Raw genomic sequence first — 144179 nt, forward strand, 5'->3', positions numbered from 1 at the left:
GCCTGTAAGAGCAAGAAAAGCAGCGAGGGCAAGGTTGTGCTCATAGTGATAGGTGGGCAGTGGAGGAGGATGTCAAGGAAATCTGAATTTAAGACATTGGAGTGCTGGGGCCAGTGCAGTGGCACAGGACACTCATCTTCCACCTGCTAGCAGTGGCATCTCAAGTGGGCACTGGTCATGTCCCAGACGCTCCATTTCCCATCCAGCTCTCTGCTTATGACCAGGGAAAGCAGCAGAAGATGGCTGAGGTCTTTGGGCCCCTGCAAACGTGTGAGAGAATGGGAGGAGGCTTCTGGCTCCCTGTTTCTGGTCAGCTCAACTCTGGCTGTTGCCGCCATTGAACCAATGGATGGAAGACAAGACCCATCTGTTCAGGTTTGCCTCTGTCTCTCCTTCTCTCCCTAAACTCTGCCTTTCAAATGGAAATAAATAAATCTTAAGAAGTTGGAGCAATCAAGCAGCAGCATTTTGGACTTGTGAAAATTCACGAAAGATACCCATTGTGAGACTGGAGGGGAGAACAGAAAGAGAACAGAAACGAAGGAAGTTGGGGGGGCGGTGTGGAGAGAGACCCCAGTGCCAACTAAACTGGATCAAAAAACAATAATAATAATAAAAAGAAGTTGGAGCAATGGCTTTCGGGGTGAGGGACATGGTCGGAGAAAAGTCCACAGTTACCCAGCTTCCTCCTTAGCTCCACTGCTGAGTGCTCTGAGTTGGAAACAGGGAATCATGTTTCCTGGGCACCAGCTACGTTAGACATATTACCCACTTGACCTATGATCCCGAAGCTTATTTTTTTTTAAAGACTTATTTATTTTTATTGGAAAGTCAAATTTACAGAGAGGAGGAGAGACAGAAATACCTTCTATCTACTGGATCACTCCCCAAGTGGCCCCAATGGCCGGAGCTGAGCCAATCCCAAGCTAGGAGCTTCCTCTTGGTCTCCCATGTGGGTGCAGGGTCCCAAGGCTTTGGGCCTTCCTCGACTGCTTTCCCAGACCATAAGCAGGGAGCTGGATGGTATAAGTGGAGTAGTTGGGATGTGAACAAAAGCCCATACGGGATCCCGGCACATGCAAGGCAAAGACTTTAGCCACCAGGCTACTGCGCCAGGGCCTCAAATCTTGTTTTGTAAGTGAGGAAACTGTCATAATTGTGTCAAATTTCCTGCCAAGGTCCTACCACAAATAAAGAGTAGGGGGGGAAATTGAATATAGTTCATTTTATTTGGAGCCCAAACTATTTCTACCTCTTAGGATGACTCACTGGAAGAAAATATGTAGTATAGGAACCAAAACTAAAACCAAAACAACAGGAAAAACAACAATGACAAAACACACACACACACACACACCCCACCTTCAGAATGTTCCTAAAGAGTGCTCTCATATACTGATTTTGATTCTTACAACAGTTTTGCCAGGAAGCCATTTATTAACTCAATTCATAGCTGAGGAATTGAGGCTGTGACTTGTCCAAGGTGACACAGTTACTGCGAGAGGCAGGATTCAATCCCTGTCTTTTCCCACTACAACAGTTGAATATCCATTCCCTTTCTTATGTCGTTTGCTCGGCGGGTCTCTTCTTGCTGGTTTTAGGGCTGTCTCCCCTCTCCTGCTCCTTTCTGGCTTCTTTCTTCTTAGGTTCTGACTTCCACAGCATATCAGACTGAAAGGAGTATTTGTTTTTCCTTTCTTTTTTAAAAAAATATTTTTTTATCTTTTTATTGGAAAGTCAGATATAAAGAGAAGAGACAGAGAGGAAGATCTTCTGTCCGATGATTCACTCCCCAAGCGACTGCAATGGCCACAGCTGCCCCGACCCAAAGTCAGGAGCCTGAGCCTCTTCTGGGTCTCCCATGCAGGTGCAGGGTCCCAAGGCTTTGGGCCGTCCTCAAGTGCTTTGCCAGGACACAAACAAGGAGCTGGATGGGAAGTGGGGCCGCTGGGGTTAGAACCAGTGCCCATATGGGATCCTGGTGCGTTCAAGACGAGGACTTTAGAAGCTAGGCTACCGCGCCGGGCCCACCCAGCTATTTGTTTTCCACAACTATCCTTGGAGGAATCATTTCTTTCTTTCCTCCAGCTTGGGACTGGAGAAACCTTCCTTGATTATTCGCTGGTCTTCATCTGTGCTGCATGTCACGGAGAGCACGAGCTCCCCAGCTTTATCATTTTATGTGTCTGTCACAAAGGGGAAGATCTGATCAGTGCTTATCTTACACATGCAGTTGTGCACGCACTGCTGTGCGCTGTGCGGTGACCTGTCTGCTCAGATCTGCCTCAGGCGGCTGCCTGCTGAGATGCTTTCTGCCTTTTTTTTCTAATGTCTGTGCTGCCCCCTCCCCCCTCCCAACAAGATCCCCTGGGGGCTTCCATCTGAGCTGCAGAGCTCTCCACCTCTCTCCCAGTTCCCACACCATCCTTACAAAGTCACTTCAAGCCTGCTGATGTAGACAGCACAGTGTGACAGGTGCATGTACTGAAGCGGGCAGGGCATTGGGATACATTGGTGTACTTCTTTACTTGGACTGAAATGTGTTGTGGCCTTGTTTGCCTTCTTCAGTGGAATTGAATCTGGGAGTCATTAGGAATTTTAGACATAAGCTGACTTGCTATGTGAACTTTTATATACCACTCTTCTTTGTGAAACCTCAATAAAAACATTCATTTGAAACATCAAATTAGAAAGTAAGAAAGAGATTGTCCACTGGTTCACTTCCCTAATGGCCTCAGCATTTGGAGCTGGGCTGGTCTGAAGCCAGGAGCGAGGAGCTTCTTCTGCTGTGCGGTGCCAAGGGCCAAGCACCTGGGCCATCTTCTGTTGCTTTCCCAGGCACATCAGTAGGGAGCCAGATCAGAGTGAAGTCTCCTGGACTGAAACCAGCATCTCTATGGGATGCCAATACCATAGACAGCTGCCTTATGCCATCATGCCAGCCTCTGAAATTAGTTTTTAATCTTGCCCTATTCCTCCTATACCTGTGGTAGCATGGCCAATAAAGGCAGGCAAATTTCCTGTTGAGTCCACAAGAAGTCATGTGCATTTTTCTTTTCTCAACACAGCATCTGAAGCACACTTAAATACAGTCTCTTAAAATTCACAACAGCAATGAGCATTTGGCACAGGTGTGAAGATCCCTGCATCCCATATCAGAGTACCTTGGTTCAAATTCCAGGTCTGCTTCTGATTCCAGGTTCCTGTTAATGTATACTTTGAAAGGAAGCCAGTGATGGTTCAAGTATGTGTGTCCCTGCTACATAAGTGAAAGACCCAGATTGAGTTCCTGGTTTCTGACTTTTTTTTCTATATACTTTTATTTTGTTGGTAATGTTTACATAGTTGATTAGGCCACAAAGGGTTAAGGGCTAGAGGAAAGCGGGTAAGACCATTGTTATCACATTCTTTTTTCCTCTACTTGTATCTGGGGAAAGGAGAGAGATAAGCGGAAAAGCCACATCCAGCCTCCCAATTATCCCAGGGTCTCTGATCTAGGGCTCCACTCAAGTGGTTTGTAATACAACAATTCTGAATTGCTGCCAATCTCGTCACTCCAGGCATGATGAAATCTCTCCAGAATCTGCTGGCTGACATAGACCATCTTAGCGTCTCCATTTGCCTAGATTTTCACTGCCAACCCTTGGCTGGGGTATAGTTAATCAATTTGTTCTGTCCTCCATCCTCTGTTATGGTACCAGGTGTCCTGTGCAGGTTCTAATGTACCATCGTATCCTCCATGTGTAATTGGCCATGCTGTGCACTGCTCTGTCTGAGCCACTGTAGAGGCCCAGCTCTGATATAAGCATTCCACAGTCAGAGCATGGACCCTGCAATTTTCTCCATGGTTGAAGTTCTGAGTCCACTGGTTCAGTTGGGGGATTCCCAAAGAAACCTCATCTGAGGTGATCCCAGGTCTACGGCCATACTACTCTGAACGTGCCCGATCGCGTCTGAGGTGATCCCAGACCTGATTCTTGTGTGTGCTTGCCAACATAGGAACCAGCACAGTCTGTTGTCCCAATCAGCTTACATGCACACTGATGATTGTGGTTGCTGGGTCAGTTCTGTCTCCCGCCCTGTCCTCGATGCAAACTAATGGGTGTTGCAGCCCAGCCCAGTCCTACCCACCACACACTTGGTCACAAAAGCCCATGGGAGCTGCAGCCTAGTTTGGGCGACTCAATAACTCCCACCAGACCTGCCCCTTGCCCTGGTTCCCATGCTTGCTAGTATGTGCAGCAGACTTGTCCAGTCTGTCCCACATCCCATTCAGGTCTCGTACATGTCAATGGACATTGAATCCTAGTTCAACCCAACCAGCCCCACTGTCCAGCCCACACACAACTGTTGGCCACTCTGTCTAGTTATGCCTGCCCCAGTCCTGGTTCTCATGCTCACCAGTTGGAGTGGTAACCCAAGAGGGAGGTGCCCACCATTTCCCTACTGGGCCACTCCCACTCCCAGATTTTGCACTCTCCAGGTGGTTCTGACTTTTTTTTTTTTTTTAAGATTTATGTATCTTTATTACAAAGGCATTGGTTCATTCCCCGTATGGCTTTAATGGCTAGCACTGTTCCAGGCAGAAGCCAAGAGCTTTGTCTGGGTCATCAAGATAGGTAGTAAGGGTCCAAACACTTGGGGTCATCTTTCTTTGCTTTTTCCAGGCCATCATCAGGGAGCTAGATGCCCATTTAGGAAGTTGACATTCTGGGAGGCAACATTACTCACCATGCCACAACACCAGCCACTCTCTGTCTTTCTCTGCCTTTCAAATAAAATAAAAATAATAAAATGAAAAGGTTTAAATTGAAAATCCATAGCAGCAGAGTGGGCATTTGACACAGTGGTTAACATACTTGAGAGTACCTGGGTTTAACTTCTGGGTCCACTTCCAATCCCAGTTTCTTTTTTTTAAAAAAAGATTTATTTTATTTTTATTACAAAGTCAGATATACAGAGAGGAGGAGAGATAGAGAGGAAGATCTTCTGTCCAACGATTCACTCCCCAAGTGACTGCAACGGCCAGTTCTGTGCTGATCCAAAGCCAGGAGCCAGGAACTTCTTCCAGGTCTCCCACATGGGTGCAGGATTCCAATGCTTTGGGCTGTCCTCGACTGCTTTCCCAGGCCACAAGCAGGGAGCTGGATGGGAAGTGGAGCTGCCTGGATTAGAACCAGTACCCATATGGGATTCTGGCGCGTTCAAGGCAAGGACTTTAGTTGCTAGGCCACGCCGCTGGGCCCTCCAATTCCAGTTTCTTGATGATGCATACCCAGAGAGGCAGCAGATAATGGCTTAAATCCTTGAGTCTTTGCCACCCATAGATTGAGTTCCAGATGCCTGACTTCATCCTGACCCAGCCCTGGCTGTGTGCAGGTTTGGGGAGTGAATCAGCCGATGGAAGGCAGATCAACTATTTCTGCCTTTCAAGGAAAAATAAATAAATAGATAAATTAAAATCTAAAATTCATAGTAGCCTTCTGAAATAGGTATTATCAGATAAGGCACACATGGAAGTAGAGGATATTTTCTCTAAGATAAAAATGCTCTGTCTTATAGAGATGATGTGATTTGCCCAAGACTTCAGCTGAGCAGATTTTAGATTTCAGACTTTCCTGTAACAGTGTAATCTAGTTTTAGTTGGTCACTGTGAGAATTTGGTCAGTTCTGTTAATTTTTGGGCTTCAATTTCCTTTTTGATCAAATAGTAATCACAATCCCCATTCGTCTAACTTTACTTCTCAGAATTATTTAGAGGATAAAATAAAATAATGCAAATGATGTGTAGAAAAGGATCCAAATCTATATCATAGTAAAGCTACCCTTTGAACATAAATTTCTCTTCTAGATTTCTTCTAGACATCTCTCCCAGGAAAAATAGGAAAGTCAGTAAAATTTATGTAAAGAAATGTTCAGGAGCTGGCATAGTGGCATAGCAAACCAGTCCTCTGCAGTGCTGGCATCCCAATGTGGGCACCAGTTCATGTCCCAGCTGCACTTCTAATGCAGCTCTCTGTTCTCATGGCCTGGGAAAGGAGAGGCGGATGACCCAAATCCTTAAGCTGGTGCATCTGCATGGAGATCCAGAAGTTCCTGGCTCTCAGTTTCACATCAGCTCAGCTCTGAGTGTTACAACCTTTTGGGGAGTGAATTGGTGGGTGGAAGACTTTCTCTCAGTCTCTTCATCTCTCTCTATATATATATATCTTTGACTTTCAAGTAAAATAAATAAATACATTTTTAAGAGACATGTTTACTGTGGCTTAATTTATGGTAAATAATACTAGAAAAACATTTTTTAGGAAGACACAACATTAAGGAATTAGTCATGTGATCCATCTATAGGTTGTAATATAATATAGATAACTAAAATTTTATTAAGAGTTTAAAAAGCACTTTTGTAGTATTTTTGGATTATTTTAAGTACTTTTTCCAAGTGACAACACACATTCTATGTGAATGATCTTAGCTAGTAAACTATGTGTTAAAGGTATAGACTAGACATTTTAGCAGCCAATGGCATTCTTCCCTTGAATCTCATTTTGTTCATGTGTGTAGATGCTATGCTGCTTTAGTTTCCCCATATCCTGGATATGTTTCACACCTGCTTAGGATTCCTTATCCAAGGCAGAAGTTTACAAAACATAAGAATGGGGCTGGAGATCTATGGTAAAGGCTTAGAGCTGGGAGCAGAGAAGGCAGAGCAGAGGCCACGGGAGGCTTGAAGTAATAGATTGATTCAAGGAGGTTTTTCTAAAGGACGGTTAGTAGTTATGTGTGTTTGGCTTTTCTTCAAGAGGGCTTTAAAGCTTCTGCAAGCATCAGTCTCTTGTCCTTGCAGCTCACTGAGAGGCCCATACAGCCAAATCCACCAATTTTACTCTTCCCTGCCCCTTTGGGAAAAAGGGTGCTTTTTTTCCCCCCAGAAAGATTTATTTTTATGTGAAAGGCAGATTTACAGAGAGAAGAAGAGAGAGTGAAAGAGAGATCTGCTTATTTCACTCCCCAAATGGTTTATAACCAGAGATGAGCCTATCTGAAGCCAGGAGCTTCCTCCGGGTCCTTCCACATGGGTAGAGGAGACTAAGGACCTAGGCCATCCTCTGCTGTTTCCCCAGGTCATAAACAAGGAGCTGGATCAGAAGTGGAACAGCCAGGACATGAACTGGTGCCAATATGGGATGCTGGTGCCCACAAAAAGAGAATTTGTCTGCTGAACCACCATGCTGGCCCCCTTTCTAATTTTTAATTTTGTTTTTCCCATAGGGTGACAGAAATCTCATTTCTTCTTTTTTTAAAGTTTCTTTCTTTTTTCCCCAAAGATTGTTTTAATTTGAAAAGTGTAGTTACATAGAAAGAGAGAGGGAGAAATGGAAAGATCTTATATCTGTTGGTTCATGTTGGTTCTCTAAGTGGTAGCACCTGCCAGGACTGTGCCAGGTTGAAGCTGGGAGCTTCTTGCAGGTCTCTCATGTGTATGCCAAAGCCCATCCTCTATTGCTTTCCCAGGCACATCCACAGGGAGCTGGGTTGGAAGTGGAGCAGCCCACATGGGTTGCAGGCATTGTAGGCAGTGGCTCAACCTGTTAAACCACAATGCTGTACCCCAATGGCGAGAATTTGTAAGGAGAGTGACAACGTGGACATAATCTCCCATTAGGGCTGTCTTCCCATTTCCTGTGACTCTTCACCGAGTGCATCTGAGCACTCCGTGCTGAGCGCAAGAAGAGGTTTCAGGTGGAGAAGCAGGGTGGCTGAGGCTTCCAAGATGGATAAGCAAGCAGTTGAAGATGCCCAGCAACCATGTGGCTGAGTGCTGGGTTCAGAGTGTTCTAGGAGAGGGAGGATGCTGACAGGTGCAAGAGAACTCTACTCTTGGAAGGAAGTGCTGACACATAATCAATAGAGAATGAATGAATGCTTGCACAAATAAAGGATCTGGGCTTGGAAGGATTTGGAATACTAAAAGCTTATGTTTATACCTCTGTGAACTTACCAGTTTGTAAGTCTCAATCATTGTTATCTTGTTTGAGTCCAATAGGAGCCCTGTGGGAAAAGAAGAGCAAAAATTGTTCTCCCCTTTTCCCAGATGGGAGATTGGGGCCCCAGAGTGATGAGGTAACTTTTATTAATTCCACGCACATTTACTGAGAGCTGTTATGTGCTTGGGTTTATACAAGAAGCCAAGCATGCAGAAATGAAGCACATTAAGTCCCAGATGCTCAGTCTAAATGAGGAGCGAGAATAGTAAACAGTTCAGAAATGACATGAGTGCTGTGAGAGTGTGCTGGGAGCATAGCAGCAGGAATGTGTGCCTCTGCAAGGCACAGGGAGGGAGGCACCTGCTGTGGGCCTATAAGGATGGCTAGGGGTAAGTTAGGTGGAAAAGAGCATTCAGGTCAGAAGGAATACATGTACGAATTGTCAAAGGCAAGAAATAATAGGACATTTGTGGAATGAAGTGTGTGCTTTGATATAATGATATCACAGGTCAATGAAGGGAAGGATTAGGCCAAACTTAATTGATGCTTTGATTAACGGATAGTTTGGGTAGATGGCTAGTTTGACTAATTGGTTCTTTGTCAAGCTGAACAGTTTGGGCTTGATCTTTAGATCTATGGAGAAGCCATATAAATTTTTTTGAAGATGTATTTATTTGGGGGGCTGGTGTGGTAGCTCAACAGGTTAATTCTCCTCCATGTAGCTCTGGTACCCTGTATGGGCACAGGTTCATGTTCTGGCTGCTCCGGTTCTGATCCAACTCCCTGTTTATCACCTGAGAAAGCAGCAAAACATGGCCCAGGTCCTTGGGCCTTGACCTGCATGAGACCTGGAAGAAGTTCCTGGCTCCTGATTTCATATCAGCTCAGCTCCATTGCAAACGTTTGGGAAGTGAATCAGCAGATGGAAGATCTCTTTTTCTCTCTTTTTCTTCCCGAAACTCTGCCTTTCAAATAAAAAGCAGCAACTTAAAATATTTATTTATCTGAAAGGCAGAGAGTATCCTTCCACTGTTGGTTCACTCTCCAAATGGTCACAGTGGCTGGGGCTTCAGCTTCTATATATTGAAGCCAGGATTCAGGAAGTTAATCTAGGTCCCCTATGTGGGTGGCAGGGGTCCAAGTACTTGGGCTGTTTGCTGCTGCTTCCCTAGGCATGCTAGCAGGGAGTTGGATCAGAAGCAGAATAGTTAGTACTTGAACTGACTCCAGTATATGATGCCAACATTGCAGGTGGTGGCTCACCCCTTGAATCAACCACAATGCTGGCATTTGCATAAAAGTTCTTGAAAGCAGGGGGAATAAAGCCCTAACTGAGCCCTTCCTGAACTGTTTGTGCATTTTTTGTTTGGGGATTTTTTCCTAAATGACAACAACAATGAATTTGGCTCAGCAACTACCTGCTGCCTGAGATTTTCCTTGTCTTTCATGCCTCCAGTTGAGGGAGATGCTTCCCAGAATCTTCCTCAACTAGGACTTCCCTGGTCTTATTGCTTACCTGTTACTCTGTTAATCTGTATCTACCTGCTCTTTTATTCCTGTCTGTGAACACCCAGAGGTCAGACACCATGTCTGATTCATGTTTGTCCTCTCCATGCCCAGCACAGGGCTTGACCCACAGCCACATGCTCTGTCAATATTTGCTGAAGGAATGAATGGGAGGAACTGGGTTCCACCCATTGTCCTGAGCCAACATTTGGGGCAGGTGCAGTCCTGGAGTGATGTTGATCAATGTGCATTTCTTCTGGATAGTGGGGTGGGGATTGAGTGTGTGGCTGGAAGGTTGGTGACTCAGGATGATACTATAAGTGCGGTTCCTGAGTGACCACAGATCTCTCTTGCAGATGGCGTCAGTGACTGATGGTAAAACTGGAGGCAAAGATGCCTCTGACCAGAATTTTGACTACATGTTCAAACTGCTCATCATCGGAAACAGCAGTGTAGGCAAGACCTCCTTCCTCTTCCGCTATGCTGACGACACCTTTACTCCAGCCTTTGTCAGCACTGTGGGCATTGACTTCAAGGTGAAGACGGTCTATCGTCAGGAGAAGCGAGTGAAGTTGCAGATTTGGGTGAGTCCTGGGCATCTTGGGTGAGTCCTGAAGGTGACTGGTCTGCTGGTGCAGCAGCTGAGAGGAGAGGCCAGGTTGGAACTTCTGGAAGTTACATCATCAGCACTACCATTATTTCACCTCTGGATCCTGAGCTGCCCTACACTGGTTTTCTACACATTTTCTCTCCTCTGCTGAGCTGTTCAGGAGGCTTTACTCTGGATTATATGAATGAGTGACCAAGAAACTGGATTTTGGGATTAGACACCTGGGTTCATATTTCTATATCTGTCACTTTCTAGCTAGGGTCATTTGGGTAAATTACTTCACCTTCCTCTTCCAGACTGTGCTCTTCCCTTTAAAAGGTTTATTTATTTATTCGAAATGTAGAGACACTGGTGTTGTGGTGCAGTGAGTTCAGCTGCCACCTGCCATACTGGCATTCCATGTGAGTGTTACTCCACTTCCACTCCAGTTCCCTGCTTATGGGCCTGGGAAGGCAGTGAGAGATGGTCTATATGCTTGGGCCCCTGTATCCATTTGGGAGACCCAGATGGAATTCCTAGTTCCTGGCTTTAGCCTCACCCAGCTCTGGCTTTGAGGCCATTTGGTGAGCTAGCAGAAGATCTCTCTCCTTCTCTCTGTCCCCTTCCTCTCTCTCCCACCTCCATATCTCTCTCCCTTTCAGACAAATAAATCTTTTTTCTTTTTAAAAAATTTTAAGGTGGAGTGATGAGGTTGGGGTGGAGAAAGAAAAAAAGAAAGAGAACTCAATCTTTTATCCATTGTTTTACTCCTCAAGTGCCCACAAAAGTTGGGGTTAGGCCAGGCTGAAACTGGGAGCCAGGAACTAAACCATAATCTCTGCCTCCCAAACACACGAACAGAAAGTTGGATTGGAAATACAGAGTAACTGGGACTTGAACTAGGGATTTCCATGTGGGATTTGGCCATGTTTAGTGGCAACCGAGCTTACTGTGCCACAATGCCCCCCACCCCCGGTCCCTTCTTTGAGAATTATAGCATCTATTTTATAGGGCTTTTGGATGTTTAACACCTTTCCTGAGACACAGTTAATATTAGCTACTGTGTAAATAATCTATCCCTACATTGTCAATGACTTCAAAACTTGATGGTATAAAACAAAAATAATAGTTTATTATTTTGCAGTTTCTGAGTTAACATTTAGGAGTGACTTGGCTTGGGTCACCCAAAGGTTGGCATGGGTTTCAGTCATCTTAAAGATGTGCTGGCTGTTAGCAGAAAGTTTTATTTCCTTCTCATTTGGACTTCTTAGTGTTCACCACAAGGTAGATAGCTTTCCACAGTATGAGAAACCTCGGAAACCAGAGAGGAAACAGCAGCTTTTCTTATGACTTAGCTTTGGGGTGTCCTGTTGGTCACTGACTCCATGTGGTAAGCAACTCTACCAAGATGGAAATACTGAGAGGAAAGGACCAAAAGGGACTGTCTTAGAAGTCAACCAGCACAACTACTACTATTGGTATTTTTCATTAACGCCAACAAAATGTGTCCACATGTAGATTATACACATCTCAATAATGAATTTGTACTGACTGGCTTTGTACCTTTTGAAAATTTATGATGTAAAGTATTCAAAAATATTGTTGATTTTGTACCCATTCTACTTATTAACTGCACACTAACAGATTAGGACGGTTTTGAGATGGAGGGAGACAGACAGAGGGTAACAGAGAGTGAGCTCCTATGTATGATTTACTCCCTGAATACCTACGACAGCTCTGGCTGGGCTGAGGCTGAAGCTGAAGCTGGGATCTGGGAACACAGTCAATCCAGGTCTCCCATATGGGTGGCAGGAATCTTGTTACTTGAGCATTCCCTGCAGCCTCCTGAGCTTTGCATCAGCAAGAAGCTGGAATCAGGATCTGGAGCCAGGTCTCAAATTCAGGTATACCAGTATGGAATGTGTGTGTCTTACCTACTAAGCTAAATGCCCACTCATATTTTTCATATATTTATGTCTCACTATTAACTCTATGAGGTGGATACTACTTTATTTATTTGAGATTCCAGAAAGTCAGAGATGGAGAGACAGAGATCTTCTGCCTGATGGTTTACTTCCCAAATGCCTGTGATGGCCTTGGAAGAAGCCAAGAACTCAATATAGGTTCCTATGCAGGTGACAGGGACCCAATTAATTGAGTCATCATCTGAAAGCACACCTCCCTGGGTGTGTATTAGCAGGAATCTGCAATTGAGAATAGAGCTGGAAACTCAATCCCAGGCATACCAAATGATATGGAATGTGAGTGTTCCAAGTGGTGTCTAGACACTAGGCCAAATAGCTTAATGGATACTATTTTCACATCCCCTTGTTTTGCAGAACAGACTCAAATTCACTTTTAAGTCAACCAGATGGTTATATAGTAGGATTCAACTTCAAATCTTCTGACTCCTCTTTTCTGTACAGTGTGCAGTTGTGGTCTTACGATCATGTTAATTATTAATTTCTATAGATATAATTGCTCGTTTTGTTCCTTTGCTCTCTGTTAAGAGAGCAAGATCCTTTAGTTTGTTGGTTCCTGTAGTGTGGTCTTCAGAACAGCAGCATCACTTGGGAATTTGTTCAGAACATGATTTTTTTTAAAGAAGTACTTAATTTTTCTTGGAATGGCAGATTTATGGAGAGACAGAAAGGAAGATCTTCCATCCAATGGCTCACTCCAAAAATGGCCACAATAGTTGGAGCTGAGCCAATCTGAAGCCAGAAGCCAGGAGCCAGAAGCCAGGAGCCTCCTCTAGATCTCTTATGTGGGTACAGGGTCGCAAGGACCTGAGCCATTCTCTACTGCTTTCTGAGGCCATAAGCAGAGAGCTGGATGGGAAGTGGAGCTGCTGGCACATGAACGGGTACCCATATGTTCCCAGCACTTGAAGGCGGGGGATAAGCCAGTTGAGCCACTGCGCTGGCTGCAAAGCATGGATTCTCATGTCCCACCTCGGATCTAATGAATTAGAAACTCTGGGAGTAGGGCCCAACTTGTGTGGTATCAAGTTTTCCAGGTGGTTCTGAAATAGGCTAAAGCTGAAGAACCACTGATGTAATTTTGCTATTAGGATGAGCCGAAACAGCATTTGTTCACCTAGCAGGTGCCAGGTGCTTTCGCTTGTGTTGTGTGACATCACCTTTGCAGCAATGCACAGAAGGATGTGAGAACCCAGTATCTGGGGCACAGTGAGCAATGCAGTGAAGCTGCACCAGGGCTGTGAAAAACGGGGAGGGAGATTGCTGAGAGGGAAGTTTGCCAGAGAGGACACAGGCATCAGATAGGAGTGTCAGAGAGACCTTGTATCAACACACAAGAATCCTGCCATTACCCACACAGCATATACACCTGATGACTCCTCAGGAGACTGAGGAAATGATCAGAATGTTGTTATTAATGAATACACAATAATTTTTGCTATTCACTGTGTAGAGCGACACAAGTCTCTTCAGCCTGTTGTGAGCTTTTGCAGTCTTCCTGTGCCTGGATAAGTGTATTCATGGATTATATTGTTTAGTTTTAGGTAAATGAAAACTCACAGTGGCTATGTGGCTTTTTAATAAGTCCTGTAAAGGACCTTCTGGTTGCAGACTATATTAATCATAGTGAAACCAAGTGAGCATTGTAAAATAGCGGGGGAGTTTTTTCCGACTCTCAGCAGAAATTCATTGTCAGCCACACTTCAAGGTGAAATCAATAGTGATCCAACTAGATCTGACTTAGTTAATCACATTGCTTTTATTTAAAAAAAATTGACAAAGTGTTTTTAATGTGGATATATGTAGGCTTTTATGTACTGGAAATAAACTTTTCTGTATTGTTCACAAAGCATTAACATTTAAACATTTAAATACTGCTTATTTCTCTTTTACCTATCTTAACATTCTTGCTGTATGGAAGTATACATATAAAATCTAAGTAAATATATATAGATTTTGTTTGCTGTATCTAAATTTTTCCTTGCATAAGTGGATATAAGTCTGGAGACCACTACCATAGACCTTGAGAAGCAATGAAAAAATGTTCACAAAACCAGGTCTGCATTAAAAAAAAATATTTTTAAATTTTCGTTGGAAAGGCAGATTTACATACAAAAGGGGATACAGAGAGAAAAATCTATCATCCACTGGTTCACTCTCCCAAGTGGCTGCAATTGCTGGAGCTGAGCCAATCCGAAGCCAGGAGCCAGCAGCTTCCTCTGGGTCTCTCACACAGGTGCAGGGTCCCAAGGCCTTGTACCATCCTCTACTGCATTCCCAGGCCACGAGCAGGGAACTGGATGGGAAGTGGATTAGCCGGGACATGAACCGGTGCTCATATGGGATCCTGACCTATGCAAGGCAAGGATTTAGCCACTGAGCCATTGGGCTGGACCTCAGATCTGCATTAAAAATCCCTGATAGATTGAAATGAGGCAAAGTACTCAAGTTCATCACATGTGTACATTATATTTGTATCTTTTAATATATCAACTGTATTCATTAAATTATTGCTCGTGATGGCAGCATCCCTATCAGAGTGCCAGTTAAGAGTCTCAGCTGTTCTGCTTCTGAGCCAGTTCCCTGCTTGTTAATGTGCCTGAGAAAGCAGGTGAAGATGGCCCTGGTGCTTGGGTTCCTACACCCACATGAGAGACCTCATTGTGGCCATTTGGGAATTGAACCAACAGATGGACGATCTCTTTCTCTGTCTCTCCCTGTATCATTTTGCCTAATAAACAGTTTTTTTTTAAAAGGAAGAGACAAGACTAGTAGTTTGGATAAGTTATATAAGCCTAGACTTATGTATGAGGAATTTTCAACAAGTTTTTGGAAAAATTTATATTATGAAAACTATTGTATATGAATTTTTAAAAATTTAGCATCAAAATAAACTTATATTTTAGTTCTATTTTCCGTGAACTTTTTGAAGCATCCTCATATGTGTCTGTGTTGTCTGCTATAGCAAATACCACAGATGAGGTGACTCAGACAAGCACAGCCTGCGTCTCATGGTTCTGGGGGCTGGTAATGCAAAGTCAAGGGGCAAGCAGGGCTGATGTCAGGTGAAGGCTCACCCCTTGGATTGCAGACAGCCACCTCTCACTGCGTGTTCACATGGCCTTCGCGTCATGCAGGGACGCAGGAGAAAGAGTGTGTGAATTCTTTGGTGTTTCTCTTTATACTGGCACCAGCCTTGTCGGATCAGTGCCTTGCCACAGGACTTCGTTTAATCTCGGTAACTTTTTTAGCCACACTGAGAGTTAGAGTTTCTATATATGAATTAGAGTGCAGAGGGCACAGACATTCAGTTCATAACACCAAGACTGACAAAAATGAGGTCATGATTGGTAATGGGAGATTTAGGATTTGATTTTGTAGAGTTTCATCAACGATCGATCATAAAAGAATGAGTAACATATAAGAATTTACTTATGTATCTGTATCTGCATGTGAAAGCTCTGCAGTATGTGAGCTTGGTAAGTCACATTGCTTCATATATATATATATATATATATATATATATATATATATATATATAACTGTAAAGGCAGATTTATGGAGAGAAGGAGACACACAGTGAGAAAGTCCACTGGTTTAGTCTCCAAATGGCCACAATGACCAGAGCTGAGCTAATCTAAAGCCAGGAGTCCTCACCAGTATGCCACATAGGTACAGGGTCCCAAAGCTTTGGGCCATCCTTCTGTACTTTCCCATGTACATGCAGGGAGCTGTATCAACAGTGGGCATGAACTGGTACACATTTGGGATGTTGGCACTTAAAGGTGGAGGATTAGGCACTTGAGTTCTCACACTGGCCACAAGTCACATTGCTTCTATGAATAGATCATATCTTTAACTCTGAAAGATGTTCTGTTTTATTGAGAGGTGATATTATTGTGCCTGGCTGCATTAACATTACATTAACAATGGCATGCATTAGCATTACATTAACATTGTAATAAAGACTAGGTTCCTTCCTGGCTGCCTCTGGTCCACAAGCAATGGGTCAGTGGGCCTCTTTCCAAGGCTCCAGGGATGTTGGAACAGTATCCAGTGACTCACCAGCAAAGTATGGGGGGGTCGGGGAGAGTTCAGCTAGATTCCTCCACCTGGTTAGATCTCTTGGGGAATTTCTATTTATTTATTTATTTATTTTATTATTGGAAAGGCGGATATACAGAGAGGAGAGACAGAGAGGAAGATCTTCCGTCCGATGATTCACTCCCTAAGTGAGCGCAATGGCCGATGCTATGCCGATCCAAGCTAGGAGCCTCTTCCGGGTCTCCCACGCAGGTGCAGATTCCCAAAGCTTTGGGCCGTCCTCGACTGCTTTCCCAGGCCACAGGCAGGGAGCTGGAAGGGAAGCGAGGCTGCTGGGATAGAACCAGCGCCCATATGGGATCCCTGGGCGTGCAAGGCGAGGACCTTAACCACCTGCGCCACCGCGCCGGGCCTATTTATTTATTTTTAAATTACGATGTCAGTTATACAGAGAGGAGGAGAGACAGAAAGATCTTTGGGCTGTCCTTGACTGCTTTCCCAGGCCACAAGCAAGGAGCTGGATGGGAAGTGGAGCTGCCAGGATTAGAACTGGCACTCATATGGGATCCCGGTGCATTTAAGGCGAGGACTTTAGTTGCTAGGCCACGCCGCTGGGCCGGTGAATTTCTGAAAATCAACATCATGGTGGAAGGTAGTGAGTGAAAAAGAGGAGGTTAGGAGCAGTGCTGAGCAGGACCACCCTCCAGGGGTGTGTCTGTCTCAAGGGACTGCTAGGAGCCCTGTTCCCTGTTCCCTGGGGCCCCTCACTTCTGATGTCTCTGAGAGCACCCTTTGTTTCTCAAGGGGTTAATTACTGTGGATCAGAGAAAGAACTCATGCTGAGGAGGTGGGGTTTGGGAGAAGTCTCATTAAAAGGCAGTGAGAGCTTGTGCACACATGAGCAAAGGGAGGTTTGGAAGCTCCACAGCAACAGAACCAACCAGTGGCCACTGGCTGCAGAGTGCTGGTTGCCAGGCAACTCCTAGAGACCCATGGGAAGAGAAGAGCGGGGGTGGGGGGCTTCCACCATCTTCCTCATTGCTTGGGCTGTCAGTTCTAGTGTTGATCTGGAGGGTACTGAGTGAACCTAGGATTCCTGGAGTCCTGAGTTCTAACCCTGTCTCTATCCTACAGTTGTTGTGTGATCTGGAGGTGATCCTCTTTCCCATGAGGCTGTTGACCCAGCTATCAAATAAATCATCTCCTTGCCGCATGGGTTGTTGTGAAGGCTGAGTGAAGAAATGGAAGGGAAAGTCCACGGATAACTGCAAAGCCTCAGGTAGCAACTGTGAGGATGTCATCAGCCATGCAGATTCTTCTTGTGTGGAGTTTACATCTTCCACACCTTCCCTCTACCTTAAGGAGGTAGTTACCTCCCCATAGGAATAGGTGGTTGAGGTCGGAAATGTCAAGTTACCTATGGAGAGCCAAAGGGTAAACTTCACCATTCATTCAGGAGCCATTTCTCTGGTGCTCATTCTGCATCAGACATTGTGGAAGGGTTGACGTACGGTTATCCATTTCCTGCTCTAGAGTTGAAGAGAGACACTGGCTGCACCAAGAGGATCTCATTTCATTTGTGAGATCATTCCTTAGTGCCCAGGAATCCCTCAACTGTGCCTTAGGTCTCATCCCCAGACCTGCAGCTTGGCTTCAAACTCAACTTTATATTCACAACTTATCTAGCCTACCTTAGCTGATGACCTTCACCACTCCCATTGAGCTCCCTTTCTGCTGTGTTTCTGCTCTCACCAGTGAAGATTGTGTGTGTGTGTGTGTGTGTGTGTGTGTGTGTGTGTGTGTGTGTGACTTAAAAGGCAGGTGTGTCTCATATATCTAGGGTTACTTGAAACAAACGAGGGAGCGGGCTGGTTGCCCTCTCCAGTATTCTTTTATTGTAGTTTGAAAACTGTCTTTGTGCAGGACTTTAAGTCACTGTCCTTGTTTCTGGACTAGTCCTGGCCTCACTGCTCTTTCACTTCAACCTTTTCCTATGAAGCCCTTGGCACTAAAACACTTGTGCCTCTCCAATACTCCGTGTGTTTTTCTGTCTTGGTGATAAAGTAGAAGAAATACTTTATCTGAAGCACTGACATAGTGACTGGCACAAAGCAAATCTTCAGCAGATAAGTCCTATTGAGGTTCTAGGAGATTCACAAATAGCCCTCTTGTTCTACACACAATTTTTGAATTGATTGAGAGATAGATTCAGGGTCACAGATGGGGAGTAATGGGACAGCTTTATTCCTCATAAAACTAGGGTGAAGCATCTGTCTTCCAGCACGTAGGGCTTGCCTAGACTTGACTGGAGTCAGATGGACACACAAACCCAGGGATAACTGATGAGGCCTCCTCCTGCTTCCTCTTCCTTCAGAAGGGTGAAATCCAGCTGCCTCAACATAAGCTGGAGACCTATGGGGAGACTGATGGACAGCAGAGAGAGTCTGAAGGCTGAGCAGAGAGGCAGGGGTTCTGACAAGCGCCTAGGGCTCCAGAGCTGTGGAGACAGCTCCTGTGTGCACCATCCTGTGTTCAGCTCTTATGATAATCAGAATGGATTTTTCTAGGCAACAAGTTTCCTGGTGTGGTCGCAGAGACATGCTGACACTTCCATCTCTCCGAAGCCCATAGGAACCAGCTTCTAGAGTAGGTTTAATCTGATTTTTAAAGCCATAGTAAAGACTATGGGAAGTCAAATCAGAGTTGCAGGCATGGGCTGACTCTGTAATTTGTAAATAAACTAAGCAGCAATCTTTTTTTTTTTTTTTCCTTTTTATACCACCTGAGATTGTTAGTACACAGTCATCTTGATTGGCTGTTTATCTAGCCTTCAAGACACATTCATTGGGGTCAGAACCCTGTTTCCTCAATCCAGATTGGTGGAGGAGAAAAAGAAGTAATGTAAAAGTTATTTGTGTATTCACTCATTCAAAAACATCTAACATTTGCCTCATATGTATCACATACTGCCATAAGAGAACAAATACAGAGCTGCAGTATGATATACGTGACGTAATAAAGGAACAAAGGAAGCAAGCATTTATCCTAGCAGTTAGGATTCTCACACCCTACATCAGAGTATCTGGGTTTGATTCCTAGCCCAGCTCACGACTTCAGCTTTCTACCGCTGCTTACCCTGGGTAACAGTGGTAGTAATTCAAGTCACTGGTTGCTACCACCCATGTGGGGAACCTGGATTGCATTGCCAACTCTTGCTTCTGACCCTGGTTGTTGCAACTATTTGCGAAGTGATCCAGTGAATGGTAGCTCTGCTTGTCTCTCAAATAAAAGTAATACAATTTTTTTTAACAATTTAAAGGGATGAACAAAATATTTGTAGGAATGTAGAAGGAAGCAGCTGCCTTTTTCTGGGAAAAGCTGGATCTTAACCACAGTTTTAACTGCTTAGCTCAACACCTGCCCCAGAGTTATATATTTTATTTTATTTTTTATTTGTACTGTTTTCACGATACTGTATTATTACAATAGTACAGTCTTTAGCAACAGTCACAAGTCCAACATTCTATTTAAGTGTGTCATGACTTTGTAGATATAGGCAACGGTAAAAAGTCTAATATCTTATTGTCAAGGTATATTTAACAGTTTCATTGGCAGTCCTAATTTTATTCAGGAGTAAAGATGCATACTGCAAAGTAACTTCACTTCCCACAGTGCTAATCTCCATTATATAGTTTATCTATGAGAATATATATATATATATATATACATATATATATACATATTTACCTATATAGCTATCTTATATTTTGAATGAATGTTCCTTTATACCAGAGAAAACATGTATTTGTCCTTTGGGAATTAGCTTGTTTCATTGAGCATAATGGGCTTCAGTTGGGACCATTTTGTTACAAATGGTAGAATTTCATTCTTTTTAATGGCTATGTAATATTCCATGGAGTAGATTTACCAGAGTTTCTTTATCCATTCCTCTTGTAACAGATATCTGGGTTTTTTCCATGTCTTTGCTGTTGCAGAATGTGCTGCTGTAAATGTAGGATTGCAGATCACTTTCTCATATACAGATCTACTTCCTTTGGATATATTCCCAGGAGTGGGATTGTTGGGTCATATGGTAGATCAATTTTCAGTTGTCCTAGCAGTCTCCATACTGACTTTCATAATGGCTGCCTTGGCCTACACTCCCACCAGCAGTGGAGTAGGGTATTTTTCCATACATCCACATCAGCAGGTGTTGTTAGTAGATTTCTAAGTGTAGGCCAATCTCACTGGAGTTAGGAGGCACCTGTTTGTGGCTTTTGTGTTTGACTTTTTCTAAAAGCTATGGAGGCTGTGCAGTTTTTGGTCTGTCTATTAGCCATTTGAATTTGTTCTTTTGAAAAATCCCTGCTCATTTCCTTGATTCATTTCTTGACAGGGTTGTTTTGCTGACATTGGTTTTTTGAAGCTCTTTGTAGTTCTTGGATATTAGTCCCCATCTGTTGTATACTGCACAAAGATTTCATCTACACAGTTAACTCTTCACTTTGTTATCATTTCTTTAGCTGTACAGAAATTTCTTAGTTTGATGTAGTCCCATGTGTTTATTTTGTCTGACTGTCTATGTTTTTGGTCACTTTTCTAAGAAGTCTTTACCAATGCCTATTATCTTGTGGGGTACTTCTTATGTTTTCCTCTAGTAATTAGATGGTTTTTGGGTGCAGACTTAGGTCCTTGATCCATTTAGAGCTGATTTTTTTTAAAGATTTATTTTTATTAATTTTTTATTGGAAAAGCAGATATACAGAGAGGAGAGACAAAGAGGAAGATCTTCCGTCGGATGATTCACTCCCCAAGTGAGCGCAACGGCCGATACTATACCGATCCGAAGCCAGGAGCCTCTTCCGGGTCTCCCACGCAGGTGCAGGGTCCCAAAGCGCGGGTGCAGATTCCCAAAGCTTTGGGCCGTCCTCGACTGCTTTCCCGGGCAGGGAGCTGGAAGGGAAGCGGGGCTGCCGGGATTAGAACCGGCGCCCATATGGGATCCCGGGGCGTGCAAGGCGAGGACCTTAACCACTTGCGCCACCGCGCCAGGCCCAGAGCTGATTTTTATATAAGGTGATAGATGGGGGTCTTGCTTCTTACTTCTGCAGGCTAATATCCAGTTGTTGAAGACAGCAGAGTTTGTCCCTGGGTTATTTCCAGTTCTCTTGTCGAAGCTTAGTTGGCTACACATGTGTGGGCTCCCTACTGGGGTTTCTATTCTGTTTCATTGATTTTCTTCTCTGTGTTGCTATCTATGGAAGCTTTCAGTCACAAGACAGAGAATACACACTTTTTTTTCCATCAAGTGCATGGTACCTTCTCTAGAATTGATCACATTATAGGCCACAAAACAAACCTCAGAAGATTTTTAAAAAACTGAAAGCATGCCATGCATCTTCTCAGACCAGCATGGGGTGAAACTGGAGATCAACAAGTCTAAATACCCCTAGAAAGATATACAAATACGTGGAGATTGAACAATATGCTGCTAAATGAACAATGGGTTATGGAAGAAATCAAAGAGAAAATAAAAATTTGCTTGATACAAATGAAAGCATCAACACAACATATTAAAACTTGTGGGGCATATCTAAGGCAGAAAAATGTTCACTTTTTTAAAAAAGATTTATTTATTTTTATTACAAAGTCAGATATACAGAGAGGAGGAGAGAGAGGAAAATCTTCTGTCTGATGATTCACTCCCCAAGTAAGCGCAACAGCCAGTCCTACACCAGTCCAAAGCCAGGATCCAGGAACTTCTTCCGGATATCCCACGTGGGTGCAGGGTCCCAAGGCTTTGGGCCGTCCTCGACTGCTTTCCCAGGCCACAAGCAGGGAGCTGGAAGGGAATTTGAGCTGCCGGGATTAGAACCAGCACCCATATGGGATCCTGGCGCATTTAAGGCAAGGACTTTAGCCACTAGGCCACGCCGTCAGGCCCTCACTTTATAATATCTATGTTAAGAAACTAGAAAGATACCAGGTAAATGAGCTAACCGTATAACTGAAGGAGCCAGAAAAACAACAGCAAAACCATCCCAATAGGAACAGGAAAGAAGAAATAATATAAGGGACGAAATAAACCAAATACATACCAAAAGAACAAAGCATAAAATCAAAGAATCAAAGAGCTGGTTCCTTGAGAAAATCAACAAAATAGATTCCCCACTAGCCCAACTAATATATATATATAAAGGATGGAGAAAGTATGAGTGAATAGAGTCAGACATGAAAAAGGAAATACAACAACGGATACCTTAGACATACATAGAATAATCAGGAACTATTACAAGCATCCATACACCAACAAATCAGAAGACCGAGATGAAATTGATAGAGTTTTGGACACATAAAATTTATCCAAATTGAATCATAAGGTAATTAAAATCCAAATGGACCTATAACAAAGATGGAGGTTGAATCAGCAATTAAATTCCTCCCCAAAAAGAAAAGCCTGGGACTGGATGGCTTCATTGCTGAATTCTACTAAATGTTTCAAGAACTTACTCCAATCCTCCACCAGCTATTCAAAACAGTTAAAAGGAGGCATTCCTTCCAAACTCTTTCTAAGAAGCCAACATCACCTTAATACCAAAGCCTGATAGAGACACAACAGAGAAAAAACTACAGACTGATATCCCTGATGAACATAGATGCAAAAATCCCCAATAAAATACTGGCCAACAGAATCTAACAATACATCAAATAGATCATTCACCCGGATCAGGTGCAGCTTATCTCTGGCATATGGGGATAGTTTAACATACACAAATCAAATGTGATTCACAGCATCAACAAAATGAAAAATAAAAACCATATGATCGGGCCCGGCGCGGTGGCGCAAGTGGTTAAAGGTCCTCGCCTTGCACGCCCGGGATCCCATATGGGCGCCGGTTCTAATCCCGGCAGCCCCGCTTCCCTTCCAGCTCCCTGCCTGTGGCCTGGGAAAGCAGTCGAGGACGGCCCAAAGCCACCCGCGTGGGAGACCCGGAAGAGGCTCCTGGCTTCGGATCGGCATAGTATCGGCCCGTTGCGCTCACTTGGGGAGTGAATCATCGGACGGAAGATCTCCCTCTCTGTCTCTCCTCTCTCTGTATATCCGCCTTTCCAATGAAAAAATAATAAAAATAAATCTTAAACAAAACAAAAAAAAAACCATATGATCACTTCAATAGATGAAGAGACAGCATTTGATAAAATCTAATACCATTTCATGCTAAAAACCCTAAGCAAGATAGGCACAGAAGAAACATCCTATAACACAATCAAAGCAATATACGGAAAAACCAAAGCCAGCATTATACTAAATGGGAAAAGACTGGAAGCTTTTCCACTAAGATTTGGAACTACATGAGGATGTCCACTTTCACCACTGCTCTTCAACATACTTACTATTGGAAGTCCTCAATAGAGCTATTAGGCAAGAAAAACAGGAAATCAAATTGGAAATGAAGAATTGAAATTATCCCTGTTCACAGATGACATGATTCTATACACAGGAGAACCAAAAGATTCAATCAAGAGACTATTGGAACTCATAACAGAGTTTGGCAGGATAGGGTACAAAATCAAGGAAACAAATTGATAGCCCTAGTATACACAAATAACTCCATGACTCAGGCTTAAATTTTTAAAATAAGAATTTTATTTTGGATAATTTTAAGTGTTAAGGAGAGTTGCTATGATAGATCAGAGAACACTTGCGCATTCTTTATCTAGTTCCTATAATATTAACATATTACCTGCCTATAAAAATTGCTAAAACTAAAAAATCAATGTTGTATAATATGATTAACTAAAAGCAAGCTTTATTCGAACGTTACAATTTTTTTTCCTATTAATGTGTGTTTACAATGCTAGAATCTAATCCAAGATATCACACTACATATAAGAACTTTTTAAAATTAACGTATAATTAATGTAACATAAAATGATTCTCCACCCCCTTTTGTTTTTAAAGGTTTGTTTGTCTAAAAGGCAGAATTACAGAGAGAAATAAGCGAGACAGAGAGGTCTTTCAACCTCTGGTTTATTTCCGAAATGGCTGCAACAACCAGGGCCTAGGCCAGGCCAAAGCCAGGGGCTACTTTCTGGTCTTTCACATGGGTAACAGGGCCCAGGTTCCTGGACCATCTTTTGCTGCTTTCCAGGTACATTAGCAGGGAGCTGGATGGGAAGTGGAACAGCTGAGATTCAAACCAGTGACCATATGAGATGCCATCACTGCAGGCCATAGCTTAACATGCTGCACCACAGCACCAACCCTCCAAACTTTTTTTTAAAGTGTACAGTTCAGTGATTTTTAGGACATTCACAAAATTGTGGAACTCTCACCTCTATCTACTTCTGGAACATTTTGGATTTTCAGAACATCTTAATGTTTATCAGAATTTCTCTGAGGCAAGGTTATGCCTATTGCATTAATAAGAACAAAAGGCAAAAGCAGGGAGATCCAGTTAAAATTTACAATAATTGAGGCCAGACCTGGTGGTGACTTGAACTGAATGTTGGTTGGGAATGTATGTGTTGAAAATATTGCTGACAAAATTTTAATTGGATGTGGTAGGAAAAAGAAGGAAAGTGCTTGGGATATAAAGTTTAGAAGTTTGGAGAAGATCTCCATGAGCTGGGGAAGACTGGAGAGATAGCAGGCTTTGGGGAGATGGTGTGGACTCACTTTTGTTATGTTAAATTGGAGATGTCTATTAGATAACCAGGTAGAGACAGGAGGAAACAGAGAACTAGCCCTACCTGCAGATAAATAATTAGTGAGTGATTTGCACATGGATGCTATTTTAAAAAAAAGATTTGTTTATTTTTATTTGAAAGGCATATTTTTGCAGAGAGGTGGAGAGCCAGAGAGAAGATTGTACATCTACTGGCTGTCTCCCTAAATGGGCACAATGACCGGAGGTGAGCTGATCTGAATCCAGGAGCTTCTTTCCAAGCCATCTTCCACAGCTTTCCTGGGCCAAACAGAGGGATTTGGGTCAGAAGTTGAGCAACCAGGACTTGAATTGGCACTTAAATGGAATGCTGGTGCTGCAAGTAGGGGATTAGTCTGATATGCCACCACACCAGCCCCAGATATGGATGGTTTTTAAAACCACAAGAACAAACAAGATCAACAAAGAGGAAGGTGAGAAAAGGAAGAAGAGGCAAGGACTGAGCCCAGAGTTATTCCAACATTAAGGTGTGAGAAAGATGAAATACAATCAGCACAAGAGATTGAAAAGAACAGTTGAGAGAGGAGTGTGCTGTGCTGTCAGCCAAATGAAGATAACTTTCCAGAGAAAGGAGAGATCAGCTATACCCAATGTGGTTGCTAGGTTATGAATATGAAGGTTGAGAATTGACCTCTGGACTTAGCAACATGGAGTCCATTTGAAACCTTCAAACAGAACTTGTATGAAGGTAAGAGTGGGAGAAGAGAAATTAGAGGTATCAAATATTACATGGTAGGTTCTAGGATGTTTGCTCTAAAGACTGTGGGAGTAGAGGCTGAAGGTGAAGGAAACCGTGAGTTGGAAAGGTTTTGATTTTAGGCACCTGCACTGTAGTGTGTTAGGTCAAGCCTCCATCGGCTGTGCCAGCATCCCATATGGACACTGCTTCATGTTCCAGCTACTATATCTAGCTGCCTATTTATGCCCTGGGAAAGCAGCAGAAGATGGTTCAAGTCTTTGGGCCCTGCACTCATGTGGGAGACTCATGAAGCCCAGATTCTTGGCTTCAGATCAACCCAGCTCTGGTTGTTGTGGCCACTCAGAGAGTGAACCAGCAGATGAAAGATCTTTCTCTCCTTGTCTTTCTCTCGATAACTCTGCATTTTAAATAAAATATAAAATGAATGTTTAAAAATAGATTTTTATTTTTAAGATAGGAAAAGAAATAGCATGTTTGTGTGCTTCTGGACTAATCCAATGGAGATCAAGAAACCAAGGAATCAGCAAAGAAACAAAAGCACAAAATTGGTGTGATATGGGAGGAAGGAGGGTTGCTGGACCAACATCCATGAACTGGTGAGAGTGAATGGGATCACCTGCACCAGAAGGCCTGGAGGATTGGGGCTTCTTGCCATGACTGACATGAGCAGGGGGTAAAGGATACAACAAAACAAGATGAGTCCTTGTTAGGAGGGTTAACTGTATCTCTACATCAACAGGAAAAAGCAGAGTGTTGGGGGCACAGGTGCAACTTGGAGTCACCTGCGCTGGCAGAAGTGTTTAAGGATTCAATTTTCTGATGAAGTCAGAAGTGAGTTCGTCAGCTGAGAAATTGTAGGAGAGAGGAGAACCTCATCTAGGAAGGTGGAAGAGTGAATATACTAGGGAAATGCAATATGATTGCTGATTCGCATTATACACTCCCCTTGACCTTAGTGATCATAACTTTTAAATTCCTATATTTGAATGTACAGTATGGCTGTGTATTTCTCTCCAGCCTTGCTTTGTTCTGTGGATATAGGCACAGAACAGCTAGAGAGTAGGGCTTTGTGTGGTTTTGCTGAGTGAGTTAGGACAAAGGAAGAGTGGACCCAGCGAGCAAGTGATGTGTGCATGGGAAGCTATGATCATGATTGGCCCTGGAAGTTAAATTGGGCAGGCAGGGCGATCAGGACAACAGTGGGATGCTGAGCGATGGAGGAAATGAAGACTGGTCAAGCTGGAAGCCCAATAGAAGTGGGCTGGAAAGAGTGTATTGCTCTGCATGTTGGAGGGAGGCTGGGAATGACTGTTGGTGAGGATGAGGTCCTGGGTATGACTATGAGAGTGAGTAACAGGTAGGGCTAACGATCAGCATCCCTTAAGGAGAGGAATTCAGGGAAATGAGTGTCTTATTGGTTGGAAGACTCATCTCTCTAGATATTGAAATCACCAAGAATCATAGAGTAGCAGTGAGCCAGAAGCAGCTGAGGACTAGTCATGAAGGAAATTAGTGTATGGCAAAATGTCATGGTATTAGATTCAGACCTGGAGGTGTTTTGTTTTAGTGTTATTTTCGTTAAGATTTATGTATTTATTTTGAGAGAGAAATAGAGAGAGAGAGAGAGAGAGAGAAAGAAACAGATTGAGACAAGGATGTTTAATTAGCTGGTTCAATCTCCAGATGACCACAATAGCCAGGACTGGCCCAGGCCCAAGACTGGAGCCAGAAGCTTCATCCAGATCTTTCTCGTGGGTGACAGGAGCCCAAATACTTTTGTCATCTTCTGCTGCTTTTCCCAGGCCATTGAGTAGGAAGGTGGATTGGAAGTGCAACAGCCGGTACATGAACTGGTGCCCCCATGGGATGCCAGTGCTACAGGTAGGTGTGGCTTGACCATCTATGCCATAGTGCTGGTCCTTTGTTTCAGTTTTTGAAGGAAGAAGAGTGATCTTCAGACAGGGGGAGAAGCAGCATCTGTCCATCCCAGTTTCTGTTTAGTGATCTAAGGAGATGCTGAGGGAAAGCCATGTGCTCAAGAAAAGCCTGGTTCAGTTATGGTGAGGAGATGAAAGAAGTATTCAGAGGAGAGATTAAGCAGAGAAATGTTTCTGGTGATCAGTTGAGTTTTTGGTGCAGAAAAGGTCTCAGTGGTGGAGGGGATCAGTTGGTTAGAAAAGATAATGTCATGTGCTGTGTGGAAATTAGCATCCCGTAGTCAGGACCTGGGGGACTTGGGCTTCTTGCCATGATTGAAATGAGCAGAGGGGTAAAGGATCAATAAAACAAATTAGCATGCACACAGATGACCCCACAACAGACAGTGATTGTGTGGAGGCTGTGAGAGTCCCTGCTTTTGGAGACCAGCAGATAGAATCCCTCTAGCCTTCACATCCCAGTGTTTGTTGTAACAGTCTACAGCAGCGACCGTCTAGGTCAAAGACTCTCCCCAAAATGAGGCCCGTGATGCCTTCCTCAGGCCTGATGTGAGCTGGCAGTGGTGCTGCCTATCATGTTGGCCCCACACTCATTGCTTTCAGGAACTCATTTCATCCTCACAAGTGCACTGTGAGCTGTGCACTGTTATTACCCCTATTTTACAGGCGAGTAAACTGACACACCTAAGAATTAGTTTGCTCACTTAACACAAGTGGTGGGTAGCAAAACTCATAATTCAATCGAGGTCTTACCTGACTTCAAAATCTGTGTATGCTCTGTGCCCTGTCCCCCTTCCTTTCCGTGTTATCCCTCTACGTAGGTAAGGACTTTGAGGAAGTACCCACTTAGGAAATGGTGAAATGTTAAGAATTATAACTAAATTGGACAGCAATTCTATGTTTTGTAGGTGCATTACCTGCACTTTCCCTCATAATTGTCACAATGTTGGGGCACAAAATAGATGAGGCATCTGAGACATGGAGAAGTTAAACAACAAACTGGGAAAGGGTACAGCTGTGATTCAAAGTCAGGCCTGTTATCACGGTCTAGGTTCACACCTGCTTGCCTTCCTCACTCTTTCCATTGTCCTATGATGCGCCATGGGCCGCAAAGATGGTTGAGACTCAATGTCACAGCTAAAACACTGTAGAAAGGCACAGGCCACCTGTTACCAATTGTTACCTGTTAACTTTCCATCTTCCCTCTTTCTGGAAGCCCACCTCTCCAACCCTTACAGCTTCAAGGTGATTCTCATAAGCCGTCAAGCTTGAGCAATACCAGGATTTAGTATGTAATCAAAAGAGTCTCTGCCTGGTCTCTAGGGAGCTGCTGTAGGGGCTGGCAACAAAGTGGGAAAAAGGGTCATGGGCTTGGTTGCTTCAGGTTGGTGTAAGTGCGATGAGTAACAAGGTCTCTAAGCCTCAGTTTCCTCAGATGGGAAATAAGAATACTATGAATGCCTGCTTAGTGTCATACTAAAGAAGCAGTGATGCAATCTAAGGAAAGGGCCTGTCTCAGTGCCCGTTACATATTAGGTGCTCTGTGAACTCAGCTAAAGTCACACTGGGGAGGAGAGAGCCAGAGTTAGTTCATGGGTGTCCTGTTATGCCAGACTAATCTTTGCAGTTAACCACCACCTCTAAGACTATGAACCATGGAGTTTGTGAGGTGGCTTAATTAGCAGAGAAATCAGGCAAGTGTGGCTGCTTTGCCCCCATTTTGATGGGCAGTGAGAGCAGCAGTGCTCTGCCCTGAAGGACATCCAGTTGCCTCTCGAAGCTGGAGATTCTTTAGTCTGCCTGTTTCCTGCCTGGAATGCTGTGAAGGGCAGGGTGAGGGGCGACAGGGGACATTAAACTGAGAAGTTATAAGGTCCTTCTCTGCAGATTCTCCCTTCCCCCATAGCCTTTCCCCATCCCACTGCCCCACACCTTGGGTTGCCAGGCGACAGCTGGAAGTGCTTCTTTTCCCTGCATCCCTGTGCAGCTCACCTCCCTCTGTGAAGTCTGTTGACTCCTTGCCAGTGACGCACAGGCTCTGAGCCTGGTGTTGAGTGCCCCCACCTCTACCCTCAGCCCCCAAACAAGGGCTGTGCTTTGGTCCCTTTGCTTTTGTCTGACTCGTATCAATCGTTTGTGACAGCTATCAAATTCATTTTCCAAATTTCTCCTGAATGTTCCCCTTCCTCAGTCTGTTCCATCAACACATATTGAGAGCTGGCTGTGACCCTGCTCGTCTCTCTACCCCTTCCTAACTCAGATTCCTTTCTCCTTCCACTTTTAAAAAAATGATTTATTTTATTTATTTATTTTTGTTGGAATGGCAGATATACAGAGAGAAGGAGAGACAGAGAGGAAGATCTTTCATCTGCTGATTTATTCCCCAAGTGGCTACAATGGCTGCAGCTGAGCAAATCTGAAGCCAGGAGTCAGGAGCCAGGAACTTTTTCCATGTCTCCCACATGGGTGCAGGGTCCCAAGGCTTTGGGCATCCTCTACTGATTTCCCAGGCCACAATCCAGGAGCTGAGTGGGAAGTGGAGCGGCAGGGACATGAGCCAACACCCATATGGGATCCCAGCAGAGGCAAGGTGATGATTTAGTTACTAAGCTAACACACTGGACCCTCTACTTGTTGTTTTAAAGATTAATTTGTTTTTACTGGAAAGGCAGACTTACAGAGATAAGGAGAAACAGAGAACAAAAGGTCTTCCTTCCCCCATAGCCACAGTGGTCGCAGCTGAGCCAATCTTAAGCCAGGAGCCAGGAGCTTCTTCCAAGTTTCCCATGTGGGTGCAGAATTCAGGGCTTTGGGTCATGCTCCACTGCTGTCACAGGTCCATAAGTAAGGAGCTGGAAGTGGAGCAACCAGGACTCTGACCCACATGGGATGCTGGCGTTTGCAGGGAGGATTAACCAGATTCCTTCACCTTGCCCTTGCACTGTAGGTACAGTCTGAGTGGAGCTCCCCTGACACCTTTTCCTCCCCTTGTGGGATCCCATCCCAAGTACCCCTCATATCTGATTGGCCACATTCCTTAGGCTCTTGGCTGCGAGAGTCAAGATACACTTGTGTGCCCCTTGCTTCTGCTCAAGTTATTCCTCCTCTCTGGAGAGGACCCGTCTTCTCTTGTTGCCTAGCAGGAAATCCCCACTGGACCATAAAGACTCTCCATTCAAGTATTACCTCTTCTGGTAAACCTTTGTTGACCTACAGCCTCCCAGCCTGTGTGAACAGCCTCTGCTTAACTCTGGAGCTGTACTGCAAGTGTTTATAACGTATCTGTCTTCCTCCCAGACTGCAAGCCACCTGAGGGCACAGGGCTTGGTCTGACTCAGGTCTCCAGCTGCAGCACCAGACACAGGGCTTTGCAGAGAGAAAGCATCCAACAAAGATTGGCAGAATGGGAGTGTGGTTTTGGTGCAGCAGTTGAGATGTCACTTGGGATACTCTGATCCCATATCAGGGTGCCTAGTTCATGTCCTGCCTCTGCTTATGACTTAGCTTCCTGCTGATGCACACCTGTGGAGGCAGCAGATGATGGCTCAAGTCCTTGGGAATGTGCTACACATGTGGGAGACAAAAATGAGGTTCCAGATTCCTGACTTCAGCCTGCTCTGGTCCTGCTTGTTATGGGCATGTGGGAAGTGAACCAGCAGTAAGAAAATTCTGTCTCTCTGCTTTTTAAATACGATGAAAGTAATTTTTTTAAAAAAAAGTTGGTAAAATGAAAGCGAGTGCTAGGCTGTGGCTTTATGCCTCTCGAAGCCGAGGCTAACTGTGCACCTGCAATGTTGGACTCATGTGAGCTCTACATCAGGTCCTACATTGGTGGGGAGTTCTGAAGTTCTTCCCGAGTTAATATCTCTATAGAATGGGCGTGCCACTTTCTTACCCTGATGTTCTCTCAGAGCTGTCATGGACAGCTGTCCCATCAGGGCTTTTGAGGCATCCAAGGTCTCATTTGATCACAAGAGAGGATTTTTTCATTCTTATACACAGGAGGAAATTGAGGTGCAGAGAGGTAGGGTGTGTGTATCTTACTGAGGTCACACAGCTGGTAAATGGAATAAGCAGCTCTAGACCCCACAGCTCTGCAACTCAGGGGTAGGTCCGAGCTTCTCCTGCTGGCCCCCTGTGTTTCCATGGCAACAATGAAGTCCTCTATTATCACCATCTCAGCCTCCTCTGCAGGGAGTGTTTAAATGGGGCCCAAGGCTTACCCCTTCACTTCCCTCAGTGAGGACTTAGGGAGGAAGAGATAGGAAGGCAAAATAGGAAATAATGGGGCTAGCATTGTGGCATAGCAAGTAAAGCCACAACCTGCAATGCCCAGCCTGCCATATGGGTGCTTGTTCCAGCTGTTGCACTTCTGATGCAGCTTCGTGCTCATGTGCCTGAGAAAGCAATGGTGCATGGCCCAAGTGAGAGATCCAGAAGAAGCTCCTAGCTCCTGGCTTTGGCCTTGCCCAACCACAGCATCTGGATGTTGAACCTGTAGATAGAAGATTCCTATCTCCCTCTCCATTCTTTCAAATTAAAAAAAAAAAAATCTTTAAAAAAAAAACCCACAGAATGTGTAAATAGAGAAATCCGAAGTAATTCTGGACCTGGACATTGTGTTCAGGCTGTATTTTGTGAGGAGAGTTATCTTCTTCCACTGGGTTGTTGCTGTGTGTCAACCCATGGAGCCTGAAGGCTGGCCTGTGGCTGCATCAGTAGTGGAGGCAGCCTCAGCCCTGTCATCTTCCAGGGGAAGTTTGCTCAGGTGGTTAGTTTCCTGCCCTGCCTTCTTGGGCTCTTCCTGCCCACATCCTTTTTCGCCACCAGCTGTCTGGAAATCCAAGGCCTTTCCTAGGTTCAGCTCAGAGAGTCCACAGTGAATTACTGATGACAAAATGAATTAACAGGGCTGACGATTCTCTAGTTTTATAGCTGCCAAGGCCCTTTCACAATGCTTACTGTATCCATCTAACAGCATTGTGGACAGGATATTATTACCAACTCCATTTTGCAGCGAACAAATCTACTGGCCAAAGAGTCAAGTAACTGGTCCAAGATCATATGACAGAAGCAACAGAACTGGAATTTGAACTCAGATGTGCTTGTCCCCTTAATCTGTACTCTTTCTTTTGCTCCTTGCAGTACCTTTCATCCAGTAATTCGTTAAATGACATGTGCAGACAGGATCCTAGAATTAAGGGGATAATAATAAGAAGGGTATTTTTTTAAAGATTTATTTTTATTATATTTTCATTGGAAAGACGGATATACAGAGAGGAGAGACAGAGAGGAAGATCTTCCATCCGATGTTTCACTCCCCAAGTGAGCGCAATGGGCCAATACTATGCCGGTCCGAAGCCAGGAGCCTCTTCTGGGTCTCCCACGCGGGTGCATGGTCCCAAAGCTTTGGGCTGTCCTCGACTGCTTTCCCAGGCCACAGGCAGGGAGCTGGAAGGGAAGCGGGGCTGCCGGGATTAGAACCGGCACCCATATGGGATCCCGGGCTGCAAGGCGAGGACCTTAACCACCTGCGCCACCATGCTGGGCCCAAAGAAGGGTATTTTAAACAGATTAAAGATAATCATATACCTGACATGGGAATAGAAGAGTCCCATGGCAAGATCTGAGAATTTTGGGGTTAAAATTTGAAAGTCAGAGAGCGCAACAGCAGGAGAGAGGAGAGAGAGAAGACACATACCCATCTGCTGGTTCACTTGCTAGATGCTCCAACAGCTAGAGCTGGACTGGCCCGAATACAGGCCACTTATGTGAGTAGCAGGACCCAATTACACGAGCTGTCATCTGTTGTCTCTCAGGGCCTGCCACAGCAGAAAGCTTAGATCAGGAGTTGCTTTCTCTAAATAGATAGATAGATAGATAGATAGATAGATAGATAGATAGATAGACAGACAGACATAGATATCTCATGTTTCCAAAGGGATTTAAAATGGCAGGGGAAAATATTAGATAATCCAGAGTGACAAATTTTACCTTTTTTTGTTTTTTTGGCTTGGTCATGACTCTAGGCTAATTTTTTTTCCCTTCTAGATATTATGTTTCAGGTTTCTTCCCAGTATTTTATACAATGGTTTAAAAAAACAAACAAGTAAATAAAACCACTAAAAGAAAGCATCTAAATGGAGTTTACATGAAAACTACTGGAAGAGTCTATTTTCTAGCAGAGACAGTTACCCTGCAAATTCATACAGTGTCTCAGTAGACAGAGGGCAGAATGGTTTGGAGGTCAGGCTGTCTGGTTCCCATGTCTACCAGCTCTACGACCTGAGGTAAGGTACTTAATTCTAAATGTCTGTTACTTCATCTGTCAAATGAGCATAAAAATGGGACTTCTCTCAGTTGTTGTAGGGATTAACATAGTGCCTGGCACACCTTGTCTCCGTAAGTGTCAGCCAATAATCACTTCTGCCTGGGTGCTGGCAAAAATGTGACTCATCAGGGAAAAGCATTTGAGCTGAGTGCCACATGGTAAATAGCAATCCATTCAGTGGTGCAGAGAATAAGGCTGTTCCTAGCAAGGGAACAGTATGAACCAAGTGCAGAAACTTTGAGGGACACAGGACTTGGGACCTAGCAAGTATTCCAGGGTGGATAGCTTCAGAGGGGGGAAAAGAATGAAGAGAGGTGGTATAACTAAAAGCTGTGACATCAATAGGTTAGAAAACCAAAGAAAAGTTTAGCGTCCTGGAAGACAGGACAGCAAAGGAGTTAAACACCCAGCTCTGACATTTTCTATTTTGGGCATGCTCTCTCTCCATTCCTGTTGGTGCTACAACTCAGTTGAGACTGATGAAACTACACATGAAAACACTTGTCACAGTGCCTAGCACAAAGTACTCAATTCATGCTAATAATTATTATTTTATTCCAGTTATCATTATTATGCATCTTGAGTGCTTAGGGCTAGAATGAGCCCTAAAAATTGTTTAGCCTGATATCCCAATTTTAAAGGTAGGAATGTCAAAGCCCAGGATAGAAAGTGTTGGTAAATTCACCAAGCACGTTAGTGCTGGAATTAAATCATCCCCAGGGCCCCTGAGTCTCACCTTTGTCATGGGACCCCTTTCCCATTGTCAAGCTTCCTCTGGAGGTTCTTCCTCCCTCCTCCTATGGTTGTTCACCCACCTCTCTAAATAAATTTCAAGGCATTTGCCTTGTGGAGCTGAATGTGAGACTGTTTTTAGAATACTCTGGCACCTGTATGCAAATGACCCTCAGGAGATTCATCTGCTTTGCTGACTCAGGCTAACTCTCAAAAGAATGCATCTGTCGGGCCAGAGGGCAGGATAGAGCTCTGGGCTTCGACGTCTTTCCAAGTAAGTTCAAAAATTCCACATGAGAAGTTCACTTGACTCTCTTACCTGCTGGCTTTATGTTAACTCCTTGTGTTGCTCCATTTGGAAATGAATTCACAAGTAGGCTTCTGAGCCAATGAGATGTCCTATCAGAAGATGCTAAGGTTGTGGACTGTCATATCTACTATGATACTAGCTGGGGAAATATTTATTATTTTTAGAAAAATGGGAGTAATGAGGGAGGTTTGAGGGGGAAAAACATTTTAAGAGACAATCCAATGGTTTTTCCCTGCAAAGCTGGAAAGAAGGCTGGAAGCTAATGAAATGAGCAAGTCCTCAAATACTTTGTCCAGAAAGGTCAAATCCCTTGGACCTTGGCATGAGCAGTGGTGTCCTGATCCCCAGTAACTTTGCGCTTTCATTTAGTGCACACATCTACTGAATGTCTTTCAGGTGACAGGCCCTACGTTGGGCATTGCTGAACTGCTCAGTGGCTCCCTAGTCTCTCAAGACAATGTCCAGCAATGGCCTTGGTCTGCCATTTGAGATCTGCATGGTCTTTTTCCCACCTCACCAAGCACGTTAGTTCACCCACCTCAGTTCTTACTTTCTCCCTATTTTATATTTTAGAAACTGTGTTGTAGAGTCTCAGAGATGCTATCAATCAATCAGATATATCCTATTTAAGAGACACTAAAGGGTAAAACCATGGATATCTTAGAACATATGCAATAATTTTACATCCCAATGAAAATGGAACTGCCTGTGCTCTTCCTAGTTGCCATGCTATTTCAGATCTTCCTGGTTTTTAAATGGGTTGCTATGGAAAATTTCAAATGTATACCCAACTCAAGGGAGACTAAGGGAGACTAAGTTGCACATGACACCACATCATTCAGCTATAGTGATTATTAATTCATGATCAGTTCTTCATGTTTTTATGTGTTTCCTTCTCCCTGCACTAGTACTAAGAAGAGCAAATACTCGTGTTTAACAGTTTTGAGCCACTGAACCACTGCATCAGGCCAAATAGAATCTTTTTTTTAAAATCTAAGGTGTTCAGTATTTTTCTTTAATGTTGAGATTACAGCAAAACCAAAATATCATTGACATTTTGGGTGATTTTTTTCTCTCTGGTTTGAATTTTTAACCTAGTTGAGGTCATACTGTATATTCAATTTTACATCCTGCTTTTATTATTTTTATTTAACTTTACAACAGAAGTATAACATCAGTAAGCAATGTTTGTGAATATGCTTTTAATTACTTAGTTGTACTGTATAGGAATGATATGCAATACTCATTCAATCACTCAACAGCATTTGTTGTATTTAGAGTATTTCAGACACCTTTAGACAGTGCTAAAAGGGAAAGCTCCATCACTGTCCTCTCAAAGCTTAGTTTTCCTCATTGACATTTAACTACTTTCCAATTTGAGGCAGTTCAGAATAATGTTACAGTGACTATCTTTTTTTTTTTTTTAACTTTCTCTAGGTTTCAGATTATTTCTTCTAGGCAAATTCTAGGTAGTGAAATTCCCACTTCACCTTTATAAAGTAAAGCATTTACTATTGTCTTAATCATGTACTCATGATTAAATGAATATATACATATACATAACTCAGCAGATAAGAGATGGTATCTTACCATTTAAATCACATGTATCTGAGTATTTACTGAACAATCATCTTTGGATCTATTACCTACTTTTTTAAAAAATGTGAATTGTCAGGGCCCGGCGCGGTGGCGCAAGTGGTTAAAGGTCCTCGCCTTGCACGCCCGGGATCCCATATGGGCGCCGGTTCTAATCCCGGCAGCCCCGCTTCCCTTCCAGCTCCCTGCCTGTGGCCTGGGAAAGCAGTCGAGGACGGCCCAAAGCTTTGGGAACCTGCACCCGCGTGGGAGACCCTGAAGAGGCTCCTGGCTTCGGATCGGCATAGTATCGGCCCGCTGCGCTCACTTGGGGAGTGAATCATCGGACGGAAGATCTTCCTCTCTGTCTCTCCTCTCTGTATATCCGCCTTTCCAATGAAAAAATAATAAAAATAAATCTTTAAAAAAAAAAAAAAAAATGTGAATTGTCGGGGCCCGGCGCGGTGGCGCAAGTGGTTAAGTCCTCGCCTTGCACGCCCGGGATCCCATATGGGCGCCGGTTCTAATCCCGGCAGCCCCGCTTCCCTTCCAGCTCCCTGCCTGTGACCTGGGAAAGCAGTTGAGGACGGCCCAAAGCTTTGGGACCCTGCACCCGCGTGGGAGACCCAGAAGAGGCTCCTGGCTTCGGATCGGCATAGTATCGGCCCGTTGCGGCTCACTTGGGGAGTGAATCATCGGATGGAAGATCTTCCTCTCTGTCTCTCCTCTCTGTATATCCGCCTTTCCAATAAAAAATAATAAAAATAAATCTTTAAAAAAAATGTGAATTGTCTGTTAGTCAAGAATCTGTTTTTATCACCTGCAGATTCTCAGGACCAGATTAGCTTTTTTTCATTTCCTTTTGCTTGCTATGACCTGGGGATAGATTAAGTATAATTTTGTTCCAAGCCTTTCTTTTACCTCTTGGCCCTTTCACATCATTTTTCTTCCCATATCTTCCTGTCTCAAAGGAGACTTGGATGAGTCATATAAAGGGTATAGCAGGTGGCAAATTAAGTGAGTTCCCCAGAGAGCCTTTTCAGAATGCTGTGAATGGTACTGATGTCAATTTAGAGGCAAGAAGAGTGAAGAGGAAATAGGTTGGCAATCATGAGGCTAAATTTGTCGGTGCAAGGCACTGAGATGTTATGGATGGTGGTTCATTCAGAGGCGTCTCTTGGACATCTCCTGCATGCCCAGATCCATGTGGGGGCACTTATGAAGGAGCTGGATCCTCCCAGATGAAGTAAGTAATATTATAATGAATAGTCAACCATGTGCATGTCAGGAGGGGTTCTAAGGAGATGCCAGCAGACTATTACACATTTCCATCTGCAGCTTGGAAGTGAGGGTCGGTCCAGAGGAGGCCAGGAAGCCAAAGGTGGAGGTAGAATAGGAACAGGCAGAGATGGAGGGAAAGAACCAGCAAAGAGTTTGCAGAAACCAAGGGAGGGGTTTCAAGAAGAGGGGTGTGGGACAAGTATTTGGTCCAGCAGTTAAGATGCCACTTGGGACATTTGCACCCAATATTGGAGTGCCTCGTTTTGATTTCTGGCTCCATTTTCAAGCCAGACAGCCACTAATGCACATCCTGGGAGGCAACAAGTGATGGCTCAAGTGCTTACGTCTTACTTACCCATGTGAGACATGGGTCTTACTACCCGTGTGAGACATGTGAGGCTCTAGTCTCCTGACTTTGACCTGGTTCAGCCCCAGCTGTTGTGGGCATTTGGGGCTTGAAAGAGCAGATGGAGGATTTTTCTGTCTCTTTGACTGTCTTTCAAATAGAATGAAAATAAATAAATACATTTTTTAAATGAAGTAGTGTATGTGTTTGAGGGATGTTCATCTTTGTTATTTAAAACAGTAGAGATCGTACTGTCCACCCTTCTCTCATGATTGGTTTGGTAATTCAATCTTTTGGACACTTGGAAAATGCCAAGCATAAGTCTAGATCATTGAGAGTACAGAAATTATAAGGCACAATCTCTCTCTTGCAGTCCAAAAGAGTAAGATATAGGTGGGCATGGACACAGACCCCTGAGGTAGGTACTGTGTTCCATTCATGCAGAAAGTGTTTATTGAACACTTGTGAACATGCCACATATATTGAGGAACAATGAAAGGAGGCCTTATGGCTTTCTGTTTATCTGCTTGAAGTAAAATGTAGTGTCGGTGTCTTAGCAGAACTGATGGAAGCCGATAGTCCTGTCTGTGGAAGGTTTTGAGGGTTTTGTCTGAGAGACTCATGTCCACAGTAAGAACACAGGGAACTCGTCCATCTGGGCTTCGGTTTCCCATCTGTGAAATGAGGGCGATGACCCAATGAGGACTGATCACATGGGTGGTCCCTTTCCCATTAGATTGCAGAAAGCCCGAGGGGAGGGATCAGGTCAGTCTTCCTCACAGCACAGTGACTCAGTCGATAGATGTGGAAGGGACTACTCTCAGAAGGGCCTTGAGCTCTACTCACCTGAGCTCTGCTATTGCTAAAGCAGAGGCCAAATACATTTCCATGGAAGCCTGAGAGGGATGATGTTGAGCTCAAACATTGGATCCTGAACAATTTCCTGGAAGAGGTGTCCTCTGACCTGGACTTCACGGGCTGGAAGTGCTCCTGTTGCCCTCCACTCTGGATTTCAGGATCTCCTTTCCTGCTCTCTGCCCTCAAGGATCTAACCAGTGGCTACCTATGTGTCCTGGGACTCCACTTTCTTACTCATAAGTCAACAGTGACAGAGATACAGGGAGTGCTAGAAAGGGCACTAAATGTGGTGTCAGGGTATTTGGATTTGAGTTTCAGCCCCGCTGAAAAGTAGCTGTATGAGCTTGGGAAAGTCACTGAAGGTCTGAGTCTCAGTTTCCCAGTTGGTACAATAAAGCAGCCAGACTGGATGAGCTCTAAGTTTTATTCCTTCTTGCTCTAAAATGTCTGCATCACATGTCACGGTCAAGATCCAGTGAAATGATGGCAGACAAGTGTAAATTGCAGAGTACTCTGTAGTGTGGTCTATACTGCTGTGGACAGACCAAGGTGATCTCCAGCTAGCTCCAGAGGTCCACCTCACCACTCCCCTGCTTCCCCCAGGCTCTACCCACCAACTCTGCTTCCTGAAGAGCTCTCTCCTTCTAGGTTCCTCCCGTTCCCAAGGGACAAAGGCCTTGGCTCCCAACTGCTGCCCAACACAAAGGATTTGGAGCTGAGCAGCTGTTTGTCAGAGGGTGGAACATGGCAGAGCCAGCTGGAAAGTTCCCGTTACCTGCCTACCTGCTGCTCATCATTCATCTCAATCCCCACCTTGGCTTGCAAGTACTAAGTTGAAGCGTGAATGAAGGCAGAAAAAGGAGTCTTGCTGGAGGAGCCAGCATGCACAAGCGGGCTTGAGGATTGGAGACCTCAGAGATCATGAGGTGACCTCTCAAGGGCTGTCACTTCCCTGGGTCTCCGACTCTCTGTCTGTAACATTAAAAGGGAACAGAACAAGGAGGTGAGATCCACCCAGATGTGTGATCTCAGAGGCTGTCTTCTTACTGACTCTGAAATTCTTAGTGAGTTTTCTCTCTTAGTAGTTTTGTTCACTAGCAGTCTTATGTAGTTGCCTACTGTGTATAGGTGATATAATTGATGGCCTAGGATTTAGCTACATATGATTCTGTCTCAAGGTGCTCATTGCCTGAAACAGAAGACAGATACCTGTGTGCAGTGATAAAAAGGTGGGTAAGGTAAGGAAGGATGTTACTTTGTGGGAGGTAGGGAAGGAATTCAGGGAAAACCTCAGAGAAGACCTCTGACATACAGTGTGAATTGTAAAAGAGAAGGGACAGTTCTGGCAAAAGGCCACATATGCAAAGACCCAAGAGTGTAAAGAAGTGACATGTTTGATTGCTTCTTGGTCTTTTGGCTAAGATCAAATGTAGTAAGAAGTGACATGTTGGGAAACCACTGGAGGTTAGGTGAAGCTGGAGTTCATTGATTGGCCAAAAAACGAGAGAGAAGGAACAAGAGAGGAAAATGGTGCTAGATCCCAAAGGATCTAACCTAAAGTCTGGATCTGATCCTGTGGGTTGGGTCAGCAGTGGCGGGGCAGGGGCAGCGGGGGGGAAGGTGGAAGGAGGGAGTGGGTAGCAGGGAAGGGATTTAGACACAGGGTGAGACAAGATTTGTTTTTTAAAAGACCCATTTGACATCTGGTGTGTTCTATGCAAATTATTGCAGACATCCACTAGACCTGTCCTTTCAACAGGTATTGATTGGAACATTGTAGCTCCATGTGCCAGGTGTTGGGCCAGGTGCTAGAGACACACTATTCGGCAAAAACCAGATGCCTTGCTCTTGTAGCACTTATGGTATGGCAGAGGAGGCAGGCCTTCATTGAATAATGAACAAAAATGAACAAAAAATAGCAGTGAATCAGTGCTACAAAAGAGAAGCATGTGTTATCAGGAAAGCAGGTAACTGAAACATTTGGTTTTGTAAACATATTCAGGGGAAGATGCTCTGCTGAACTGAACTGCAAGGAAGCTGCTCCAGGCACAAAGTGGTCTCCACGGGAAAGGGCCTCACTTGCTGCCGAACTCCCACCCAATGTGTGTTTACCTTCTATTATAAGCAGACAATGTGCATTTGAACAAAATACTGGGTTGTATTCATCAGTTTTTTCATGTCTTGGCACACAGTCAGTACCCAGTGAAGATCTGAAAGAAAAGTAAGGAGAATAGAGATTCTTCAGGTATAATAGGTATTTGGAGAGCTGTGTTACTCCTTCCTTTCCAGGGCTAAGCAAACATCCTCCTTTCCTCCACTGGTTTCAGGTTCTCTTCACTGTTCTGGTCATTATTACAGGTGATTTAAATATCAATAACAAAACAGGTGTTTGGCACAGCAAGACACCACTTAGGATGCCCACATTTCATATGGGAGTGCATGGGCTTGAATCCTGACTCCATCTCTGATTCTAACTTGCTGATACTGCCTGCACACACTATAAGGCAGCAGGCTCATGGCTCAGGTTAATGAGAACCTGTCACCACATGGGAAACCTGGATTGAGTTCTAGTCTCCTTGCTTTGGCCACGGCCCAATCCTAATGGTTGTAGACATTTGGAGAATGAACTAGGTAATGAAAAGTGTCTCTTTCTTTTTCTCGTATCTCTCTACCTTTCCAATAAATAAAAAAAAATTAAAAATCAGTGATGAATCTTTGTGAGAAGAGCTTTGATTTCTTGAAAACGAAAGACTTAGATTTGTATAAGCCACTTTTTATCATTGACTGTCATCCTAACCTGTTTAAGCCTTGGTGACTCTTTTAGTAGAATGGAGATATTGATCTTCTCTCAGGGTTTCTTTAATAATTAAATAGGATAATAATAATTTAAAAGAACCACTTTATAAATTCCAGGAGTTAAACACACATTTTAAATGAGGATTTAAATGTTTGGAAGGCTGCCACATGAATGAAGAATTATGTCTTCAGAGAACTCGTTAAACCAATGAATAGAAATGATCATATAGATTTCAGCTCAACCATGAGAAGAAGAAATGTCTTAATATTCAGAACTGTCCATTAGTGGAATGGCTGCCTGGAGAGGTGGTGAGCTTCCAATGTTGGAAAAGCACAATTCATGTTTGCTTGGAAGGAATTCCTAAGTGCCTGCATCTTTTCTTTTTAATTTTAGAATTCAACAAGACAAACAGAAGATCTGGGAGGAGATCCTAAGTGATAGGGGGAATAGCATGAACAGAAAACGATGTAATAGGTGTGGTGAGCACCATTAGAGTTGGAACACCAGTGCAAGCTTTCATGTCAGCCTTGCTGGTGATTCAACCTTACACTAGCGGAGGAGAGGTTTTTGGCCCACAGAAGCCATAACTGTGGCTTCAGAGCATCTGCAAGGCTGGAGAATGAGTTAGTTCTTGTTCTAGTAGGCTAAGGAGGATCAAGGACACATAGTCCGGTTGGGATATAGGTTGTGTTGAAAATGCACAGGCTGTGGCCCAGTAGGTTAAGCCACCGATGGCAACATGAGCGGCCTATATGAGCACTAATTTGAGTACTAGTTGCTCTTCGGCTGGCCCAGCTCTCTGCTAATGTGTCTGGGAAAGCAGCAGAGGGTGGCCTGAGTGCTTGGGCCTCTGCCGCTCACGTGGGAGAACAAGATGGGGTTCCAGGCTCTTGGCTTTGGGCTGGCCCAGTCCTGCTGTTGTAGTTGTTTGTGTAATGGATCAGCAAGTAGAAGATCTCTCTGTGTTTTCCCCTCCTCTCCTCCCTATAACTCTGCCTTTCAAATAAATAAATAAATAATACACAAGTAAAATGCCTTGGTTAAAAGGAACAAGTTAAATTCTCACTGTCTCCATCTGAGTTATGACTGTAACAGTTTACTTCTGTGATCCTCAGTTAATGCATACATAAAATGGGCCCTACTTTGTCCTGCTGCAAGCAGGTGTAGACATGAAGCGAAGTAAGTTGAGAGTACAGGATGTCCTGGAAAGAGCACAGACTTTGGAACCAGACAGATCAAGGTGCACTCTCAGTCTGCTGTGAATCCATTGTGAGACGTTAGGCAAGATATTTAATTGTTCCTTATCTGTGAGCAAAGATAACTGCATTTCAGAAAGCTGTTTGGAAAATTAGATAAAATGGGAAACGTGCTAATCATGTGCCTGGCACATAGCCATGCTCGACTTCATTACTCCACCAAACAAATGAGGTCCCACAGACACAGCACTTCTAGAAGTAGATGTTTAGTTGATGCTAGTTCCCTCCCCCCCTTGCACATGTGTCTACCACATGGCAGAGCTGCAAAGGTTACAATGGTTGGCTCACTCTGGGATCCACCGTCTGGCCTGATGCTCTCATCGGTAGAAACAGCGTGGTGAACATCTGTTGCGTAGAAGTCAATTGCTTTTGATGACTTGGTCTCTTTCCTCAAGTAGCCAGTGAGTCATCCCTTTTTCTCTCTTCTTCTTCCTGTCTCCTCCTTGGTTCTATTTCTGACTCTCATCAGTGGGAGGGGAATCAATGTTAGTCAATGTGATTCTTAAAAGATAGAGAGAGGTTCAGGAATGATTGGGCTGTTTATGTTTGAGCCCAAGATGATGAGAGCCAGATTGCTGCTCTTTGCAGCCTGCACTTCTCCAGGTGAAGCAGCAGTGACCACAGCATTAACAGCAACAGCAGCAGCTCCTGTGAGCCCTGCAGAACACCTTGCACACTGCCCAGAACCCTTCCTGCTCTCCCCCTGCCTCATTTCATCCTTATGCAACCATTTCAAGACTGAGATTATGACTGCCATGTTACAGATGAGGAAACTAAATTTTAATCATTTCCAAGTAACGATTTTAAAAGTTAAGTCATCATTATGATAATTCAGTACCTATTATGAATCATTTTTAAAAATTGAATAATAGAAGCCCTATGAAGTAGTTTTTATGCTTAGAAAGATCAAATCAGCCTGCCCCAAATAACACAGCTGATCAATGGCAGGGCTAGGAGTCAGACCAAACCTCCCTGGTTCTTAACTCATCTGTTGCCTTTCACTTGGACTATGTTACTAATCTTCAAGGGAAGCCTCCTATTGAGACCCTGGTTGGTGACAGCTCAGGGCAGGTTTAAATGTAAAGGGAAGTGACACATCGCCTAAGACTCATTCACTCCATCTGGGCAGACCTTGGGAAGCTGACCTGGTCCTAGGGCTTGGAGATACAAAAACAATAACTGAGACTCTACTATGCACCAGGAACTCTCATGAACTTTTTACAGACAGCTTGCCAACTGAGAAAACCTGCTATGAGGTAGGTGTTACTGCTGTTCTATTTTCATAGATGAAGAAATTAAGTTCAGTAAATTGCTGAAGGAAGGGAATACACGGAGGCATGAATACCAGGGACAGTAACATCAGGAAGCTCCTACCTTGGTTACTTAGCAAGTGGTTGAGGGGGATTCAGTCCAAGGAGCATAATTAACAAAGACCATGTTCTTCACCCCCAGAGTGTATGTCCTGTTTACTTCACGGTGATTGAGTCCCTACTTTGTGCCTAGCCCTGCCCATCTTTGGCACAGAAATGGAGCTGACTCCTGGTCCCAGCCCCTTTATTACTGCATCCCAGGATTTCCAGTTCATTGACCATCAACTGGGAAACAGGGCCCTTCTGTCAAAGAGCTGGTGCACAGGGCCAGGTTCCAGGTAGCAACAGGAGACTACATACTCTGGCAGAGTCACAGGGCAGATCGTAAGGAGAGTAAGAAAAGCAGAGACCTGCCGGCAGCAGTGCAGCAGGTCAGAATTCTGCCTCAGCCTCCCCATCAGGAAGAGGGATTTAATACTACCTCTTACCAGACAGGATGTAGGAGCTGAGTCTGGGAGGTCTCATCTGTGAAGTTGGTTCTAAAGAACTCAGAAAGTAGAGATGTGTTGTAGAAAGAGCAGATGAAATACTTCTGCAATGCTTCTTAGGTGCTCACACTCAAAGCTTTCGTGCATACAGGGCAAATATTTTTCTCAATAGTGCTTAGCGCGAATTGTTTACCCATCCGTCAATTCATTCATTTGTCAACTTGATTCATTCATCGACTCACTCATGGGCTGGAGAATATGTACTTGCTAAAACTCTTAGAAGTGCTAGATATGATCAGAATGACTGTTCTGATAAGCTGGTACGTATTCAGAATGAATCCCTGATATGCTGTGTAAGGTGCTCAGGGACCTTGCTCAATGGTTAGGAGATGGTGATGAATGTATTCTTCAAGAAGGGATAGGACATTAAATGCAGGTTTGGCTTTACTGAGTAAGGGTATGCAGATCCAGGCCAGAGCTGAATTGCAGCAGATATGGAGATGCCGAATCTCAAGAGAAATATGACTATTATGTTTGATTTCTCACATTGCACTCATGTGTCATCTTGTTTTATAATTTCACATCTTGAATATTTCTTGAATCTGCTGCTACTCTCCGCATGCTGCCACCACTCCGGTTCAGAGCTTTATTGAGTCTCGCCAGAGCAAAGATTCTTCTAGCCTCCCTTGCTTTCTTCCATCTCCTTCCAAGTTCTCTCTCCCTGCTGTTTCTGGTGTGGTCTTTCTAAACTCACATCTAATTATGTGACTCTCCTGATCCAAAGTCTCTGATCCTGAAAGAAAAAGCCCATGTCCCGCCTCGCACTACTTGAAGCTCTTTCTAGCTTCATTGCCCACCCATTTCCTATTGTCTCTTATTTTCTCTGGAAAAGTCACTGTAAAAGGTCTTTTTTCTGCCAAAATACATTTCCTTCACTTCTCTGCTTACTCTTTGTTGTTGTTAGAGATGTTTTTATTTACTTGAAAGACAGCATTACAGAGGGAAAGAGTGACACACAGAGAGAAAGTGATCTTCCATCTGCTTGTTTACTCTCCAAATAGTGACAATGCCAGAGAGGGGCCAGGCTGAACCCTGGAGCCAGGAACAACTCTGGGTCTCTAATGTGGGTGTAGGGGCCCAAAGACTTCGGTCATCTACTGCTGCTTTTCCCAAGCCGTTGGCAGGGAGCTAGATGGGAAATGGAACAGTTGGGACTTGAGCTGATGCCCATATGGGAAGCTGGAGCCACAATCCATGGCTTTTCATGCTATGCCACAGTACCCAGAAACCTCTTTTTTTGGAAAGATCTTTATTATCTTCTTTGTATTATCAAATAAGCACCCCTTTAGGTGATATTCCTGGGTTAAGAGCAGGTTCCATGTATGGGAATCAATGTACTTTCTACTAGATTCTGGTTCTCCTTCTGGGCATGTTATACAATTGTACTTTCGTACCACTTGGAAATTGGGTGTAGGTATTGGGCTGCCTTTGGCCGGTGAAATGGAAAGTTAAAAATAAGTTTTAAGAGCCAGCATATGACACATACCTTTTCTACTGGTAACTGCTCTGTCAGTCTTTATTTTGGAATCATGAAGACAGAAAGTATAGCTCTGAGGCAACCTTTAATGGCTATGGAGCAATACTGAAAAATAAAACCTGGTTTAACCTTTTGAGATTTGGGGATTGCTTTTTACTGAAGAACCAAGATTATCCTAATTGACACACTGACTCTGCTTTGGCATCTTCCAGTAACAATCCCAAGATACCAAGTTCCTCTTTCCTGAACTTGTGTGACACATCCTCTGTGCACTGTATCTCTGAGGCTGATGGCACACTGCCTCCCAGTGCTGGCTCTCAGTTTGCCACTTCTGCTCTTCGACTGTGGCTTCCTGAGATCCTCAGTGATGCTTGTTCCACTTTACACCAGACAAAGCATGGTCCTTGACCAAGGCAGAATATTATAGTGGTAATAGGAATCAGATTTGATTCAAATCCTAGTTCTGACACTTGCTTACGCTCAGTTTGCTCATCTGTAAAATAAGAGTAACAACATACCCTTCACAGGGTTTTGCTATAATTTCTGGATAATTGGTGCAATGTTTTTACAAGTACTGGCATTCTGTAGCTGCTATCGTTCTCGTTGTTTTGTTTTGCCTCACTGATTAATGCAGAGTGATTATGTGCTTTGAACAGTTTTGTGATCTTGAAAAAGTGAACTTTTTCTGCAGTTTATACACTTTCAGGTGTAAAATGTAAATGTTAGTGACACTAAATCACAGGGATTTGAGAAAATTTAGATGAGATATTTTAAACATATTCTTAAGCATTTGGCATTCCAAATGGATGCAGCAAAGACATCTGGTTGGTCCCCCACATGAGGACACTTGTGAACTGTTGAGTGTGCTCCAGTAACATGTTGCTGACATTCCTCTCTGCTTGCTTGCATAGTCATCTTTCTAGCCAGATTGCAAGATACTTGAGATAAAAAATTGTCTGAGTCATTTTTGGGGAAAAGAATCTTTATTTCTCTGGGACTAGTATTGAGATGTAACAAGTAAGGTGTAGCAGGTAGGATGCTGTCATCCCATACGGGCAGTGGTTCAAGTCCTGGCTGTTCTATTTCTGATCTAGTTCTCTGTTAATGTCCCTGAGAAGGCAGTGGAAGATAGTCCAAGCGCTTGGGTCCCTGTATCTATGTGGGATACCCAAAGCAAGCTCTTGGCTCCTGGCTTTGGGCTTACCCTACCCAAGCTGTTGCAATCAGGAAATAAAACAGTAGATGCAAGATCTCTCTGAAACTCTGCCTTTCAAAAAGAAATCTTTAAAAACATGTTTATTTCTCCTTAAATATGAGTAATATCTGGTCATTGTAGAGAAAATAAAAACATATGGAGAAAATAAAAATTACATTAATCCTAGCATCTCATTCAGATATAATCTTTACTAACAATTTAATGTATTTCTTTCCGTTTACTTCTCTGCACATATAGTTACATTATATCACACAAAAGCTCCTATGTCTTTGCATAGTCTTACATTCATAAACTAACAAACTTTTTAGATTTTAACCTTTCTCCTTTTGTTGAATACGTAAGTTGTTGAAACTTACTCACTCTAAATAAAGCTGTAAGAAACGTTTTTGTTTATAAGTACTTATCTGATTTTCTATTTTTAAGGAAAAAATGTTTAATAAATATTTTGGGGTCAAATATTATGACATTTTAATGCTCTTGCAACTTCCAAACTAATTTCCAGAAGGTTGAGCCAAGTTCCACATTCATAAACAAGTTGCCTATTCATCTATAATGGGAACTGTTATTTAAAAACAAGATTGAAACTTTTTAAATTACAGTAACTATCCATTTATATTTCTTCTGTGACTTGTTCAAGTCTCTTATTGATCTTTTATATTGGTATTTTCATTATGTTCTTATTCCAATGAAGGTTTCAAATTGTTTCATTATAGTCCACAAACACAATGTGAGACACAAAATGGGCATTCTGTAAATATGCCTTGCATTGTTCGTTAATTGTCGTGGGGTTCTTTAGGAACGAGAGCAGACTTTCTAAGAGGATGACTCTTCTTTCCTTTTCCCACCCAAGGATACAGCTGGACAGGAGCGGTACCGGACCATCACCACAGCCTATTACCGTGGAGCCATGGGCTTCATTCTGATGTATGATATCACCAATGAGGAGTCTTTCAATGCTGTCCAAGACTGGTATGAGATTCTTACATTCATTCAGCAAAGTAACTTGTGTTAGTCTCTGCCATGCACTATGAAACCTTGTTGAATCAGATATAGTTCCTGTCCTCAGGAAGACATATGCTGGAGAGACTAGGCAAGGCAGACACACAACACCAGCACTGGTCAGCACCAGACTGATCTTTTGCTTCCTTTTGCCCACAGCTACTGTATCAGGTGTTTTCTGTTACTGTAATGAAATACCCAAGGTCTGATACTTAAAAGAGTCCCATTTATCTCACAGTGTCGGAGGCTGAAAGTCTAAACAGTATGGTGCTGGCTCTATGAGGTTCCCCTGACTGTGTCACATCATGGCGGGAGTACATGCAGGAGGGAGAAATTGTGTGAAAAGACAGGAAGCCAGAGATAATCTGGTCAGGGGCCTGTGTTTGCTCTTGTGTAACAACCTTCTCACAAGAACTAACCTCTATATCAGAACACCTATCCATGACCTCCCACGAGCTCCACCTGTCCAAGGCCCTGCCTCTTCACACCAGCACATTGGACGTCCAAGTCCAACACCTGAACCCTTGTTCATCTGTTGCTTTCAGCTTAGGGACTGGAGGTTCACATTCCACAACACTTGCTCTTGGAGGCCCTCCCTTCTCCCAAGGAACAGTTTCTGTGTCTGTGTGATACTTTGACTTGGAGCCTTGAGCTCACAGTGTCCTCACAGGCTGCCTGCTGCAGTCCCTTGTCCTGACCAGCTGTCCAGGGTGCCATTGGTGTAGCTCTCATTCATGGGGCATGTATTGCCTTTTTCTGCCTTTCGGTTATCCTCTTCTTCGTGCTGTCTCCCTATCCCTTAATGCCTCCTTCTTCCTGGGACCTCTGTTTCACCTCCTTTGCCTTACCTTTTTTCTCCTCTTCTGCTTACTCTCTCCAGTTGTGTGTTTTTTTTTTTCTTCCCTCTCCTCTTTCTCTCTCTCCCATACCTACCAGAGAACAGTTAGCTCTTTGTCTCCATGCTGCTCATTCCCTGATGGCCTTCAGTTGCTTCCCCTTCTCCATCAGCCTCTGTTCATTTTGCCTCAGAAATGCAATGACTTTAACACCTGATGATGATTCCTCTAAGAACAACCTAATCTGGTTGCTAATCTGGGAGCTGAGAGAGGATGCAGAGGGAGGTGGGGAAGATGAGCACGGGGAAATAAGGCGAGTTGTCTCCAATTCCTTGCCTTAAATTGAATGACTGAGTGTCTGTCACTCCCAAACCCTAGCCTAGACCTAGGGGCCCAGATTAGGGGTCCCATCCTAGAACCCTAGTCCCTAGTTGCCATTCAAAGCATGGTCCCCAGAATGGGCTCAAAACAAATGATGATTGAGTGAATTCTGTCCTTTGAGGAAAAAAGCTTCTTACTGTAGACAAGAAGGTTGATCGTGGAATTAACAGCAGGGTCAGTGATAGGCCCAGGTAACAGTTGGATTGCATATCAATGTCAGGATAGGATCAGATTTAAGATCTGTTTCAGAATTAACCACTCACTAGCTCACTTATTTGCTAAACTCCCTGAGCTGTGTCTTGGGTGTTGACATCATCCAAAGATGAATAAATCTATCCCTTATCCTCAGGGAGAGGAAGTTCATTCTGGTGTAATAGGGGCCATGGAGAAGGCAATTAAAAAGGGAAGTAATCATTGTACCTAATTGGGTGGTCGGGCTCATCCCCACAAAAACATATTTCTACCAAGTAAGGATCCTCTTCCCCCACCTCAATTTTTTATATATAATTATAGAATTCTTACTTTTAGAGTGTGGTAAGTTATTATTTTTTTAAATTTTAGAATCATCCTATGCAAAGGAACCTGATACCAGCATCATGACTCAAGACCTTAGTGAAGGATGCTGAACCACAGAGGAGATTGGGTCTGGCCAAGCCTAGGGAAGTTTGAGAAACCTCCCTCTCAGGTCCCTGAGGGGTCCACACTGAGCCTTGAGGATGAGGTAGGAGTAGGGAGGAGCCCAGTTTAGCCTGTGGAAGAGCATTTGAGGAAGGAGTGAGAGGGAAGAAGAAGGGTGATGAAACTGGAGAGACAGGATGCAAGTGGTTTTGAGATAAGGAATCTGAACTTGGTCCCAGAATTTGGAGCCAGAGAAGCTGCTTAAGGAAGGTTACATTATGATCAGATGCACATTTTAGGGAGGATTCTGCTCAGTAAGGACAGGAATGTTCAGACACATGAGAGGAGGACTGTAAGGAGTGAGGCTTGCAGCTGGGTTTTTGGAGTCTTCATCTGTGACAGCCAGCAGGGCTAGGTCTGTCTCCTGTTCTCAGTTGAATTCATTGTCAGTAACTTGCAGTTGCCAGTCTACATCCTCCACCTTTGTTTGTTTTACTCAATATGGGCTGACTGAGTGTCCTAGATGACAAACATTTGTTTCTCATAGTTCTAGAGGCTAACAAATCCAAGATTAAGCAGTTCTGCTGTCTGAAGACAGCTACTTTCTTGTTGAATCCTCCGTATGGGTAAGAGAGAGAGCTCTTTCTCTTTCTCTTCTTAGAAGGACACTAATCCCACTTAGTAGGCGATGCTCTGCTGAATTCTGCTTCCTACAGGAAACACCATCCTAGTGGGGCTAAGGCTTCAACATATGAATTTGGGAGCTTGAGCACATTCAGTCCATGGCAGTGTGATGTATAAGCCAGCTGCTTGTCACTATGACTCAAAAGCTTGAGAGTTGAAGGGAGCTTCTTAGGAAGGAATCTTGATTTCAGCTTATGGCTTGGAGGTTTACATTCTATGACAGGGCAGCCCCATTGGTTGAGGCATCTGGTGAGGCTGGAGGGTAGTGGAGGGAAGAACCAAGAAATAGAGACACAGCGAAACTACTCTCTGTCTACCCTCTATGTGGTCTGCTCTTACAATGCTGTCATGATGCAGTCTGGGGGCTCTGCCTCAGCAACCTAATCCAATCATTTCCCAAAGGTTCAACCCACAGATACTGTGATTGGATTAATCCTCCCCTTAACCCATCAGCAATTAACATCTCGTTTCATGTGTATGTAATGTACCTATGAATTTTGTTCGGATTTTTGACAGTTCTCTTTGTCTCCTTTTAGGGCTACCCAGATAAAGACCTACTCCTGGGACAATGCACAAGTTATTCTTGTTGGGAACAAGTGTGACATGGAGGAAGAGAGGGTTGTTCCTACTGAAAAGGGCCAGCTCCTTGCAGAACAGCTTGGTATGTGCATGACCTGTGTGTGCTTGTGTGTTTGTGTATGTGTACTTGACAGTAGGACAGAGGGGACAAGTGTGTTTGTGACATTAGGGTGTGTTGTGATGGTCAATTATGTATCTACGAGCTCCATGTATATTGTTTTATATTTGTGTGATGTACAAATGGGTTTTATGTTCATGAACTTTGGTAATACATTATTTATAATATGTAAGTATTTCATAATATGAAACATACAGGTATATTTGAAATTTATAAACTTTTTAAAATCAAATTCTTCCACAAAAGATTTGACATTTCTTATAAAAATCATCCTAATACAGCAATAAAGAAAAAATAAGAAAGCTGGAGGTAACAGAAAGCAAGGATGGAAGGAAGATAAGAGGAAGCCAGGGTAAAATGAATGTGTGTGTCATATATTCTTGGGCATTTGCAATAACTGGGCCAGAATATTGCTTTGAGCTTCTTACCTAGCATTGCAAAGAGTGAAACATCATCAGTTACATGGGTTCAGAGTGTCCTTAATGTAAAAAATAAACCCGTTTTTCTAGCAAAGCTTTGCTCTTCCTTGCCAACAGTAGAACAGACTCTTATCTTTCTAGCAACAGCAGTACTGGGTGTGCTGAGATGTTTCTTACAGTTTCAGTGCTGACTGACACTAAACACAATTCACAACAAAAGTAATTGCATGAAGGAATAAACTGTGTGGTTCAAGTGTGCAACTCAGTGGTACTCTGACTTCTCCCAAAGTGAAAGCATTTTGACCTCCATTTTGACCACCTGAGGTCTAGGTGGCTACGCATGTCTCAGTGGCCCTGTAACAGAACCCATATGCACCTTTGCTTAAAATAGTAGTTTCAAAATATTGGAATATAGTACAAAATTGCTTTTAAAAAGAATGTCATGTCTACAGAAAGTTTGAAATGTTTCTCTAGAGGAGTAGATGGATTGCCAACTTTTAGCCCATCTCCCCAAGTATTTCTTGCACTCTAGCTGATGTGAAGATTGAGAAGTAGAGTGTAAAGTCATACTCTCCAAAAGTTCCTGAAGCATAGATATTTGGACATGTAGATGGGCACACAAATGTGACTTGTGTGTTGTATATATTTGTATTGTATGTATTCTGACTGTGTGTGTCCTACACTTCTTTCTCTCCTATTGCCTAAAGTGACCTGGACTAGACATTAAGCTGTTTAATATAGAGGGAGGTTGGGCCATCTTGGGTCTCGTTGTTTATCCTTATCACAGTGGTTCTTGGGCTTCTGAAAGTGTCTCTTCAGTTCAGAGGACAATAAGCAGGTGGTGACACCTGCATGTGGATAACTTCAACCCATACCTTTCCTGTCCTCAATCCTTAGGCAGACTCCCAGCATTCTACCTGCACTGGGATGCAATGTGTTTGGGATGCTCTTCTCTCCTCTTCCTTACCTGCTTCCAGCTGGTGATCCCCCAACTCAGCTTTCAAAGCAGCTCAAGCTCCACTCCTTCCTGGCCCCCTGCAGCTCTTTGCATTATACTCACATTTAATGTACCTATATGTGCAACAGTCACAGTAACCATCACACTTGGGCATACTCAATCAATTGCTGGTTTTCTGAAAGCTCTTGGAAGACAGGAAATGAGTCTTGTACCCACAGTGCTGAGCATATGGTCTGACACTACCAAAAGAAAAAAAAAGTTTTGAGATTAATTTTTAGTATGTCAAGTTTTAGACTATTGTGTTTTATTATGCAGCAAAGAATTGCTAGATACCTTCTATATGCAGTAGATACTGTGCAGTGAAATAGGATATGTTCCCTGGTCTGAAGAGGGTTGAGTCAATGAAAAAGCAGATGCTAACAGCAATATCCCAATAATTGTGGTTATGACAGAGGTGTGTACTGGGTTGCAGGAGCACAGAGGAAGCACCTAATACAGTGGGGGTTTGAAACATGATGCCCTTTTGGAGTGTTGAAGACAAGTAAAGTCAGCCCTGCAAGGAAGAGAAGCAAGAATGTTCCAGGCAGGAGAACAGTACTAACCACTGGGTGGTGTGAGCCTGGAACAGTGTTGCCCAGACAGAAGTATTGTAGGTAGGTAGAGGATTAGCTAGCTAAGCCTTCCTAGATAAGATTTTTAAAGGATGAATTGGTTAAACATTTATTAGGTACTTCAGGTATCAGGCGCTATTCTGAGTGTTTTAAAATATAACTCATTTAGTTTAATCCTCTTAAAACTCACCAAAATGTGTATTTTTTTCTCCATATTTTTGAGATATAAATTTTTACAGATGAAAAATGATAGGTTGCCTAACTTGGTCGACGACACATCCCAAGCACAAGGGTAAAGTCGGGAATGGAATCCAAGCAGTGGTCTGTGCTCCTCAACAGTTAGCCTTGTTAGACAACAAATATGATCATTGAGATCTGATATTTACTGAACAAGGCATTATATGAAATGTTTAGTATTAATTCTGTGTTTTCTCTGTGTAGGTTCTAAAAGCATTTTCAACACTCTGAAAAAAAAAAATTAGATTCAGAGAGGTAAAGTCACTTGCCCATGGCTATGCAGTTAGGATGTGGTATAGTCAGTATGGATCTGTTAAATGTATGTAGGAACAGATATAGAAGTAAGATGAATTCTTAGCATAGGGTGTAGGGAAGCACTTGAAGAAGGCTTTAATGAGTTGGTCGGATGTAGGCAGGAAGGTAACCCATCTCTGCCTACACAACTTCCTGAGCTTTCCTCTGTTGCTTACCAGAACTTAACCTGTACATAGATTTATCTCTTTCCTAGCCCTTGAGAGCAGGGATTATGTCTGATTTGTTTATCATCCCAAGACCCCAGCATGGGGTGATATTTATTCAGACACTTCACTTATTCACTTTAAAATGCTTATTGAGCACATACTCTGTACCAGGTTCTGTGCTGGCCCTTAGGCTATAATTAACAATGAGCAAACAAATTATAATCTTTCTTTATTGTCATGGAACTAATGTAATCTTTATTATCATGGAAAAGGGTATTCTTATACCAATAATTATACAAATAAATATATAATTAATAATCGAGTGAGTGGGTGAGTTGTATGATATCTTAATCAAGAAGTTAAAATCATGGTAAGTTCAGCTTAAGTTAGAACCGGTGTTACTCCACCTTTAGTTTAAAAAGTAGATTTATTGCTTCTGGTCAATGGGAAGTCCACTGAATCCAAGACTCAATTGTGCTTTCTGTTTCTCAGCTTTCCTTACCCCTCAGCCTCTTCCATAAGCAGATGCTACACTAGAAGTAAGCCTTCAGATGGCAGCTTCCAATTCATATTTACTCAGCTCCTGCAAAAAAAGGGCCTCTCTCTTGATTGCCATGTAACAATCTTGGGGGAGATAGTGATGAATCACCCATGAGTCACATGCCCATTCCAGCGGCTGGAGGAGGCAATTATTGGCACTTACAGCTCACAATAACCATAACCACTTAAAATGGTAGTTCCCTAAAGGAAGGAGTGGTAGGCAGACCAATGATAGACTCATCCACCATTATGCTCTAAAGAAAAGAAAGCCCAATGGTAGGCTGGAGAGTCAATGTCTTTTTTTTTTCTTTAAAAATGCATTTATTTTTATTGGAAAGTCAAATTTACAGAGAGAAGGAGACAGAGAGAAAGATCTTCCATCCACTGGTTCACTCCCCAAGTGGCTGCAGTGGAGCTGAGCTGATCTGAAGCCAGGAGCCAGAAATTTCTTCCAGGTCTTCCATGCAGGTACAGAGTCCCAAGGTTTTGGTCCGTCCTCTATTGTCTTTCCAGGCTACAGGCAGGGAGCTGGAAGGGAAGTGGAGCAGCCGAGATATGAACTGGCACACATATAGGATCCTGGTGCATGCAAGGTGAGAACTTTAGACACTAGGCTACTGTGACAGGCCTGAGTCAATGTCTTTTGAGAAAGTAGTATTTAAGCTGAGAACTGAGGGCAGATGTTTGGTGCAGTGGAGTCCTCTCAGTACGCCTGTGTTCTGTGTCTGAGACCCAGTGTCTGAGACCAGCTCTGCTTCTGATCCAAGGACACACAATGGGAGGCAGCAGGTGATAGCTCAAGTGTTTGGATCCCTCACACTCACGTGGAAGATCTAGATTGAGTTTTGGATTCCTGGCTTTGGCATGGAGAGAAAAACCAAGGAATGAAAGAACTCTGTCTCTGCTTCTCTACCAAACAAGTAAAAAATATTTTTAAAAGATTTATTTATTATTGGAAAGGCAAATATACAGAGAGGAAGATCTTCCATCCGATGATTCACTCCCCAAGTGACCGCAATGGCTAGAGCTGAGCCAATCTGAAGCCAGGAGCCTCTTCTGGATTTCCCATGTGGGTGCAGGGTCCCAAAGCTTTGGGCCATCTTGAACTGCTTTCCCAGGCCACAAGCAGGGAGCTGGATGGGAAGTGGGGCTGCCGGGATTAGAACCAGAACCCATATGGGATCCTGGTGAGTTCAAGGCGAGGACCTTAACCACTATGCTATTGCGCTGGGCCCCTAAACATTTTTTTTTTTTTAGTGAAAACTATGAGGCTAGAGTGGTGGCTCAACTGCCTAAACTTCCATCTCCAACCACCAGTACCCCACGTGGGCACCAGCCTGTGTCCCAGCTACTCTGCTTCTAATCTGGCTCCCTGTTTATGACCCGCGAAAGCAGTGGAGGATGGCCCAAAGCCTTGGCCCCCTGCACCCATGTCAGAGAGCTGGAAGAAACCTGTGGCTCCTGGTTGCTGGCTTCTGGCTTAGAATTAACTCTGCTCCATCCATTGCAACCATTTTGGGAGTGAACTAGCAGATGGAAGAAATTTCTCTCTCTGTTTCTCCTTCTCTCTGTAAATGTGCCTTTCTAATAAAAATAAATAAATATTTTAAAAAGAAAAAGCTAAAAGCTAAAGGATGAGAAAAAGTTAGCCAGACAGAAAGTGGATATCGGGCAGGGTAGTGTCTCACATCAAGAGTGGTCCAGGTATGAGTCAGAGTTTGAAGCCTTCACGGAGTGGAAAGAAGGCCTCATGGCAGGGATAAAGTCCCCAAGGGGTGAGGAGTGCGAGATGATGGGAGGCAGCTGTTAGATCACACAGGCTCTTACAGACCGTGTTCAGAATTTTGCGAGGATATCATCAGATCAAGCATCATGAGAAAGGACGTTCCGCCTTCCTCCCCCTCCCCCAGCTGCCTTTGTCATTGTCAGTGGTGTGCTTGCCAGGCAGCACAGCCATTCTCTGCTTTATGGGATCCTCCTGAGGGTTCACTTCTCTTTAGCTTTTTCCAGCACATTTAGCCAAGACTATTGTTATGGCCAGTGAGTGGTATTTGTTGAAGCCATGAGTAGCAGCAGGCCTTCTGGGTGAGGGCGATGAGATGCTGAGGCAGATACATCTTTGGGAGGGTGGTGTAGTTTCAGGGATTCTAGGAACCACGGCATTCTAGGGTCCCTACATTCCCTCAGAAAGGGCTTCCCGGTGAACCACTGGACTCAGAACTGCAACCATGGGGAAGATCGCAGAATCTGTGGTCTGACCATGGAGTACTGTGTCAAAACTGGGCCTCCTCAGTGGCTTAGATGGAGCTTTGCATGGCATCCCCAGATGCACATGGAGGATATGGCAGTCCACTGGGGCTTGCAAAGGACATCTGGTACCAGTGCAAAGGAGAGAAAATGGAACAAATTGGTCAACTATGTCAGCCAAGCACTGGCAGCAAATATCTGGGTGATTGGAGACTCTAAGATGGTCTATGTCAGCTAGTGGACCTTGGAAGGATTTTCTCATCCTTGGATTGGTGAAATCGACAGCATTTCAGAATTATTGAAACCATCCAAAAACTCTCAGAGCATGTTCTACATCAGGGAACCTAGGATGACATCAGGTAGCTGTTCCCCATCCCTGGGTACTGAGGCGGCTGGGAGGCTAGGTGTAGCTTTTCCACTTGTCTTCTCCCAGACACAGGACAAAAAAAAAAAATTTTGGAAACAATGGTCTCATCTGCTTTCCACAATCCTTGACTTCTCATCCTAATGAACTATGTAAACATCATCAAAAATTTATATATATATGTATATAATTTGTAATATATATTATACTTACTAAATAAGTAGCTCTGCATACCAAAAAGTAAATAAAAAACATATAGAAGATTCTAAATTCAACAACAACAAAAAATAGGGGAGGAGCTCCTGGTTGCTTTCCTGGATCTAACAGGAGATAACTCTGGTCAGAGCCCAGAAAGAACAAAAAGGAAAATATGGCCAGCACAGTAGCATAGCAAGTTAATCTTCCACCCAGTAGTGCTGGTATCATGTACAGGCACCAGTTTGTGCTCTAGCTTCTCTACTTGCTATCCAGCTCTCTGTTTGTGGCCTGGGAAAGCAACAAAAAATAGCCTACGTCCTTGGGACCCTGCACCCATGTGGAAGACCCAGAAGAAACTCCTGGCTCCTGGCTTTGAATCAGCTAAGCCATGGTAGCCATTTGTTTAACTCTACATAACTTTGATTACATGGCATTAGTTCACACGTTTTCTCCCTCATAACTCAGAACCTTATATACTGCTTTGTTTGATACGGTCAAGAAAGTTTTTTGTATTGAGATGGATGCATCTTGATGCATCATCAAGCCTGGTTGTAGAGAAACAAAACCCTCCGTTTGCACTAAGAGTGACTAACAGTGTCTTACAATCCCCATTGTGCTGTCATAATTCTCTTGTGATGTTGTATGTAAAGTAGCTTTATCATCCATATAGTAGTATATTAATTTTGTTACTGCACAGTAATATATTATCATCACTATGGCAAATCAGTAATTTTACTGATTATGAAGCTGAAGCCAAAATATCCAAGATTTCTTATGTTCAATGAGTTGGGTAACACTTCTGTATCTTTTTAATTGAGATTATGAATATCTCTAAGCAATATGAGTAATAGATGGCAATCCCAACACTCAAACTAAGACTTTGGAACCAAGACTCTAATGCTCTCTTTCTGTCAGCCAAAGATGTTTTCCCAAAAGCCTGCCTTGCTTTTGTTATTTGCAAATTTCCAGCTTCAACACTACGATTTCTTTAGATGATGACTTGGTGACACACAATTTGAGACAGAAGCTTAGACAATAAAGGTGAGTTTTCTGTAATTTTCCTCATGAGCTGCAAGTTAGATGTGACTCTATTCCTTGAGTTTTCAAACTCTGGGGTAGCTAAGCCACACTCATCCTGTTAGAGTGTCTGTGGGGCTTGAGCCATATGACAGCTGCCTGGAATATGCAGATGTATTTCCCCTCAACGAGGCATTGCAAACCAGTTGGCTATAGGAGGATATGTAAAATCTCTTGCAAATGACAGTGACAATTTGCCATGATCACTGATACACAGTGGGTCCTGGGGACACGGAGGGGAATGGGCATCTCGCCCTCAAGTTGCATACTCTTTCTCTCTCTTGCAACCTGCTCTGGGGAAGTGACTTTTGCACACTGTGTCTCCCAAGCTCCGTAGACAGAGGCTTCTGATTTGGCTTAGCCATGGAGCAATACTTATAGGTGGGTGAATGTGGGGAAAAGGGAGAAGTGTGGATGTCCACCCCACACTCTATCCAGGTCTGCTCCTCTTCTCTGACTCTGCTCCTGTGATCCCAGCTTCTTTTGGCTAACGTAATTGTTGTTGTTGCTATTTGGTTCTTGCTTTTATTAATCTCCGAGTTTCTTCACTATTCTATTTTGCTTCAGTTTTTCCATCATTTATATATAAATTCCCTCTGAATTAAATGCTTAAAAATAGCTGCCATTTTCATAGATGTAATCTGACCAAAATAACCATGCAGTATGCCATAAGAATACAGGGGAGAGGTATGTGGTGTGCTCTGAGCAGTGGAAACAGTCTTGGGGCAGAGGAAGGGGCAGCTCTGACTCCAGAGGCCCTTCTGGTGCATCAGGTTAATCATCTGCCTGCAACACTGGCATCCCATATGAACACCAGTTCATGTCCCACCTGCTCCACTTCCAATCCAGCTTCCTGATAATGTTTCTGAGAAGGCATTGCAAGATGCCCCAAGTGTTAGGTGTCCTACACCCACATGGGAGACCTGCATGGCACTCTAAGCTCCTGGCTTTAGTCTGACCCAACCATGGCCATTGCACCCATTTGGGGAGTGAACCAGCAGATGAAAGATTTCTTTCCATCTCTCTGTAACACTACCTTTCGGACAAACAAGTAAATCTTTTTTTAAAAAAATCAGTGACTCTACATGTGTGTAATGAAGATGATTAAGAATAGGAGCTAGAGAGTAATGGCATGAATGAATGTACAAAAACGAGAAAACATTGATACTTCTGGAGCATGATGTGAGTCAGAGGATAGCACTGGAGAAGCAGATAAAGGTCAGGACACTCACTGTCTTGAGTGGTAAGCCCTGGTGGCTGGATTTAATCAGACCAATTTCAGTTCCCCTTGCACAGATCCAAGTCTAAACAGTTCAAGTTAGAAGTCAGGGGCACAGCTGATGCAAAATGAAAGAGAAGGTCACTGGAAATTAGATGGTCAAGAAATTAAGAGGCCAGGGTGCAGGATGGCTTGTCCATATGACACTCAAAGTTCTGAGAATGTTGCAAAGCATGGGTGGAAAGGAAGACATGAATCCAACGCTAAACTCATCAGTGACCTAGAGGCTGTGAACTGGGTATTGATAAATGATGAAGTGAGGAGGTGTCAGAGCAGAATGGAGAAGGGATCTGAATGTAACGCTGAATAATAAATGTTCTAAGAGCACTGTGGGGATAAGGAGAGGTAAGTTGAGCTGATCAGAAGTTTACAAACTGAAGTCCATCCAAATCTGAAGCTGGTAGTGTGGGCGTAGTCTGTGAGTCTGTGACAGAAGCTTTTGGGCAGGATAAACAGGATCATTTGGGGGTCAAGGATCATCTTGGAGATTCAGGAAAGAATTGGACCCCATGACAGACAGCAGAAATCCCACTGTTATGAAACCAATTAGAGGCAAGAAAGGACTAGGAGCTAGTCTGCTTAATTGGTTGTCATAGTCCTGCCATCACTGTGTTCTCAGATCCTAAGAATCCTGATTAATGAACCTGAAGAAAAGGTTACCACCTGGGCCTGCTAATGAAGAGCCATCTGAGAGCCTGACAGTAATTGGTGGCAGTGCCTTGGGTTGTTCTGTTAAGCAGAAGAGATCTGTGAACTAGACCCACAGCCTGGTAACTTGAATCAGAGTTCTCATCCTTTGAGGACCTTTGGGATAATGATGAAGGCATCTCCTTGGCATGGCATATATACTCTCTGTCTGGCCTCTTGGTGACTCATAACATTGGGTTTTCTGTTGTAATGATAACTAATGGTTCCAATCTTTCTAGTATTTAGCAAGGCTGTTTGTTGGCCTCTTGGCTATGCTCATGCTGTATTAGTTGCATTGGATGTTGGGATGCTTGTGCTCACACACACACTCACAATCCTGTCTGTCTGATACCTTCTGGGGTATCAACTTCTCTGAGAAATCCTTCTTGGCCCCCAGAGTCAGGTGTCTCTCTTGGCTTCCTCCCACTTGAGCACTTATCACTCTGTAGTATTGTCCTTATTTCCATCACACGTGACTAGGAGCCACTCAAAAGTAGGAATTGTGTCTGATTCATCTCCAGGTCTCTAGTGCCCAGTCCAGAGTCCATCATGCTTGCTGAGCTTTCATCACCTTTGCTGTTTACATCCCCTTAGCTATACTCTCCACATTCATTTCCTACCTCCTTCATTCACCAAATAACCAACTATTCCCTGGCTAGAGCTAGAGCTCAGATGAATGACACAATCTTTATCAATGGAATTCTCTTTTTAAGGATTTATTTATTTGTTGAAAGATGAGAGAGAGAGAGAGCGCGAGAGCGCTTCCATCTTCTACTTCATTCCCCAGAAGGCCTCAACAGCTGGGGCCTGGGGATGGGACAGGCTAAAGCCAGGAACTCCATCTGGGTCTCCTGTGTGGGGGGAGGGGCCCAGGTACACTAAGGCCTTTCACCTCCTTCCCTGGTGTAGGGAGCTGAATCAGATGCAGAGTAGTCAGGACTTGAACTGGCACTCTGATATAGGATGCCAGCATCAGCTTATTGTGCTGTACCACAACTCCAGCTCTTGTCAAATGGACTTCTGCCACATAGAGTAATGAATGATATGGCAGAATAGAAGAACATGAAGAACTCGCATCTAAGCTGAGTCCTAGAAATGAGAATTTGACTAGGAGAGTTTTTGCTCAGTTCTAAATTTAAAGGCTCACAATCCCCACTAGCTTTAGGAAGCTTCTTCCCCCTTCCCCCTCCTGCCATGCTCCCCTTTTCTTGCATTCCGACATGGCCTCTAGTTGGCTCTATTTGGATTAGAATGTTGTAGGACTTCCTGTCACTGGTCCAACTGAAAGTGAGACTAGAGGCATAAGGAATCCTTGAGCTTTGGTTTCCCTATCTGCAAATCACAAAATGTGACCCATTGTCTTGGTTTCACCTGTTTGATAAGGCTGTGGCTCTTATTGTTTCTAAAACCACTTTTAAAAAAAATTATTCAAAAGATAGAAAGAGAGAGAGAAAGAAAGTGAGTAGTGAGCAGCAAGCGAGTGAGAGACAGAACAGAGTTCCTATCTCTTGGTTCACTCCCCAAATGCTGCAACAGCTGGGGCTGAGTTAGAGCCAAGAACTAGGCACTCAAGTCACATCTTCCACAGGGGTAACACGAATCCAACTGTCTGAGCCATTGCCTAAAACCTCTCAGAGTGCACCTTAACAAGAATGCTGGCACCAGGAGTTAGAGCCTGGAATTGAACCCAGGCAATTTGAAATGAGACGCAGATATCTTAGCTACTAAACCAGGTTAAGGATGGCTTGAAACTTCTGTTTGTGAACCATTGAGGACTTGCAGTTGTGAGGGACTGATGTTCTTATTGTGTCTTAACACAACTAGGTTTGAACCCCTTGTGTTCCCGACAGTAAACAAGACCTGACATGAAGTCAAGGTTCAATAAAATCTTGGTTTATTGATTGATCCTGCACAATGAAGAAAAAACAGCTTCCCCCTGAAAGCCCTTGGAGACAATGGGGAGACAAAGAAGTTGAAATCTGTGGTGGGTTGAGAACATATGGGAAAGGAAATAACCATATATACCACAGATCAATCACTTCACATGCTTTTGTGCATTTAATTTGCATTCCCATCCTAGAAGGTAGGTAGCATTCGCTTCCTTATACAGATGAGAAAATGGAGGCTGAAAGTGGTTAGGTAGCTTGCCTTAGGTCACAGAGCTGGTGACTGAGGAGACGCATTCAAATCTTGTCATTGCCCTCCTGCACAATGTAGCATGTCCTATCCTCAATGCCAGTTCCACAGAAGAAATCTGGTAGTCAGCGTGTGTGTGTGTGTATGTGTGTGTGTGATATTCAATTAAAGAAAAACTCACGGATGCCAACTGCTTTTGGCGGCCTGAGGCTGAGGAGCCAGAGCTGCCTCAAATATCCACAATGAGCAGGCACTTCTGCAGCTTGCCTTGCTCAGGCTGGGAAATGGGCCATAAGAAAACCAGAGGGTGGGCTGATAGGATCTGTGAGCATCCTCGAACTGGCAGGGTCAGGAGAAAAAGAGCTGTGCTGTGGCACTGTCTGTGGCTGGTGGAATAATAGGGAGAAGGCGGATGGGAGAGAGGCACTCCCTCCTGTGTGGGAGAAGATGATGAAAGACGGAGAAAGATGAAGAGCTGAAAGGAGCCAGATTTAAAAAAAAAAGAGAGCAGAAAGGCACAGTCATTGTAACAGGCAGCTGGTGGACAGCAATTTATTCATCATCTGGCTCAATCCTCCCAATTGCTCCCAACAGGAAGACACCGCTATTACTCCTACTTGACAAATGAAGAGTCTGAAATTCAGAGAGGCTAAGTGATGGGGAAATGTGAAGTGACTTGCCCAGATTCAGAGACATGCGTGTAGTCAGATGAAATCAAGGAGGCTGAAAAGACCTGTAAAGGAAGACAAAGATATAGTCAGGGGAAAGGATGCAAAGGAGGCTGAAAAGACCTGTAAAAGAAGACAAAGATATAGCCAGAGTGAAATGGAAAAAGGAAGAAAGACGAGGCAAGACTATGTGTGGACTCTGGAGCTAGGCAAATCCAGGGCCAAACCCAATTTCCACTAACATAGCCACACGGTCTTATGGAGTTATACAGTCTTTTGGAGCCTTTGTTATCTCATTTTTAAGTTGGAGATGATGGTATTTATCCAACAGACTACCAAGAAGATTGAATAAGATGATGTTTGTTAAGGCTCCCAGTGTGGTGTCTGGCTCAATAGATACTAAGGATGCCAAGAAGAAAATACAAGGAGCATAAAGGAAAAGAAGGAGCGAAATAGTGTGGGGGTGTGGGCCGGGGAAGGCTTTTCAAGCTAACTACAGAGAAAGAGGACAGTGAACAAAGGGAATAGTTGGCTCAGGGACATGACAGAAGGGCAGTTCATGCTTCTAAGGCCTGTCAACAAGTGGTCAAGATTCCTGGTGGGAATTAGCCATTTTTAATTTGCTTGTGTCTCTTTGGACAACCAAATTCTGTCCATTGTCACAGACAGGGTCATTAAGGATCTCAAATACAAAGCAGAAGACAAAAATATAACACACATCAGGTGCAATTTTTCCTGGACCTTTTCATTGGGTTTATGAATGAAGGGAGCTATGTGTAGGATAATTTTAGTAGTGATCAGGAAACAGGAATCCCACTGGGTGGAGATAGGCCAGTGGGAGCAAATAAAAGTTCACTGTGTCAATGTGGAGCCTGGAATACCTTCCAGAGCCCAGACCTGGCTGGTCAGGCCAGGGTTGATGGAAGACAGGGGAAAGAGGAGGAAAATTCCTGCTCAGAAGTCCAGAACCAGCAGATAGCCCACTCCCTAAGAGGTCCCCATCCCAGCACATTGGAATGCCAGCTGGAGTACTAGCACTTCCACTCCTAATCCATCTTCTTGCTAATGCATCCTGGAAGGCAGCAGATAATGGCTCAAGTGCTTGGCCCCCTGTCACCACTGCACAGGATTCCAAGTGCTCATGGCTTCAATTTGGTCCAGCCCTGGCATTTTGGGAAATAAACCAACAGATGGGCAATCTCTCCCTCTCTTTATTCTTCTCTCTCTCTCTCTCTCTCTCTCTCTCTCTCTCTGTGTGTGTGTGTGTGTGTGTGTGTGTGTATGTTTCTCTCTCTCTCTCTCTGCTTTTCAAATAAATAAAGAAAGAAAAAAATCTTAAAGTCCAAAATCTGGACTCGCCATCTTGGTACCTTTACTCATCTTAGGCAAGCCAATTTACTTCTCTCAGCCACAGTGACATGGAGAGGAGTTGACACCCTTTCCCCAGGGCGTTGCATTGATAAGAGAGAGAATGCTTTGGCAACTTGAAATGCTGTGCACATATTTATGTATTCACTCTTTTGGCCAATACTTAAAGACACCCCCACCCAAACCTGTATCGGGCATGGCCTCTACACTTTATCAGCATCTTCTTATTTAGTACCTCTGTGAGCTAGGTTAAATGATCAACATTTACAAACCCCAAAAAATTGATCTATAAAGAAAATAATGAAATTTCCAGTTTAGTAGCTTTCAGTGGTAGAACTGGGATCTGTCTGACTTAAAAACTCCTGCCTTATGGGAGTGGCACCAACTAGTTTATGTCCCAGCTGCTCCACTTCTGACCTAGCTCCCTGCTAATACGCCTAGGAAAGCACTGGATAATGACTCAAGTGCTTGGGTCCCTGCTACCCATGTGGGAGACCTGGAAGAAGCTCCTGACTCTGTACCTGCTCAGCTCAGGCCATTGTGGAATATATGGGAAGTTTGCCATTTGGAGCATGAACCAGAAGATGAAAGATTTCTGACTCTCCTTCTCTGTGTATAATTCTGCCTTTCAAATATATGCATGTGAACTGACCATCTGGCTTTGTTCCAGAATGCTGGAGACATGACAATGTCTAGCTGAAGAGATGGGGGAGAAAACCTTACCTCTGTCTCCTCTTTCTTTCTCCAGGATTTGACTTCTTTGAAGCCAGTGCCAAGGAGAATATCAACGTGAGACAGGTCTTTGAGCGCCTAGTAGATGCCATTTGTGACAAGATGTCTGATTCGATGGACGCAGACCCCTCCATACTGGGCACCTCCAAGAACACGCGCCTGACAGACACCCCACCACTGCTACAGCAAAACTGCTCATGCTAGGCAAAGCCCACCCTCCCTATGCATCCTTCAACTGCTCTGCACTCCCACTGCTTCTCCTGAGTCCATGCTGTCCACTCCTAGTCCCGTGTAAGCTCTGTTGCTGCTGTTCTTTGCTTTCCTCCCAAGGGGACTCTGTAGCTGGCCCCATCCCAGATACGCAACCCCAGCCTTGCTTCACAAAAGAATATTTTCTGGTTTATATATGGGATTCCCTGTGGTTGCTTGCAAAGCTGCTATCTTTTCAACCTTGAAAATTAAGATTTCCTCCCTTGATCAACATGTGTCTCTCTCTCTCTCTCTCTCTCTCTCTTTCACACACACACACACACACACACACACACACACACACACACACACACACAAACACACACAGTTTTCTGGGACTAGTCAGATGTGTCAAATGAGGCCGGCCTATGCAGCTAATCCTATTGGAGAAAACTAAAGCACAGACAAGCTTGTTTCAGGTCAGGCTCCCCAGGGGGCTTTCTCTTAGCCTAAGTCAAGCCTTGACTCTCAAAGCCCTAGCCTGTTACCACGGATGCCCACAGGGCTTGGGCAGTTGCTGTGGTGACAAGGCCAGAGCTAATCTCTTGAGAGCTCCAGTTCTCATAGGATGCTCAAAGAGCAAAGGCTGAGTCAGAAACACACTTAGAGGAAAAAGATTATCCCCTGCAAAATGTCAGAGGTCCTCTACTCCGTGAAAGGGCAAACCAGTGGGCAAAGAAATATGTGCCAAAGACATAGGGCTCTAGTTTCTGAACTGCTTTTTAGCTGCTGGGAATGCCTCTGGTTCTTCAACTCCCAGACTCTGAAAATTCTAGAATTGGTGGGATCCAACCTGGTGAATTTGGCTGGTCGGTTCTCACGTTCCTGTCTCTGACAACCAGCTGGCAGCCCTCACACCCAGATCCCCTCTTTTGTAAACACATCTTCCAGGAAGAGGCAGGAGACAGCTTCAGTCCACATGCTCCATGGGCAGCTCTCATAGTCAGAAAGTTTGCCTTGCTTCTCACTGAAATTTGCTGCCTGTTCCCTTCCCATTTATATTGTCTCCCCTGCTGGAGACATCAATCTCTGCTCCCTGTGAGTCATGGCACCTTTAGATGGTTTGAGCTCAGAGTTCTGAGAACTGCCCTTTATCTGGGGTCAAAAACTTCAGTAATCTTACCTGCTATTTTTGATAGAATTTTCCTTCCTGCCTGCCCCTTTCCTTCATCCCGTCTTTCAGCTATTCCTGAGCAGTCTATCTTGGAGATGTGATTGAAAGCAGAATCTCAGGAGGCATGACCCTGAGACAATTGGGAAAGTGAATTTGGAAATGTCAATGTCCGTTCTTCTTAGAGTAAGACCCAAGAGCCTGTGTGACAGCACTCCTGGTGGAAGCCCCTTAGTGGAACACCCAAAGGCCAAAAGTTACCACCAAACCAGAAAGAATGAGCTCAGCAGTCTAAGCTTTCTTGGACAGGCACATTGTTTGGGTTTCAGCTGAAATGATAACAAGGGACTGGCAATGGTTCCTGAAAAATCTTACTTCTCCACCATGACTGAAATCCCCAGCCTCCTTCACCCTAACACTAACATACACCTCAAATTCAGATCCAGTTCCTAGGAAAACATGTTCACTAGCAACAAATCTGATGACCAAATAAAAAGAACCATCAAGAGGCAGCCCTGTGGAGATGCTGCTGTCTTGGGTACAGTGCATGGGACCCAGTTTTTGGACTTGGAATTGGGAGGCCTGCACACTGTCACTTTGTTTAGGGTGGCTGTGGGCCAGGTACTGCTCCCTCTGAGTCCTGGTTTCCTACCCACAAAGCAAAGAGGTCCACATGGATGTTGTTTCAGGTCCCTCCAGGAGCTAACAGCTCTGTGATCCTTTTATCATCTTCACTATTTCACTTGATCTGAAGAGGCTGAAAGAGCAAGATTACCATCCTGTTGGTATTTCAGTGACAGAGGTGTCATGCTCTCTCTACACCAGACCTTGTTCCAAGCACTTTGCATGAATTGACTCATTTATCTTCCCAGCCTCTTTGTAAGGGAGGCACCATCCTCAGCCTCATTTAAAGATAAGGAAACCAAGGTACCAAGAAAGTCTAGCTCACGTAAGATCATATCATGAGTCAACAGTGAAGCTGGGGCTTAAACCCAGGCGGCAGGCTCCATGGTCTGTGTTCTCAGCCACCTCTCATATTGCATCTCTCATAGACAAACTATGATCCAGAGAGGTTAAGAGATTGGCCCAAAAGCACACAGCTTTAAAATCATGTTAGGATGCTTTTAAGCAATCCCAGGACCATCAGATTTCAAGTCTAAGGAGATTAAGACTTATGTGTCTGAGCCATTAACAAATTGCTTATCCACTTCGATCAACCCGAGGTAACAGATGTCTAATGCTTAGGAAAGGAGAGTCAGGCTCAGAGACAACCAGGTCCCGTGGGCCTAGGCAAAATATGCCCAGAACCAGTCAGGCCCAAGTGCCAGCTTTCCCTGTATCTGCTTCTGTCAGGAAATCCTTTGCTGGTGTCCAGGCAGTTCTGAGAGCCATTGCTATGTTGCGGCACCGTGGCTTGGTTAATGTCTCTAACCATGGAAGAATATAGTCCTCTCACAAGCCAGGGGTTCTGGTTGTGCTGCTTATGCTTTGAACTTGCATGATTTCTTCATCAATTATCTTTTTTTTTTTTCTGGCCATTAACACCCATCTACCCAGTACTAGGATTTCAGACCAACATCCTCAGGACCCCTGAATATTCTAGTGTCTATATTCAATAATCTTATTTTTCTTACTGTGTCCAAACAAAGGCTGATGCTTTTGCTTAAAAAAATGTCAAGTTCTTTAAAATCTGGAGCCAGTTCCAGGGAGCAAGTCTCCTCATAACAGATGGAATTCACAGTTAAATGTGACAGTGGCAAACTGTCCTAACAGGCAACAATCAGACTTGTTTGCTACCCAGCAATCCCCCAGCCCTGTTCCATGACCTCATTTCTGCTAAGTGGAAGGCAAGAGCTTCCAGCTGATTACACACAAGGTTCATCAGTCACGGCAACAGCGCAATTAACCACCAACGTTCAAGCTGCAGAGAGTGTGCATCAGTGGCAATTTGTCCTGGATTTCCTCTTCCTAAACAAATCCAAATGAAACAAGGTTAAATAAAAACACTTGTCCTCAAAAGAGGCAAAAGTAGGCCAAAAGTGTGATACAGTATTATAGTGATTCACAGAATCTGTTTTCATTGTGTGTCTGTAAATACAAAGTGATACGTGATTCTTGTCTCTCAATCTGTAGCATTATTAACTTCTAAGAACAGCAATGGGGGAGAATGTTCTGAATAGTCTAATACCCATTGGGTAAAGACTTTGGATAGGAGTATAGAGAAGATCTTGTCCTGGTTCCTATTTTTCAAGAGACGGGGGAAGAATGGGAAGAAATATCATAATTGCTCTGGGAGTACATAAATAATGGAGCCAAGATTGAGCCTTGGATCACCCTTACAAAGAAATTCATTTATTCTGAGAAGCTGCTATGGTTCTAGCATGGCTAATATAGATAAAAATGATGATCTCTTTTTGCAAAGCACCTGCAATCTGAAGGAGGTGCTGCTTCTAAAATATTACTAATCCATTTTGACAGACGAGGAACATGGCCTTAGGAAAGTGAATGGGCCCAGTCATCCACCAGTAGCATCATTTGAGCTCACCTCTGTCAGATTCTTTTGGGTTTCCTCTTCAGATTGTCTCAGATGAAAGGTAAATGGGGCAATGGTAGCAACAGTCTCCCAGAGTTTCTTGAAGTTATAAATAAAACCAGCTGGTCTGGTTTGCAGTTGCTTTTTGACTGCAGCCTTATAAATAACTGACTCTCACACTCACATCACCCACCTCCTGCCCCAGAGCCCCTACCTAGCTGGCGCATCAAGTTTCCTGGAGTGCCTTCAGGAATGGGTTGAGGACATTGATTACCAACAGTTTGAGGGCAGAGAAAGAAATTATAACAAGTGTCCTGGAATCTCACTGATTTCATAGCCTTTATCCCACGTCATTACCTGATGTGGCTGAAGAATCAGGTCATAGCCTATGATGGGAAATGTCTACAAAACACTAGCCAACGAGACACAGATGCTAATTTTTACCTTAAAGTCTGTCTCCACTAGGAATAGGGAACTTAATCTGGCTCTTCCACATGGATGGCTGGGATCAGCTACTTCAGCCATCACCTACCCAGGATTTGCACTGGCAGAAGACTGGAATGTGGAACTGGGTCACCCCCCCCCCCAGATATTCTGATATCAAAAAAAGTTTTAGTCACCAGGTTCAATACCTTCTTTGCTACCTTTATCTCAAATATGTCCATCTTTCTCTATATCCTTTGCCTTGGTCCAAACCACAAATTTTTCTCCCCCAAGAGAATTACCATAGAGTTCCTAGTTAGTTTCCATACAATCCATCCTTTGCATATTTTAAAAATATAAATGAAGGCTTCCTTTTCTTCCACTCCACCATCATGGTGAGTGTTCCTGAATCTTCCTTGCCATGTCTTCCATCACAAGACCATCACAATCAAGAGATTCCTGGCCAAATCAAAAACAAAAATCATCGCATTCCCCAATGGATTCGAATGAAAACAGGTAATAAGATAAGGTAAAACTACAAGAAGAAACACTGGAGAAGAACCAAGCTGGGTCTATGAGGAACTGAACTCTAACAGATGAAATACATATTTTTGTGCTGTGTCAACTATCTTTTCTTTACCGTATGAAGCTAAGGATACCACCATTGTCTGAACAACTGAACATGCTTGATTGGGTCTGTGACTAGTTGGTTGGGTCAGTAATAAATATGTGAGACATTTTGAAAATGTATGTATAAGTGAAAGACTGACATTGTGGCATAACAGATTAAGTCAACAATGACACCAACACTCCATATGAGTACCAGTTTGTGTCCCTGCTGCTCTATTTCCAATCCAATTCATTGCTATTGCATGTGGGGAAGTAGAGGAAGATGGCCCAAGCACTTGGGTTCCCTGCCACCCACATGGAAGACCTGGTTGGAACTCCTGGCTCCTTTTTTGGCCTGACCTGCTGTGGCCATTTGATTGAACTAGTAGATGGAAGATTCCTACCCATCGCCTCACAGTATGTGTATCTCCCTCTCTGAAACTCTGACTTTCAAATAAATAAATCATTTTTAATATGCAAATGAACAATCTCAGTAATGCTGAGATTTTTTTCAATGCTACACATGAAAATAATAGAATTAATGACATTATCATCATCATCATTATTATTATTTCTTTTAAATCCATTTTATTTTTAGTCCTGAATCTGCCCCTAACTTGCTATTGCACCTCTATAAATAATTTCCTGGAACAACCAGCTATTATTTATTCCCCTGCTTTTTCTGGCAATAATAATCCCTTCTCTGAAATGAAGTGATCCTAGTTGAAAACTGTCAGTAAAGATAGCATGTGATCAAATAGAACCAATCAGAATCCTCCCCAAAATATATTATCTCCTTTTTGGGTCTCAATTTTCTGTTTTATATGTCCTTCCAACTCTAAAGTGCGGAAATTCTGTTTAAAAAATTAGATCTTTCATAACATCTCAGTGGTGTGAACTTCTGATCAAGACTGTACAATCGTGAAAATACACCCACCTATTTTGCCACCCACTCTTCTTGCACCTGAGTGTATGAGAAAAAGGAGCCTCTCAAGGTGTGAAACAGTTCTTTATGCATGCTGCTGGTGGCACAGACAGGAGTCCTGATGTCTGGGGTCATGACCCACAGAGGGCTGGTTTCCAGAAACTAGGTAAACAGTTAACATCACTGCCACCCCCTCGCTCTGCACATTTTTCTGTTTACCAGTGAAAACCATTGATCAGATATGCTTTAGCCTACTTCTGTTATTCTGAAATGGCCACATAACAAATACCAAAATATGAAATCTCTGAGAGATGTGAATAAAAGTCTTCCTTATCCTGGGCACACACACAAAAATCACATCATAGAAATGCTAATGAAGAGCAAAATAAATCCGATCCCTGAGGAGTATGCTTAGAATTCTCATCTCCCTTTAGACTCTAATGCCTCTCTTCCTGGGGTAAACAATGGACTGTGATGAAGCTAATAGTCTGTGCAGCCTTGGTTAAGTCCATTCCTATCTCTGGCCTTCAGAATTCTAGACCAGATGGTTTTGCAGGCACTCCTAACACTGTTGTTCTAGGACTCTGTCTCATTGTAAGAGCTGCAAGTGGCAAACAGGATTTCAGCAGGAATCTTTTCATTATGGATGCCTCCTTCCTTCTTGGGTAAAATGAAAAGATACCAGGCTAAGTGATGCCCTCATCAATCACCTAGGCTTATGGTCCTGGCCTTCTGAGGCTTCCAGGCAGCATCTTAGCAATTACATGCATCTGGGCAGTCTATTCAAGACAATCCTGGGCCAGAGGTTCCTAAAAGGTAACCAGAGGAGAAACAAGAATCTCTTAGATGATTTATTGAGAAAGAAGTAGGAGAGCCTTGTGTTTGAGATCAGGCAATGTGGTTAAAGGCCAGAAATGTATTCCTATTCAAGGAAGACTTAATTTGTCAGGCGCCAAGCATGGGCAAGAGCTTTCTGAGGACAAATATTGTCATGCAGCTGGAAGCCCGCAAGCCAAAGAGCTGAGAGATTTGCAAGTAGCAAATCATCTTCAAATCCCTCTAGATATCAGATCATGGAATGAGGTCTAAGAAGAAGTACGGTAGAGTAGTTAATGCATAGGACTTACAGCTTGACCAATGCAGCTTCAATATTTGGGTCTTCATCACTTCCTCACTTCTGTAACTTTAAGCAAATGACCTTCAAAGCCTCAGTTTGATAAATGAAACAGCATCCATCGCACAAAGCTGCTGAAAGGATTAAATGAGAAAATGGACACAAACCCTTTCATGCAGGGCCTATTGCACATAGTAGGTTTCAAACATGGTGATACCTGTGATACTACACAATTATTCCCAACCAGACAGAACCAGGGAGGCAGACCTCATCTAGGATGAGAACCACTGACTGAAGAGAGTCAGTGTAAGGCAAGACTTGAGCCAGTCTGGGCCAGAGGCTTGGAATTTTTGTTCCATCAGTTGCATGGCTGCAGCCAGCAAAACTCAGGCCAGACAAAGCCCTCAGGCTACCTGGTGGTGTGCTCTGTGGACTGCTGGGTGTGGGGCTGCAGGGAGTCCGGGGGATGGCACAGGTGGGGGCGAGCAGGGACCTGAGGGCTCCTGTCCAGTGAGGAATGACTTCTGAGGGATTTCCATGGACAAGGCCACTGTAATTACAAGGCTAGATCATGGTACACACCAGTGAGAGTCAGGACAGGAAATGAGTAATGTGAAGCTGGGCCATGATGCTGACCAGCATGTGAGTGAATTGGGTTTGGGGGTAGAATCTGTGTGGGACTATGTGGGACTATGTGGAATAGCAATCTTTGTTGGCATGCACAATAAGTGTGGCTGGGAACAGGCCTGGTTGGGGAGCTAAAGGGACATCCCAGCTGGGTTGGTATTCCCACTGGTAAGAAGGAGAGCCAGAATGGGGGCATTGCCTGGGCTGGACATGACTGCAGTCTCCCCTGGCATGGGCGTAGACTGAGTCTGGGGAGTGCCACACTGGGCTAGACTCCAGCCCCCACTGATAACTCAAGAGAGCTAGGGTAGGTGTAGAATGGGCTGTTCTAGGTCTTCACTTACATTGAACAGTGTGAGAACTGTGCATGGGCATAGAACAGGTGTTGCTGGGCTGTAATATCCAACAGTAAGAACTGGATAAGATATGGGCCGGTTGGGCAAGGACACTGTTCCTGCCATGACAAGAGGTAGACAAAGTCAACCTGGACCAAAGACACACCGGTGTACGCAAGATCTGCCACTGGGAGGAAACCTGATAGAAGATCTTAGAGAACTCCTTTGTCAGGATGCAGGCCCTGCAGGTGAGTGCAAGAACCAAGTCCAGGAGCAGCCCAGGCCAGCAAACTAGGCCAGGTTATAGTACCTGATGGCATCATGTGAGTCAGGTACGGGGCAGGCCAGGCTGGGCCAGTTCATAACAGCCACTGGGATATCCAAGAACCAGGATGAGGTGCAGAAGTAGCCAGGTTGAATCACAACACCAGCCAGTTTGCACTTTGGCAGGGACTAGGGCTTGCTTGCTAGGCTACAGCACCCACCAGCAAGAGCTGGAACTGGGGGCAGGTTGGCCTGAGCTGGGCTAAAGCATATGGTGTTGGTGGATGTCGAGTTGAGATGAGCCATGTCAGTCTGGGGGTAGTAGGTGCCAGGTTTGTGAGTGCCAGGGGCAGGTTCTGGTGGGGCCAGATGACCTGAGCCCTTGACCCTGCCTATGAGATGGATGCTGGATCTGTGAACCCCGGGAGGAGGGAGTATGGTTGGATCCGGGCCGCCTGACCTGGGTCTGTGGGTCTGCCTGTGTGTTGGGTGTTGGGTCCATGATCCCCATGGTTAAGGAGCCCAGTGGGGCCCAGGTCATCTGGCCCAGGACTTTGGCCCACCTATGAGGTGGGTGCTGGATCCATGAGGCCCAGCACTGGGGGTTTGGTGGGGCCTGGGTCATCTAGCCTAGGTTGTTGGCCCAACCTCCAAGGTGGGTGCTAGATCTGTGAACCCCAGGGTTGGGGGTCTAATGGGGCTTGTGTTGCCTGGCCTTGGGAACTTGGGCCCACATTTGCAATGGGTGCTAAGTCTGTAAGCCCCAGGTGTGGGGGATCCAGTTGAGCCACCCACCAGTGCAGTGGGTGCCAAGTCCATGAGCCCTGGGAACAGGAGGTCTGGCAGGGCCCAGGTTGTCTGACCCAGGCCAGTGGGCCTACCTGTGAGAACTGGTCCTTCTTTGTGTAAAGAACAGAGCGTGGGTGGGGTTTCTCCTTCAATATTCCCCTTTACCTCAGACATACGAAGGAAACAATATGGAAATAATAGTCTTACCCACTTTCCTATAGCCCTTGGACCTTTTTACCCTAATTAACTATGTAAAGATTGTCAAAAACATAATTTTTAAAATGGAAAAAAAATAAAGGACAGAGTGGTGGACAACAGATCATGGTGCAAATAGAGGATATGGTAGCTCACTGAGGCCTTCAGAGGACATCTGGTTCCATAACAGAATATAGAACAGAACATATTGGACAACTACCCCAGCCAAATGATGACAGCAAATATCTGGGCGAATGGAGACACTAAGGTTGACTGTGTCAGTCAACGGACATTGGAAGGGTTTCCTCACCTATAAACTGGCGAGATCAACAGCATTTCAGAACTATTGCATCCACCTGGGCAGAACCCTCACAATGCTTACCACATCAGTACCCTGGGTTGATATCGGATAGCCGTTGGTTTCTCCCTTTACTTCATCCCTCTCCCCAGAAATGGGAAGAAGAAATAGAAAGTTTGTAATTAATGATCACACACACTTTCCCCTAACCCTGCATCCTTTCCATTGTGATCAATTATGTAAACATCATGTAAAATAATAATAATAATAGTAATAATAATGAAGAAGACAGAGCCAGTGTAAACACCATAAGCAATGGGAGAGTAGAAGTAGCAGAGAGAGCCTGGACGACTTAGGCAATGGGTCAGGATAGAAGGACCCCATCATGATCCAAACTGGAGGAGAGTCCAGGAAAATGGCCTTGGATAGCTCAAGTGCCTGCTGGATGTGCTTCATGCAAGGGCTGCCACCAGACACCTGATAAAATGGCACCTCATGAACTTCTAGAAATTAGCCTCCAGGTGTGAGGAATGAACTCAAAATGAGGGTTTGGGATGTTCTAGAGCATTTGCTCAGGGGTACCTTCCATTCACAGGAAACTGGAGTTAAGTCCTAACCACAGCATAAATAACTGTGATCGTGGACATGCAGATGCTGTGGAGAGATAACACAGTAGGTAGCATCATGTCACAATGAGGCTGGATCCACCCCCCCCCCCAGCCTTTCCACCTTCCCAGCCTACCCCCACCATGCACATTTTGGTCCTGGGAATCTCATTTCACCTGGAAAAAGTGCTTTCATATTAATTTGGCTTCAGAGAAGCTTCTGGAAGCTAACAGCAGCCAAGAAGAGTCAACCCTTGCATGCTGGGGATTGGATGAATAGGGCTTGGGGCTCAGGAGGAAGGAACAGACAGGAGGGTCCCTCTGCACTAGATTTAAGACTACAGCAGCAAACATTACTAACCGTGCACTCAGCACTCCTTAAAGTTCTGAAAATGCTTCTTATCTAAGCTCCCTTGATTTTCAACACAATCCTTGACAGGGATTCTAGTAGTCCCATAACTCAACTGAGGAAAGCTGAGGCCTGCAATTGTGAAGCAATCTACCCCGACTGCCTGCAGATGTCTGTAAACAGCTTGATTGGTCTTGGCACAGGGTGGGGTCCGCTTCCAAGACTACGGTGTTCCTGGGCCCTGCCTGTGTGGTGGAGGGAGGGGCCTTAGGGTGACAGCAGCAGGAAGACAGCTGAGGAGAAAGCCCAAGCAGCAACTATACCTGCCTCCCATTTGTTCTTTGCTCATGGGAGAGAAGGCAAGAAAGTGCATTCCTCACAACAGCCCGGCTCTGTCACAGAAGTGCGCGCCGGAGCAGGGTGCCACAATGCCCCCCTCAGGTCACAGATGGACCCGCAGTCACACAGAGGGATGTTGTCTTCCTCAGGGTGCACATTCTCTTCAAGGCCCATCGCTGCTCTTCCTAATTTCCTCGCCCGGGAACTAGGCTGGGCTCATTCCAACCTAGGCTGAGCACCACTATCGGGCAGAACACAGCTTGTCAGGAGAAGCAATTAGCCGAACTCGGAGCTGTCCCTCTGTGAGGCTGAGTGGAGAGATGAACAGGAATTCAGTGTCTCTCTCCATCAGATTTGAGCCTAGCAGGTGTTGTCATGTTTCCTTTCCTTTGGCTGTGTTGTGCATTCTCGTATCGCTTCTCAGTCAAAATGTCACGTGACGCCTTGAGCTGTTTACGAACGTCAGTTTGGTTATAGAGAGGCACCCATCTGCAAATGCCTGTGATGTCTCCCTGCTCTGTGTTGCTACGTGTTACAGACACACACTGGGTTCTCTTAATACATCTGACATCCGTATTGTGGTGGCAGTGACAGTGCATGCATTACAATTCCTCTGAACTACACAGCATAGAGTGACTCTTCCCTGAGTTTATGTGCACGACTTTGGGAGGGGACTCCTCCCTTTGAAAATTTGAGAAAGGAACAACTGAAAAAACTGGCCCTGCACTAATGCCATGAAATCTGCAATAGCGCAGGAGTTCATGATGGGCTCAGAAAAGGAGGAGATTGTCTACAACAAAAGAGGGAAGGCTTCATGGAAGAGAAAGTGCTGGCACAGTGTGGGGCTTTACCTATAGGTCACTGGGTGAACAAGATGGTCACCCACGGAAGAGCCCTGGGCGTGAACCAGGGCGAGGATCAAGTTGTTTTTAGAGAAAGACTGATTGGCCAGGGACCATGTCCCTGATTGTGAACACCACGTGTTCACCTGCCCCTGGCCTATGGGAGGAGGCTTCCGCAGTCCTGCTGCTGCTGATTGGCTCTTAGCTCTCCTCCTCTCCTGCAATTCCTGGAATTCCCAGCCTGGGGAATTCCTACATAGGAGTTTGTGTTTTCCAAGTAAACCGGAACTGCGCTGACAGAACCCCTGCAGCTTCTATTTGTCTCTCGTGCAACTGACTCACTGCTTCCAACCACAGGCCAATAGAGGATTGAATCTGTGTGTGTAAGGGAGCCCTGCAGTACAGGAGGAGATCAAAGGGGCTATGGGCATTCATTGCTGGGGACCTGTTAGGTCATAGCTCATGCTGGGCAGTGTAGAGGTTGCAGAGAAACAATAGTGTGCTTCTCCCTATGGCTTAGCTCGGCCTTGACACCCAACGGAGGGTAGGGCTTCCTGAGCTGAGACATGGGAGCCCATGGGAAAGCAAAGCAAAGTACACACAGACCTGGCAGCTCCAAGAGGGAGCTTATTATTCCTTATTCCCATTCAGACTCCCTGAAGAATCTGAGAAATCTTAAGCAATTGACAGATGTAATTCAGCATGGAGATCCCAGTGGGCTGAACAACACAGAGCTTTGGAAGCCCAAAGCCAAGTCAGAGATTCTTTAGCTTACAGATGATATCAACATCTGTAAGGGAGAAAAGAAGGGCTCACAATGGGAGTAGACTGTGTTGGCTGACTTCGCTGTAAATCCAAGGCTGCCTCTGGCTTCAGGCATGGCTGATGATATCCTCAGGCTTCTCTCTTGGCTTAACTTGCCTTCATTCTCCAGTGGCTCCAGCTTTCCCCCTACGATTCAGCCGTCCAGATAACATGAAAACATCTCTGCTTCAATTGGGCAAAATAATTAGAGTTTGCATATTAAATAATCTAAGATCAATCATGATGCCAGAGTATGATGTCTTGTGATGGGTCCAGCAGGATCTTGTGCCCATCTCTACAGTTGGAGACAGAACAGATGATGGCCCCCAAAGAAAATTAGGATTGTTTTCAGAGAAGGAAACAGGTGATGGCCAGGCAAACGTATCAGCTATTCACAAGAGATACAGAATCTGATGTCTCTACAAAAGACACCCTAAAGCTGGACAGACACCCTAAAGCTGGACAGAACAAGAATGGTCATAGCAGAAGGAATAAGGTGGGCAGGGAGACAGAAGGCAGACCGAGGAAGCCAGCAGAGTGCAGAGTAGGCAAAGGCCACAGACCTGTGCATGCCCTGCAGCGGTGGCCAGGAGGGGCTGAATGAGAGCTGAAATCCAACTGAGGCTCTGAGAGCAAAACCTTGTGTCCTGGTGCAGGGCTGCCTCCTTTATGAGAAAGGACTCTATTGTGTTATTTACACAAAGATACTATCTGCTCACTAAGCCCAGAGCAGACTGGCAGCATTAAATTAGGGAGAGGCCCCTGTCTGCAATGTGCTTAAAGGTGCTGTTAGGGCACTGAATTACTTCCCCTTCCAAGAGATTCCAGTCCTACACTGGGTCTCTATGAATATGGCTTTATTTGCAAACCAGGTCATTGCCAATTCATTCAGGCTAAGACAACATGCTGTTGGATTCGAAGTGGAACCTGAATGCTACAACTAATGAGTTTGTAACAGAAAGGGGAGGAGGGTGGTTCAAACACAACCAGAGAAGAGACACAGCAAGGAAGGTTGAGTGAAGATGGGGACAGAGATCAGCTCTCATTGGGCTGCGAACCAAGAAATGCAAAGCCTTGTTGGCAACCACCGGAAGTGGGGAGAGGGCCCAATAGGTTCTCTCCCAGAGCCTGCAGGTGGAGCCAACCCTAGTGACCCTTTGCCTTTGACTTACAACCTCTGGAACTGGGGGAGAATACATTTCTGTTATTCTAAGACACATAGTCTGCAGTGCTGGGTGACAGCAGGTGTAGGAAATGAGTACAACTGTTGCACAGGCTAGTGGCAACCCTGAGGGTAAGGTTCCTTCTACTCCAGGATCCTGGTGATAATGCAGAAATCCAAGGTATTCAAGAGATCCTGTTAGGAGAAGTATTTGGACTTGTTCGTGGGCACTACTGCCCAAGAGGACCCAGGAAGCACCTGTTATCTCCATCTTCACAGAGCAAGTAGAGTATTTTCTAACTGTGGTAGGTTAGAACATGAGTGCTTCCAACAGCATGAGGGGGTCAAGAAGAGAGAGATTATGGCAGGGTGTGCACTGGAGCTGCTGTAGCTTCTGTCCTTGTTCTCCCCCCCCCCCGCCCCCACCCAAGCTTAGCTGGCTGCCTCTACTGGGAAGCCACAGTCCCTTCTGTGCTTTCCTTTGCTATAGAACTCATTGTACCACCTTGTCATTCTCTAGCCACATGTACATCACACTGGGACATCACTTTCAGAAACGAAGAAATGGGGCAGGCACTGTGACACAACTGGTTAAGCTGCCACTTCCAACTCCTACAACCTGTATCAGAATGCCAGTTTGAGTCCCAACTATTCCATGATTCTGATCCAACTTCCTGCCAACGCACCTGGGAGGCAGCAGATGAAGCTCAAGTAGTTGAATTCTTACCTCCCATATGGGCCAGCTAGATGGAATCTCAGACTCTTAGCTTTGGCCTAGCCTTGGATGTTGGCAGGCATTTCAGGTATGAACTGGAAAATGGAAAATCCCCACTTCTCTCTCTCTCTCTCTCCCTCTGTCGCTGTCACTCAGATTCTCAAGTAATAAACAAATAAATCTTAAAGAAAAAAGAAAGAGGCAGTGTTACATGTCAGTTATGTCTATCTTTGCCCCTCTGGTAAGCTTATGGACATCAAGGAAGGGAACACTCTCTCCTAGCCCCCAGACCTCACATAGGTTTTGATGTACTGCAGGTGCCCAACAGCAGATTAAGAGAGAATTGAATGCTCAGTCTGCACAGATGGGATGATACCTGGACAAGGCAGGTGCTTATGCTGCAGACATTTTAGATGAAGGGGGATGGCAGTGATGGTGTTTTCCAAAGATGATGAGAAGGTGGAGAAATTGCAGTCAAGCTGGAGGCTTGAAGGAGATGGTTTGTTCAAGTGGTCACAAATGCAAAGCTTTGCATGCACAAGACCTTATTACAACCTTCAATGAAACCTCTGCTTTCCTCTTAAGTTCAAAGTTCCCTTCCCGTGCTTTTCTTCAAGCTGGCAATAGTACCTAAAATGCACTCTCAGGTACCTCTGCAGAGTTATTTTTCCAAGCTCCCAGCTTTTCCAAGAGCTGCCTGTATTATAATTGCATCCATGGAGACAAAGGCTTCTGCACCTTCCTTGAGGTGTGCTTCTGGCTTTCACAGAGGATATATAGGATGACTTTGAATCATATGATAAGTCTAAATTGAATACTTGAGCTGTCTGTGTGACTCAATATACTAATGCTTTAAAAAGAAGAGAAGATAAAAATAAGTAATTATTTTCTAACAAGAGTGAGCCTGTGTGCGTAGTGCCTGTATACGTCTAATTTTACTCATCATGTAAGTAGATTTCATTACATTACACTGAAACAATAATTCTAAAAATACTTCTGATTCACAAGCTTTCTCATCCTCAGTAGATCGGAGTTGTATGAATATCCCTTGGTTTCCAGGTTCATGGACACATCTTTTTACCATCTGCTTTTCATCTGCTCCCCTTTCTTAAATAACACAACAGTTTTAGTCCCATCTGTGCTTCTATAGCAAAATACCTGTCTTTAGGTCATTTATCAATTCAAAATTTTATTTTCTTAGAGTTATGGAAGCTGGGAGGTCCAACACACAGGCTCTGACAGGGTTGTGAAGACAAAGGCTCTCTATGGTCAAGGTGAAGCCTTGTGGCTATACTGTCCTGGGAGGAGAGAGTCTGTGCCCTTGTGTGATGGAAAAGATGAAGGAGTGGAAAAGGTGAATTCCTTTTGTAGAGGTACCAAATCTCAGTCACCAAGACTCCATCACCTCTTGAAAGTCACACTTCTTAATATCCTGCAACAAGGACTGAATTTCAACCTGAAGTTTGAAATCAGGGTACCATCATTCAAACCGCAGCTTCACCTTTCAGGAAACCTGCTTCTTCATATTGCCTCACAGTCTGATCACTCTTCCCACAACACCAAAATCACTGGATTCTTATCTCCTGCTGGATGATGGATACTAATAAACTATTTTTCCCATTGAAATTACCTGAAATATCATAGATAAACTATTTTTCCCATTGAAATTACCTGAAATATCATAGCTTCATATTTCAGGACTCCAGGGGAAGGTTAACATCCTGAAGGTAAACGCCAGACAAGCTAGCAGGAAATCCCCCATCAGCGCTTCAGCAATGTCCTCAATTGTGTGCTGGGTATTTTCATCCATCCATAAATACTTCCAAGACATATACTATATGCGAGGCATTAGGTGAGATGATGGTAGAGATACAATCAAAAAAATAGAGTGGGTCTTTTTTCTTTACATATCATCTGTAGATTTTATTCATTTAATTTCCAAGGTGCGGAGGGTTAAGCAGAGATCTCCCATTCACTAGTTCATTGCTTAAATGGTGGCAGCAGAGAATCAAAATGGTGGAGTAGAATAAGGACACGTTTAAGCAGACTGAGAAACATCAGCCAGTGTGAAGCACAGAAGGCACATTTCAGGAATTGACAGTAATTAGAAATTCTGGCATGTTAGGAAGTTGTACACATTAGATTGTAGAACAACAGGAATACTCTTTTTTTTTTTTAAGATTTATTTATTTTTATTGGAAAGGCGGATATACAGAGAGGAGAGACAAAGAGGAAAATTGTCCATCTGATGGTTCACTCCCCAAGCGGCTGCAACGGCTGGAGCTGAGACAATCCGAAGCCAGGAGCCAGGAGCTCTTCCGGGTCTCCCACACGGGTGTAGGGTCCCAGCGCCTTGGGCTGTTCTCCACTGCTTTCCCAGGCCACAAGCAGGGAGCTGGATGGGAAGCAGGGCAACCAGGATTATAACTGGCACACATATGGGATTCCAGCAGCACGTGCAAAGCAAGGACTTTTAGTCGCTAGGCTACTGCACCAGGCCTAGGAATCTTCTTTTAATGCTACTTGATTTCTAAGTTATTTCTAAGTTATTGTGTCTTTGGAAAATAGTTTGGCATTATCTGTTAGAGTTAACTTGCACACATCTCATGATTCACAGCTGCATATATAATGTGGATTTTTGCATCAAAAGACATAGAAGGAAAACTGGGGCTGGCATTATGGTGTAGGAGGAAAAACCCCATGCCTGTGGATGCCAGCCTGGCATAGGAGCACTGGTTTGTGTCCCAGCTGATCCAGTACCCTTCTAATGGTCTGGAAAAAAGTGGCAGAAGATAGCCCCTGGAACTCAAGTTAGAGAACCAGATGAACCTCCTGGCTCCCAGCTTTGGTCTGATCCAAATGTGGTTGTTGTGGCCCAACTGGGAATAAACCAATAGATAGAAGATTTCTCTCTCGCTTGCTCTCTCCTCTCTCTCTCTCCCTCTCTCTCTCTCTCTCTCTCTCTCTCCTCTGTCCCTCTCTGTCTGTGACTCTGACTTTCAAGTACATAAATAAATATTTTTAAGAAGATCTAAATAGGGTCCAGCACAATGGCTCAGTCATTAAATTCTCACCATGCAAGTGCTAGGATCCCATAGGGACACTGGTTCATGTCCCAGCTGCTCCACTTCCCCTCCAGCTCCCTGCTTGTGACCTTGAAAAACAGTGGAGCATAGCCCAAAGCCTTGGGACCCTGCACCCACATAGAAGACCCAGAAGAAGCTCCTGGCTCCTGGCTTTGGATTGGTTTACCTCTGGCCATTGCAGCCATTTGGGAAGTGAACCAGCAGATGGACGATCTTTCTCTCTCCTTTTCTCTGTAACTGCCTTTCCAACAAAATGAATAAATCTTTATTTAAAAAAATCTAGATAAAAATGTCCACAGCAACAATCTTTGCAAAAAAAGACAATGCTGAAATAGCCTAAATGCCCATCAATTTCAGAATGGATAAATGCAGTAAGCAAATTAATGTGAAGGAACATTCTACAAAAAGGTAAATGAATGAAATAAGGTTGTATGCATAAACTTCTCACATGAATGAGCAAAAAAGACAAATCATAGAAGGACGTGTACTGCAAGATTTCACTCATATAAACTTAAACAGGCAAAACTAAGCAATATATGTTAGCCAGGTATTTAATGATTTGCTCCTCCAGATTCACCCATTCTCCACACTTGCTCATCTCCAGTAGGCTGAGCTGCACGGATCACACAATGGGATCCTTTGGCTTCTGATTTCCGGTTTGGCTTGACTCGTGCGAGATATCAGGGAAGACTAGGAAACTAATAGGCAAGTGGCCCTGGGTACTGTTCTCTGGTACTTTCACTGTGGGTTGCAGTGGTCTGGCTGGATTCCTTCCACTGTCGGGCTTGACTCTCCAGGTGGGACTCTGCAGGTAACCTGCTCTATTTCTGTTTTCTATAACTACAACCCTCCCCTCCCCTTCAGAGTTAGTATGTAAGAGCACTGGTTCCGCCTCAGGATAATATCCTATTTTTGTGTTCTTGCCATACCCTGTCAATGTTTTTATTTTAATGACTCCTTTAATGAACTCTCCAAAAACAATCCTAATTTGAGCATACCATCTGTTTCCTGCTAGGATCTTGACAATACAAGATTGTTTAGGGATATACAGACTCGGTGGTAGACATATAAAGAAAAACAGGAAATTATTAACACAAAAATCAGGACAGAAAATTACTTTGGTGGGGGAAGAAAACAGGAGAAAGCTTCCTGTGGAATTCATTATGTACTGGAAACATTTTGTTTCTTAAATGAGGCTATTTATAGTTGCATATTCATTTTATATGAGCCAATACATTGCAGACAAGCTTTTGTACACTTGATATAGTTTACCATTAAAAATTAAGTAAAATAGACTCATTAAAAGGGAAATTTGAGCGGGCAGAGATTTTTGTCGTGTTTCTTTGTGAGAATGGTGGCAACACAGTAAGTTTTCAACAAGTATATATTGAACATGAACTTAAAGGATAGCTAACTTCAGTTCAGCACCATTCCCATCCATATAGAGAATGTAGAAAGCTTTGCTCAGGCTTTTTTTTTTTTTTTAAACAGATTAAAAACAACAGCAACCACCAGACACTACTCCCACCATTCACTGCCTTCAGTAGAGTGTATGGTCATACAACTTTGAGCAATGATGCATACAATTTGTTCCCTTAAATAATCAAGATATACGATAGCCAAGTAAAAAAACCTGAGGATGAGTTTTACTTTGTTTTAATCTTGTGTTTCTCGAATTTAACTGTTGAACCTCTTCCAGGTTACCTATGAATATTTAAATTCCACCCCACACACTTGGAGGAAATGCTACTCTCATTGGAACTTCTCTGGTTCCTTATTTTCCTTCCTCCTGAGAGGCCCAACAGTGGGAAGATTCTGCCAACGTTCTTTTCCTCTTGGTTTGGAGTACTGCTCTCCTCCCGGCACATGCTGCCGCTTTTCCGACCGGTTCCTTCCTCAATCTTGGCTGCATAATATAGTACACTTCTTCTTCATCTTTCTTCATTAAATAGCAAGCTCAAAGAGTCCTTTTGCGGAAGGTCTTCATTACCAACAACGTTGGGACTACAGAGAAGTAGTAATTAAAAAAAAAAAAAAGTATTGGGCCTAGTGGCTAAAGTCCTTGCCTTGCATGCACCAGATCCCATACAGGTGCTGGTTTGTGTCCATGCTTCACTTCCCTTTCATCTCCCTGCTTGTGGCCTGGGAAAGCAGTCGAGGATGGCCCAAGGCCTTAGGACCCTGCACCCGCATCGGAGAGTTGGAAGAAGCTCCTGGCTCCTGGCTTCAGATTGGCTCAGCTCTGGCCATTGTGAACAACTTGAGGAGTGAGACAGTAGATGGAAGATCTTTCTTTCTGTCTTTCCTCTCTGTAAATCTGACTTTCCAATAAAAATAAATAAATCTTTTTAAAAAAGTATTTACAAAAGTGTTGCTTTAACTTCTTTGTAGGAAATTAGACTCAATTTTAGCTCTTTCTTTGTAACTAATTTTTCTTAGGGTTTAGCCATTACATTTTTTTTCTTTTTGTTTAATTCTGGTTGATCCTTGAAGGAACAAGCTTGGAGGAATGACAATAAGCAATTTGTTTCTCTGGAGACCTTGCGTGCGGGTGATTTCCCATTCTGGGGATAAATCAGTGAAAGCATCACAGAACATGCCCCAGCCTCTCTTCCCCAAGGCTCTTTTCTTCCATTTCTGATGATGAGCAATAGCATCATTTTAAGAGCAAACAGATCAGGAAAAGGAAAGCAAAATTATAAATCTGTATGTCCTAATTTTACCCCCATAGCATACTATGCAAATAAGATTTTGCACAGCCCCCCAAAATAGGGAAGGTCTTATTGCCCTGCAATTTTGGGCAATGTTGAATACTATTTTGTACTTCTGGATAATTAGAATACCTTTTAGCAGATGGATGGAGCAGAGAAGTTAACTACAGAAGAAAAACAAGAAGTTCCTCAAGCTTTGAAAGAGGAAAAGAACCTATGTGAATGAGTGGGGTGTCTTAGGAACACACTTGCCCTGGAAGTAGAAGGCTCACACTCTGGATTCCTGGAATAAACAGGAGTTTCTGGCAGCTGTGGGTGGTCGGGATCTCTTCCCTCTGCACCTGAATGTGCCCCAGAGCTTCCATTCCCATGGGGCACATCTTTTTGCTTATCTCAGTTATCCTGGGGGTCACCACATTGTTGGTCAGAGCCACCTGGAAGGAGCTACTGTGATGAAGGACAATGAACAGGCAATGCACTGGTTCCGGCAAGATCCTCAGCAGGACCATCTGTACACTGTTTTAACCTTGTAGTAGGGACATCAAACAACAATGGGCTGGGGACATGGAGATGTCCCTTAATGTTGCTGCAAGGTGAGGGATCCACCTTGCCCAGGATCCTCTGGAGAACATTGACTATAATATAAACAAGTTCTTGCCAACTAGAAGAACAAGGAATTTTAATAAGCTATCACCTGCGTCCTGCATGCTCTTCCTGGAGTTGAGGGAGTGGGGGAGAATATATGTTAACAAAATAAAAAAAAAATCAGAGAAATAGCTTTACTTTGTTACAATTTCAGGTTCTTGAGTTGATTTGGCCACTGAATCTCTTTTGGGGATACCTGTTAGTACTCTACTCATGTTCCACCAAACATTGGGGAAATTTCAGGGGCTGGCATGGTGGTATAGTAAGCTAATCCTTTTAGCTAATCCTCAAAACTAATCCAGCATCCCAGATGGGCTGCTCCACTTCTGATCCATCTCCCTGCTTATGACCTGGGAAAGCAGGATAGGGTGACTCAAGGCATCGGGGTCCTGCACCCAGATAGGAGATCTGGAAGAAGTTCCTGACTCCTGGCTTTGGATTGGCTCAGCTCTGGCCATTGTGGCTATCTGGAGAGTGAGCCAGCAGATGAAAAATTGTCTCTCTCTCTCTCTGTAAAATCTGCCTTAAAATACAAAAATTAATAAGAAAAAGAAACAAAATAGAATAAGGTCTGTATTAGTCAGCCAGATAGGACTGCCATAACAATATTCCACTGATTTTGTGGCTGTTTTTTTTTTTTTTCTTATATCACTCAAAGTCAGAAGTCCAAGTTCAAGGTGTCAGCAGGTTTAGTTTCCCCTTAGGTTCGCTCCTTGATTTTAAGTGGCTACCTTTCTGCTGTGTCTACACGGCCTTTCCTCTGACACACAAAACGGGTATTTCTCTTCTTATAGGGAATCAGTCATATTAGATGATACTTAAGGCCTCACTTACCTTGGTTACCTCCTTAAAGGCTTAGTTCCTCAATGGGGCTAGGACTTCAACACAGGAAACTTAGAGGGACACTATCCATGACAGGACCATACATATCTGTATCCTTTCCTTTCTGTCTCATATTGACACACACAACACAACACGCAAACAGTGCACACCAGACGCTAGTGTTTATTCAGCGAGACAAGAGAATCAAGAACATTTGTCAGGGGAACATGATTCAGGTATGTACACAGTGAATAGCTACTCAGTGTAGAGTATTTTGCCGGAGTTTTCAGGGAACACAAAAGTGTGGTGGCAAAGGTTAGGTCAGGACTTGACCCAGACTAGTTCTAAAGCATTGGAGAGAGAGAGAGAGAGAGAGAGAGAGAGAGAGAGAGAGAGAGAGAAGGGTCTAGAGAGGAAAGAGTTGTTCTGTTAAGGGCCTAGTACAGTGTTCCTCAAAATGCAGAACTAGGAACTTGCATTTCCTGGCTTCTTGTTAGAGGAGCTGGGCTCAGAGTAAAGTCCTAAGCACTAGGAAAGAGAAGAGAGGAAGAGAGAGAAAGAAAGAAAGGAAGGATGTTTACCCCAGAGAGATTAGACCATTCTTATACTACCTGGGTGGTATTTATTAAGCTCTCACTGAGCCAGCAGGTTCGGATTCATTCTGTTCTTACACTGTGTCTACGTCTCTGAGAAGGATTCTGCTGTTTTCATTCACACATGAAGTAACTGAGGCACACTGAGAACATGAGACTTTCCAGGATTCAGAGCCAGCGGAGCCTGCGCTGTGTTAGCCTGTCTGTTTCCAGTGGTCACTTAAAGTTAATTCCTTCATTTAACTAAAACATGCTAAGTGCCTGTTGTGTGCCAGGCTTTGTGACTAAATCAGGCAAATGATTGTTGTGGCAACAGAGTAACATTATCATCTCCATGATAGCAAGGAAGGTGAATTTGGATGAGGCTCAGGGAATATTCTTCGAGAAGGACTGAGTCATTCATTTATTCAGCAAATATTACCGAGCACTTGCCATGAGTTACGTATGATAGTAACTCAGGATAAGTGTATGAATCAGAACTAGTGGAGCTTGGCAGGAGACAGGCACATACAGTTCAACAAACCTAATACCAGAATTAACAATATGCCACGAAAACGACCAAAATCAGGCAACCAAGGGAGAAATGAGGCGCTTTGCCCTCAGGAAAGTCCCTAAGGCACAGAGGATGACACTTGGGGACTGATATTCCCAAATCCCAGTAGGCAACTCTGTGGCCCTCTGGGTTGATTTATCAATAAATCTCTATTACACACCTGCTACATGTCAGAGAAACCATCTTGGCTAATTATTCTTTTTAATATATATTTTTATTTTTATAATCTTACATAGTTGATTGATTAGGGCACAAAGAGTCAAGGGTTACAGGAAAGTGGGTAAGACTATAGTTTCCACAGTAATATTTTTTCCCTGTATCTGGGGTCAGAGGAGAAACAAAGGGAGAAGACCCACCCAGCCTCCCACCCATCCCAGGTCCCCAATGGGGGGCACGCTCTGAGGGTCCTGCTCAAGCGGTTTTGATAATTCAACAGTTCTAAATTACTGCCAATCTCACCACTCCATGCAAGATGAAATCTCTTCAGAATCTACCAGCTGAAATAATCTCTTCATGGTTGAGGTTCTGAGATCAGCAGTTCAATTGGAGGGATCCCCAAAGAAACTTCATCTGAGGTGATCCCAATCTGATTCTTGTGTGTGCTTGCAAGTACAGGGCCCAAGCACAGTCCATTGCCCCAATCAGCTTATGCACATGTTGGTCATTGCAATTGCTGGGTCAGGTCTGTTTCCAGCCCTGTCTTCCACTGGAACCAATGGGTGTTGCAGTCCAGCCTGATACTGCCCACTTCATACTTGGCCCTCATGCAAACCAGTGGGAGCTGCAGCATAGATGGGGTGACTCAACATAACCCTCACCAGGCCTGCCCCTTTTCTGGTTCCCATGCATGCCAGTATGTATCGCAGACTTGTTCAGTCTGTCCCACATCCCATTTAGCTCTCATACGTGTCAATGGGCATTGAAGCCTAGTTCAAGCCTAGCCACCCCTGTCCCTGTCCTGGTTTTCATGCTCTCCGGTGGGAATGGTAACACAAGAGGGAGGTGCCCACTATCTCCCTACTACACCACTTCCACTCGCGGATCATGCACTCTCCAGGTGGTTCTGCAGTGTAACTTGACAGAGTAAGCCCCCAGTGCCAGCCTTTGCCAACTGATGCTGCCGCAAAGCCCAACCAACCCTCACCCACTCTAATTTATGCTTGCACCAGTAGAAACAGTCATCTTAGCCTGGCCCTTTTTTCCTGGTCTAGCTCACATGAAGCCCACTGGTGTTGTAGCCCTGCCTAGTCTGGTCTGCACCCATCCCAGCTCACGCTCTCCAGTAGGAGTGGTTGTCCAGCAGGAGAGCCCAACATTCCCCCTGCTGGCTTTGCCCTCTCACTCCCTGGTTCTCATGTGTGCTGGTTGGAAGTTGCAGCCACATCTGGTATGACTTACCTCACCTTGGCATTCCTTAATGTGATTGGTATGTGTTGCGACCAAACCTGGCTTGACCCACACTGGTTCTGGTGCTCGGATTCACCAGCAGGTGATGTGAACGGGCTCAGCCCAGTCTGCCCCTGGCCTATGCCAAATATATACCAGTGGGTATCTTTCTCTGGCCTGGTCTGGGTTGCTCCCTATCATGGTTCTTGCGCTCACCTGCCAGAAAAGTTGCCCAGGCTCCTCCATCAGAACCTCTCCTTACTCCAGATCTTGTGCATACTGGTGGGTCCATGGGCCAGCCCTACTTAGTTCATCTCCTGTCCTGGCAGGAACAGTGGCCCTTCCTTGCAGGCCTTCAATCCATTCCAGTTCTGTTGGATATTTCAGCCCAGCCAAGGCTTGTCCATACCTACATACAGGTCACACATGGCTCAGTAGGGGCAGAGACCTAGCCTAGTATGTCCTACATCTACCCTGGTTCTCCAGAGCACTAGATGGTGCAGGAATCTAGCCCAGTTAGGTGTGCCCAGCCACAGTTCAAACTTGTGCCAAGGAAGATTGCAGCCATATCCAGACCAGAACACAGCCCCCACTCCTGCCCCCACACTCACCAGGGGGAACTCCAATCCAGCAAGGGAATACTTTCATAGCTCCCAACCAGTTCTATTTCCAGCCCTACTTACACACGTGCCAATGGTTGCTCTGACCCAATTAGCTTAGCCCCTCACCTGTCTGAGCCTTAGCCCCTCACCTGTCTTAGCCTTTGTCTTTGATGCTGTGGCCCATCCCTGGCTCATGCAGACCAGTTGGTGTAAGAGCCTCACTCTGCATGAGCTGTGTTCCATCCTGATTTCTGTTCTTTTTTGTGAGTTAAGCTTTGCTTAGCTGTGTCTGGTCTGTCCCCTTCCAGTTGCATCTCGGCCCACCCCACATCCTGGGCTGCTGAATCAGTCTGGCCCAAATAGATCTTATGGGCTCTTCCCTCCAAGCTACCAGGTCTCAGTCCCACAGTTGCCAGAAAGTTCTTGTGACTCCATAGCCGGGAATCACTCAGGATTCATCCCTCATCTACACTCACGTTTGCCTCATCCATGGCTGTCCCTGGTAACAATTACATACCCTAAAGACCCCAGAGTTTGCTGCCAGGCAGTCAGCATGCAGAGCCTGGCGCCAAATAGGTGCACTGGCCCAAAGTCTAGGACTTGGTTACTACTTGGCAGCAGCGACCATGGTCTGAGTCTCCAGCAGTGGGTCTGGCCTGACTGGGATACCCCTGCAGCAACCATGCTGCAAGAGGTTCCTTTCGCCTCAGTCCCACAGCTGAACACCATCTTGGTTAATTCATAAAGCAACTCCATAGGGTAGGATTGACTGATTCCCCTCTAAGAGTTGAGATAACTGAAACCCAGAGGAGCTTAGTGACTCAAGATTATCCAGCTGTTAAGATTAAAAAAAAAAAATGATTTTTTGGCCAACTGATTCCTAACTCTGTGCTCCTAAGTATTGCATTTCTTCTTCTTCTTTTTTTTTTGGGGGGGGGGTATTTATTTTTATTGCAAAGTCAGATATACAGAGAGGAGGAGGAGAGAGGAAGATCTTCCATCTGATGATTCACTCCCCAAGTGAGTGCAATGGCCGATGCTGTGCTGATTCTAAGCCAGGAGCCAGGAACTTCTTCCAGGTCTCCCACGTGCATGCAGGGTCCCAAGGCATTGGGCCATCTTCGACTGCTTTCCCAAGCCACAAGCAGGGAGCTGGATGGAAAGTGAAGCTGCCAGGACTAAAAATAGCACCCATATGGGATCACAGTGTGTTCAATGCAAGGACTTTAGCCACCAGGCCATGCTGCCAGGCCCAAGCATTGCATATCATTGCCTGTTGATGCTATTGACCTTCAAAATCACATTGGGGTTGTTAACAGTCTTGTTACATATCTTCATTTTCCTCCATTCCACTAACATTGCTGTAATGTAATGTACACCACCAACTCTTATCTCCCCAGGAGAACACAGGAGTTGAGAATAGACTCCAACCTGTAGGTTTATATTCTTGCTCAATCCCTCCTTAGCTGTGTGACTTTGGGCAACTTATCTAATATCTCTGTATCTCAGGTGCTACATCTGACAAAGGAAGAATAGTTCATGAGTTCACATACATAATCCATTTAAGAAAAGACCTATCCTCCATGTCCTTGCCAAAGTGAGAACTGCTACTATGCAAAGGATTGAAGGGGGAAAGGGTGGAAATGGTAACCAAAATCAAAATCAGGCAGCTGCCTGAAGCGTGCTGCCTGCCAAGAGCTATGGTTCCTGTGGAGGGATCTATCCTCAAAAAGCCATTGAGGAGCGAACATGTGAGGTTATGTGTGTGAGAGTCCTTGATCCTCTCTTTCCTCCAATCTCTGATCTCCACATCCTGTACCAGGATGCACCTTTGGGTGTTGCTGCCTTGACCTGCCCAGACTGTTGTCAGATCCTTTGCCCGTAAATGATGGCAGGTGATATGGTCACACCCAGCTCAGACCATCACCACCCCAACTTGAGCTAACCATTAGCACTTGAATTTCCACAGGGTTAGGCCCACACTTTCCCAACAGAATCTACCCTCGGATCTGGCTCTCTTGTATGCTGGAACTAACCAAAAGCCAGAGGGCAAGGGTGCTCGTGTGTACTTTTAGACATCAAACTTTGGTGAGTAGAACTGTTGTTGGCAAGAGTATTTGGAGCGGCAGACAAGCATATCCAGCACACCCACCGCCTAGTCACGCCTTCCTCTGTTCTCTCTCTTGTAGCCAGCACTGTTTTGAAAGCATGACATGATCTTGCCTTGCCTCAACCTAATGTCTTTTGGTGGCTTTCTGTTGCGCTCAGGACAAAGTTTGCACCCCTTAACATGAAACATAGAGCTTAAAGTTTGTCTGCAGCTCGGCCTTCTGGCTGAAACTTCCTAGGTGAGCCATGTGCATTTTCTTGCCAACCTGCCAGCACATCAGTGACTTTTCTTAGGCCTCTTTTCCAGCATGGAACTGCACCTGGAACCATCTTTCCCTTTTTGGCCTTCACTTGATCCTTTATCTGCATATGGAAATCCAAGAGTTTCTGACTTAGCTAGATGTGGAGGTTGGTTTGGTGGGGTGGGAGCCAGGCTCTGTTTCTGGAGCAATGAGTCCTGCACAGTGACACCTGGAAGTCTTTGAGAGTACGTTCATCTTTCAGGTACATTTTTGTGGTTTTCCTTAAGTTCTGACTGTAATAAGTTACAGAATCTACAGGATCATGCCTGACAGTAAGCAGAATTGAGTTTCTAATGAGCATTTGAAATTATACCTTCAAACTGATATTGATTTGATGGTCCAATGTGTGGCACAGCAATTAAGCCAGAGCCTGCAATGCTGGCATCCCGTATGGATGCCAATTTGAGTTCTGGCTGCTCCACTTACAGCTCAGCTCTTTGTTAATACAACCTGTTAATGATAAAGCACCAATTGATGGCCCAAGTGCTTGGGTCCCTGCCACCCATGTGAGAGACCCGGAGGAAGCTCTGGCTTCTGGGTTTAGCTCAGCCTAGCCCCAGCCCTTGTAGCCATCTGGGGGAAGGAACCAGCAGATCCTATCTCCCTCTTTCAAATGAAAATAAATAAATCTTTAAAATAAAAGTGATCGGGCCCAGCAGCATGGCCTAACGGCTAAAGTCCTCGCCTTGAATGCCCCAGGATCCCATATGAGTGCCGGTTATAATCCCGGCAGCCCCGCTTCCCATCCAGCTCCCTGCCTGTGGCCTGGAAAAGCTGTCAAGGACGGCCCAAAGCCTTGGGACCCTGCACCCGTGTGGGATACCCGGAAGAAGTTCCTGGCTCCTGGCTTCGGATCGGCATAGCATCGGCCGTTGCACTCACTTGGGGAGTGAATCATCGGACGGAAGATCTTCCTTTCTGTTTGTCCTCCTCTCTGTATATCTGACTTTCCAATAAAATAAATAAATCTTTTTAAAAAAAAAAGAGTGATCATTTGAGATAAATGAATTCTAATCTACATCCTTGGAATATTGTGTTGTTAAAATAGACTTCCAGGAGTCCTATTTGCATGAGAATCCAAAAGAATTCTTTGAAGAAATGATAAGAAGACATTTTGGACAGATGAGTGGGCTCTGAGACAGGAAGTCAGTCCCATGAGTAGATCAAAGTGTCCTCCAGCCTTTGGGCGTCAAGATTTTTTTCTCTTGGTCCTGGCACAATGGCTCAGTGACTAAATCTTCATCTTGCAAGTGCAGCATCCTGTATGGGAACTTCCAATCCAGCTCCCTGCTTGTGGCCTGGGACATCAGTACAAAATGATCCAAAAGCTTTGGGACCCTGCCCCCACGTGCGAGACCCAGAAGCAGCTCCTGGCTCCTGGCTTCAGCTCAGCTCAGCTCAGGTCCAGCTTTGTAGCCATCTGGGGAGTGAATCAGCAGATAGAACTTTCTGTCTCTCCTTCTCTTTGCAAATCTGATCTGCCTTTCCAATAAAAGTAAATGAATCTAGGCCTGGCACAGTGGCCCAGTAACTAAATCCTCGCCTTACACACACTGGGATCCCATAGGAGCACTGATTCGTGACCTGGCTGCTCCTTTCTTTCCATCCACTCACTGCTTGTGGCCTGGGGAGGCAGTAGAGGACAGCCCAAGTCCTTGAGACCCTGCATCCATGAGAGAGACCCGGAGGAAGTTCCTGGCTCCTGGCTTTGGATTGGCTCAGCTCTGGCTGTTGCGGCCACTTAAAGAATGAACCAGCAGATGGGAGATCTTTCTGTCACTCATTCTGTATGCCTTTCCAAATAAAAATTAAAAATATTTAAAATAAATAAATAGACCTTTAAAAAAGATTTTTTTTTCTCTCATAAATGTACAGTCATTTTCTCCATGCCAGGTACCGTATTTTCTCTAAGTAGAAGAGAAATCCATATTGTTTCCAACTTTTAAATTTTTATTCATTTGAAAAGCAGAAAGAGAGAGAAATGATCTTTCATTCACTAGCCCACTCTTGCACTTCCCATATCCGGTTCATTAGGTCTCACGCACAGGTGTTAGGAATCCAAGCACTTGAGCCGTCATCTGATGCCTCTCCAGTGCAATAGCCAGGAAGCTGGAACTCAGCTAACTGTGTGGCACACCTGGTAAAGTTACTCCTGTGATGTCATCATCCAAATGTGTGCCAGGTCCTCTCCTGGCTGCTCTACTTCAGTGTCCTGCTGATGGCCTTGTGAAAGCAGCGGCAGATGACTCAAAAACTTGTGCCCCTTGCCACTCACATGGGAAACTCAGAAGCAACACCTGGTTCCTGGCTTCGGATCATTTCAGCTCAGGCCGTTGCAGCCTTTTAGGGAGTGAACCAGCACAAGAATGATTTCTATTTCTCTCTTTGTCTTCCCCCTTCTCTGTAACTCTTTCAAATAAATTAACTATTTTTTGCTATATTTTTATTTTGAATTTTTGAATTTTGTGGTACAGTTTTGTATAGACTAGGATTCCCCTCAAACTCCCACTCCCCGACAGATTTTCCCCATGTTGCTATAATACATAATTCCATCATTCTCTTATTTAACTATGCCCTGACATTGCCCAGACAATGCCAGACAGACCAGCATCCATTGTCTATTCATGCCCAACAGTTTCATCGAGAGTCCATCTTTTGTTTGGAAGCAGGGATGCATGTTGCATTGTACCCTCACATCTGGACATGGTACACCCCAGTACTCCATTACTATACATTTCCATAATTGAAGAGCCATGAAACAAGGTCAACAACTGGTATGAATTAGAACAGCCACAGCAACAAATTACAGCACCATAAAAACAGCGCCACTGAGTAACCAACACATGGGTGACAAAAAGGAAATACAAAAGTCTCTTGGGAAAAATGATGCCACCGTTTAATCCATGAGCCAGTGATGAGTTCGACAAGAGAAAATAAAGTATTTGGAATAAATGAAACTGAAATAAAAAAAACCATCAAAACACATGGGATACAGCCAAACAAAACAGTTTGGATCGGGTTATTGAAGTTACACTTTCCGTGATGGTTTTAAATTGGGATTGGAATTGGAGTCAGGACTTGAACCCAAGCACTCTGAAAGGGGATTGCAGGTGTGCCAAGAGGTATACCAATGACTCAGCCAAACACACCAAAACATACATTATTGAAGAATGCCTATTGAACAAGCCTTTGTCATAGATGGTAGCTTACAGGGAGATGATATCTGTTTTGGCAAAATCCAAGAAAAAGGCTGATCCCCATATTATATTTATATATAATTTATATATATAATTTATTTATGTGAAGGCAGAGTTATGAGAGGGAGAGACTGAGAGAGACAGAGATCTTCTATCTGCTGGTTCACTCCCCCAAAATTGCAACAACTTGGGCTGTGCCGGGCAGAAGTCAGGAGCCAGGAGCCAGGAACTTCTTCCACGTCTCCCACATGGACCAGGGGTCTAGGCAGTTGAGCCATCTCCCCCGTTCCAGGGCACAGAAGCAAGAAGTGAAACAGCTGAGATCCAAATGGTATAGTGCAGGTCCCCTTCTCCCTTATATCAAAAAATTCCCATTGAATCAGGCATACACGGCTTTGTGTGTAGCACCACCTTGTGGTCAGTCAAGAAATTACTAGTCCAGCAACAACAGATAAATTAGGGAAAGCCATCAAAATCTTTACTTCAGTTGCTTCAAAAGGTATTTGGAGGGCCCGGCGCGGTGGCCCGGGAAGGCAACAGAGGACGGCCCAAGGCTTTGGGACCCTGCACCCGCTTTGGAGACCTATTGTATTCATTTTCATGAATTAAAAAATTATTTATTGAGGTTGGTGTTGCAGAAGGTCATATTAAGCAGCATGCCATATGCATACCAATTTGTGTCCCCGCTGATTCAATTTAGATACAACTCCCTGTTAATATGTCTAGGAAAAGCAGTGGAGGATGGCCCAAATATTTGGACCTTTGTCACCCACATGTGAGAGCCAGATGAAGCTCTTGGCTTCTGGCTCAGTCCTGGCCATAGCAGTCACCTGGGTAGTGAACTAGAAGATGGATACACACTCTTGCTCTCTCTCTCTCTTTCTTTAATTGACTTTCAAACTGTTAAAAAAAAAAAAAAGCTTCCATCTGTTAGTTTACTTCCCAGATGGCCACGATGGTTGGGGTTGGGCCTAGCTGAATGCAGAAGCCATGAGGTTCATTCCGCTCTCCCACGTGGGTGCAGGAGCCCAAGTACGTGGATCATATTCTGTAGCTTTCACAGGTGTATTAAGCAGGGAGCTGATCAGAAGCATCGCAACTGAAGCCAGGACCTGAACCTATGCTCATTTGGGATGCTGCCCTTGCAGACGGCAACTTAACCCACAACGCCAATAAAGACGGCCCCTTCATCACCTCTTTGAAGACACCTCTATGCATGGACTTTGAAAAAACTTTTTTTCACATCCAAAATGTATCTTTTAATTTCATTTTCTATGAACTTTTTGAAGTACCCCTGTATTTGTCATCTTAAGTAGTTCTTGAACAGACAGTGTGAGCCAGAGGCTATGCAATAAGTATTCTGAAAGCACAGTGAGGGCCCAGCGTGGTAGCCTAACAGCTAAACTACTCGCCTTACACATGCCAGGATCTCATATGAACGCCAGTTGTATCCTGGTGGCCCGCTTAACCAAAGATGGCCCAAAACTGGACCCTGCACTCATGTGGGAGACCAGGAAGAGGCTCCAGGATCCTGGCTTTGAATTAGCTCAGCTTCAGCCATTGCGGCTGCTTGGGGAGTGAACCATCAGATGGAAGATCTTCCTCTCTGTATATCCGCCTTTCCAATAAAAATAAATAAATAATAAAAATAAATCTTTTAAAAAAATTAATCTTTTTTCTAAAAAAAAAAAAGCCTCTTAAAAGCACAATGAGCTTTAACCCTGATAAAAGAGATGAGAACATCAAGGGTAGAAGAGTCGCCAAGAATTCAGGACTCACCTATGATCAGAATTTTAAATCTTTCTCACAACTGTCTGCTGATACACCCTCGCACACACCAACGACAGCATGCTTGCGCATCCACCACTTCACTGAATGCTCCTGCTTCGGCAGAAAGGACTTAGAAACATCAACATTGGGCCCGGTGTGGTGGCGCAAGTGGTTAAGGTCCTCGCCTTGCACGCCCGGGATCCCATATGGGCGCCGGTTCTGGTCCCAGCGGCCCTGCTTCCCTTCCAGCTCCCTGCCTGTGGCCTGGGAAAGCAGTCCAAGACGGCCCAAAGCTTTGCACCCGCGTGGGAGACCCGGAAGAGGCTCCTTGGCTTCGGATCGGCATAACATCGGCCGTTGCGCTCACTTGGGGAGTGAATCATCGGACGGAAGATCTTCCTTTCTGTTTGTCCTCCTCTCTGTATATCCACCATTCCAATAAAAATAATAATAATAATAAAAATACATCTTAACAAAAAAGGAATATCAACGTCCCTAGTCCACGTGGCTGCGAAGCAGTGGGTGCGCCCCAGGGGTCTTGCCTTCTATGGTACTGCTGCTACTCAAGCCGACCTGAAATCACAGCAACCACTTCTTGTCACTGGGAGAGATCCTTGACAGGGCCAGAGGATTCGTGTGAAGACTCTTGAAGAGTCCTCCAGCTCAGGAATGCCATTATCGGTCCCATTTCTAAAGAAAGCACAGATACAAGGAGAAAAGTACAGTAAAGCAAAGACTGGGAGGCCCAGGGACATCGTCATGGATACCAGCATTATAGTTCATCATTTAAACTGCACTTTTATCAATTCTGTAAGCCATCCCAGCTCAGGGACCACTGGTATAACGACTTTTGGTTAATTGAAAAGACAAATATGAAATCTGTTCCAATTTTAGTATATGTGCTGCCGAAGCGGGTGCTTAAATCTGTTAAAGTCTCAAGTATCTTCACTAATGGTGCTGCCTATGCTGTGGGAATGTACATTTTCAAGGAATTTAGTAAGTAGATGATGCAGGTGCCTGAACCCAAGGGATTGCCAGCATTAGTGTTTTCCCATGCGTGGCATGAAACTTGGAGTATCATTTCCTAGAGACGGGAGGGCGGTTTTTTGTTCTGTTTTTTCCCCTTCTGAGACATTTTTATTTGAAATGTTTTGTTTCAACAGCGTTCATCTATGGTGAGGTCAGAACACCACGTGGCCAGCCCCAGAGGCAGCACCTATTTAAGGTGAGACGCCAACGGTCAGCTGTGGAAGCACCACTCTATCCACAAGACCCTGCAAGTGTAGGAGCAGTGGCTAGGGGTCTAGGGTTTCTTCCTGGTTCTTGTCACAGAACAGCCTACAGTCAGGGCCTGATCATGACAGGTGTCCAGTTGATCAACACCTCTCCTTCTGGCTCTGACCTCCTGCATTGCATTTTTTAAAAATGTATCATTTGTAAGTAGTAGCCTAATGGCTAAAATCCTCACCTTGCATGCTCTGGAATCCCATCTGGGTACCAGTTGCTATCCTGGCTGCTCCTCTTTCCTTCCATCTCCCTGCCTGTGGTCTGGGAAAGCAGTTGAGGCTGGTCCAATGCCTTGGGACCCTGCACCCACGTGGGAGACCCAGAAGAAGCTGTTGGATTCTGGTTTCAGTTTAGCTCAGTTCTGGCCACTTGGGGGAATGAAACAGCAGATGGAAGATCTTCCTCTTTGTTTCTCCTTCTCTCTGTAAAATCTGACTTTCCAATAAAAATAAATGAATCTTTAAAATATGTATGTATATATAATTTATAATGTTCCATAAAAATGCTATTATTCCTAGTCAAATGTAGGTGTTGGGATATGAAGAGTAACTGCCGTGTATTTGCTGTATAAAATGTGAAACAATCATCATCCTAGATAATAGAAAATGCAGGACTCTGGGGTCACAGAGTGGTGCCAATGCATCAGATGGAGGCACAACCAGAGGTTTTTACCCACTGCCTGCTCTGTGGGTAACTGTAACACTTAGCTCGAGCCCAAAGGATGTCATGGCTCAGAAAAGTCAGCAATGACTCCATGCTCCCTGGAGGCCACCTCCTTGACTAGAAGCACCACTGTCTCCCAGCGCAGGCTGGGCTCCAGGCGGTTTTCTTCGAGTGTGCATGGAGACCTCACTTGGTCCCGTGTGGGCGTCCTTGAGCCTGGAGCTGGAGGCCCTTGAGCCCTAGGCATGAGCAGGTGGCTGTTCTTGGAGAGAAAGGGCCAGGGCAGCCTGGAAGTTGGTAATTTTTGGAAGATGTCCCATAAGAACCTCTGTCCGTGGAGCAGGTGGTACAGAAAGTTAGCTCTGTTGTAGCTGGGATTAGCCCTGGGGTATGGCTGAGCAGTTGGGGCAAACCATGAAGTTGTTCCTGTTGGTCCAAGTTGTGGATGCAGCTGGAGGGACAGGCGAACTTGCACCTGTTAGGGATGAGCTGAGATGCAGGCATCACAGGGATAAATGGGGAGCTGCCCATCTGTTCCTTACCTACAAGCAGGAGGCTCTATGGACCAGCCAGGAGATCTATTTTCAACCTTGAGAACCAAGAGGAACAAGAAATCAGTAAGAAGAAGCCTTCTCTCATTCCCAAGAAGCTTTTCACTAGGAGTCTCCCAGGCAGAGCACTTAAGTCATTGCCAGAATCGAAAAGAGAAATTCTTAAAAAGATGACGTGCTGCCATCGTTACTGAAATGTGTATTTGTGGATTCCAGACTCCCGACTCCTGCAGAGTCAAGGTAAGGATACAGAAACATCCAGAGCCAAAGGAGTTCAGCTTGCCGAAAGCTCAGCACTTTGATATAACAATGTTAAGAACATTCCCAAAGGCAACACTTCAATTGCAGAAGTAATTGACACTTCTCAATAATTGTAAACTTTATCCTGAGTCACAGGAATGCCATTTAGAACTGAAACACAAACATTCTGTTCTCAAACATTTGTGACTTTTAAAGTCAAAATCTTCCTTCCTGGGAACAAGAAAGCAATACAATGAAAACAAAGAAAATCATTAAATGACTCCCCATGATGAAATTACTCCCCATTTCCATGAACTCTTTCTTTATTGCTAATATCTTAGGTTATATACATCTACAAATGTTTAATGATTCTTATTGGTGAGAGCATGTTATTTATTGAGGTCTGCGGTTTCTCAGTTTTGCTCTTAGAATGTATTTTGTTGAGCCCAGTGCAAAGGCTCAGTTGGCTAAACCTCCCCTTCAAACACCGAGAATCCTTATAGGCACCTGTTTGTGTCCTAACTGCTCCACTTCCCATCCAGCTCCCTGCTGGTGCCTGGGAAAGCAGCAAAAGATGGCCCAAAGCTTTGGGACCTTATATCTGTGTGGAGACACAAAAGAAGCTCCTAGATCCTGGCTTTGGATTGGTTTAGCTCCATCTGTTGCAGACACTTGGGGAGTGAACCAGTGGATGGAAAATCTTTCTCTCTGCGTCTCCTTCTCTCTTGAAACATGTCTTTCCAATAAAGATGAATAAATCTCCTTTCAGAAAGAAAGTATTTTGTTTTTCTTTAGATATGAATTTAGTTTAGGCATAGTTCAAATGTATATATGTCAGCATGTCTATTTGGCACATCTATGAAATGATTAACAAATCAAAGAGTTAAGATGTTATTTTAGGCACATTATATCAGCTTCTAAGCTGACTTCTGCGAGATGTCTGGAAGCCCTCATTTAACATTTGAAGTTTTTCTTTGCTATTGGAGTAGCTAGTTCATTCTTGCCGTGTGAAAGTGGGCTTTCCTGACACTAACATTTTCTTGATAGGGAAACAGAGATTTGACAGTGAGACAGAGTAACAGCATTTCCCAATAAAGGCAGACAGCAGACTGGACACCAATCAGGGAACACACTTTTATTACTACTTCAGGAAGTAAAATTTAGTAAGTCCTTTTCAAAAAAAAAATTATTGAGAGACAAGACAATCCTCCAATTCTATAGTGGCTGAGGTTAGAGCTGCAGCTAGGAGCTCCAGAACCAAGTTCAAGTCTCCATGTTGGTGGAAAGCACCCAGTCATGTGAGCTACCAGGACTGCCTCCCAGGGTCTACACTGGGAGGAAGTGGGGTCCTGAGCAGGAGCCTCGACTAGGACGCAGGCGCTCCCATTAGCTGAAACACCTGCTCCCAGGTTTTTATTTTGAATTGGTTTTAAGTGTGAAGTTACTTTGAAAGTATAGAAAACAATCTCTACCTTGTCAATCAATAGCAACAAGTCAGTGAAAAAGCTCAGGAGGCAGGCAATAGTGGAAACCATGGAAAAGGTAACTTCCCTTAATACAGAATCACAAGAGAAATAGAAACAACAATTAAACTAGGGAGTAATAGTAAATAAAACCTGATGATAAAATATAATCCTATATTAAGGATAGTTAAAAGAAACAAATAGAAGTGGTATTATTAAAAAGAACCTGGGAAATGACTTCACTCATTTACACATTTGAGAGCACATACGCACCTGTACTAGAATCTTGGTTATGTGAGTTTAGCTTGACCATTAGGTCAAGTAGCATTAGGTCAAAGTCTACTGCTTGTGGGGTTTCTGTGTAATCTCTGACATCAATTTTCTACTAATAAATTAGTATAATGCTGCCGTACTTAAAGTAGGCATTAATGTGAAGAAAACAACAAAGAACTACAAGGTATTAATAAAAAAAAAGTGGATGATCCAAAAGAACCAATGTTCAAACTACAGGCATTGGATATAGACTATAGGAGTAGCTGTTACAGGTGAGAAAGGCTGTGAGCTTTGTAGGAGGATATAGGTTTTCTTTTACTAAACATTTTTTTTTCTTTGTTCAGATCAGGTTTATGGAGAGAAGGGGAGACAGAAAGATCTATCCACTGGTTCATTCCCCAAATAGCCACAATGGCCAGAACTAAACCAATCCGAAGCTAGGAGTCAGGAATTTCTTCCATGTCTTCCATGTGGGTGCAGGATCCCAAGACCATCTGCTGCTGCTTTCCCAGGTCATAAGCAGAGAGCTGGGTGGAAAGCGGAGCAGCCAGGACATGATCCAGTGTCCATATCGAATGCCAGCACTTGCAGGTAAAGGATTAGCCAATTGAACTATTGTACTGTACAATTGCCAGGGTAAAAAAAATCTTTTTAAGATTTATTTACCTTTTACTGGAAAGGCAGATTTACAGAGAGCAGAGACAAAGATCTTCCATCCACTGAAGCCAGGAGTTTCATCCTGGTCATAGGTACATGGGTACAAGGTCCCAAGGATTTGGGTCATCCTCAACTGCCTTCCAAGGCCACAAGCAGGGAGCTGGGAGGCAAGTGGAAAAGCCAGGACACGAAGCAGCCCCCACATAGGATCCTGGCTCGTGCAAGGCAAGGACTTCAGCCAGGGTGTATGTTCTAATTCTTGCACTGCTGCTCACTAGCTCTGTGTTCTTGGGCTCATTGGCCTCTGTGTCACTGGTGTCACATTGCACATTTGTTGAATGAAGAACCAGTAAACTCAAAGTATTACTAGTTGTTATAAATCAAATTGTGGTAAAATTTTCATGTAAACTGATTGCTGAAAGTTAATATGCCAGTAAACAAATTCTAATGATTGGTTTCCCGAAACTGTTCATATCATGAGTTGTAATAATGAGATATAAATGTACGCAATGATGCAATGGCCATTTTGGTAAGAGAAGCCCAGGTAGTTCGACCTTGGGGCCTGCGTGGATGGACCTCCCGTTAGCATGGTGGCTGCTGAGAGGACCTGAGGCAGAGTGGACTCAGTGCTTGAGGCTCTAGTCCCAGCCACCTGGCCGTGAGCTCTGGGGTCTTAAGGGTGTAATTACTGCCCTGGATAAGGCCATTGTATATGTAGGTAAGGAATGAATCCCGAGGGACTCCTAACAACAGGGCCACTGTCCCACTGCGAGGGGACCTGGTAGTTTGGAGGAGAGAGACTGGGAGATCTGTATGGGTCAGACTGATACACCAGTCCATATGGGAGTCCTGAGTAGGGCTTTTTAGCATGGAACATGACTGACTACCACACGCCAGTCCAAGCGATAGCTCGCTCTGGCTGGGGACCTGTCTGGCAGGGCTAGATCACAGTACCTGACTGACTGAATGTCAGAACAGGGGATGGGTCACATTAGGCAGGGCCATGACACCAACCAACACTCAAGAGAATCAGATCCAGGGGTAGATTCTGCAGAGGATATGTGAGCCAAACCCTGTGGAAATACAAGTCCCTCTGGTTAGCTTAAGAGTTGTGGTGGTGATGGGCTAAGCTAGGTGTGACCATGGAACCTGCCATACTCACAGGAACAGCTACTGAAAATAGCCTGGGCAGGTCCAGGCTGCAGCACACACATGTGAATCCTAAAACAGGGTGTGGAGCAGGCCAGGTTGCAACATTCACCAGCTCATACAAGGCAAAGATGAAGGGACAAACTATGCCAGGCAAAGGCCTATCACCTGCTGACATTCATGAGATCACTTTCTTGGAGTGGGTCAAGTGGGGGAACTTAGGAAACTCCCCTAGTGGGTCACAGCTCCTACTGGTGAGAATGTGGTTCAGGCCTAGGAATTGGACAGCTGGGCAAGGTACTTTTGTCAAATGTGTGAGTTGGTTTTGGAAGGAGACAGACTAGGCAGGGCCGAGCAAACCTTAGCTTACTGGCAAGTGCAGAAGCAAACCTGGAGCAGGTCAAGCTGACTACCTACCAGTCACACCTACCAGCTTGCATGAGCCAGGGATTGGAGCAGACTGAGCAGGGTCAGGTGCCAGCACCCACCAGTGAAAGTTGGGATTGGGGGCAGGCCAGGTCAGGCCAGGCTACAGCAACCAAAGGCAAACACCAAGACAGGTGAGGGACTATGCCAGAGCAAGATCTATGGCTGGGAACAGACCTGGCTGGAGAGCAAAGGGGATGCCTCGACTAGTGGTGGTTCCTATTGGTGAGCCTGAGAGTCAGAATGGAGGCTGCTATCTGGTCCGTACATGACTGCAGTGTCGCTCAGCATGGGTGTGGACTGGTTCTGGGATATGCTAGATTGGGCTAAACTTCAATCTACTGGTGCTTGCAAGAGCCATAGTGGGTGTAGGATGGGCTGGGCTAGGTCTCTGCCCCTGCTGAGCCATACATGAGCTGTGTCTGGGTATGCACCCGGTTGGCTGAACTGTAACACCCAACAGTAAGAACTGGAATGGGTGAAGGCCAGTCAGGAAAGGCAACTGTTCTTGCTGGCATAGGAGGTGGACTAAGTCGGGCTAGGCCATGGACCCACTGGTGTGCGCAAGATCTGGCATTGGGAGAGGTTCTGATGGAAGAGCTTGGGGAACTCCTCTGCTGGGACACATCTTGTGCTGGTTCTTGGTTGGGCTTCACTGGAACATCAGCTGGCAGATGCTGGCATGGGGGCCAAATTCTGCCAAGTTAAACTGCAGAACCGCCTGGAGAGTACAAGATCCAGGAGTGGGAGTGAGCCCAGTAGGGAAATTGTGGGCACCTCCTTCTTGGATTGCAACTCCCACTGATAAGCATGAGAACCAGGACCGGGGTGGGCATGGCTAGAAAGGAGAGTGGCACTCACTGGCAGGTGTGTGAGCTGGATAGTGTGGCTGGTTGGGTTGAGCTTGGCTTCATTACCCATTGACATGTACAATAACAAAATGGTATGTGGGACAGACTGGACCCGTCTGCAATACATACTGGCAAGCACAGGAACCAGGGTAGGGGGCAGGCCTGGTGGGGGTTATTGGCAGTCACTCCAACTAGGCTGCAGCTCCCACTGGTTTGCGTGGGGGCCAAGTGTGGAGTGGGCAGGATTGGGCTGTGCTGTAACACCATTGATTTGTATAGAAGACAGGGCTGGAGACAGAAGTGACCCAGCAATTGCAACTACCAGCACGTGTATAAGCTGATTGGGGAGATGGACTATGCCAGACCCTGTATTGGCACACAAGAATCAGGTCTGGGATCACTTCAGATGCAGTTTCTATGGAGGTCCTCCCAGCTGAATTGCTGGTCTCATAACCCCAACCATAGAGAGAATTGCAGGTTCCATGGTCTGACTGTGGAGTGCATGTGTCAGAGCTGGGCTTCTTCAGTGGGTTAGCCAGAGCAGTGGACAGCATATCAAGGTGCACATTTAGGACATGGCAGTACATTGGAGTCTGCAGAGGACACGTGGTACCACAGAGAGGACAGAGGGCAGAATAAATCGGTCAACTACCCCAGCCAAGAATTGGTAGTGAATACCTGGGCAAACGGAGTTTCTAAGGTGGACTATGTCAGCCAGTGGATTCTGGAGAGATTTCATCGTGCTTGGAGTAGTGAGGTCAGCAGTAATTTGGAACTGTTGAACTCTTGAAACCTCACAAGCAGGACCTTTAGAACATGCCTCACATCAGGGACCCTGGAATGGTGTTGGGTGGCTGTCCTCCATCCCCGGGTGCAGAGGCATTTGGGAGGCTGGGTGTGGCTTGTTTTCCTTGTTTTCCCCTTCCTTCAGATACAGGAAAGAAAAAACAAGAATGTGAAAATGGTGATCTCATCCACATTCCTGAAGCCCTTGGCCCTTATCACCCTAATCAACTATGTAAAAATCATCAACAATAAAAATAATAAAACATATTTAAAAAGTATTCAGTGGAACTTTGAGAAATGAAAGTTGGAACATTAACATGATAGGTGGAATCATGGTCTCCCAGTGGTGTCCTCTAATTTGTGAATAATGTTGCTGAAGAAATTAAGATTGCTCATCAGCTAACCTTAAACTATGAAGATTAGCTTAGATAATTTAGATGGGTCCAGTATACTCACAAGAGTCTTCAAAGGCGAGTAGAGTTAGAGGACAACATAACTAGGGAGGAAAGGAATGGAGTCAATGTTGTGTTTGGAGAAATGTCCCTTATGGAAGAATGGGACACAAGCCAAAGACAGTGATGGCAGCTGAAAACTAGACTCGGCAAACAAACATTCTCTCTGGAGTCTTTAACAAGGAATATAACTCTGCCAATCCTTTAATTTTTAGCTCAGTGAGACCTATGTCAGACTTGTACACCACAGAACTGTCAGAAAAGGCACGCATGTCGCAGTGACTAAGTGTGGTGCTTGTTTTCATAGTAATAGCAAACTAATACCTGAGAAACTTCAGTATGCTCACTGTTTTGTGTGGTGGAGTGGAAAAGACACTGGATTTGCAGTGTGAACTTTGAAGCTGGTGTCCCAATTTGCTATTTAGTGACCGTGTGGCTTTCAGCCAATTGCAGTTCCTTGTGCATGTTTATCATGTGGTGACACCTGGCTCACAGCATTGCTATGAACAACAAATGAGATGATGAGTCTGTAGGTATTTTATAAGCTGTGAACTATTTTGTGTGTGGGAAGAATTATTATTTACAGTGCCTAATATGTAGTTGGTATATTTGTGAGATAATTCATTGTCTTTGGAAATGTGACCTTAAAACATGTGTTAGGTCCTTTGAGGACAAAAAGAGATCACATATGATATCTGTTCCCCAGTTGATTCCAATATAATTAGGGAGATAATATACATGGTAAGATTTATTATTTTTTTAAAAGATTTATTTATCTTTATTGGAAAGGCAGCTATACAGAGAGGAGTAAAGAGAGGAAGATCTTCTGTCTGCTGGTTCACTCCCCAAGCAGCTGCAACGGCTGGAGCTGAGCCAATCCAAAGCCAGGAGCCAGGAGCCTCTTGCGATTCTCCCATGCAGGTGCAGGGTCCCAAGGCTTTGGGGTGTCCTCAACTGCTTTCCCAGGCCACAAGTAGGGAGCTGGATGGGAAGTGGGGCTGCCAGGATACAAACTGGCACCCGTGTGGGATTTTGGCACATTCAAGGCAAGGACTTTAGCTGGTAGGCTATCACGCCAGGCCTGGTAAGTTTTAAACAGTAAATTAAAATTTATTTGTAAAAGTATACAATAGAGGTCACATGATTTCATACATGATTAGGCACCGAGGAAGTGATACACACACTATGTATGTTGATTTCCATCCCATGGGTTGGAATGTTTAGAATAACTGTTACCATTCCCCTCCCCCCAGCATCATTTTTCTACCCACAATTCCAAGAATCACACTGTATGTTGAAGACATTGGCAGTCAGTTCCCATGTGTGAAACAGTACTCTTTTAATCCCACTGAGTAATATTTTCCCCCTTTTATCTTGAAATACTTTCAAACTGACAGAAAAGTTGCAAGAAAAATGTTTCCTGTGAACCTTTTAGGAGTAGCTTAACTATATGATGTACCCCATCACCCACAGGTTCTCAAAATCAGGAAATTACTGATGAATTACTATTCATCTAAACCACAGAACCCACTCAGGTTTAGCCAACTGCTCCAATAATGCAATTAAGCATTTAGCTATCACATTGTATTAGTCTTTAACTGGAAGAGTTCCTTAATCATAACCTTGCTACTTTTAAAAATTATAGGTGATTTAAAAAAAAAAAGAACAGTGTCTCTCAATTTTAGTTTGTCTGGTGGCCCTTCTATTTTAATTCAGGCTGTGCTATCTGGGGCAAGAACAGCACTGAAGTGGTGCTACTGTTATCTTCATTTCGTACTATTAGCCGGTAAGAATTTTGATTCGTCCTATCATTGAGAATGTTAATTGTGTTGACAAATTTGGTGGTGTTTGCCAGATTTTTCCATTACAGTTATTCTTTTTCCTTTCTTAATTTTCTTAGGAAATATGTCAAGACCGTGAATACCCATTCCTCATCAGATTTTCACCCAGTAGTTTAGCATAGATCGATGTTTCTTGGTTGAAATAATTATTACTGTTATAGTTGCTGATTTGTGATTTTTAATCCTATTGTCCCTTCTATATTCATTGTTGGTATTTTATTGTGACAAGACACCTTCTTCTGCCACTCATTTATCAGTGTAAACAAATGGTTTTCTATTTTACCACAATGGGTTAAAATCTCTTGTAGCATTCTCTACTTCGATGCTCACATCATCCCTATTCTGGGCCTGACCATCGTGCTGGCCTCAGAGTCATTCCAATATGTTCTCATCGTTCTTTGAACACTTCCTTCCTTTCTGGTACAACAAGATGATCCAGGTTCATTTCATAACTTCTTTGGCCTAGCCTTGAGCCAGCATTTCTCCAATAAAAACCACTGGTTCCTTCAAGAGGAGAATGGTACTCAGAAAGCAAGGCAGAAGTATTCAGAGTGTTCACTGCAACTACTGTGTCACTGTTTCCAGGGCCTCTTAGTGGGCAATACACACATGCATTGGATACATACATGCATAGATGCACCTCCATATGTGCTTCTAAACACACCCATTGAAAATCATAGTTCATATTTGTGCCTACAGTTCCTACACAATAACACAATGTTCATACCAATTTCTGGTCTTTCCATATTTGTAAAACCCTCTGTCTACAGTGAGTAATCTGCCTCTTGATATCTTCAATATATTTACTCCAGTAAGTAACGCATCTCCCAATGCCACTGTTGTTCTCCCTCCAATCCCATTATTGGACTTTCTGACGTTTGCAGTAAACATGGTCAGCCTCCTACTCTTGTTTAGGATCTTGCATCTACCACCCTGCTGTTCTTGCACACTGTGGGCATGGATCCCTGGCTTGCTTGACTCCATCTCAGCAAGCAACTTTCTGACACAATTCAGAATAAAAAATGGAAGACCATTAGAAAGCTAGGTTTAAAAAAATAGATATTTATTTGAAAGGCAGATTTACATAGAGATGGAAGAAGGGAGCGAAGGTGGCAGGGAGGGACGGAGGGAAAGAGAAGAATTTCTATCTATTGGTTCACTCTCCAAATGAATGGCTGCAACTGGGCTGGGCCAGGCTGAGGTGAGGAGCTTCATCTGGATCTGGATTGGAACCAGAGCAGCTGGGGCTTGAACCAGTGACCATAAGGGATGGCTGTTTACTCATAATGTCATAATGAATGCCAGCCCTCAGATGTTATCTTAAAATTAGTTATGAATAGTCCTTTGGGAACGTAAGTTATGACACTGGTTACGTTGTGTGTTTAGGATTTGTTTAAGGATTAGAACGGGAGTTAACTACAACAGGGAATAAATCAGTGACAAAACTGTAAATTAGATTTCTCATTTACTCTAAGTATTTGTTGTATTTTTATTTAATTTTATTTTTAATATTATTTATATAGTTTGCCCCATCATGGCTACGGTGAAAGGCAGTTGATGAGCTTTTGGGCACAGAAAGGAGGGAAACTGTAAGTGAATTCTCTAGGCTACAGCGTGCAGCTAAATTTAATTCAAAGTATAAAGGAACGGGCTAGTGCTGTGGTGTGCAAGCTGTACTGTGACACACTGGCAGCTCATATGAACACTAATTCTGCTCCTTGCTGTTCTGTTGCAATCCGGTTCCTGCTCAGGTGACCAAGAAAGCAGCAGAATATGGCCCAAGGACCTGGGCTGCTGTCATCTCAATGGAATTCCTGGCTCCTGGCTTTGGACTGGCTCAGTCCTGGCCACTGTAGCCATTTAGGGGAGTGTATGGGTGTCCACTACTCTTCCAGATAAATACAAGTTAAAAAAACTTGTAAGGGAGAACCATTGATGGGATTTTAAAAGGGGAGTAATACAACACATATATATTTATTTATGTAAAGATTTATGTTTATCTGAAAGGCAGAGCATCAAGAAGAAGAGGGGGGTAGAGGGAGAGAGGAAGAGAGAGAGGGAGGGGAAGAGAGAGAGAGAGGAAGAGAGAGAGAGAGAGAGAAACCTTTCATCTACTAGTTCACTCTCCAAACGGTCACAGCAGCTAGATCTGGGCCAGGCGTTTGGGGCTAATCAGCTGTGTTCCCGGCAGGGACCTGAATGGAAGTGAAGAAGTGAGGATTTGAACCAGTATTCCCGAATGGAGATAGCTTTACAAGTGGAGGCTTAATTTCTTTTTTTTTTTTTTTAAGATTTATTTTATTTTTATTGGAAAGTCAGATATACAGAGAGCAGGAGAGACAGAGAGAAAGATCCGTCCGATGATTCACTCCCCAAGTGACCACAACAGCCGATCCGAAGCCAGGATCCAGGAACTTCCTCCAGGTTTCCCACACGGGTGCAGGGTCCCAGGCTTTGGGCCAACCTTGACTGTTTTCCCAGGCCACAAGCAGGGAGTTGGATAGGAAGTAGAGCAGCCGGGATTAGAACTGGTGATCATATGGGATCCTGGCGCGTTCAAGGCAAGGACTTTAGCCGCTAGGCCATGCTGCCGGGCCCCGAGGCTTAATTTCTGTACCATAACATGGATGCCTGATTTATGCATTTTAAATACCATTGTATGTGTTCATATTCTCTCTTCTAAGTAGACCCTCAAAATGTGTATCTCTAGACCACAGTTGAGACTTAGCTGCGTTTGTGACAGGAAGCTCTTTCTTTTGGAATATCTTTTAGGGTTACTCCTATTTTAAAGCACAAACACCACATTCTTCTCAGCGCTATGTTTACAGTACAGAAGCTAATTTTTAAGGTGACACAAACTGTTTAATATTTTGTGCACACATTTAGTTCTCCAAGGGAAGAATCTAGAAGGGTGTGCTTATCTCTTGACCTAGATGCAAAGGTCCAAGGGTGGATAACAATCAGTGGGTGGGGACATGCAACTACAAGAGCTGCAAAGGTATCATTCCTTAGAGCATGTACCCTGGACAATATTTTGCAGGTAATATTTCTCTCGAAAGCTATCTTCTCTTTCTATGATTTTTTTCTCCCACATTTAGCAATCTCAATCTCTTAACCCCTAGCTGGATTGATGGCAATCACCAGTTGCCCAGAGAGTGCTTAGAAAGAAGAAATAAAAAGTAAATAAGGGGCCCGGCGCGGTGGCGCAAGTGGTTAAAGGTCCTCACCTTGCACGCCCGGGATCCCATATGGGCGCCGGTTCTAATCCCGGCAGCCCCGCTTCCCTTCCAGCTCCCTGCCCGTGGCCTGGGAAAGCGGTCGAGGACAGCCCAAGGCTTTGGGAACCTGCACCCACGTGGGAGACCCCAGAAGAGGCTCCTGGCTTCGGATCGGCATAGTATCGGCCCGTTGCGCTCACTTGGGGAGTGAATCATCGGACGGAGGATCTTCCTCTCTGTCTCTCCTCTCTGTATATCCGCCTTTCCAATGAAAAAATTAAAAAAAAAAAAAAGTAAATAAGGAGGGTCTGGCGTGATGGCTCAGTGGCTAAAGTCCTTGCCTGGCATGTGCCAGGATCCCATATGGGTACCGGTTCATATCCCAGCTGCTCTGCTTCCCATCCAAATCCTTGTTTGTAGCCTGGGAAAACAGTGGAGATGGCCCAAAGCCTTGGGATCCTGCACCCATATGTGGGAGACCTGGAAGAAGCTCCTAGCTCCTGGCTTCGGATCAGCTCAGTTCCAGCCATTGCGGCCACTTGAGGAGTGAACCAGTGGATAGAAGATCTTTCTCTCTATAAATCTGCCTGAATAAACCTTAAAAAAAGCAAATAAGTAAGTAAACAGATATATAAAAATCAAAAAGAATGGGAGAGAAAAGGAGGGTGGAAAGGAGGGAGGGAGGGGGAGAGAGAAAGAGAGAGAGAAGAGAAAGAGATCCCCATTCACAAAATGGTGTTAGTTTTCACTCATTTTTCAAGTGTCATTAGTATTTAAGACAAGTTACAGAAGGCTAATAAATCAGTAACGGAGGCAATTTAGATACTAAAACAAGGGAAATAATTTCGGACTTTGGATTTTAATGGACTCGCACCACTGCAAATATGTTTGGTGAAGAATTAACACTCTACATTTATGACTTACCCTGTCACTTAAATATAAAGATGTGTAATGGTGTCAAGAATAAGTTATCTCCCCCCCAGCAACTGCCTAGGTTACCTGTACCTGGGCAAGTGTTACACTGCTATGAGAAAAGCAGCCAAGCTGGCAGATATTCTGGGCCTGGCTAATGCCAAATTTCTGCTAACTATGCCAGTGTGCTACTATAGTTGTTTTTCCTATTTTCTTTTCTTTTCTTTTTCCTTTTTAAAGATATGTGGGGAAGACAGGGAACTCTGGGCCAGGACACACCACACTGGCCCCAGATAGAGTCCTGCAGATTGCCCAGGGAAGGGGACTTGGAGATGTACTGGAGTGACAGCAGTTAAAGGGCACATTTGACAGTAAGGAATGATTTTTGGGGTCTTCCACGGATCAGGCCACTTCACTCGCAGGTAGCTGAGGGAGCCAATATGAAATGGTTTAGAGGGGGAAAGCCAGAGGGAATGTCTGGGTCAGGCCAAGGCACCTGCCCACGTGGAAGACCTGGGCTAGACTAAATAGAATCTCCTAATACCTGCTGCCATACATTAAAGTTGGGACTGGGGGCATGGTTGGCTGGGCTAGGCCTCAGTATCCACCTATGAATGTTAGAGCAGGGAGTGGGTCACGTCAGACTGGGTTGCAGCACCCATTAGAGATGCAAGAGAAACTGATCTGCTGGAAAATTTTGTAGGGGACTTCTGGGCTCACCTCATGGGACTGCAGTAACTTTCGGTGGTTTGTGTGGAGAGCTGGTGATCATGACAGGCTGAGCCAGGCTGTAGCACAGAATTCACCTGACAGGAACCCACCTGACATTCACAGAAACTGGGGCTGAGAAGAGGCTGAGGCTGGGCCAGCTGCCACATTTGGCTCATGTGAGATCCTGGCCCTGGTAAGAGAACTCTGGGGACTCCCATGCTAGGTAGCAGTTTCCACTGGTGAGTGTAAGAGCCAGGGCTTGGGGCAAGCCACATCAGACTGGGCTGCAGCACCCTTGACATATGTGTGAGCTGGGTCTGGGGGCTGGCTGGCCTGGGCCTGTCCTCAGCACACACTGGCACAAGCAAGAGCCAGGTCAGGATGAGGGCCAGGTCTGGTTGGACTGCAACACTTGCCAGTTCTCATGAGGACTAGGAGAGGGCCAGGCTGGGCCAGGCTGCTGCACCTGACTATGAGGGCTGGGATTGGGGGTAGGTCAGGCTAAACCAGGCTTAAGTACCTGTTGGTAAATGCTGAGAATATGTATGGGCCATCTCAGACTGGATCACAGCATTTGTTGGTACGTCCAAAATCAGGAGATGGGAATAGGCCTGGCAGGGGAACTTCAGGGACTCCCTTGTTGACCTTATGTTTCCAGTGGTGAGTGTGAGAGCTGGTACTGAGGGTGGGCTAGGCTGGGCCAGGCTGCCATTTCCATTGGTACACACAATAGCCAGAGTGAGTGTGGGATAGACCACAGCACTTGCTGGTAAATGCTAGGACTGAGTGCAAATTGTGTCAGACTGGACAGCAACACACCTTGTCAAGTACTACATCTGGATTTGGGAATTGGCCTGGTAGGGAAATTGTAGGCATGCCACTGCTTCTAGTTAACGTGGCTCCTGGAATAGGCAGTAATGATACTCGTGTGATTGAGTTCCTGCCATCCACAGGGGAGATCTGGATTGAATTCCTGGTACCCAGCTTCAGTACCAGCCAAGGACCATGGAGAGCATTTGAGGCGTCAATCATTAAGCAGGAGCTTGCTCTACTTTCTCCCCTCTCCAACCAACCATTTAAACAAAGAACTTGTGTGTGTGTGTGTGGGGGGGGGAGGGCAGTGAGAGATCTAGTAGGAAATCTCTTTGCCTTACAAATACAAAATTACAAAACATCAAAACCAGATTTTTGAAAACATGGCTGGAAACACATTGAGAAATCTGCACAATACATTTCATTGCACTTCTTCCACAAACCCAGCTCACGTTTCATCATTTCCTGTCTTAATCAGGGTACCTTTCCTCCTTAACTCCTATGTACCACCAACTGTGGGAATTTATATATATATTCTACTACATAGAATATATATATTCTATTCTTCATTATAGAATGCAAGCTCTACAAAGACAAAATATGTGTCTGCCTAGTCATATTCCTCGTCTGCATGTCAGAAGGGGCCTAGGAAAATTTGTTTAGTAGCCACTAATATCTCTTACTGCTTTCTCCACTGATACCCAGAAATCGTTTTAAATGTGACACTTGTGTATATCTTTCACTTACATGTTAAATCAGCTACTGAAGGGCACTGCAAGCAGAATAACCTGGGGCAAGCGGCCTGCGGGCAGGAGCCCACTATAGAGGGCAGCTGCTCGGTCCATTCGTGGACCCTAGAGGCCAGCTGTCGGTCTGGCCTGTGGAGGAGCACATGTAATGTTAGCCTACTCAAGTGATCGCAGCTGGCCCGACCTTTTAAAGTACTTTCTCAAGCTTTAAGAGGCAAGGCTCGAGCCTGTCGGGAAATAGGGGAAAATACGAAACTGCTTGGCCCCGGGGGGCATGGCGTCTATCTGGTGTAGTGGGGAAAACTTCCGGCGATCGGCTTAGGACGCGCTGAGTCACGGTCTAAGCCTCCGCCTAAGGACTGAGGAAGGGGCGCGCCCAGGATGACACGGGTGAGCAGAGCAAAACTTGGCCGCTCGTTCTCGCCACTCGCTTTCCTGTTTCCTGAGAGGCCTGCTCCCCGTCTGCAGCACTCCGGCGCTGGCCTCAATCAACTTCCCGGCCTACGTCATAAACAAGGCGCAGCTGACCAGGGCCCTTTCTCCCGTCGTCCTTCACGGCACGCTCCCGGCCTCTCCTCCCTCGCCCCGCCCACCATAGGTTTCGAACTGTTCTCTGGGTGCTCCCGAGAATCCAGCCCTATCCTTTTGGTTCCTTCTCCTGCTCGAATTCCATTGGTTGTTGACGTGCGCGTAACTGCTTTCTTACCTCATGATTGGCTCAACATCCGCGTCACCGGCAGCCCCCGGGTGGGGGCGGGGGCGGGAAGGAGGGAAGTTGGCGTGAGGGAGAGCGGCTTGGGGGAGGGGTTCAGGCCTGTCCTCCCCAGCGGCTGCGGCGGCACCAGCGCCGGCCTCCACCGCCTCCGGGACGCGGAGGAGGAGGAGGAGCAGCGGCTGGAGGAGTCTGTGGAAGGGGTGGGCCCCGGGGAACGGGATGCCCGGCGCTGCGGCTGGGTGGTGAATGCTGAGGAGTGTCCCGGTAGCTGCCGTGTGTGCCGCCGGCAGGAAGTTGTGGCGTGAGGCCGAGCGGGAGCTCGCGGCGCTGAGGAGACTCGGAGCGCGGGGTCGGTGCGGAGACTCTGTAAGACCCTTCCTCCCACGGACCATGCCTGGAAGGAACAAGGCGAAGTCGACCTGCAGCTGCCCTGACCTGCAGCCCAATGGACAGGATTTGGGCGAGAGCGGACGGGTTCCCCGTGTGGGAGCGGATGAATCGGAGGAGGAGGGACGGAGGGGGTCTCTCAGTAATACCGGAGACCCTGAGATCGTCAAGTCCCCCAGCGACCCCAAGCAGTACCGGTGAGGGAGGAGGCTGGGGCCGAGGGGGAGGATGGGGGGCGGCCTCTCTTCGGGTCTTTCCTAGGAGCAGCGAGGCGCTTCCTCGGAGAAGGTGGAGGCAGTTAGAGGGTTCCATGCGGTGTGCGCTGATCCGGGGCGAGGGAGAGAGCAGGGTTTGAGGTGCACAGGGAATCGGGGTGTCGGACTGGGAAGGGGTGTTCGAATACTTTCGGCGTTCGCTAAAGCGAGGAGAGAGGTTGTGAGGGCGGGCGGCGGCATGGCGAGGGGGGCCGGGGCGCTGTGTTGTGAGGAGAGATGGGCAGGGTCGTCGTCGGAGAGGCGATTGAAGGGGCTCCTAAGTCAGAGGGGCCGTGAGTGGATGGTGGTCGCAAATGGACGGTGGTGTGGCTTCTGCACCGGACGTTTGCCTCCTAATTGCTCTAAGATGAATGGCCGTTTTCCACTCCTAGTTCCCTGTCACTCTAATAATGGTTGGGCGACCTCTCGGAACACTAGAGAGAGGCCTGCTGGGTGAGCTGTGGAAGGCTTGGGAGGTTTCTTCTCATCTTGAAATTCTCAACGTTGGATGTATGCAGGAATCCTCTAAATCTCTTGTTGGACGAATTCCCAAGCTCGTTTGGTAAAATACCGCGACTGCGGTGTAGGTGACATGGAGTTCGTATTGTCCGACAACTTTATTTTGGTGCTTGAAGAACTTAAAGCCTGCAATTTGCTTCTGAACTCAGAATAACAAAGCTAAATAATAACAGTTCTGGCGTGAAAACTATGTGACCAGTCCAGCAGCATTTACTGATGGTTACAAAGTTCTTACTTGATGTTGAGTTCACAACTTCAGAAGGATTACTTTTCTGAATTTGTTATGAATACTCTGGTGTTAGAGCAGAGAAGAACCTAAGTGAGCATTTTGCCCGCTCAGTTGACAGATGGCTGAAATTGAGGTCTAGCTAGAAAGCTTCAACAATTCCAAGTAAGATCAGCCTCCTTTCTCCTCTGGATTAAAGAGAGGAACAGAACACAGTTGTTGTTGGTATTTTTACCTGGCTGGCAGGGTGCTGTCTGTGTCAGTGGGACAGATTTTCTCCTTTTCTCATTAAAGATGTGCTTGTATTGATAACACATAAATGAACAAGTCACAAACCTGATAGAATTTTTCACCTTCCAAACTAAGCTGTCAGTAATGGCCTAAGTTTTTTTTTTCCCCTTGCCTATGTAAAGTTACACGATAGCTAATGTTTCTGAAATACATTCTGAGTAAAATCCTATTCTGATTTGACTGCTTTACATGTATAAGAGTACTTCAGAGTTAAGTGAAAGGCAGAATTAAAAGATAATGTGAGTTTCCTAAGAACTTTCTGAACATGTTTTGTATTATTTAATAACTTCGCTTTTGGCAAATTTGACAAAAAACACTAAGGCTTACTACCATGCCACACACTGAGCCAGCATAGCTTTTCTGAAACTTGGGTGGATACAATGTAACAGATTTTATTTTGGATGATAAACCAAGTTGTTTAAGACAATCCTTGCCTTCAGGAAGCTTATTAAAGAGATCTTGATGCATTTAAAATGTAAGTAAAACTAGGACACTAAAGTTTAATAATGGGAGTATGTGCGGCAGATTTTTGGGGAATAAAATGAGCAATGGTAAATCTTGCCTGAGGAGAAAATTAGAAAAGACTGTGAAAAGGGAGGTGAAAGGGTGTTCCTTGAACAAATGTTGGTTTCTTTCTGCACCTTTTGTCAAGTTGCTGTCCTTAGTTTCAGTTTATTTTAAAATGAGGTCATCCATTACAGCAGCAATGTTTTTTCTTTTCAGATTATGATTGGTGGTGGGAATGAAGAGACTGACCCTTCAGCCTTTGTTTCATTCCCCAAATGGTTGTAATAGCTAGATTGGGCCAGGCTGAAGCCAGGAGCCAGGAGCTCCTTCCTGCTCTTCCACATGTGTGACAAAGGCCCTAGTACTTGGGCTGTCTTCTGTTGTTTTTCTAGACATATTAACAGGCAACTGGATAGGAAGCTGAGACCCTCTGGCACACTAGTATGGGATGCCAGCATGGCAACCATGGGGTAACTCACTGTACCACAATGCCAGCCCAGCAATGTTTTTTTTTTTTAATTCCTCTCAAAACAGATTTACCTTTACCTATGTATTAGAGTTCTGACTACACTTCTGAAGAAAGCATTTTACTTTAAAATACAGGTGGAAAACCTAAGGACTAATTGATCTTTAAAGACTTATCTAAGGTAATTTCTGTAGCCAGAAACAGAAATAGGTGACATCTGCAGCCCAGAGAGCTCAATGATCCTGCCAGGGTGGGTTTAGATAATTAGTGAAGCCTTTCCAGGCAGGACTGATTCCCTTTCTCATTATGTTTCGGTGAAACTTTGTACATGGTCCATTACCTTATACAGCCATTGTATAGTGCCACTTGTATGTTTGAAAAAGGACCAGGAATCTATTTAAAGACCTTAACACCTTTATAAAGATTTAATAAGTAGTTGCCTGTGTAATTTTACTTAAGTATATGTATGATTTATATTCAGCTTTTAAAAAATAATGAGTATATATTTGCATATCTAGTATATTTTGTTAGGGATCCTTATAAGCGCTTGGTGAGTGTGGATTTTTTTTTTCTTCCTGGAAGGAATGAAGGACTCCATGTTGGGAACTATTACTCAGATCTTTATTGATGTAGAGTGGAAGTTCTAGATGGACAGGATTAGCAATGGTGCATTTTATATAGGGAAATTATTTTAAGAATGAAGAGCATATGATTTTAGGAAGTTTGAATTGATTAAATATAAAACATTTTCTGTTTGTAAAACAACACTTGTATTTTGTTTTCAAAGATTTGTTTTTATTTATTTTTATTGGAAAGGCAGATATACAGAGAGAAGGAGAGACAGAAAGGTCTTGTGTCAACTGGTTCACTCCCCAAGTGGCTGCAGTGGCTGGAGATGAGCTGATTCAGAGCCAGGAGCCTTCTCCAGGTCTTCTGCGTGAGTGCAGGTTCCCAAGGCTTTGGGTTGTCCTTTACTGCTTTCCCAGGCCACAAGCAGGGAGCTAGCTGTATGGGAAGTGGAGCAGCTAGGACATGAGCTGGTGCTCTCATGGTATCCTGGTGTGTGCAAGGTGAGGACTTCAGGCACTAGGCTACTGTGTTAGGCCCAACACCTGTATTTTTTGAGAGAAAGAACAAATGAAAAAGGCACACCACCTGCTCCTGAGGGCAAGTCCTAGCTTAAATTTGGCCATCCTGGTATCAGTAGATTGTTATCTTAATTAGTTCCCAGCTGTAGAAAATAATGGATGCATGTTGAATTAGGTGTGGACTATTTCTGAATATTATGTTGTTTACTTTTGTATGCTGATAGCAGGAGGAGGATTTCAATTCAATGAATAGGACAACTTGGAGTACAATAAAATCTGCTGATTTCCTGAGTAACTTAGTAGTGGGGCGACTGACTTGTGAGCAAAATCCTTAGGCAAATCTAAGGTATCAGAAGTTAGATATTGCATATATCAGAGACAAGAACATTTTCTTTTGTATTAGATAGGAAGAACCTGGGCTTATTTATCTTTTCCACTAAAATCTCTAACAATAATGCTTCATTCAGTATGTGTGGCAACAATTCCATCAGTATTTATCTATACATGTTAATCACAACCTTAGTGTTACAAAATAATTTGTGTATATAAATTTTAGGAGCTGTACAACATTCAGTTCCTTGCCTTGAGTCCAAATCTGTCTGTTTTGTAATCTTTCTGCTTTAGAGAGGCAAGCTATTACCTTCATGAGATTCAAACTCAATTCACTGAGTACTTTTAAGGTTAAGACATTCAATTTTTTGAATACTAATGTGACTTTAATAAAATAAATAAGGTTTATATTATATGAGCTACAGAGAAGGAGAGGAGAAAGGAAAGAGAGGAAGGAAGGAAGAAAGAAAGATCTTCATCTGATTTCCCGAGTTGCTTTAAAAGTCAGGGCTGGACCCCTCCCCAGATGGCTGCAACAGCTGGAGCTGGGCCAGGAGCCAGGAACTTCTTCTGGGTGTCTCACATGAGTGGAGAGGTCTTGGTACCTGGACCATCTTCTGTTGCTTTGCATGGTGCATTAGGGTGCATTAGCTTGGAGCTGGATTGGAAGTGGAGACCCAGAACTTGAATCCATGCCCATATGGAATGCTGACACTGCACATATCCACTATGCCGCATTACTGGCCCAATAAATAAATCTTTTGTCTCTTACCATTCCTTAGGCTGATTCAGGTATACTGATGGGGTGGTAAATTCATATTGTTGCTTGTGACTAAGGTATGATGAGTTGTTTAAAAATAAGTTATTAAAAAATAAAATAAAAAAAAAACTTCAAAAAATAAGTTGATTAAAATGATGAGTGTTTTAAAAATAAGATTTAGTATTAAAACGTGATGTTTTTGAAAGAGTGGTCTGTGGTGATAAAGGCTTTGGGCTTCAAGGAGCTTCCGATCTGCAGTGATTTAATCAGTGAGCAGATCCTGAAAGTTGAAGAGTACTTACTGGTGGAAAGTTTGGATTGACTATAATAAATATAAAGCACTTTTTTTTTTAAACCAAAAAAAAAAAACAGGCCTACGTTTCTGTGGGGAGGAAGAGAACAAATGAAGAGGCATGCTGGCTCCTAAAGGGCAAGGTGTTAGAATTGGGATATGTGGTTTAGTGTTTTATTGCATCTAATTTTCTATTTACCAGTTATACAACCTGGGCAAGTTAACTAATCTCTCTAAGGTCTATTAGTAACAGAACACAAGGGGCCTGGGGGATACCAGCTTGTAAACAACTGACATTGAAAAGAGCAGTTAGGATACAGGTGAAAAACTAGATGATAGTGGCCCTAACATTTTGTTAGCTTTTTACTTGAAGGACCAGGTGTTGGAGAATGCTTTAAGGGCTGAATGATTATGGTTAGATGTTGGTGAGAGGATTCAATGACTGAAACCAGTTTTTGGAGATTCATGAAATTATTTCAAATGAAAGCACTTTCAAAAGGCAATTATATGGAAACAAAACCAGGTTATAGTGAATAGAGGAATGAAAGAAGGAAGTTTAAATCATGAGATAAACATTTTCTCAAGAAATTTTGTTTTGAAGGGAAAGAGATGAAAGGATTTAGGAAGAAGCAGTACTTGGAGTTAAGGGAGAGTTTTTATAAGTAGAAGAGATGAGAGCATATTTACTGCTCAGGAGAAAGGGAAAGACTGGAAGCTAGGGTGGTAGTAGAATTTGGCCCTTTCATGGCAAGGAGGCCACAGGATCTAGACTCTGCTCAGATGGATTGATTTTAGAGAAAAGGAAGAGAAAAACCTCTTTTTTGCCATGTAGAGTAAGGTTTATTGAGATGCAGGCAATAAGGAGTGACCCTTTAGTTGGTCCTTTAGAAAGTTGTAGAAGAATAGGGAATGGCCTTGAGGGTCAAGGTTTGAAATAGCTATTGTAGAGAACAGGCAAAGTGTCCTTGGTAAATACTAAGAATTTAAGAGTTCTTGATGAAGCTGGCATAAAGCAGCGTTTTACGATCAATTTTAAAGTAGTAGTTTAGTTTTGTAAAATGTGGCGGGACTGGTTTAAAAAGCAATTATAATAGTGTGTTGAAAAAAAAAATAGTGTGTTGAATGGTATATACAAATGGTACTAATCTTTCTCTAATAGATATGTTTCACTCTTTACTCTTTTTTGCTCCCATTAACTCACTTTTTTTGAAGAGTTGTTTTTTAGTGATTTGTTTATTTTACTTGAAAGTAGGAATTGCAGAGGAGGGAGGGAGAGAGAAAGATCCTCTTCATCTTCTGATTCATTCCCAAATGGTCACGGGGAGGATCTGGGCCCATCTGAGGATCCAGAAGCAGTTTCTGGGTCTACTTTGTGAGTGCAGGGGCCCATGACCTTGGGTCATCTCTGCTGCTTTCTTAGGCCATTAGGGAACTGGATTGGAAGTGGAGCAGCCTGGATTTGATCCTTTGTCCGTATGGATACTGGTGCCACAGGGCAGGATTACCTTGCTATTCCCATTAACTCACTTTAACAAATGTTTCCCAGGTTACAAATCTGAGTTTGAACATGAGTGTTTTATTCGTAGTACCCAGCACATTGTAGGCTCCCAGATAATATTTATAGAATGCATAAAAGCATGAGTGCTAACATGCCAGACATTTTCATGAATTCTGGGGGGATATTTTGCCAAGAATTTTTTAGATTAAATTTGTATTCTGGCCAGTTTTTAAAAATAGTTATTGGATGTTCAGGGAAAATGAGTACAAATAGGCATGTTACAGAAGAGAAAGTACAAATTAAAAATAGTATCACATATGGTGATATTTTAGTCTGTTTAATTCATAAACTGTCTTGTACTTGGCACATGATAAGCACTTAAGTGTTAGCTATTGTTTTTAAGGAGTAAAGGGGACCTGCTCCTTGATGTCAAACTACTTCACTACAGTGGGGTGGAGTTGATGTCACTTTGGAAGCATTGATGTGGGCTAGAATGTTTTGAGGATGCTCCTTGAATAGTCTTTTTTTTTATTTTGACAATCTTTACATAGTTAATTTGGGTAAAAAGGTTCAAGGGCTACAGGAAATAGTTGAGACTTCTTCAGCTTTGTTGCAACCAGTGTTGAGAAAATCTTTCCAAGGTCTGTCGGCTGACCAGGTCTACTTCAGTGTGTGTGTAGACCTAGACATTTGCTGCAAAGTCTGGCCAGGAGAGTGGTCTACTCTATTCTGTTTTCCATTTTGTGATGAAGCACTTGATATCCTCTGCTGGCCTAGATGGATTGGCTATCATGTCCCAAATGTGCAGCTGGGCATGCTGACCACCACACAGGCATCAGCAACTGAGGAGGCCCTGTCTTGATATGTGCATCCTTAAGTCTGACCACATCTCTTGTGTTTATCCCTGTGGTTGGGGTTTGAGTCCAGCGATCTGATCGGGGAGTCTCCCATAAACCTCACCTAGGGTAACCTCAGATTTGACTCTACTGTGCTAGCCAGTGAAGGATCAGGTTCAGTGTGTCACTTGCACCAGCCAATGGACATTCTGGTGAATCAGCTACCTGGTCAGTTCTCCCCAGACCTGGCCCAAATGTGTACTGTAGGGTGCTGCAGCCCTGCCTGGCCAGCTTACACCCATTGTGGCTTTTGTTGGTGGGCACTACATCCTAGTCCAGGTTGCCCTCCCTGTCCTCTTCCCCAAGCCCCTGACCTAGCTCTCATGTGTACTGGTGAGTGCTGAGGCTTAGCCCAGTCTGCCCCACAACCGTTCTGGCCCTTGTTGCCGGTGGATGCTGAGTCCTAACCAGCCCTGCTTGGCCTGCAATACAGACCCAGCCCCCCACACACATGCTGATGGGTACTGCAGCCTTGCCTTGCATGGCCTCCAGCCTCAGCTCTTGTGCTGGTCAGCAATAAACATATGTAGGTCATTGTCAAAACCAGAATCCTGGAACTCAGTTCAGGTCTACTGCTTGGGGGCAGGAACTCAACTACTAGCCTCTGCTTCCGCTTAGGGTATGCATAAGCTGGAACTGGAAGGAGAGTTGAAACTTGAAGCCAAGGCACTAGAATACAAGATGTGAGCATCTTAAATGGTGTCTTAATTGTTGTGCCAGTGCCTTCCAAGTTCTAAAATCACTTCTACCTTCCAATGTCTGCACTGGTGGGAAACTGAAGTCTTGAGCCTAGAGCCAGAAATCAGACTCAGGCACTGATGTGGGATGTGGGTACCTTAAACACTTGATTAAATGCCTGCTGTCTATTTTTCTTACCACCACAACCAATAATCTTCCCTGTCCTAATAGTAATAGCTGGTGTTTGTAGAATACTTACCTCTATGCTAGATAATTATTTGGAGCTTGTATAAATAATTTCAGTCACTCCTTAGGAGTTACCATATTTGATAATGTTATTACATGATAGCTTAAATACAAGTGTGAAAATATGTTACTGAGTAGGTACTGAGTACTAGAGGATAAATAGATAATATCTCATTCGATTCTTCCTAAATAGTTTCTACTATGGCAGATAATGTCTAAGTCTCTCTTTTAAATTCTTAATTTTGTAGCTTCATCTTTTTCTTTCCTTGCACTGTTCACATCCTTGCATTTTGGTAGATATTTTCCCTCAACTTTGTTGTTTGCCACATGAATTCAATTGTAACTTTCTCTGTGAATCCTTCCTGATTTTAGCCACTCAGCCATGTTGCTGGCCCTCACAACCCTGCTGTTTTTTATCGCAGAACTTACTGCCATGCATCACACCATGTATTTTCTTTTGTACTGTCTTTAGCCACATGGAATATATCTTTAGAGGTTTAGTGTTATTCATTGCCTTGTCCCTGGTGCCTGCATTAATCCTTTTCATAGTCTTATTTCCATCTCTGTTTACCTGATCCTTTTCTCTAAATGGTATATAAGGATTTGCTTTCAAATGTTACTTTTTTTGGCTTTTGTTTCAGATATAAAACTTTTAATAAGAAGCCCTCGTAGTTGAAGTTCTGTCTATATTCTCACCTTCCATTTTCTTTCTGATCCTTTTTCTCTGTTAGCTGTTGTCTAAATTTCATATGTAAATGTAATATAAGTATATACACAAATATACCATTTCTTCTTTTTTTTTTTAAGATTTATTTTAATTGGAAAGTCAGATATACGGAGAGGAGGAGAGATAGAGAAGAAAAGTGGCCACATTGGCCAGAGCTGAGATTATCCAAAGCCAAGAGCCAGCTCACGTGGGTGCAGGGTCACAAGGCTTTGGTCCATCCTCGACTGCTTTCCTAGCTCATAAGTAGGAAGCTGGATGAGAAGTGGGTCCACTGGGATTAGAACTGGTGCCCATATGGGATTCCTGGCACATGCAAGGCTATGACTAGCTGCTAGGCTACTGCCCTGGGCCCCCATAGATATCATCTCTGTCTACTTATGTGTATTGTTAGCAGGCATCTGGTATTGAGAGCAGAACCAGGACTCCTGCCCAAGCATGTGGGCATCCCGAATTACATCTTAAGTCAAATATCCCTGATGTATTTTAAACTTTTTTTAAAGTTCGCGTGTAGGAATTCTTTATATATATTTAGTCCTAATCCTTTGTTAGTTAAATGAGTTGCAAATATATCTTCAGAGTCTAAGTTACCTTTTCTCGTTGCTTATAATTTGTATGTAATTTGTCTGTTTTGTTAAAAGATTTATTTATCTTTATTGGAAAGGCAGATATACAGAAGAGGAGGAGAGACAGAGAGGAAGATTTTTCTGTCCAGTGGTGCACTCCCCAAGTAATGGCAATGGCTGGAGTTGAGTCCATCCGAAGCCAGGAGGCTGGAGTTTCTTCTGGGTTTCCCACTCGGGTTGCAGGATCCCAACGCTTTGGGGTGTCCTCGACTGCTTTCCCAGGCCACAAGCAGGGTGCTGGATGGGAAGTGGGGCTGCCAGGATTAGAACTGGCATCCATATGGGATCCCAGCGCGTGTAAGGCTATGACTTTAGCTGCTATGCTATTCCGCTGGGCCCGGTCTATTTTTTAAAAATATGGATTGCTAGTTGTCTAAACATACTTTTCCTCAAAAAGTTTGTATGTGAGGAATCACCAGATATTTTCTGTTAAAGTTGCAGGTAACAATTTTTTTTTTGCCAGTCCTCGAATGATGCTTGAAATAAACTGAGAGACTGTAGGTAACAAATAATTTAGGCTTTGTCAGTCAAGAGAGAACATTAAACAAAAAAGTATGTTTATAAAAGAAGAAAGGAAATAAGATTCTGCAATTTTTAAAAATAAATTTTTTATTTGAAAGGTTAAGCTATGGGGAGAAAAGGAGGGAGGGAGGGAGAGATATCTTCCATCCATTGGTACATTCTTCAAATGGCTGCAGCTGAGCTGATATGGAGCCAGGAACCAGGAGCTTCTTTCTGGGTCTCCCACATGTGTGTAGCACCCCAATAATTTGAACTGTCCCGTACTGCTTTCCTAGGCCATACGAGAAAGCTGGATGGGAAGTAGCTGGGACAGGAACCAGTGCCCATGTGGGATCCCAGTGCTTGTAAATTGAGGATTTCACCATTGAGCCATTTCTCTGGGCCCAATTCTGCAAATTTTTAATGTAGTTTTTTTTTTTTCAGTGAACTTCGAATTATATTAGTACTTTTAAAGTAATACATATTTATGGGTAAGATTGATTTGATTTTTGTTGGGATAATGTTTTGCTTTATTGGAGTCCAGAGTGAGGTCCTTGTGACCAAAATTGATTGCAAATGTTTACCATTAATGCTGATTTGTAATGAGATTTTACATGTTTTTGAGACTGTCTCCATACAGATATTGCCAAATACTGATCTCAGTTCATAAATCATTCTATTTGTGCATCTGTATTACTTGCAAGGCATACATTTCTGCCAGATTTTTCTCTGATATTTTATATTTAGGCATGTTATTACATCATAGATTAGTTACTTCCAATTGAAAATTAGGTCGAAGCACAGTTATGGGAATATCTTTTATACTGTAGGAATTGTAATTTTCTTGGAAAATACAAGCTACAAGTATGTGTGACAGTGGAGATAACACTTCCTTGTTATTTTATTTTTAGTATTGTTTACATAGTTGAGAAGGATGCTTACCCGTGTGGGCCTCTGATTAGCATGAGGAGGCTTGGAGGAAGTTGGGTGGGACAAATGTTTCAGTTTTGTTCCTTTTATTCTCCTTGTTTGCTGGAGAGTGAGTGGAGGGGACAACTCTTTGCTGTCTTGCTGTCAAATTACATCAAGCACTTGGTGATGGTGGATGGCCATTGATGGCATCTGAGATACCCTGATGTGGGGAAGAATGTTCTGAGGGTGTTACTTGAGTAGTCTTGATGGTTCTGAGTCATTGTCAGTTTTGTTAAACCAGAGTTGAGAAAATCTTTCCAAAGTCTGTTGGTTGACCAAGTCCACCTCATTGTGCATCCACAGGCCTAGGAACATGTTGTAAATCTTGCCAGGAGAGTTGTTCAACCTGTTCTGTAACCCTCCAACGAAGCACTCCAAGTCCTCTGCTGGCCTAGATGAGCTGGCTGTCATGACCTGCAGTTGCAACTGGGCATGCTGACTGCTACACAGGCATCAGCAACTGAGGAGATCCAGTCCTGATACATGCTTTCTAAGGTTAAACCATATTTCTTGCGATTTATCTAGTGGCTGGGATTTGAGTTCAATGATCTAGTTTTGGGGAGTCCCCCAAGGAACCTTACTGTGAGGTGACCTGACTTTTGTGATCACCAGCTAGCGCAGGGCCAGATTTGGTCTGTTATCAGCATCAGCCAGCACACATACCAGTAGGTGAAACTGGTCAGTTCCACCTTCAACCCTATCTCTCACATGACTGCCTGGGTCCTGTGGGCTAGTCCACCCCAGCTCAGCCCAGCTTGCCACCTGTGGTCCTCTGTGCACACCAGATGCTGTGGCCTAGTTCAGGTGTTCCTCACAACCCCTGCCAAACCTGCCCCCAGCCCTGTTTTTTTGCATGTGCTGGCTTGGTCTGTGGTCTAGCCTGGACTGTAAGCATCCCATCTGGCTCTCGTGCATACCTGTGGGTGCTGCAGCTTAGCTTAGCCTGATCCACTCCCAGACTTGGCCCACATGTATGCCAATGGGTACCACCACCTGGACCAGCCTGGCCTACACCCAGAGATAACACTGCTTGTTTTAGCCTTTGACAACAAGGAAGTGTATGAAGTAGTTTGCTATTGTGATTCAAATATTAGGTTTTTTTTTTTAAGATTTATTTCTATTGGAGAGTTAGATATAGAGAGGAGGAGAGACAGAGAGGATTCTCTTCCATCGTATGGTTAACTCGCCAAGTAGCTGTGACAGCCAGAGCTGAACTAATCCAAAGCCAGGAGCCAGGAACTTCCTCCTGTTTGGTGCAGGGTCTCAACACTTTGGGCCATCTTCAACTGCTTTCCCAGGCCACAGGCAGGGAACTGGATGGGAATTGGAGCAGCCGGGATAGGAATAAGCACCCATATGAGATCCCGGTGCATGCAAGGCAAGGACTTCAGCTACTAGGCTACTGCACTGGGCCCCAAATATTAGTTTTTGCATGTGTTACTTTGGCTTATAATTTTAGGTCGAATTTATTAAGCAATATTATCTGTAGCAAAAGCTAATTTCCAAAGCTGTTTTGTGTTTCTTGATGATAATCGTTGAAAGCAGTTCTTGTTAAAAAAAAATTCCAGTTTTGTTCCGTTGGTTAGATAATTGCAGTAAATTCTTTTTTCCATTGCTAAGCTATTAAATAGATATTCAGATTTATTTCTAACAAAATTTAATAGAATTGATGGGTTCAGTCTATAAGGAGACATGACTGGCTCAGTAAAATAGTTCTTGAACTGCTGCTCAGTAAGCTTCTGCTGCTCAGAAGCTTGGTAAGTCTGTCCAGTTGGACCTTTTTAATGGCCACATGCATTTTTATCAATATCAGAGATAATGCAGAGTCCATTGTAGGTTGTGCTAGATTGGTTTGTTCAGTCTTGTTGAAAATAATCATCTTGGGTTGTCATTGCAAGCTGGTTCTTACCCTGTAGTGCCAACATCCCGTATGGGTGCTGGTTCCTGTCCCAGCTACTCCACTTTTTATCCAACTCTGCTTTGTGGGCTGTGGAAGCAGCAGAGTATGGCCCTAGTGGTCGGACACCTGCACCTACTTGGGAGAGCTAGAAGAGATTCCTGGCTCCTGATTGCCCTTGCAGCCATTTGGAAGTGAATCAGCGGATGGCTGATGGGAGCAAATCTGTCTCTTTGTATCAGTGGATGGGAGCGAATCTGTCTCTTTGTATCTCTTAACTTTCAAATAAAAATAAGTAAATATATATATTATATTTGAAAAAGAAGTACCTTTGAGTGCTGTTAAGAAGGGGGGGAAAAAGGCCTGGCATGGTAGCTTAGTGACTAAAATTCCTCACCTTGCATGCCTGGGATCCCATGGTGCCGGTTCTAATCCTGGCTGCTCTACTTCCCACCCAGCTCCCTGCTTGTGGCCTGGGAAAGCAGTAGAGGCTGCCCCAATTTGCCTTGGGACGCTGCACTCATGTGGGAGACCCGGAAGATGCTTCTGGCTTCGGAGCAGTTCGGCTCTGGTCGTTCTGGCTGCTTGAGGAGTGGGCCAGCTGATGGAAGATCTTTCTCTGTCTCTCATTCTTTCTGTATATCTACCTTCCCAATAAAAATAAGTAAATCTTAAAAAAAAAACACCCAAAATAATGTTCTTCTAGATAGAATATTTGTAACAACTAATTCCTTAGTCACTTCAAATTCAGCACTGACACCTTGAATTAATAATGGAGTGATAGAGGTAACATCTGTAAACATACCAAGAAATAATCTCTGGTTCACTTGCAACATTATTAAAGATTAGTTTGTTTTTGATAGAAGAAAGCTCTTCCATCTGCTGGCTCCTTCCCCAAATGACCATGATGTACTGGGCCAGGTGGCAGGGGTCTAAATACTGGAGGCATTTTCTGCTGCTTTTCCAGATTAACAGGGAGCTGGGGTTGAATTGAAGCAGCCTATTGAGTGGTGTCTTAACTGAGTGTTCCACAACGCTGGTCTCCATCACTAAGATTTTTTTCCCCCCTTTTTTGATCATTTTCTTATATTTTCTAGGTAGTCATATTTTGCAGTGTCTTATGTTAATTTTGAATATTTGTAATTCATAGCTCCTAATTATTTGTATTTTGGATCTTATTTTCATTCAGTACGACCTTTAATATGCTGATGAATCGATATGAAAAAGGATATTTTGTCCATCCTAATTATTTTTATTTTTATTTATTTATCTTTTAAGATTTATTTATTTATTGGAAAGTCAGATATACAGAGAGGAGGAGAGACAGAGAGGAAGATCTTCTGTCCGATGATTCACTCACCAAGTGAGCGCAACGGCCGATGCCGATGCTATGCTGATCTAAAGCCAGGATCCAGGAACTTCTTCTGGGTCTCCCACACGGGTGCAGGGTCCCAAGGCTTTGGGCTGTCCTCGACTGCTTTCCCAGGCCACAAGCAGGGAGCTGGATGGGAAGTGGAGCTGCTGGGATTAGAACCGGCGCCCATATGGGATTCTGGTGCGTTCAAGGTGAGGACTTTAGCCACTAGGCCATGCTGCTGGGCCCCATCCTAATTATTTTTAAATGGATGTGTTGTTGACTGCTAAAAGCTACCTTCTGTAAAGTGTTGCTGGGTGAGAGATCACACCATACAAGTCTAGGGAGTCTATTGGCCGAGCTTGGTGGTGGCAGCACCCATTACTCTGGGAACCACCAACATGTTCCTAATTGATAGTTGTACGTAGGTACTAGGCAACCCTTCATCTAAAAACAAACTAGCAAACAGAAAGTCACTCTGGCATTCCAGACTGAATTAAAACCCTGATAGGAACAAATGATCATTACTGTGAAATCAATCCATCAAAATGATGACCTATGTTCCAGCGTCCCCAGCAATATAAATTATCCTAAGAGATGTGCAGTAAACAACCTGGACACATTAACAAGATTGTGAACATTCACCTTTTCCTGGATTTTCTGCCCACATTCCATTATTGCTAGGCCTCACCTCTGCTATAATTCTTAAAAGTACACAAATAAGAAATACATCTTAGCATTAGCATCTTTCCTGACTCTGCCCAAGCAGTGAACAGAGGGTGACTAATATAGACCTATAGGGGCATGTTCAGGGGCTACCTCTGGCTTTGGAATCTGTGGGAAGCAAAAGAACTGGGTACTGGGGAAGCCAAGAGTTGGAGTTCCAGAGTGATGGAAGCATGCGACTAAGAGACCGAGCCCCTCCCCGTCATAGGCCCATGGAGGCTTGAGATGGGAGTGGTTTTGCAATAATGCAATGCTGCATCTCCCATCTCAGGTTCCAGGTGGTGATGGGTGAGCAACAGTTGACTCTCAGGTGGGCAGAAAGAATTACATAGGGAGGCAGGGATTCAATCTTGTGACCCTGAACTAGTTTCCTGAGACCACAACAAAAGCTAAGGGCTTTTGTGCCACATACGTTCTTAATTTGTTGAGTAGATTTTGGATTCTTATTAAATTATTTTTTGGCAAAGTATTTTATATATAATATGATGTGTTTTATTACAAAAGGTAGAAAAAGTATGAAAGTTGCGAAGCATGAAAGTTCTTTGTACTTCTGTTTTTATGTCCTCCCAAGATGTATGTTGTGAGGAGTGGGATGCTAAAGCCGCTCCTGGGATTGGGAAGGGCTGTTTTAAGATGGCGGCTGGCCCAGGGCCAGGAGGCGGAGTTGGTCTTGCCAGCAGGTAAACAGAAAGTCACAGGGAATAGGCTAATGCCCTCGCTGCGATTATGTCATTGCTACTGGCCTATCACGTAGCGCCAAGTGGACCCACGGGGAGAAGTGATTGGTGGAGAACGATATAAAAGTAGTGGGCGACAATGACAAGACGGGGAGAAGAAGAATGGGTGGGAAGAAGTGTGGCGGAGAAAGGGCTGGAAAAGCAGTAGAGAAGTAGTGAGACCTAAGTTCGGGGACAAGAATGGAGAAATGCAGCAGAAAACGGGGACAAGAACGAAGAAGGGTGGCGGAGAGAGGGCTGGAGAAGCGGCAGAGGAAAGCTAAGGCCAATGGGGAAAGGGGCAACTGAGAAAAGGGTTTAAACGTGGCCGCTTTTGGCAGTGAGGGGTCTGGTTGTGGTTCCGGCTTTTCCCAGACCCTCAAGAGTGTGCCTCATCTTTTTAGTGTCGCTGCTGGGCGGCGACAGTATGTTGTTATATTTGATCCGTAGACTTAGTTCTTTTACTATACCTTTATATGCATACTATGCTTATATGTGTGTATACATAGTTTTATTTTAAAAAGCTAGATGTTAGCTTTTCTCTGATAGCTTATTTTACTCAGATGTTAAATACAATTATGTGATTAGCCTTCTTCAGGTGTTAACATTTTTTGTTCATTTGGTAAATATTTTTGGATATTTTATGCAGGTATATGCCAGGTGATATCATAAGATATAGCCAGGAAGAAAAACTGTATCCTCAGTGATAGCACCGTAATGGTTCAGATGTATGTGTTCTTAAAGAAGTCAAGTAATAACAAATGAATAAAGTTAAAATGTGATAAAAGCAAATAAGAATTGGGGTGCTATTGTATGAAATGATTAGATAAACCACTTTTTAAAGGAGATTTATTTAATTTTTATTGGAAAGGTAGATATACAGAGAGGAAGAGAGACAGGAAGATCTTCCATCTGATGATTCAATCCCTTAGCGGCTGCAGTGGCTGGAGCTGAGCCCATCTGAATCCAGGAGCCCGGAGCCTCTTCTGGGTCCCCCACACAGGTGCAGGGTCCGAAGGCTTTGGGCCAACCTCGATTGCTTTCCCTGGCTGGGATTAGAACCAGCACGCATATGGGATCCTGGCGCATGCAAGGCGAAGATTTTAGCTGCTAGGCTACGGCACCAGGTCCTAAAGAAGTAATTTCTGAAAAGGACATTTCATTACAGACTTGAGGGAGGAGAGACAGGAATGCAAATACTGTATTTGGGTTAGAGCTCTTAGGACTAGGGATAAAGAAAGAACGAAGTTCCTGGCCAGCAAAATATGAGTAAACCTCTTTTCCTTAAAAAGTACCTAGTTAGGCCTGGCATGGTAGCCTAAGTGTCTTAAGTTCTCACCTTGCATGCACCAGAATCCTATATGACCAAGATGTACATTGAAGGATAGATTTTTCTTAAGTCGTTTGGTAGAGTCTTTAAGAACTTAAGAGAAAATAGGAGACGCCAAGTGACAGGTTTGCGTGTATATTTAACTTCTAACATGTGTTTCATATTTAGTTTCAGATTTTTAAAATTTATTTTTTACTCCTTTGAAAGGCAAACACATACCCGGTCACACTCACTCACAGACAGAGGAACGGAAAAAAGATAAAGTTCAATTGATCTTCTATCCTTTGGTTCATTCCCCAAATGCTTACAAACTTTTAATCCAGGAAGCTATGTTGTAATTGGAGCCTTCCAAATGGGTGGCAGGGACATAAATACTTAGATTATCATCTGTTGCTTCCCAGGGTGTCGTTGGAAGGAAGGTGGAGTTACTCAGAGCTGGAAATTGAGTCTAGGCACTCTGTTGAGGCACGCAGGGTTGTCATCTGATGTTTTAAATCACTAGGCGAAATACCTACCTCAAAACATACCTGTCATTCTGTTTTCCTGTGAACATAGAAAAAAGTTATTTTGATTTGCTTTGAAAAGCAGGGAGACATAGATGAATTCACTTTCTAAATGCTCACAATAGCCAGGACTGGGCCAGGTCAATGCTAGGAACCTGGAACTCAGACTCCTGGTCTGCTGCATGAATGGCAGGGACCCAACCACTGAAAACATCACTGCCTCTCAGGTTGTGCATTTTTGGGACATTGAAACAGAGGTATAATAGCTGAGATATATCTAGGCATCAGTATGGGATATAGACATTCTAAATGGTGTCAAGACTGCAGTGCCAAGTGCTCACCCATCTATGCATTTTCTATGTTTTGCATAATGGTTTTTTTTGTTATATATTCATTCATCTGTACATGCATATATAAGTTTAACCTATTTTCTGTTTTAGCACTTAATGCGCTGTGGATGTAAGTTTGCAGTTAACCAGCTTCACAATTTCATGACTTCATTTATTGTTACCTAGACTTTAACAGCCTTAATATATTTATTTGAAAGGCAGGGTTACAGAGGGATAGAAAGACTAGCTCTTCCATCCACTGGTTCAGTCCCCAGACCAAAGCCAGGATCCTGGAGCATTTTTGGCATCTTCACATGGGTATAGGGATCTAAAAGTATTTTTAGGCCAAGTTTGTGGATAACTGAAACTGGAGAATGGGGACTACTACAGTGTAAATCTTTGTGTATGTGTATTACTTGGAATTTTTATTTTCCAGTTCTGCTAGGCTGATTGCTTGGGTTGGTATAATGTCATGAACAGCTGAATCTCAAAGTGTTTTGTGGTTTGTTCTTAGGTACATCAAGTTACGAAATGGCTTGCAAGCACTTCTGATTTCAGACCTAAGTAATATAGAAGGTAAACCAGGAAATACAACAGATGATGAAGAGGATGATGAGGAAGACGAGGAGGAAGATGACGATGATGATGAAGATTCTGGAGCAGAAATAGAAGATGATGAAGAAGAGGGTTTTGATGATGAAGATGAGTTTGATGATGATGATGATGATAATGAGCATGATGATGATGATCTTGATACTGAGGATAATGAACTAGAAGAATTAGAAGAGAGGGCAGAAGCCAGAAAGAAAACCACTGAAAAACAGGTGTGAGTCATGTCTATTTTATTTTTAAATTTGGGAAATCTTTGAAATACTTTTTAAATGTATGCTGTGGTTTTAATGGCAAAATTTTTTTCTTTGGATTTTTAGTAAACATTTTAGTCTGTATAATGTTTATATTTTGAAAATATTTTGTTGTAATTCTAAAAAAAAATCTCCTTATAGAAGCTAGTGGGATTTAAAGAAAAAAGAAATGTGAAAATCACCCATACCCATATCTCTTAGAGACAATCTATTTTATTTTGGAATTTATAAATATAAATGAATATTATATCTTAAAAAATTCTAATAACTGAGGCGCTGCATAAGCCTTAGCCTGAGATGGAAGAATAAAATAATATTTTGCCTTTGAAGAAACTGGAAGGAGGAGAAGAAAAGAATAAAATGCTGTGATTTACTTCGATCCAGGTAGTTAATTGATGAATGCCGTTTTCATGAAAAAGCACTAACGCTTTGGAGAAATAAGTGTTCTGGAAGAGTTGAAATAGGGTAGGGGAGTTTAGACTTATTTTTTTTTTTTAAGATTTATTTATTTTTATTGGAAAGGCGGGTATACAGAGAGGAGGAGAGACAGAGAGGAAGATCTTCCATCCAATGGTTCACTCCCTAAGTGACCACAATGGTCAGTGCCGTGCCAATTTGAAGCCAGGAGCCAGGAGCTCTTCTGGGTCTCCCACACGGGTGTGTGGGACCGGTCTTTGCCCTGTCCTCGACTGTTTTCCCAGGCCACAAGCAGGGATCTGGATGGGAAGCAGGGCCACCGGGATTAGAACCTGCGACCATATGGGATCCCGGGCGTGCAAGGTGAGGACTTTAACCACTACACTATTGCACCTGGCCCTAGACTTACTTTGTAGTAACATGAATACATACATAGATTTTTGAGAGGGAGAGTTTTCCTCATAAAGTCTTCTGAAAAGTGTCTTCATTTTTCAGTATAGAGTACTCATTTAGCAGATAGTATTTTGGAGGCATTATAGTGAAGTTCACTGACAAATATTTTCTGGAGCTCATTTTGTGATATTTGTACTAAATTCAATATGCAATTCACATACAAAGTATTTTCAGTCAGATTACTAAGATTAAAGTTTCAAAGTTAAATGAATACCTAAATTCAAAATTTAAAAATGTGATTCACAAGTAATAATGCTTAAAGTAAATCCTACGATAGCCATTCTGCTGGATAGACTTTTTTTTTGGACATTATATCAGTTCTGGCTAACTTGTTGGGATGATTGAGTCATGCTTTTTTAAGAAACTTTTTGCCCCTTACTCAGGTTATGCATAACGCTTGTTTTTAATATAGCATAAGGCCAAGTGATTTTAGCTTGGATGGCATTCCAGGTGAAAACCAAAACACTGAAAACAAATGAATATATGTATTACTTGAAAATCTATATCATGTTTTTATAAACAGGTTGAGGATTTTAAGTTCACTTTTAATTTAAAGTAGATTTCATAATTCCAAATATAATAATAAAAAGGAAGAAATTATAAAAGTGACCGAGTGAATAGAATAGTTGCATTCTGGAAACCTGGGTTCTAATTCTACGCCTTTGTCTGTCTGGATCATCTTAGGCCTTTTCATTTTGTCCTTTCTCCCTTCATTTCTAAAGTAAGATTTCCTAATTTTTGAGATGCATTTTGTTTCTAAGACTGACCATGTCATAACTTCTTATCTGGATATTTCTTATAAATACGTTTCTTTTAAAATCTTTTTAATTGAGTAGTTTCTATCTATATGCAACTTTCTCGTGTTTTGGACTTCTTAATTCTTCTATGAACTGGTAAGGCAATTTAGAAAAAATTGTTTTAACAGCCATAGTAGTTATTGAACCATTATTGCATACCTTAGATTATGTAGCATTTGTGTATTCTTTTGATAAAAGGAGACGTACATCAACTGTTAACCCCTTTTTATTTCACTTAGGTGGATTAAATCCTAGAAATTCACTTTTGCAAAAGCAGGAGGGTCAGATTTTAGTGACTTTTTTTTTTGATGGGTTAGATGCCACCTCTTCCAAGAACTCAGCTAATGATATAATCTCATGCAATCTTGATAACTAATTTTTTGGATCGTATTAGAATAGAAGGAGCCTAAGAAGTTTGAAGAGGTCGAAGTGTTTGATTTCAGAAGCAGTGGATACACTGGTGAAAGGAAAGATTCCATGATTGTAACAGTGGAAAATTGTTTGTTAGTTGAGTGAGTAAAGGTCTGGAAAAGAGTAATGAAGTAGATCAGGTAGGTAAGATGTGGCTGAAGAGAGGTATTGGATTTTGTAGTGCTTTTATGATTTTTGTTGAAAAATGCAAGCTTTGTGTAGGTATGTAGTGATTGAGTTACCAAAACAGATAAGAAGAAAAAAATCTTTTCTGAGAGAACATTAATCTGTTTAAACAAGTTCTCTTCTGAAGCATCGTTTTTATTCCCCTCAGTTTTTTTGTCTCAAAAGAAGTTTTTTTTTTAATATGAATAGCTTGATAAATTAGCAAGGTTGAAATTGAATAATGACATGCTGAATTGTGATTTGTTCAGGGCTTTCTTAATTCTCAAGTATGAATTGCTCAAGTATGACTTTCTTGGTTAGGACATTCTTAAGTATGAATTTCTTTTCTAGCAATTTCAGAGCCTGTTTTTGCTGTGGTCAAAGCTGACTGATAGACTGTGGGTTAAGTCAAGTTATTCAAAAATGTCTTCAACCCAGTTGGTCGAGACAAGAAATCTTTATGGGGTAGTTGGAGTTGAAAGCAGGTTAGGCACCTATTAAACATCACAGAACAGGTTATACTATGATTTGAAGAAGTGGATATTCCCCAATGTTTTGACTTTATGTGTCTAATTCTTCAAAATGAGATTTATAGTATCAAGTGAGGCTGTTTGGTTCTTCAAAAAAAAATTCACACTTTGATTTTCTAACGTATGGTTAAACTTCATTTCAGGTATATGCTATTTTTTAAAAGCTCTTTTTCTCAGCAGGTATCATTTATCAAAATCGTGTTATATAATATCTAAAGTTTACATATGAAATTTGGGAAAGTTAATATTCACTTAATTCTCAAAGGTTCTGTTCTGTTTTTCTTCCTTTTTGTGTATTTAAACCGGCAGTGATATAATGGTATGCCCAAATAATTTAAAATGCAGAAATTGATACCCCTTTTGGTTACCTTTTCAAAATTTTTATGATCTGAAGATAATTTGGAGAATATATGCTATAGTAATCTTTAATAAGAAATAAAGAACTGAAAAGCGTCTTTAAAGTCATAGCTCGTTAGCTCTTAAGTAGCCAGTTTATCTGTTTATGTTAGATATTTTCCTAAAATGTTACTTCACTCCTTATTTTAATACATACAAACTATAACATACTGAGAAGTTTCATGTTTGTTAGCTGAATTACTAAACACTTCAATTTTCTTAGAGATCTTTAGAGGTAATATCTGGATATGTAACTTTGACAGATTTCCAAGATTGGTAATCCAGGGAACAAACTTGGTTTAGAATTCTAAAATGCTGACATGAAACAGTATTTGGGTTGGCCAGCCAGTCTCTTGTCCCTTTTTCTGTCTGTTTCTACTTTTTTCTTTAGGTCTGCACCTGTTCAGCATTTGGCAGGATGGCAGCCGGAGGAGCAGCAGGGTGAAACTGACGCAGTTCTGGTGAGTTTCACTTTGCTGCTCCTCCTGATTTTCAGGGAAAAAATTTAGTTACTTCCTATGGAAACCATCCATCTCCAAATGAATCCTTAAAATGACAACTCGCTATGATTTCTGTATAATTGACTCAAATGTTTGTATGTGTTCTGCTTACTCTAGTCTGCAGCCGCTCTTTGTGTTGGAGTTGGGAGCTTTGCAGATCCAGATGACCTGCCTGGGCTGGCACACTTTTTGGAGCACAGTAAGATTTTGTAAAATATCATTCCTAGGTGGTTTTTTTTTTCCTTCTAAATATGCATTTCAAACAGAAGTAACTGGTTGGATGGAAGTGTGACATAGTCAACAAGAGAAATAGCTAAGATAAGATCCTCTATTCACTGGTTCACTTCTCAAGTGACTACAGTGGCTGGAGCTGAGCCAATTTTAAGCCAAGAGCCAGGAGCTTCTTTCAAGTCTCCCACATGTGGGTGCAGGATCCCAAGGCTTTGGGACATCCTCGACTGTTTTCCCAGGCCATAAGCAGGGAGCCAGTTGGGAAGTAGAGCAGCCAGGACTCAAACTGGCGCCCATATGGGATCCTAGTGCTTGCAAGGTGAGGATTTAGCCACTGAGCTGTCATACTGGGCCTGGATTCTTCTATTGAGTTTTGTCGTACCAACAGAAGGGTCAAATAATTGTCATGCTTTACAACTTATCTAGTCTTAGTATGAGCAGTGTCTTCTCGGGTAGCAAGGCCCTGAGATGCCAGAGCAACAGAAGAAAAGAAAAAAAAGCCATGATTGATGCAAAAACAAATGAGCTTCAGTTTAAATATTGTTAAATGCAGTTATAAATACTTGATGTATATTTTTCTGAATTACTTTTACAATCTAATTTTCTAAGCTATTTGAGGATAAGCATCACGTTGTGAGTCTTATAGTAGCAATTTGCATATGTGCTTGTGTTTATATTTTAAATATTCTTTAGTTTAAAAATGTATAGGCATAGCAAAGTTTCATAAATGAAAGTGTCATTATCCAGATATGACTATTGGTAATGAGTTGGTCTATTTTTCTTTCAGTTTTTCTACATACATGAAAAAATTGTCTTTGATCACAACAAAAGATATTGTCTATATCTTTGTGTTCTGTGACTTTGTGTTCTTTCCACTTAGTGGTATTCATGGGTAGCTTGAAATACCCAGATGAGAATGGATTTGATGCCTTCCTGAAGAAACATGGGGGTAGTGATAATGCCTCAACTGACTGTGAACGCACAGTCTTTCAGTTTGATGTGCAGAGAAAATATTTCAAGGAAGCCCTGGATAGGTATGTAAATCAAAATTTTTTTAAAAAGATCTTATTATCTAATAATACTTACAAATGAGAATATTGAACATAATCTGTTATGGTATGTTTCTTTTCAGGGAATATCCTACTTTTATAAAGAATTGTCAGAACAGCATATTTGGAAAATGGAACAAATTATTAAATATACTTTGGCACTTTTCCTTTGTGTTACTAGTCAGATCTAGGCCTGGGATGCTTGTCACTTGAAAATTGATACTCAGGAGGCAAGAGTTGGCGCAATCAGGTTTATTCAAGAAGCCGACTTTCTTGGTGGAAGGCGGACTTAGTCCCAAATTTGTTCTTCCAGAATGCAGGCTAGCAAGGGTACTTTTTTTTGTTTTGTTTATTTTTTATTTAAAATTTTGAGTTTTCTCATACAATTCTGTATAGTCCCAGATTCCCATCCCCCTGACTGATTTTTCCAATATTGTCCCAACAGTACAATTAGCAGGGGGACTTTAAAAAGGAACAGAAGGGGGGAGCCAGGAGAAAGGGAAGCAAAGGCTAAGACCAGATGCATGTTGACCTTTCTCCAGGTGATGATGAGCTGGTTGGAGTCACAGTGGTTACTAGTTCTGATCCTGCAGTCATCAATCCAATCCTTTGGTCATGCTGACCAGGCAGGGTCAGGTTACTTTGCAGCTTTAGCTGGCTATCTCAAGGGCAGTTTCTGGAATGTACAAGCTTTATTTATCACTGAACAGGCACTCTAATTAGTCATAAACTTTAGTAGTCAGCCTTTGTTAAAACATGGGACGGAAAAGGAAGATATACAGTATGGTTACATTTGTATTCATAATTAAATTGAAATTCTTTAATACATTCCAGTTTTGTAAATAATGCATTTTTGTTTAATATTTATTTGACAGAGATGGAGAGCTCCCATTTGTTGCTTCACTCTCCAAATATTTGGAATGGCAGGGCTAAATAGATGAAAACTCAACCAGGGTTTCCCACGTGAGTGGCAAGAACCTGATTATTTGAGCATTTTGCCTCCCAGGATCCTTCATGTGGCAGAAGCTGGAGTCAGGAGCCAGAGCTGGGTATTGAGCTAGGTGCTGCAGTAATTGAACACAGGCATCTCATGGCACTGAGCCGCTAGGCTTACCTCTAATGTAGTTTCTGTTGAGTCATAATTTCAATTAATTTGTTTTTATAATTTGGGAGAAAATATGGAAAGTATGGGAAGCAAAATATGAGAAGCAAAATATGAGAAACAAAAAATGAATTTTTCTCTATTCCAGAGATACACAAGCAGTTAACATTTTGATATAGAGCCACACAAATTTTCATATATGTAGGATAGTATTGTTCATACTTTTCTGTCATCTGTATTTTTTGGATTTATCATTTTAACTGATACAAGTTCTTATAATTCTTTAGTTTACTTATGTAGGTTATATAATTACACAGTTTACAATTTATAAAGGTAAAATTTATAACTGCTTTATATCATTGGCAATATAATTTATAACTATATATTATGGTTATTTTAAATCTGTTATTTATATATAAGTACCATATATTCAGTCAGTTACATAGTTAACTAGTTTCCAGTTTTCTAAAACTATATGTGACGAATATCCAAATGTCTGTATACATCCTTGATTATTTCTTTTAATTAAGTCCTAAGAATAAATTATTAGATTGCATGTATACTTTTATAGCTTTGAAAAATAACTTGTAATAATAATTGGAGAGGGAAGCGGGAGGTAGAGATAGAGATCTACTGGTTCACTCTCCAGATGTCTGCATCGGCCAGGGTTGGGCCAGGTTGAATGAAGCCTAGAGCCAGGAGCTTCTCCTGATCTCCTTTGTGGGTAGCAGGGGCCCAAACACTTGAACTATCTTCTGCTGCTTTGTCAAGGTCATTAGCAGGGAACTAGGTAAAAAGTGGAGATGAGTGACAAACTGGCTTTTATATTTGCATGCTGATATTACAAGGCAGCAATTTTACCTGCTATACAATAACATCAGCCCCTTCTTGTATCTAATTCTTGACTTTTCCTAGTGTAATGTAAGTCTGTTGAAACTTGAGATTTCTGTTTACCTTTTGTTAATTTAACTGTAGTAGCAAGAATTTGATAGACATAGTGCAATTCATACATAACAAAATTTATCATAAAATCAAGACAGATGACTGAAAGAATGTTTGAAAGCCTGATAAAGGTTCATTTTTCTTTTTTAAAATAAGGTTTATTTAAATTGGGGGCCCAGCACGGTGACCTAGCGGCTAAATTCCTATCCTTGAACGCTCCAGGATCCTATATTGGCACCAATTCTGAAGCCGGCAGCCCCGCTTCCCATCCAGCACCCTGCTTGTGGCCTGGGAAAGCAACAGAGGACGGCCCAAAGCCTTGGGACCCTGCACCTGTGTGGGAGACCAGGAGGAAGTTCATGGCTCCGGCCATGCAGTTACTGACTTTTGCAATAAAAATAAATACTACTACTACTATTAATAATAATAATAAAGATTTAAATTGGAAATTCAGATTTACAGACAGGAGAGACAGAGAAAGTGATCTTCCCTCTACTGGTTCACTCCCCAAATGACCCCAGTGGCTGGAGCTGCACTGATCCAAAGCCAGGAACCAGGAGCTTCTTCTGGGTCTCCCATGTGGGTGCGGAGTCCCAAGGCTTAAGGCCATCCTCGACTGCTTTCCCAGGCCACAAGCAGGTAGCTGGATGTGAAGTGGGGCAGCTAGGATTAGAACCAGCATGCATATGGGATCCCGGCACGTTAAAGGTGAGGACTTTAGCTACTAGGCTATCGGGCTGTGTCCCAAATGTTGAATTTTCTTAAATAACTTGTCTTGTCCTTAATAAATTAATTTCACCTGGAGAAAGCTTAGTCAAATTTCCATGGCTTGAAAGCATTTACCATTATTTGCAATGGAATAAACACGTTTTCCTGAACTCCCACATTAACAGCTTTTCTGCTGGGAGAATTAAAAATGATTCCGTTGCATTGCAGACAATGCAAATGATGCCCTAAATCATAAGCTCATATATTCTTAGAGGAAATTAGGACTGTTTTGAGGGGAGACATTAAGGCTACAGCTCTGAAAAGGAATGCATGTTCCTGTTTTGAAGTTCTCAGTTCGCAAATTTCACAAAATTTAAAGAAGTCTTGGTTCATGAGAAAAAGTCATAAGCAAAAAACAAGTTAAGTTCTTGCAACTTTGTACCCGATCATGTCCAATTAAAAAAGAAATGGGAAACACAACTCCACAGGACAAAAATAAGCAAATAATATATGAATAAATCCTGGTTAGGAAACCTGGAGAACTTTTTTCTGTAAGGAAAAAGACAGAGATGTCAGTGCTCACACTCCTATTGCATTGTTGTACAGATTTTAGCCACAGAAACTAGACAAAAATAAGAAAGTATTTCTGTAGGTGGCTTAATTTTGTGCAGTTGATTCTCATTTTCACAGATTGTGTGTTTGCAAGTTTATCTACTTACTAAAACTTCAGTATCCACAGATTTGGCTTCTGAGATCATTCAGGGACATGTACACTGGTGAAAAATTTGAGCTGCTGGGCATACACATTCTGACCCTGAAGTCAGTTGAAAGAACTGCAGGTCAAATATGTGATAAGATCCAAAATAAATAATACTTTCACAACTTAACAATGAAAAGACATGATCAACTTAATGTGCAGAGTAGGGACATTTCTCCATTCAGATACACAGATAAGTATCTGTTTATGAAGGTGTCCTTCGCACAGAGAATATAAGCTTTCTGAATCTGATAACTGGTTATTTAAATAGAACATTTAATGGTGAAAACCTTCCCATTTAAGATCAGCAAAAAGAAGCATAGGCTACAGTTGCCTCTCTCATTCTTTTAGGATAGAAGTAGACAAAAAGGACAAGGTACAACACTGCTGTAGAGATGATATAACTGAATACATGAAGAAACCCAAAACTTCTTGTTAACTTTTTTAAAAAAAGATTTGTTGGGCCCGGCGCGGTGGCGCAAGTGGTTAAAGGTCCTCGCCTTGCACGCCCGGGATCCCATATGGGCGCCGGTTCTAATCCCGGCAGCCCCGCTTCCCTTCCAGCTCCCTGCTTGTGGCCTGGGAAAGCAGTCGAGGACAGCCCAAAGCTTTGGGAACCTGCACCCGCGTGGGAGACCCGGAAGAGGCTCCTGGCTTCGGATCGGCATAGCATCGGCCCGTTGCGCTCACTTGGGGAGTGAATCATCGGACGGAAGATCTTCCTCTCTGTCTCTCCTCTCTGTATATCCGCCTTTCCAATGAAAAAATAATAAAAATAAATCTTTAAAAAAAAAAAAAAAGATTTGTTTGTTTGGGACTGGCTCAACTGGCTAATCCTCTATCTTCAAATGGCAGCATCCCATATTGGCATTGGTTCGTGTCCTGGCTGCTTCACCTCCCATCCAGCTCTCTGCTTGTGGCCTGGGAAAGCAGTTGAGGATAGCCAAAGCCTTGGGACCCTGAACCCATGTGGGAGACCCAGAAGAAGCTCTCGACTCCTGGCTTTGGATCAACTCATCTCTTGCCATTGTGGACACTTGGGGAGTGAACCATTAGTTGAAAGATCATTGTCTCTCTTTCTCTCTGTAAATCTGCCTTCGCATTAAAATAAAATGAGTTTTTATATATTTTATTGGAAATGTAGATTTACAGGGAGAAGATGCACTCCTGTACACATACACGCAAAGATCTTTCATCTGCTAGAAAGAGAGTGAG

At 43.7% G+C, this 144179-nt stretch overlaps 2 protein-coding genes and 1 pseudogene across 4 annotated transcripts in view; all 3 read left to right on the forward strand.

The window, feature by feature from the left end:
* The first annotated feature begins 9835 nt into the window (after positions 1-9835).
* RAB3B (RAB3B, member RAS oncogene family) lies at positions 9836-65926 on the forward strand. Its single transcript, XM_040978677.1, has 4 exons — positions 9836-10075; positions 48360-48478; positions 51564-51688; positions 65723-65926. Exons 1-4 carry the CDS (start codon positions 9848-9850, stop codon positions 65908-65910), a joined length of 660 nt encoding a protein of 219 aa, XP_040834611.1. The 5' UTR covers positions 9836-9847; the 3' UTR covers positions 65911-65926.
* Positions 65927-69223: 3297 nt separating this feature from the next.
* On the forward strand, positions 69224-70600 carry LOC121155319 (annotated as a pseudogene).
* A 45028-nt stretch (positions 70601-115628) lies between these two features.
* Positions 115629-144179, forward strand: part of NRDC (nardilysin convertase) — an 84495-nt gene continuing 55944 nt past the window's right edge. Inside the window, exons 1-6 of one of the 3 annotated variants that reach the window (XM_040978547.1) lie at positions 115686-116111; positions 134158-134467; positions 137101-137234; positions 138067-138136; positions 138293-138374; positions 139287-139440. In XM_040978547.1, the coding sequence (XP_040834481.1) occupies positions 115774-116111; positions 134158-134467; positions 137101-137234; positions 138067-138136; positions 138293-138374; positions 139287-139440 (1088 nt within the window). In that variant the 5' untranslated portion in view covers positions 115686-115773. Of the gene's footprint in view, positions 116112-134157; positions 134468-137100; positions 137235-138066; positions 138137-138292; positions 138375-139286; positions 139441-144179 lie in introns of all 3 variants that reach the window. The other 2 variants (XM_040978548.1, XM_040978549.1) reach the window with 2 other exon arrangements.

This window comes from Ochotona curzoniae, unplaced genomic scaffold (genome assembly GCF_017591425.1).
Source record: "Ochotona curzoniae isolate NIBS_2020 unplaced genomic scaffold, NIBS_Ocur_1.0 contig_291, whole genome shotgun sequence".
Lineage (NCBI taxonomy): Eukaryota > Metazoa > Chordata > Mammalia > Lagomorpha > Ochotonidae > Ochotona > Ochotona curzoniae.

What these genes read in the sequence shown, in the direction of transcription:
- RAB3B (XM_040978677.1), top strand. Translation starts at nt 9,848, where the DNA reads ATGGCGTCAGTGACTGATGGTAAAACTGGAGGCAAAGATGCCTCTGAC. An exon ending in GAGTGAAGTTGCAGATTTGG is followed by an intron (nt 10,076 to 48,359) that starts GTGAGTCCTGGG and finishes TTCCCACCCAAG; the next exon opens with GATACAGCTGGACAGGAGCG. An exon ending in GCTCCTTGCAGAACAGCTTG is followed by an intron (nt 51,689 to 65,722) that starts GTATGTGCATGA and finishes TTCTTTCTCCAG; the next exon opens with GATTTGACTTCTTTGAAGCC.